The sequence below is a fragment of the Eublepharis macularius genome, chromosome 1, assembly GCF_028583425.1.
Source record: "Eublepharis macularius isolate TG4126 chromosome 1, MPM_Emac_v1.0, whole genome shotgun sequence".
Lineage (NCBI taxonomy): Eukaryota > Metazoa > Chordata > Lepidosauria > Squamata > Eublepharidae > Eublepharis > Eublepharis macularius.
In genome coordinates, this window is record NC_072790.1 from 51,060,787 (window position 1) to 51,204,965 (window position 144,179).

Below are 144,179 nucleotides of genomic sequence, written 5' to 3' on the forward strand. Positions count from 1 at the left end.
AGCGGGACTTCTGTCTTCCAAGCAGCCCAACCGAGGCTTACCCCGGTTTAACCTCACTTAAGGGGCAAAGACTCAGCTCTTTCGGGAACGTTAACTGCCATCCGGCGCATTTCGCAGAGAAGCTCTTGGGTCACGTGACTGCGGGGAGGCGAAGAGGGCCGGCTATAGAAAAAGGGGAGGAGGCAAAATGGCCGCCGCTATCAACTGCAGGGCGAGGTGAGCGAAAAGCTCTCGTCTGGTGCCACAGCCGTCCTCCTTTTCCGCTCTGCCACGACGTCGTCTTCCCTCCCTTCTCAAGCAGGGATTCTCCAACGGGTAAGGGTAGGGGCGGCGGTGCGCTGACGGGGACTAAGGAGAGGGCGGTGGTCGTGTGAGCTGAGCGGTCAGACAAAAGGGGTGGTGGAGGGGCTGGCGGTCTGCCTGGCTCCTTCCCTGCGGGGCGAAAGCACAGCTGATTGTGAGGGTGCTGAGGGGAGCGGCTGACTCTGCTGTCCAGCAGATGCACAGGTAGGGCTTCTGGGCTTTCTTTGTTCAGGCTTGACATTGGGTTGCTTTGTGTATCCTTTCTTTCTCTTCCTTCCCAGTGAAAATATTTCTGAACGTAACGATGGTTTGGATGCTTGTTTTGCGATGTACGTTGGAATGTTGATTCCAACACCGATCACACCTACAATAGAACACCTATTTCTTTAGTAGCATATACATTTGCTAAATCAGCGTAGGTGTTAAACGGGATATCTGGTACATTTTAACGGCTAGCAGCCAATATTTTATTCTGGTTGTATAAACTTTCTTGGGTTTCAGCCTGCTTAAATGCAGTGAAGAAAATGTATGTAATCTTTACTGAGTTGTTCAGGTGCTTGGAACATCTTAATACTTGGGGAACAGCTCCGTGAATATAGCTGAAAGCAGAGTATCTGCTCGGAAACCATTCCGATAGCTGCATTGTCTGTGCTAAAAACATTCAAGTCATGCATTTGGGTTGTCAGCAATATAGAATTCAGTGTTCAGTGGGTTTGCAGTTTAGGTAGTGTAAATAGAACAAAAGTGAATGAAAACAGTTGGAAACCTTTGAGGTAAAACAGAATTACTATTTTAAGTGGTTTAGCATTCCTAACATTTTCTATTTTTTTAAAAAAAACACATTAGAAACAGACTTTAGGCAAGGAAAAATGAAATTTGCCCATAGCGTGCAACTTAAGAACAAAGGATATTGCAAGTATTGGCTGTAATGGTTGACAGCCTCTGTTAAAATGTGGTGTCTGAAATTTGTTTTTGTTCAGTCTTAACCTGTTCCTCTTGGTATTACAGCCCCCATCCCACACAGGTTTTGTCCATACGGGTCTCATCATGATCCCCCTTATAGCCTATTTGGTGGTCACAAGGAAACCCTATCCTCTCTTTTTACCAGTGGAATTTAGCACAAGTTGCATGCAACACTGGACATAGTACCATGGTTATAGGTATTGTCTTTAGTATTTAAGAGTCTTGTCTGTGGAAGCTTTAAAGTGTATATATGTTAAGAATTAATTAATACATTTGGTGGCGGGATAGCTATGCATATAAGGTCTTCTGAGACAAAATGCCAACGTGTTAAGAGTAGCATTTTAGGAATTGCTTAGAAACCATTACACGGTATTTCTTACTCCATTTCTTTCTTTTTTTCCCCTTCTCATTTTGGAAACTTAAATAGCGTGTTTTTGTTTAGTAACAAATCATTTCCTTAGACATTTGTGACATTTTTGGCCTACAAATTTTTGGCCTACAAATCTGGTTACAGAATTAAATCTGATTCTAGTATTGAAGATTAATGAGTGGTAGTATATACTCTAATCTTTTTTATTGGAAAAAGATTATGGATCAGTGGTTGAGCTGGAATTTTTTTTCCATTCAGAATATCCCATTTTCTTGCTGTGCCATCTGTACTGTAGTTGAAGGGTCTAGATATCAAGGATGAGAGAGACTGGAGACTGCTACAGAAGACAGTGAGTTAGATGAACCAATGATTTGACTTGGAAACCCCAATATTGCTAGATAAAAGGGGGCAGAATGGAATTGCCCCTCCCAACAACCAACCTTAACATAATCAGCAGCGCATGAATGCAGAGGCCTTTGTGTGTATGTGCTGTGTGTGGCTTATGCAACTATTCAAGATTCAGTCAGTGCTTCGAGTTCTTGGACAGGACCAGTAAAGACAATCCTGTTTCCCCTCCACTCTGCACAAGACTACTAAGGCAGTTTCATGTGTTTATCTTATCTCAATGGATAACCAGTCTGTATAAGTACTTTCCTAGCCTATTTCTTTGCATTTGTCTAAAGAGAGAATATAGTGGCCATGCTGCAGTTGTATTTTGGAATAAGAAGCACCAAAGACCATAGGAAAGGCCTTTAAATTCCTTATCACCCCTGTTTTTCTACTGTTAGTTTAGTGAGAGAATTCTAGTGTTTGATAAAAGGCTGGCTACACTTTATGTATGCTGTCATTGGACTATAAGGAAAGTTAATTGTGAATATTATATGGGTTAAAAGTAAGGAAGTGAAAAGATCTGTCGTGTCATATGTGCACATGTGTGCTATCAAGTTGCAAATGACTTATGGCAACCTCAGCCAAGGGCTTTCAAGACAAGTTAGAAGCAAGAGGTGGTTTGTCATTGCCTTCTTCCTCTTCAGAGTCTTCCTTGGTGGTTGCCCATCCAAGTACTGGTCCTGCTTAGCTTCCGAGATCTGACAAGATCAGGCTGTACCATATTGCTTTCCCTCTCTGTCATACCATATTGAAAGGAAAATACTGAATGAATTTTGGAGATTGAGGAGGAAATCCACAGGGAGCATAAAACAGTTTCTATGTAGATGAGAGTAGTTGGTGGCTTTCTGGTCAGACTGAATATTGGGAACATTTCCAGATATGAGGCCTTTTTATAGTCAGGATAATATTGTAAATGTTGTGTAGTGTACAGATATGTTGCCTATTTTTAGGACTTACCATTTTAAGGCTGTAGTGCTGAGTGTGCGTTCTTGGAAGTATGGTTCCACTAAGCCCTCTTACTTCTCAATATACCTTATTTCTTTATTGAATTCCCCCTTCACCATTCAAGATTGTAAGCGGAGGAGCTAGAATCATGCTGCATGAATGCATAATGCTGTATAACGAATGGAAAGGAGAAAACTTTAGGAAGGGTGAAGCAGAGACGAGTTACTCTGAGGCTCTCTTGTCCTGATAGGTTGAACTGCTGTCAGTATGCAGAAGATCTTCTAAAGTAATACTCTCTCTGCCCCCACAGAGAGCCATATTCATAATTATCATAAACCAAAAGAGCCACATTTACAGTCAACCACCTTTGGAGTAAGGCTTATATCTCAGAGAGGCTCGCAGCTTACCAGTTACCAGTTGCTGCAGCTGTTTTAAGGTAGGAACTACCTTCCAACCAGAAGTCCTGTTTTACTAAAACACAGGGTAGGTGCCCTATTGGGGAATGGTGCTAAGAAGAGCCACAGGTGGCATGTCAAAGAGCCGCATGTAGCTCTCAAGCCACTGAGTATCATGTTCTAAAGTCATTTTCACCTGGCACCTAAGGCTGCGGTTCCAGACATACTTACTATAGAAAAGTCTTATAGAATGGTACTTCTCTATAAAGACATATTGTTTGAAGTTTGTATTGTTTGTATTTGATGGTGTTGGTGTTGGTGTGGGAGAAAAGTCAGAAGAAACAAGATGAATGAGTGTTGCAGCTAATGCAAGTTCTCAGTTGTTAACGAGGGATGATATAAAATATAGCCAATTGTAAGCCTTAATTGTGAAAATTACCTGACGCTGCTGAAAGCAGCCTAAGTTTTTGGAAATATAGCAAATGTCAGATGATGCTTTGGTTTATGAATAAGACTGTGTATCATCAGGAAAACTGGAAAATCATGAGGTTTGTGTGCTGGACAAAAGCAGAAGTCTTTAGCATGTAAACCTGAAGTGCACACAGTGGCCTGCAAACTAGCACTTACTTAATATGCACACATTGAGCTGCATATCTAAAGTTCCATTTTTTCAGTCTACTAGCACAGTATCAGTTGCACTCCTTGGACTGCATATGTGTTGAATATGTGAAAAACACAAGTAGGTATTATTATTATTATTACTATTATTATTAACCCACACTCCCCACAAGCGGGCTCAGGGCGAGGTACAACATTGATTAAAATACAACATAAAAAAAATAAACAGCATAAAAACAGCAATCAACTAAACCATTCCAAGATGGGCAGTCCTGCACTCCTGCCCGTCAGCATACAAAAAGGGGGAGGTAGTAGTGGACAGATAGATTACTGTACCCCTTTTTGGGGGAGCCGGCAGTGGATCCTCCATAACCCCTCATAGTGGGAGACTGGTGGATGGCTCGGCACTAATGGACTAAAAATAGCCTCCACCATATGCCTGGCAGAACATCTCTGTCTTACAGGCCTGTCTAAATGATACAAGATCACAGTGGGCTCGAGTGTCCTCAGACAGAGAGTTCCACCAGGTTGGGGCCAGGACTGAAAAGGCTCCGGCCCTGGTAGAGGCTAGCCGAGCCTCCCTAGGGCCAGGGACCACCAGTAGATGTTTTCTGGTTGAAAAAAGCGCTCTCTGGGGCACATATGGGGAGAGACGATTGGTTAGGTATGCTGGTTCCAGTCCGCTTAGGACTTTATCGGTCAGAACCAACACCTTGAACCGGATCCAGAATTCTACTGGGAGCCAGTGAAGCTGCTGCACGATCAGCATAATGTGTGTCCTACACGAAGCTCCAGTTAGGACACACACAGCAGCATTCTGGACCTGTTGAAGTCTCCAGATCAAGCCCAAGGACAGCCATGTGTAGAGCGAGTTACAGTATTTCAGTATCCAGTCTGCATGCTACTGAAACTTGAGAACAGATGGACCTGGAAGTCAGATGATAAGATATGGTGGCTGCATATGCCTTTATTCAGATTTGTTTTCTCTGTAGAGTTTTGGGCATAACTATTGCAGAAGATTACTTAGATACGTCTGTCGGTTTTGGTGTAGTAATTGCTAGTGTGACATATTTCATCCCTGGCCCTGTGCTGAATGGTAGAACTTTTCTCTGCATCCCTGCATTCAGTGTGGAGAGGATTTTTATGTTCGTTGAGGCTTGTCGTGTCCTGAGCTAGCCATTTCCTGACTTGCAGGTGGTTACTGGGTGAGTATTATAACATGATGTAGCTTTGCCTTTAGGCATGGAATGCAGAGCTGTGTGGGTACTGAATATTGATGTTGCAGTGGTGGGGCAGAGATACCAAGGTTCAGGTTCCTCAGAGCATATGCAGAGTTCCTTGTAGTATCAAGATAGCGGAGGAGTCCTTAACCCCTGGTCCACTGGTCTTGGGGTCTCCAGTTGTTCCAAAGTGGGGATATATGGTAAAAGATCACATAATATAATTATTTCTGTTATTGATTTGTTCATGTAGCAGTATATTTTAGTGGCGATAACTTATTTTAAGGTATGATCCTTGCCATGTTTTCTTCATTCAGTAACATCACATCAGAATCATACAAAGTTTTGATATGTGTTCCAGTAACCAGAAGTTGGAAGGAAGGTAGATAATGGTAGTAGTAACATACGTGACATGTTTGGTGAGACAGGGTAGATTGCTAATTTAAAGCAATCATGATTAGATCACAAGGAAATGAGGTTGCTTTAAATTTTTACGTTTTCTATTTGTTCCTGTCACTTTGGTAGTTATATTTTACCCTCTATCAGAGAGCTCTATGATAAATTGTGCCTGTTCAGGCTGCTTGTCTTGTCTTAAAAGGGCTGGGGTTCAGCATGGACTAAATGATGGGGGCTGAACAAGATGTTGAGGAGGCCAGGTGGCACTGAACCAGGGCCTGGAAACATATATGTACGGAGATCAAATGATGGTGTTTTAAAGTAAAGTTTAAACAGATTTAGAGGACCTTCATGGCCAGAAAGCAGAGTATAAGCTTAATAGAGAAATAGTTACAGGATGGAGGAGTAAATGCAGTTTTACACTATGGTCATCTTTGTCCTAAACATAATTTCATTCACTGAGATTAAATGTGGAATGATTTTTAAAAAAATTCTCCAAATCTGATTGAACGCCTGTAGGGCTGTTAATGGTACATAGAGACTTAATGCTTTGAGTAAGCATCTGTAAGGCCAGCACTAAGGAATGAGACTTATCTCTTTTAGACAGAGTGCAAGGTTTACAAACACAACTTTATGTCACCTGCTGCCTCAGCACCTGGACTTTCTGCCCTTTAAATTTGATGCTTTGTTCACATTTCTGCATTTCCTGAGGATCAGTTTTCTTAGGGATGCATCATGTGTTACACAGTACCAGATGATTTACTGCTTACATGAATATGCCTTGTGAAATTCTTAACTGTAACTGATAGCATGCCCAGTGGAAAAACTACACAATTCTTGTGTGTACACATCACATTTTTATGTTTCCACTTTAAAAACTTTAATGTGAGATATGTCCCCAAGACCTTGTCTACACATGCAGCAGGATAAGGGGGTAGAGTAAAATTAACTGAGGCTCTTATTTTGAACGCTCCTTGCTCCCCTACAGAATTGACTGCCTGTGAGCATTAAACTTGCTGAGCAGGGAGCAGTGTGAGATGAATCCATTTTGCTGGATGCTTACCTGCAAAGAGACTTGGTTAAGCATGGGAGAGTGTTTCAAAATTGTACCCCCAACCTCTCGCTTGAAATGGAGTAGCCCACTCTATCACTTCATTCCACTGCATACTTAGACCAAGCCTGGGGACCCTAAAGAGAGGTATGTGTAAATGCTAAGATGTGTGAAAATACTTCTACATTGAATTTAGTTGTGGTGCTTCGAACCTTTGCATAGCCTTCATTAACTTAAGTGTTGTGCTTGTGTACTTGCTTACCTGGCCAATGCTGAACTGCTGTCTTGTCAGTAGACTGATGACAAAATTTTTCCCAGGCTTTGGCAGGATGGGGGTGGCTGCATACCAGTTACACTTGTGCTAATGCTCACTGAATCTAAAGCTTTAGGCTTTACATGTGGCATACTCGCCAAAGGGCCATGTCTTCAGCATGGTGCACTTTAGAGAAACTTTAGGGAAGAGCATTTTCTGTTGATGATGGGTTATAGATCTTGTAGAACTATGAACAGGGTGATTCCGCAAAAGGGATTTTTGCTGTTTTGACCTTTTCGCTACATCTCCTCCTCCCAACTTGCTCCTGAGGGCTGGGGGTGAGATGCACCATTGGGGTCTGCAGCCAAGGAGAATTGATGGTCCCCTTCCTCTCCCACACTTTGCTTCATTTGCAGTTCTGTAGTAGCCAATGCAGCGGTTGAAACTTGTGTCCTTGCCTTTATTTCTTTTCCCCCCTCATTTCTTTTTAACACGATAACCTTATAAAGACTCTTGCAACCCTGCAAACCTGTAGCTTTCTCTACTGCAAATAGTTTATTTTCATATTGTATAGTTCTAAAAATACAGTTCTAAAAAAATTATCTTTTCTGTCAGATTATTGAATGAAACATTTTGTTTTCACATTATTCAACACGGCTGTATCTCAGGTTTAAACTGCAGCTTTCATGTTAAAAAATAACTTAGGGACACTAACTGGTGTATCAAATAGTGGTTTGAAATATACAAAATCATAAGGCAGTATTTGCTGCTGTCACGTGAAAGAGGTGTGTGTATGTGTGTAGTATTAGTGGGAGCATGCTTGTAGCAGTGGCACTCAAATCATTGCTTAGTAGTATACCTAGTGAGGGTGGCCAGACATTTGTCCAGGGACAGCCTAAACTGAATTGTAAAGTATTCTGTTTTCAATTTGAAATTATTAGACCTAGTATTAAAGTGGCAGGTAAAAAAACATACCTCATGATCAGCTTACTGAAGGCTTAGTAGAATGACAGAAGTATCTTTAAAAATTCCACAACCATTATTAATCGATCCCAAGTATTTTCAGTATTTAGCTCTTATCCAATTGGCTAAAGTTTTCTGAGATACCAGCACATAACTGGGAGTAGAGATGGGCATGAACCGGGGGAAAAAAGAACTGTGCGATTTGTGGGTCGTCGCATTTCACGAACCACGAACTTTCACAAACCTGCCCTGGTTCATGAACCGGTTCGTTTGGTTTGTAAAAATATCACATCCAGGTTAGCAAATCGTCACTTCCAGGTTAGCAGAAGGTCACTTCCAGGCCAGCAGAAGGCCACTTCCGGATCAGCAGAGGGTCTGCAGGAAGTCCATCCCCTGTTGCTAGGAAACCGATTAGCGCCAGGCTGTCTGCAGTGACAAACCAAAAAAACAAACCAAATGAACCAGCCTGTAGTTCGTGGCAGTTCGTCAGAAATGGGCTCTGACAAATTGCTGGTTTGTGAACCACGAACTGGCCAGGTTTCTCACAAACTTTGGTTCGTATTTCAGTTTGTGCCCATCTCTAACTGGGGGTCTTCTTATTTATCCTATTTACTATGCTGCTACACTTCTCCAAATCTCTATACGTTGGTAATTGAGACTTTTGTTGCAGACTTTGTATATGTGAGACCAAATTAGAAGTGATGGTGGGAGAAGTATCTTGATGTATCTTCCCAGCATCTTTCTAAAGGAAAAAGCAGCCTCTTGGAGCCCCAGGTCATATTTGGATTGTGGTGCAGAAGGAGAGAGGGATTGAATAAACACCCTCTGTGCTGTTTTAGTCCTGGGAGAGGAGGGAAGACTGGTAAAGGGACTTTCTTTTTTCACTCTTTCTTAGACACTAGCTTGGAAGAAGCTGGTTTTGATTAGCAAAACTGTACTGGGCCTCAGGTGGTTGCTTGCTATTATGCTTTTAAGAATTGCTGGGAAGGAGCCATTCCCATCTGAGTTTCGAGTCTGGCCTGATGAAGAGTTAGATGATTCATCCTAAAGAGAAAAAGTCTATATTGAAATAAATATTTTATTTCAAGTTGAATATGTGCAAGAAAATACTAGTTGTCTCGAGCTAATACTTCGGTATATTTGAAATCTTTTTACAATACTCATTTTAACTACAAGGCCTACTTGTTCTAACAAAACCTTGTCTGAACAATTACAGCCTGGATTTTTCTATTTTTTGAACAAAACCTGTTCAGAACTATCACAGCCTAGATTTTTCTATTTTCCATTGTTTCTGTCTTATTTCATCCCATCCTTCTACTGTCTGTTCATGAGCACTCTTCTCTGTTGCTTTCTGGCAGAACTCTGCATCACTTCTGCATTCTTTCTAGCACCTAGAACACTTTTGGTACAATCTCAATGATTTGTAGTAGGAGTCATGCATTGGCATATGAAAGCAACAGGATCTTGGTGTTTTCCTGTAGTGTGGAAAGCTTGATAATACCCTTTGGATTGAGAGTCTAAAACTGCCTGTCTTCCTGATATAGATAAACAGCATTGAGGAACCTGGTCTCTTATTCCAAGATGTCAAGTCTGATGTCTCAGAGTTTGGTAACGTATGTGGAAGAAGAAAATGTTCCTGCATTGAAGGCATTTCTTGAGAAGTGCAAAGATGTGGATGAAAGGAATGAGGTAAGATAAAGGTTACCTTAAAAATCTTGAATGCCTTTAAGATACAGCAGTTTTAAAGATCCAAGCCATCTTTGAGGTGTGTTACATGCCATTTGGAAAATAAAATAAATTATGGGACATCGAGTTCATGTTCTTGATGTATATAAAAGGAAAATGATATTTAAGTGATAAGATGCTACAATTCAGACATAAAGTAATCCTTTTTTTCAATTCTTGGTGACACAATTTTTGGCTTTGTTAATTTCCCCCTTTTAAAATAGTTCTACTTTAGATTTATAGTCTCTCTTTCTGTAGTTTAGGTCTTGTTATGCCTCCCCCCTACTCCAGCAATAAATTAACATGGTGAGCTTACCTACATATCTATGCATTTTTCTGAAATAGCACAGTAAATATGTGCCAAATATGGGTGGTGGCTTTAAGAAAATGGGAGACATAAGACATATTTGAGCTTGTGTTAGGGTTTCCGGGTCCCCCTGTCCTCCCAGTGGGAGGTGGGGGACTCAGCACCTACCTGCTCTGTTGTGTTTCGTGTGCGTGCGATGACGTCACTTCTGGGAAGTGATGTTATTGCGCAGGCTGCGGCTGCCCTGGGATTGCTCCCATACTTCATAGGAGGGCAGAATCAGGCCCAAATTGGGCTGGATGGAGCGCAGGAGCACTCACATTCTCTGCAGCAGCCCAATCCAGGCTGATTTGGGCCCAATCCGGGCCGATTGGGGTTTGAATCAGCCTGGTTTGGGCTGCTGCAGACTGCAAGAGCGCTCCGAAATCCGGCTTGATTTGGGCCCACGGGTGCATGCCGTGTCACCCACGATCGCACCCCCAGCCAGGTAAGCATGGGTGGAGGGTGGAAACAGGGGATCCCTCACCCCCAGAGGGGCAACCCTAGCTTGAGTGCATTTCTTTATTGGAAGCCAAATTGGTCTGAGCTTTTGACCAAGTGCCCCATACAGATTATCCAGTACTTTTTTGGAGGAATCAAGGTTCAATGTGGCAAATTCTGAATACTCCCTCAGCCCTTACGTGCTATATATGACATGAAGGTTGTAATCCTAGGTGCTCTGGGAATAAGCCTTATTAGTCTCACTGGAACTGATTTCCAAGGAACCATGAAAAGGAGCTGGCTTTGTGTCTGGGGGATTTTTAAAAGCTTGGTCTCTTATTTATTGATTTAGAGTAAACAGCATCTCTACTTCTTCCACCTCATCTGGACCATTACCTTTAATAGCATAATTAAATGTCCCTCCTGTTTGCTATTGAGCAAGTGAATATTTGTTCTGGGCCATGACTTGTTTCCACTAAGGAATATAAAATGCATTCTAGAATTAACTTTAGTTTTATTTAGTTTCAACAAATTAAACTTGTTTTACATCAAGTGATGACTTGCATACATGAAATGGTCATCGAGGGTCTCGAAAGTACAAATAGAGCTAAGATGTTTTCATGATGATTACATGGGTCTCCTTTCAGCTCAGGTCAGCCAGTTTTATGATAATTTTAATGGACTTCTTCTGTTACTTGGCTGACATTTTCAAGAGTGAGTTGGTTTCCAGGGAGAAATGGTTTTTGTGGGCAGCTGCAAGATTTCTTTTCCTGTGCAAGGATACGGAACTGGGGGGCAGGGGTGCCTTGCAGTTTTTAGTGGAGAAAAGGGCATACAGAGGACAAGGGATTTAAAAAGCCCCTCTTCCTGTGTGTGAGTTTACTCCTTGTAATGCCAGCCGCAGCACCTGCATTTCATTAGAAAGATGATAATGTTTGGATATTTGCTACAACTGACTTTTGTTTTACTTCTTTTTCTTTTTGATATGCCATGTTGAATCAGTCAGTTGCCAGCCTCCAGGTGGAGCTTGGAACTCTCCAAGAATTACAGCTAATCTCCTGACTAAAGCTATAAATTTTCCTGGAGAGAATGTCTGGTTTGGAGAATGGAATCTGTGGCATTATTCCTAGTCTCCACCTCCAAATCTCTAGGAATTCCCCATCCTGGAGTTAGAAACCCTTACACTCCACCAATCCAGATGCCTTCAATTATCTGTCAGTTTTACAAATATTTACAAATTTTGTATGTTTTCAGAATGGACAGACTCCATTGATGCTTGCTGCTGAGCAAGGCAATTTAGAAATTGTCCAAGAATTGATAAAGAAAGGTGCCAACTGTAACCTCGAAGATTCAGTAAGTATTGATCCAGTCCTTCACTGTATCTTTCCTGCAATCTTTCTCTTGTGTGTACTACTCTGCACACTGGATCAAACTTTACAGGTCTCCCACCCACCCCATGCCATTGATTACTAATGTAGTATCATCTAGTATAAAATTTGTGAATCACTTCTTCAGAGGTTTCGTTCCTTCAAGAATGCTGCTTTGATACAGCTGGCACAATCTCTTAGTATATATTTGTTTTATTTTCTTCCTTCAGGATAACTGGACAGCTCTGATCTCAGCAGCTAAAGAGGGACATACTACCATTGTGTCAGAGCTACTTAATTGCAATGTGAATTTGGAACACCGGGACATGGTATGGTATCTTTGGTTCTCAAAGGACATAGATAATGTATGCCCCACCCCCTCCCCAATGAAGGAACACCTTACTTCCAAATTCTGTTGCTGCTTTCCCCCCCTGTAATGAGTGAAGTGAATCAAGTCACATCATATTGAAACATCACATCATATTGAAAACGTAGTATCTGGTGCTTTTCCCCAAAGCTATGGAAGCTCCATTGTTTGAAGGTTTGCGGAAAGTTGAGTACCCTTTAGAAGCTTTGTGAGAATTTCTCATCTAGGAATGCTTTTAGTAGTCAGGAAATGGGAATTTTTAGCACACTTGTTTTTCCTTGTCTCGGTTGTTTGCTGTTTTGAAATGTTTCTGTGCATGGGCTACGAACCTAATGGGCTAGAAGCTGAATCATGTTACTTTGGATTTCTGAATTACAAATCCAATGGATAATTATTACATATATGGTGCTGAGTTTTTTAGAACGGTGAATTAGAACAACTTTTGTGACTTCCACTATTTTGCCTAAATTTGGGAAGTGATTGTGTGGAAAATATGTGAATAGGATTTCTCAGGTTTTTTTTTTAAAAAAAAATCCATACTAGCATCTACAAGGAGCGTGAATTGGGATCTTTGTTCAGGGAAAGAGTGGTTTTTAATCCTTTCTGTCTACACTTTTCCCTGATGAAAATTGTGCTTCCACCAGAGCTTCTATTTGTTTTGCAGGAGACATAGGTTATATATGGGTATGTGTGTGTTCTTCTCTTTCCCCCCTTTGGGGGTAAATAACTGTCAAAGGATGGGCAGTTTACATCACGGAAGATTATTTGTGGGGGAGTAGAGGTAGGTTAGAACATGACAGTTGGGATCTGAATTGCACCTCCTTGTTTTTCATTAGCTTTGAAAAGGGAATACAACAAAATTTTAATTCTTGTTTTTAAAACTTTCTGTATTATGATTTCCTGTGTTTGATAGGGTGGCTGGACAGCACTCATGTGGGCATGCTACAAAGGTCAAACAGAAGTAGCTGAGCTACTTCTTGGAAAAGGAGCCAACCCAAACATCACTGGTCTGGTAAGGTTATTATGTGTTACACCAGGACCAACATGATTGGAACTCTGTAGTTAAGAGTAGTGGATATTGGTAGCAATCTAACTGTCTCCTCAGAATTAAGTCCCATGTTATTCACTGTGGCTTACTCCTGCAGCAGTGACTTCAGGATTGCAGCCATAGAGTACTATGTATGTCTGAACCATGAATTTTTTAAAGAAAACTTTAAAATCATACATACAGTTAAGAAATTCAAAATTTTAATCAGAACCTGTTATAGACCCTCAGATGTCCCAGATCTCATGCTTGCATGCTGTTTGTGATGCTTCCCTGATAAGTGAACTGGCTTGTCCATAGCAGAAGATTTATACAAAAGAACTGACTGACTTTTCTACCTCTTATAGTTTATCTGAGTTGATAAATGTTCCAGAAGAAAGAAATAAGTATATATGTTTTTATTCTTCTAACTGTTAAAAACTTATTTTCTTCCCCAAGCAATACAGCGTCTATCCCATCATTTGGGCAGCAGGGCGCGGCCACTCTCGCATAGTACAACTCTTACTTCAACATGGAGCTAAGGTCAACTGCTCTGATAAGGTAGGCTAAAAGAGTATTAGGTTACAGACCTAACTTCATCACCTTAAGAAATTAAATTTATTCCAACTATTATGAAGTTTAGTACTCTGAGCTGTATTACTCTTACAGACAGTTGGGACTGTTTGCAGCAGAGAAGCTGTAGCATTAGAATGTCGATGGGCTTTAAATGTACTTTGAATTCAGGTCATTTAAAAATGTTTGCTTAAAGTCATTGTAGAGCCCTTCCTGCAGTCTACTTGTACTGCACATAGAGTGCTTCAACATCCTGTGTCGCTAAAACTTATTCTTATACTCCTAACACTTCATTTATATTTATTTAAAAAAATGTATGCCATCTTTTCCCTCTGTCCAGGGTCCCTAAGAGTCAGACAGCCAAAACAAACCAAATGTTAAACGGTGTATGTGTAAAAACAATAGAATCAATTCAACAAAATACAAACATAAAAACAAGAAGGATGGCTACTAAGGGGATGCTGCTGGTTCAGTCTCAGCAGTAGCAGTGAGACAAAAGGCATGCCTTCCCAGAAGCACCCACTCCTCAGACCAATTTGGGAGAAGAATTGTGCACGGATGTTGGGAATGGGGTGGATCAGGGCTCTTCCTGTGAGACAGTTTTCCTATGCATAGCTGGCTTGATGATTTAAGATCATTCTCATGTTATCTGATGATTAGCAACGTTTTCTGACCTCTGCATATACCATTTCTACAGCATTTCACCCTCTTCTTTATCTATCTGCGTGTGATCACTGAATTGACTGTGATAGATGCATTTTCTTTCTCCAGTATGGTACTACACCATTGATCTGGGCAGCAAGAAAGGGCCATCTGGAATGTGTGAAATATTTGCTGCATATGGGAGCAGATGTTGATCAAGAAGGAGCTGTGAGTACCTGCTCTTCATAATGTATGCGATATCATGAGATAAATACGATAACTGAAAATCATCTTGATCATACAATGGGGGAGTGTTTCAAATAGAACTTATCAAGCACTAACTCAAGAGTGAAAATTTTTTGGGAAGATGTTAAACTTGAATAATGCAGAGAATTGTGTGGATGTCATTATTATAGTATTAGGCTCCAGTACCGTAAATATCATGCTAAAGTGTATATTAATATTGAGTAATAAATTGGAAGCATGTGCAGTGAACTGACTCAAGCATTCTCAAAAGACTATTCTGGCATAAGCGCTATCTACAACATTGCTACTCTGAAATTGGACCAGTTATATGTACTCTGTTTAAAGTTGTTTGCTGCTCTTGGCAAAGATAGATTTTAGTTCTCAAAGTCATCTGCTTCAAAACTCCTCTGGTCTTTATTCCTTTGGAGCATTTTGGGGTGGGTCTCTGGTGAACTGTGGTTCTTCTGTGGGTGTTTGCAATCTGAACACCACACAGCTTTTTCCCTTGAGTGATCTTTGGTGCCATTTTTCTAGACAGGCCCAGATATATCCTAGTAACCCTTCTCTCATGGAGAAAATAGTTTCTAGAGTCATCACCAGCATCTCTTTGGATGATAATTCTTTTCACCAACTCATTTGTGCTGATTTTGTGATGGCTAAATGAAATCCTTTTTTAAAAAAAAGTATTTTAAATATTTCTTAAACTAAGATCAGGATCTAATCTGATGTGTATGGATACTTAAAGTGCATACAAGAGTTACTGTGGCAGTTGCCATGTTCATGTGAACCCACCCAACGTTATGTAAAGACTTTTAAATTTTTCCCATACTTTGGAAAACAAACAATTACGTGGGGTAGGGTTACCACTCTCCCCTGGGTTCATGGTGGAGATTCTCTGCCACTCCCTACTTGCCTGGGCTGGGGGGGGGGATGTCAGGAGGCTGGTTGGAGCTCCCAGAGCACATGACAAAATGGTACATACTCCAGAGGTCTTCCGTTGACATCACTTCTGGTTTAAAATGGAAGCAATGGGGGCTCAGCGGGACCAAATTGGCCCAAAACGTAGGAGTGGTGCCCCCTTGCCCCTGGTTTGAAGGTGGGGGATGGCAACCCTATAGTGGGGCCATTTGAAGCCAGTATTTCATGTTCAAAGTTTTTATCTTCTTACATTTACTTTTACTTCCACTTCCTTTCAGCTGTTTGTCAGATCAAACTCTACCCTCTGCTGCTTTCTGTGACTATTTTGAGCAAATAAATATGATAAAGAATGACACAGTTAAGAGAATTATTGTTTGGAAGAGAGGCCGTCCACTTCCTAGTGGTAACTGGGAAGAAGTTGGTGTTATTAAGAAGGCTGCTGAAGTTACTGCAGTTAAGATCTAGATCCAAGTTATATATATGTAAATAAAACCTATTCAGTTTCTTTCACAAGTGGTTGGAATCAGGTCTTTATGGAACTTGGAGGATCTTCTTCAATTATATTCTAACAAGCTATGATGAACAAGAAGGTTAAGCAGCTCCCCGCTTCTCCCCTGACTCTTTCTCTACCGAAATGTGAAGCTTCCAGAGGCTGCTTCTACTTAATAGAAATGTCTGATTTATCCACCCATTGAGCTGTGGAATGAATTTGACCTTGTCTCTGATGTAATTTCCAAGTTCAGCTGCAGAAAAGGAACAGATAAAGCAAACAATCACCACCATGCCGAAAACATACAGTCCTAGCTCTGCTCGTCCCTCTACATGTTTCTCCATTGGTCACACTTTGGAGAAGGGGCGATTGCAGCCAATGGCTGGCTAGCTGCATGAACTCTCAGCTTGTTTTCAACAGCAAGAGCTTTCTCCTAGCTGGTTTCTAAGAATGCGTGATTTGTTTTGGATTAGAATAATTTAAGTATGGAAAATAATGTGTTTGAGAGTAATGATATTGAAATCTTAAAGCTCTCCTGGACGGGAGCGTCCTGTGCCTATTAAGCTAATCTCTTGCCTGTGTCTTTGCTTTTTTTTCTCCCCAGAATTCCATGACTGCACTAATTGTAGCTGTGAAAGGTGGCTTTACAGACTCAGTAAAAGAAATTCTGAAGCGGAATCCTAATGTAAACTTAACAGATAAAGATGGGAACACAGCCTTGATGATTGCCTCAAAGGAGGGCCACACCGAAATTGTGCAGGATCTTCTAGATGCAGGAACCTATGTGAACATTCCAGATAGGGTGTGTTTTTCAGTAATGCACTTGCGTCTTATTCATACCTGCAAGAGGTTATTCTAAATGCTGTTTGAATGAATCAACTGTATATTTTGCTTCAGGAATGAATAACCTCTGACTTTTCTGCCTGAATTGCAGAGTGGAGATACTGTACTGATTGGAGCTGTCAGAGGGGGCCACGTTGAGATTGTGAGGGCCCTGCTTCACAAGTACGCTGACATAGACATCAGAGGTCAGGCAAGTAATTCAGTGTCGCTGTTAGGATGTCGAAAAGAGCAATGAATATCATTTTCAACACAACCCTTGGAGGCTGTTTCTGGACGGAGAAGGCATGAGAGATGGGGCGACACCACTGCTCTTGGCTCGTGAATGGACAGTGTGATTTATTAACTGAAAAAATGAATTTGTTTGTATCACTGTAAAAATAGAATGATCAAGCCTTTGTCTTCAACATGATCTGATCAATCAGCATCAGCATGCATTCTGAGTACTACTCACTCTGTCTGGTTCCATTTCCCAGTGATGCCAGCGCAGTGGACCACAACACAGGCACTTGCCATCCTTGGGATGCTGTTTAACCAGCTCCTGTTTTGTTCCTGCTTCTGTTAATCTGTGGAAGGAGAAGCTTCCTAAAAGTGAAATGCTTTCAAAACAGCTTATGTCAGTAATGGCAGGTGATTGTACTATGGATTAAGAAAATAGTTTATATAATCTTGTCTGGCAATGCTGTCCTCCTTTCCACCACCAGCACTGCAGCAACAGGCACCAGCCCCTCTGTTGCAGGTGCCTCCACAGAGCCCCGGGCCACTTTCCCTGTTGCAGTGCCCAATCCTGGGCGGCAGCCCTCAACCATGTGGCCAACTTATCTGTCTCCTGCAGCAGCACAGGCAAGCCAACTCAGCCAGGCCCATAGAGTGCTTTGGCGGGGCGAACACAGACCTCAGGCTGCTGAGGGAGCTTCAACAGCAGCAGGGGCAAGCCAGGCAGAGGGCTGAGCAGATGCCCCTTCCTAGGCTGAGATGGGGTGGGAGGGGCTAGTGAACTGCAGAGGCTACCCAGCCCTCCCACTTGATAGGCTGGGAGAAGGGCCACTCAGGGAGGCTGGGTGGGAGGAAAGCCCAGGGAGGTGGGAAAGGGGAATCCATTAAAAGCAGGTTCCTGCGAGGGCTGGGGGGCAGGGGGAAGAAGTGAAGAGGCAGCTGCTGTTCCCAGGGCAGGAGAAGGAACAAGATGGTGCAACCCCCTTCCCTGCCCATCTGTGGCTTGAGGACATCTGCCTGTAACAGCTGGCCAACTGACAGACCACCCGACTGTGGTGGGTGAAGGAAGAGCCTCACAAATCTACCAGGGGAGTCAGTTATAAATCAAAATAACTCACTTTTGTGCTGAAGAAACAGTCAAATGTATTTTTGGCATTCCTCTCTTACAACAAGCTTCCAAAGCACCATTTGGGATGTGATGTAGTATATATAGCCTCCCCCTCTCCTTTTCCAAGAATTATGGAACCATTGACTACGAATGCTCTAATACACATATTCCAGTGCATATGTACCTTATAGGATTTTTCAAAACAAAACACAGAAGCATGTAGCCTTGTAATCCTACAGTCAGCACACCAGGTCTCACATAAGTGTTTAAAAAAAAAATTCATCCCAAGGTGATTTCTAAGCATGTCTGTGCATCTAGCCTTGGCAGTACTATAGTATTTAGACTGTGTTCTTCATCTCGTTCAGCTGTAGAAGGACTGTTATGCCCAGTTGTGCATAATAGTTGTTTGGTAACTGGTGTATGTGTGGTGTATGTGTGAAAATAATAAATAGTTCTCTTAAGCATTTGGTCTAATTTTTGAGCCAAGCTGGGATTGAATAATTTCTTCCTTTCTCTAATATTGAATAGATGCTTCCTCTGGTTTTTAAGGCAGGTTGCTCTTTTCCATTCTGAATGGTTTCATTTTACTGTGTAGCATCAAATATAAGCCTTATTGTTTATGAAATGAATCCAACTGCCTTTACAAAGTGCTAATTGAAGATGTGGTACGTTTGTGTTTTTATAGGATAACAAAACTGCCCTATATTGGGCTGTTGAGAAAGGAAATGCTACGATGGTAAGAGATATCTTACAGTGCAACCCAGACACTGAAACATGTACAAAGGTAAATAGATGGTGCATGTTTTTATCTTGGAAGTAGCCTGGGGCTGAGTGTATCGTGCACACACCCTTTTCTCCTTGCAGCACTAAATTTCACAATACATTTCCAAACTTGTCCTCAATGAGAGGAAAATGGCGTATTCTAGTGCAGCTCTAGCTAACTTCAGAAGTATTCTTTTGTAGTTCATGGTCAGGGCTATGGTTGCAGAAATGCCTGGTTCCTGCGCTACCACCTGCTCAGTGGAAAGATATATGTATATTTTGCTCCCTTTTTTCTGCTGTTAAGTCACAGCTAACTTATGGTGACTTCACAGGGTTTTCAAAGCAAGAGATGCTCAGAGGTGGTTTGCCATTGCTTGTATCTGTAGTAGGCCTAGAGCGCCTTGCGGATTTTTCTTCAAGTACATGGCAGACCCTGCTTAGCTTCCATTCTTTGAGACCAGGTTAGTCAAGTTTATGCAGCTGCCTCTCCTCCCATACACCTCCCTTCTTCACGCTTTAAAAGAAGAATTGGAGTGAATTGCCACCGGGTGATGGCAAGAATGTGGGAAATGTGAGACATGACTTGTAACAGCCATACACAGTGTCCTCTGAAATGAGTTTACATGAGGCAGCTACACATACGTTTCTAGCCTTAGGTGCGTAATTTTTATTTCATTTGGTTTAAATGTTTCCAGATCACATCAGGGGTCTGGCTATTTCACTCAACGTGCATACACAATTTTACATGATAAACTTCAGCTTCCCCTCAGGTTTCAGACTTGTACTTCAACATCCTAAATAATGATCCAAGGGTTTATAATTATTATCAATTGTTATTGTGGTACACCTAATGTTAGAGACTTTAAATACAGAAACAGGAGATAGTAGGTATTCCTGATAAAAGCAAAGTGAGGGTGGCTGCTTATCTGTGACATTTTAGAAGTGTCTGGTGAGTAGCAGTATTGGTCTGTGGCAGAACAGCAAGATTTGAATCCATTTGCTCCTTAAAGACCAACAAGATATCTGACAAAAGGAGATTTGATTCTTTAGAACTTGTATCCCAAGAATCATGTTGGTTTTTAAGGTGTGAATGGACTTGAATCTTGGTCATCTCGGAAAGAAAATTGCTTTTGATTTGTAGTACGTTTCAGTTCATGCAGTGCATTTCAGCTATTTAAAAATATTGGAGTAAGGTAATGGGGAGCAGTTCTAGGACTGTTTTATTACTGAATTGTATGTTTATGGTTTTAATGTAAATTTTAAGGTAAATTTTAATACTGATGTTATCCACTATGAGCCCATTAGCGGGGAAAGTGGACTATAAGACAAATAAATTCAATTCAGTTCTCAGCAGCTGTTACAAAGCTTGCTTCACTGTTATTGGATTTACTGCTGTTCTTAAGAAATATTTCAATTCTTTGCTCTCAGGATGGAGAAACACCTCTTATAAAGGCCACCAAGATGAGAAATATTGAAATAGTAGAACTTCTGCTTGACAAAGGAGCTAGAGTTTCTGCGGTAGACAAGGTAAAATCTAGTTGATGATTGGTATGTTTAAGTTCAGTTGAAAACAACTGGTTGAGGGCAGGTAAACTGTTTTTAAGGATGCTTGGTATGACAAGGATAAAACCTTGATTGTTGTAGGTTGTGTAAATGGTGCTCAGGGTGCCAGAAGCAGAGAGGAGACAGACTAGCAGGCTGTCTGCTAATTTTGATTCTAAAGAGAAAATATGACAGCCAAGCCTCTGTTCTACTATGGAGGGATGGAGGGGGGGGGGGATCATTTCAATTTCCAAGCATGTGCACTGTTTTGTAATGATGTGTATTGTTTTCACATCCTTGCACATTAATGTTACTTCTCTTACAACAATTGCTACAGAAAGGAGATACTCCACTTCATATTGCTATTCGTGGGAGAAGCCGTAGGCTTGCCGAGCTGCTTTTAAGAAATCCTAAAGATGGCAGGCTGCTTTACAGGCCTAATAAAGCAGGAGAGACACCTTACAACATAGACTGCAGCCACCAAAAAAGCATTTTGACTCAGATATTTGGTGCTAGTGAGTACTGACTGTTATTTTCCTTAGTATGTTTTGGATCTAACCTGATATCCTGAGAACATGTAGACAGGTCTCAATTAAGGAAGTGAGCTCACTGGATTAGAAGAGACAAAGAGGCATCTAGGAAAAGTCCAGACTTGCCTGAACATTTGAAGTGAAAAAAATGAGATAATTAACTCTGTCTTCATCTTCTGTACAGTAAATGGTCAGAAGCACTCGAGCACTGGAAAACTCAAAACTTTCTTCTTCTTAGTTGCACCCAGAGGCATTTCAAGGGTTTTTAATATCCTGCGAAGGCAGCTAGGGAGTATAGCTCCCTAGATTACCTGTTATGAAGTCAACATTCCCTAGGTTACGAAGTCAAGACTCTTATTCTATCATCTCTGCATCAATTCCTCCTCCAACTCGCTGGCTTTCTCAGATGTTGGTTCAAGAGTCCTGGAATTCTGGGCAGTTCACAGACTTGTCAAAATAATTCTTCTCTAGTCATTTCTGCATGTTTTCCTCATTTTAGCAGCTATGCTTGACAGACATTTTTTTGCCTGTGGTGGGGAGATCAACGTCTTTTAAGAGTGAGAAGGGAGGGAGTGTTGCTTTGGGGTGTCAGCTCAGTTCGTTATCTTCACCAGAAGTCTGCCTTCCGAACTCTATGAAAAGCTGCTCCTGAGATCTGGGAGTACCCTTGGAAATGGAGCTCGGGATGCTGGAAGGGGAGAGGTGAAACTGGTGGAAACACCAGTTCTGCAGGCCCCTGAACAAGGTGCTCCCAGCTCCTCTTCATTGTTACCTATTTTGAGGGAAGGAAAACCAATGCTTTCTTCAAGAAGCCTTAGCCAAACACACAAGAGCAATCATTGTCTAAAAGCCTCCCTATGCAAAAAAACACAACAACCCCCAAACCCTCCAACAAAGCCCAACAGAACCAATGCCAGACCAGAGGATCCCACCAGAATCTTGCAGCAGAAGTAAGGCTCCAAAAAACCTCACCCTGAACCTGCCTGCAGCCAGGCCAGTGTTTCTGTGGGCCATGAGAGAATCACCACAATTGGACCGACAGTTGAATTCCCCGTAACATGTGATGCCTTTTACCTGTGAGTCACCTTCTTCCCTTCTCTCTTTTTTGCCTGGGAAACCTTCAAAACTCTGCTGCAACCTTTAAAATACTGGCCCTGGTTATTCTTGAATATTTTGGGTAATAATTAGGATTGGAATCTCATGGGGGTATATTTTCAAACAGGGGGGTATATTTTGGGGGGTATATTTTCAAACTGGAAATACTGAAGCACACATCCCTAAAAGATCAAGGATAAGCTTTATGAAGAAAGGAGGATGCTTAAATGTGGAGGGAGCTATAGCTATAATTATGTATGTTGGAAATAGGAAACCAAAATGTCGGTAGTGGATGTACCTTAGAGGGGATAGGAGGAGCCAGGAGTTCATTTTGGAGTTAAAGTTGGCTGGATCATTGTATAAATGACAAAATACATAGTGTATTACGAGCTTGACGTTATGCCTGTGTGACGTTGCAGGACATCTCTCTCCAACCGAAACTGATGGTGACATGCTGGGCTATGATCTGTATAGCAGTGCACTGGCTGATATCCTTAGCGAGCCAACTATGCAGCCGCCCATCTGTGTGGGACTGTATGCTCAGTGGGGGAGTGGGAAATCTTTTCTGCTGAAGAAACTTGAAGGTAAAAGTTTAAGTGGTTTCAGTGAATGCTGTCTTTAAATTTAGCTGCTCAGTATGTAGACTACAGCTGTGCCATCACAGTCTTGGTTTTGTCCACTTGCTTATTCTGTAATTGGTCAAAACTGTGTGAAAGTGGATAACCTCGGTTTAAGTTGTTTAAAAATGTTGACAGGATTAAAAATCCTCATTCTTTTGGAATCCCTGCACTATTACACTATGTTTTGAAAGGAATTAAATTAAGGGGAAACATTTTTGAAAGTTTTCTCATACAGAGTAAGTGTGGCCATATGGAAAAACTTCTTGTGGATTTGATTATTTTCCTCTTTTCTTTTTCAGATGAAATGAAAACTTTTGCTGGGCAGCAGATTGAGCCTTTGTTCCAATTTTCTTGGCTTATTGTGTTCCTGACACTTTTGTTGTGCGGAGGTCTCGGCTTGTTACTTGCGTTCACAGTAGATGCCAAACTTGGCATAGCAGTGGCACTGAGCTTACTGGCACTGCTATATGTATTTTTTAGTAAGTCTGGTATTATGTTTCAACCCTTAAAATATTCTGATGGAACTAAGTTGTATACAGAAAGAACTGAATTGTGGAAGATGTAGATTTCAAAGATGTGATATGATATAGTAATTCCAATGAAGAAAATGACTGCTTTTATAAAGGCTGATCTAGAATGTACAGAACTAGATGAAAACAGACATTGGGTTGGATTCCATCTAGTTTTCCATGCATTGAAGTGCAACTTCCCTGCCTCCCCCCTACCTACTGCAGCACAAAATGCCCCCCCCCCCATGCTGCTGCTGGGGGATGCGAATATGGCCCACCCCCCCTCCCCCCGGAGCAGTATGAATAGGGGATTTTGAAGGCTGCCACAGGAGGAATTGGTGAAAATTGTCCCTTGCCTTGTGCATTTTGACGGGATCAAACTCATTGACTTTTCATAGTCAGAAGTGCCCATAAGCTGCGCTTACCAATTTGTCATGCTTTTAACAGCTATTGTAACAGCTGTTTCAGTTTCTGGCTGCTCATTTTTAAATCTTCCGTAACTATTATTTAATGATGAGGAGTTTCATAAGGCATTTTGTTTCAGCTGTGATATACTTTGGTGGCCAAAGAGAAGGCGAGAACTGGAACTGGGCCTGGGTGTTGAGTACAAGGCTGGCAAGACACATTGGCTACATGGAGCTGCTGCTTAAACTCATGTTCGTCAATCCACCTGAGCTGCCAGAGCAGACGACGAAAGCCTTACCTGTCAGGTTAGCATAAATTCACTTGTTCTTCTCCTTGTGAATAATTCAGAGATTTTAGTATACTTGTTAACAAAGGAATCTGATGTTTGGGCTCATTGTAGTTACGTACTAGGTGATTTATTAGCAAACCAACTGTGCTGCTGTTCGTTGTGTAGAACTTTTTTGCCTGTTGGAAGCAAAAGACCTCAGAGAGGATAGGGAGAGCATTGCAAGCAGAATGCTCCACAGGGCGAGGGACTGGGAATCCAATTAACTTGCCTCTTTTTCTCTCTCTCCTATTTTTGGCTTGAGTCAGCAGAAAAGGGGGCTAGAGGCCATGTTACCAGATTTCCTATTTATCCTGTGGTACAGTTTGTTTGTGAGGCTCTTCGTCGCTTTGGAGAGGAGCTTGAGGGCAAATGGCAGACTGCTTCAAATCAAATCAAATTTATTGTATGGTCAAAGACCAGTATAGAGGAAGTATTACAAAAAACACAAGGTTAAAATTATTAATAAAAATAGCACAAAATTAAAATAGACAATAATATAAATGGGTGGTATTTACATAAACCCTAATAACAAAAGCAACTGATGGATTTTATAGGCTGTTGCACAAAATTTTGCAACTGAGGCTGTAGTTGGATTTCCGTCTTCTAGAAGTAGCCTAGCATATTCCAAGCTTGTTCTTCCGGGTGTTCTATTAATCAGAGGGGTGATGGTCTTGATGCAAGCATCTTGATAGAAGGGGCAACATAGAATAACCTGATCTACAGTCTCAATTTCTCCTTCATTGCAGGGGCAAAGCCTTTCCTGTAGGGACTTCTATTAAACCGCCCATCTAAAACAGCAGAGGGGAGTGCAGCGCACCTTGCAAGTGTAAAGGCCCTTCTGTGACTATGCACCTCCAGGAGGGACAGATAGGCAGCTAGCTTGACTACATAATCTGGTGTTCGCAGGGGACAAGAAAGTAGGGACCCTCCTTAAATCAAGCTGGTGTTCAGAGTCCAATATCCTTTGTTTTATGGTCTGTTTTGCCCGGTCAAAACCCATGGTTAAAATCATGGAAGGTGAAAAGCCTAGGCTCACAAGTTTGCAAAGGAATGTCTTACGCCATTCAGATTGATGTTCATCCAGGAGGAGCAGTGGGGTCAAGCCTTGCTCAAAGTAGCTAATCTTAAGCCAGTAATTTAGGGAGGCAAGGCACACCTTAGCCTCCACTCTGGCAGTGCTGGTCTCCAGACGTAGCAATACATTTGGTACACAATTGGGGACTTGTAATGTTGCTCTTAGTAACTTTGATTGGACATGCTCAAGGGGGGCAAAACAAGATGGTGTTGCCCCTATCATAGTGTTGCACAGAATTCTGTACCTTACCTTGGCCGATTCCAGATGGGCACAAATAGAGCGAGTGCTTTCACTTTTTCAGCGACCTCACTCGTAAAACCCCACAATTTCCCGTCCCGGCTTACCTGCGGTCCATGGCGCTCAGTTGCGCTCTATAAGCGGACTGTGTGAACGCGGTATTGCGGGTTTGGATGCTTCGTCAGCGCGGAGAGGCCCTCCCCTTTCCCTCCTTTCTTTGCCAGCCGGCCGGCAACAATATTCCCTTAATTTTTTTTTTAAAACCAGGCGCCATTTGCGCAGTCGCACGTTTGCGCACATCGAACTGTGCAAATGTGCACAAATGCACAAAAGTGCACAAAAGTTGACGCTGCATATTCGCATACCTGCACGTTTGCGCATTTGCGCAAAACACGTAAAAAAATTTTTTTTAAAAAAAACGAAATGCGAACCAATGAAGGCCCCCGACGTCAACTGTGACGGGGAGGAAACAACCAATCCCGGGTACCTCAGTTGGCCATGCGAACATCCGGAAGCGGGATGGCATGGCACGCTGTGAGACAAAGCGGATGGAGACGAAAGTGAAAGCGTGGCTGGTAAGCGATTATTTCCGCAGAAAACCCGCAATTTCTGGCCATCTGGAATCGGCCCTTGTTTTAGCTCAGTTAGTAAAGGAGAATATGCTGGAGTCCAATGAGGGAATAAACATAGGCCTTTATTGCTTATAAGCAAGGAAGAATAATACAGTTACCAGGATGAAAGGCTCCTTGAACTGATCAGTTCTTTGGAGCTATAATGCTACAACAGAAAGATTTATACCTTCAGGTCAATTAGCATAAGTTACATAAGTTATAACCTTGAGAGACTACATTGGTCCAAGCAAATGACCAACCCCAATGAGTTGGCGGTCTCACATTGGTAGAACAATTCTGAACATCATCACATTGGCAGAACAATACCGGACGTCATTACAATATGCATATCTCTTAATTGTCATTTCTTAGTACCTCAGAAGCATTGCTTATCTTTTCAAGGAACATCTTATCAGTTCCTCTGTCACTTTCCCATTGATAAAGTTGCTATTAATTCTTGCCCTTTAGAAAGGGTATCGCTTGCTAGGGTCACCCCGCTTCTGGTGCGCTTCTCCTGACCTTGATGAGTTCCGCTAGTTATCTAGACCAGAGTTCAGCTAGCGTCCTTGTTGCTTCTAAGAATAACTTCTCTGGTCCTTTCCACTTTCAGCTGGCCTGATTAATTCAGAGAGAGATTTCTCTTGTTAGCTTATGAATATCACATAGTGCAGAGTGGTACAGGTGTATTATTTCGATGATAATAAGCTTGCCCAGTGTGCATATATTAATAGCCTAAACTACAAATGTTTAGCACTTCACATTAACAGGTATACATTCACATGTCTTCTGGTCACTTCTCTGCTTTGTATAGTGAGAATACAGTAAACGGCACCTGAGAATACAGTAAAATTGCATAGAGACAGGAAAGGTACATAAAAATATTCTAGTCCATTAAATTCGCTTCCATCAATAGTTCCATATAAAAGTTGGACCAAAGTTTTGGCTTTGAAGAGTTTTAGGGCAGCAGGGATGTAATGTCCACCTTTCGTTCGAAGAAATCTTAAGTATATTGTGAGCCGACTTTTGCCCAGTATCTGCTGCATGGGCAGTGTGTGCTTTTTTTTTGAACCAGAGGGATGGAATACTGCACCAAGATATTTGAAAGTCTGGCAGACTGCTTAAGGAAAGGGAAGATGGGTAAAAATCTGCTCTACCTGCTCATTGCATGAACACTTCTGCTGAATCCATGTCATTCTTATCCAACGCGTATACTTGCTGCCTGGGTTTGCTTTGAATGCCATCTTGCTGAGACACATGCATCTTGTTGACATTAGTTATTTGTCCATTGTCACAGCCCTCGTCTCACAGGAAGGGCAGAGTGGGGATCTAGAGCAAAACATTCAAAGCTGGGGAGTGAAACTTCACTTTCACTGTCCGTCTTCTGTGCAGCCCCACATGGGCTATTCACTTTCCCGGGAAATGGGAGCCACCATCAGTCTCTTTGAACTAACACTCAGCTGTGAGATAGAGACACAAGTCTCCAGCCCTACCATGTATTAAACAAGAAGTCAGCCCTGCAAGGTAGGATGCCTGCAGGTTGAGTCCCACAAAACAATTACTTGAGTAGATGTAACCAAAAATGGGCCAAGGTACTAGATGTAGATGGAAGCCCCCAAACCAAAATGACACCACAGAAGTGTAAATAATAGCATTTAATAGAAGTGTGCAAAAGAATACAAACATAAAAGTTGTGCAAAACAGGAAAAAAAATAACAAAGTTAAGTAACTACCCTAAAATATTATATAGATTTTGGTTCTCTGACACAGACCTTACCTTGTCAGGCTAGAAGTACAAAAGTCCAAAATTCAAAATCTAAAGACAAGAGTCCTGGGCTGACACCAATTGTAGTCAGGCTCAGCACAGAAAAGTATGTAGTACATATTTCACCAGCGGCCACACAGAAGGCACAGGCAATTAGAATGAAGAGGTTTGTTTTATGCCAGGCTGCTTTAGCATGGCCTGACCCTGATTGAACAATCAATGGTGTTTCTAGGTCTTGTGACCACATCCCTCAGCAGCTGGAACTCATTCACAGTCAGACTACTACTCACCCAGAATTCCTTGCATTAATGAGATGGAATGAAAGTGCAAAACTCTGTCCTGGCTTGGCCTTGAAGCTCTGATCTCATCTACACCTGTGTGCTTCAGGGCCATTTCATCACTTTATCTCTGAAAACTTCAGAGTTATAGAGCCAAACTACACGAGACACCAGACATTGCGGATTCTATCATTGTCTTGCAAAAAGCCACCCTGGATTTCTTGGCGCCTTTTACATCCCTCGCCCCTGAGCTCCTGGAGGAAAACCCGAACTGAGGCTTTTTGCAAGAGAGAGAGTTCCTCCCATTGCTCTTCCTTGGTGGAGAATCTCATCAAGTGGATGATCTTTGTAAGACTACACTGCCCGGGGAACCTTGCGGGGCCCGGGCATCTCGTGTAGTTTCCTTCATAGCGGCTGTACTTTCCCAGAGACAGGCTTTCTGTAACGTAACCAGGCCAAGAAACCTGAACCAAAGATCTGAAAAGCCAAAAAACTGATTAGGAAAGGCCAGTTTCTTGATATCCATCTGTAAGTGTGCAGCATTGCAACCTAAGATATACATGTACAGGTGAAGAAAGGTAAATTGGTAGGGAGTGCTGGCAAGAAGATTTCCCTCTACAATTTTTCAGAAGGAAGGCATCCTCCACAAATAGCCCAGCAAAGCTTAGCTTAGATTTTCTCTAATGCTGCAGGCCTGGACAGGGTTATATGCTTGTGTGTATAGTAACGTTATGATTTGATTATTATCTTGTGATGAGTTCTATCATACCTTTTAAGGAAAAGTGTGATTTAGCCCTTCCTGGGGACCTGATTTAAACTTGTCATTGAAATAATTTATATTGCATTGTTCAAGAAGCTGTGAAATTAAGAAGCATATCACTAAATGTTTAGAATGGTAAGGAGTGTATGTTAGCATATGTAAAGGAATAATGATGAAAGAATATTGTATTTATAGCAGCCCAGTTGCTTAAAGACGTACGCCAAAATGATAGAAACTTACTTGTACCCACTAAAAAAAAGCTTTTATTTACAATATATATTTGTGTTGCTTCAGATTTTTATTTACAGATTACAATAGATTGTCCAGTGTGGGTGGAGAAACTTCACTGGCTGAGATGATTGCTACACTCTCAGATGCCTGTGAGAGAGAGTTTGGTTTCTTAGCAACTCGGCTTTTTCGAGTGTTCAAGACTGAAGATACTCAAGGTAATTTTTCATCAAAATGTTGGGGGGGGGGAGGTTTGCCTTCAGTGTTCCATAATACAAATACATTTTAAGCATTGATACAAATAGAAAACAAGGAAATAGTCTAAATGTTTTTTTTTTTTTAATGTTTTAATTTTTATTGCAATTAAACTATTACAACGTACTAACATACACATATAACTATAACTGAAATAGTAACCAGTACAAAACTTTTGTAATACAGGAGGTAGTTAGTTACATACAATTAAGAACTATGTAATACAACAAAACTAATAGGCTACAATATAAAGCTGCTAGAAAGAGTAATTGTTTGAAGTATTTTTGATTTAGGCTGGATATTATTCTTTTCAACATGTTCAAAGAATGGAAGCCATTTTTCCATGAACTTGGATTCTGTAGGAAACTGTTCGGCTATATACAGGTCATTGTGAGTTTTTTCCATTATAAAATGATTCCATAGTTTTTCAAACCACGAATCTACAGAGGGTGCGTGATCTTTTTTCCAAACCAACGCTATCTCGTTTTTTGCTACTACTAATAAAGTTGCTATCAATTCTTTTCTAATCATAGGTATTTTTAAGTCATCCCATTGATCTAAAAAAATGATTTTGGGATCCAAAGGGATTTCATATCCTGTAATTGTATTGATTAATTCAATCACTTTTTCCCAATAATTTTTTATAAAAGGGCAACCCCACCAACAATGGGCAAACGTACCCGTTTCTCCACAGTTTTTCCAGCATTGTGGGGAAGCTGAGGGATATATATAAGATAGTCTCTTAGGCGTAAGATACCACCTGTGAATAATTTTAAATGTTTGCAACTTAGTTAGGATTACATTTGATCTAAATATAGTTGAATTCCAAATCTTATTCCATATCTCAGGTGATTGTTCTACTTTGCAATCTTTGGCCCAGCTGGATTGACAGAGAATTTGCTTTTTATTCAAAATACTCAATAATGTAGTGTAGAGTATGGAGATCATTCCTTTTTTTTGAGCTGTGTAGGAGCGTAATATCATTTCAAATTCCGTCATGGGAGTTTTCATTATTGTTTTTATGTCTATTTGTTCCATCATATTTTTAATCTGTAAATATCTAAACCATAACAGTTTTTGCTTTAGTTTGTCTTCTATTTCTGATTTCTCCATCAGGCCTGAATTTGTAGCTATATCAATTAATCTTGTTATGTTAGCCTGTTGGAATATCTTTATGAAACCAGTTTCTTGACCTGGAGGAAACCAAGGCTGATTAACAAATGAGGAGAATCTGGATTTTTGTGGAATGAGTTTAGTTTTAATTTTATCCCATATCTGCAAAATTGCTAATAAACATTTGTTTTTATTAATGTTTTTGGGTCTATTTATTTGTTTGTTCCATATAATGTCGTTAAAGGAGAATTTGTCCAATTGAATATTGAAAAGAGTGATCCATTCTGATGTAGTTTCCATAGAGATAAGTTGAAGTAAGTTTAGAAGTCTGGTTGCTACTTGGTATAGATTAAGATCTGGATAATTAAAACCTCCATCTCTAGATTTTCGTCTCAACATGGAAAATGAAATTCTTGGATGTTTATTTTGCCATAAAAAGTTATTGATCATTGTTTGCCATTGAGTAATTAGTGCTATGGGAATTATTACTGGGATTGCTCTGAAAACAAAAAGAAATTTAGGTAATATAAATGATTTTATTAGATGGAATCTGTCAAACCAACTAAGTTTTAGTTTATTCCAATTGATGATTTCTTCCTTAATTTGGTTTGCTATTCTTTGATGATTCAATTTGATAAGATCGTTTAATTTAGAAGAAATATTAATGCCAAGATAAGTTAAATGATTAGAGGCCCATTGGTATTTATACTGTTTAGAAATTATATTTTCAGTATTTTTAGAGAGATTGATAGGAAGAATTTGTGATTTTGTTTGGTTTACAACCAGGCCAGATATGGCACCAAATTCAGATAACAAGGGGTGGAGATATATCATTGAATTTGTTGGGTTAGTTAGGTAAATTAACATATCATCAGCGAAAAGTGAGATTTTAAAAAAATTCTCTTTGATAGAGATTCCATGTATATTTTCATTTTCTCTTAAAGCAATTGCGAAGGGTTCTAAGGCTATGGCAAAAAGTATGGGAGATAATGGGCAGCCCTGTCTAGTGCCTCTAGTAATTGCAATTTTTTCAGAACGTAGACCATTAAGTCTAATGTTAGCTGTGGGGTGCGTGTATATAGCTCCAATAGTGTTTAGGAATTTCTCACCAAAGCCTAGAAATTGGAGGGTGCTACATAAATATTTTTTCTCCACCGAGTCGAACGCTTTTTGAATATCCAGAGATAGGAACAATGCTTCAGTCCTGTTATTTTGGCAATACTCAATCAAATTTAATGTTTTGTAAATATTATCTGTAATTTCTCTTTTGGGTATAAAGCCTGCCTGATTGTTATGGATATAATTGCTTATAAATGTGTTTAGACGTCTGACCAGAATTGATGTAAATAATTTATAATCATGATTAAGAAGAGATATAGGTCTATATGAATCAGCTTTTATTGGGTCTTTTCCTTGTTTATGTATAACTACTATATCGGCCATATTCCAAGTAGGAGGTAATTTACATTCATCCAAAACTAAATTGCATGTATTAGTTAGATATTGAACTAGTATTGTGGCATATTTTTTATAGAACTCTGATGGGTATCCATCAGGTCCTGTGGCTTTATTATTTTTGGCTAATTTGATTGCTTCTAGGGTTTCCTGTAGGGAAATAGGTTTTTCTAAAATTAATCTATGGTTCTCTTCTAGTTTCTTTACGTTTTTAAGTGAATGTAAAAAAATCCATAATCTTAGTTTGATTGGGGTTTCTTGATGAGTACAGGTTTGTATAAAATTTCCTAAATACTTGCAAGATTGATTTGGAATCATGGCAGTTTACTTTATTTTCATCTTGAAGTAGATGGATGTTATTTTTCAGATTCTTCTGTTTTATTTTATGCGATAGAGTTCTTAAAGCTTTGGGAGTGTTAAACCAATATCTTTGCTTAGACTTAATTAAATTTCTATGTACGCTGTTACTATCAAATGTTTCTAGAATTTTGCGTTGGGCGGTTAACTTTTGGTACGTTTTTTTGCTCCCTGTCAGTTTGTGTTTTTCCTCCAGACTTTTAATGGTTTCTACTAATTCCTGTCTAAATTTTAATTTTTCTTTGTTTATATTCGCTGAAAGCGCTATAATATGTCCTCTTGATACTGTTTTAATTGTGTCCCAAAGTATGTTAGCCTTTATTTCTTCAGAATTATTATCAGCTATGGCTCTTTCTAAAATCTTTTCTATTTCTTTAGCTGCTTGGTGATTGTAGAGTAAGTGTTTCGGCAGGCACCATTGTTTGGAGCTCTGTTTTTGTGTTTCTGAGGTTATTAAAACATTGACCCAAGAGTGGTCCGAAATTAAACATGATCCAATTTGGGAGTCAACCGCTTGCTCAAGCAGTGATTCAGAAACTAAAATAAAGTCAATCCTGGTATATGTGTTGTGCCTTTGAGAGTAATAAGTATAATCTTTTTCCCCTACGTGTAGGTGTCTCCATATGTCAATAAGATTGTGTTTTTTAAAGATGGGTGGTAGTTTAGTCTTTTTATTTTTTTTGGTGGTACTTTTCTCAAAGTGTGTTTTGTCCCATTTGTAATCCATTATATAGTTTAGGTCCCCCCCTGCTATGAGATGGCCTTCCTGAAATTTCTCCAGTTTTCCTAGTGTTTCTTCTATGAAATTTAATTGTTGATTATTAGGAGCATAAATGGATGCGAAAGTGTAGCTTTGTTCCTGAATTGAACCTTTAACAAAGATAAATCTCCCTTTAGGATCTTTGAGGGTTTTTTTATGTTGAAATGGTAGATCTTTTGTAAACAGTATTGCCACCCCCCTCGATTTAGAATTACCTGCTGCATAATATTGTGATTGAATCCAGCTTGCCTTTAGAACGTCTGTATCATTATTTTTAGCATGAGTTTCCTGTAAGAAAATCACCTGAGATTTAGTTTTGGCTAACAAAGAAATAACTCTTCTCCGCTTTATGGAGTTTCCCAAACCTCTCACATTCAAAGTAGTTATTTTGAACTTAGAAACCATATTATGGTATATATAATTCTGCTTCTGTTATATAACACAAATTCCAACCTACTACAATAATATCAAACATCAAAAGGCATACAGTTTGGTATTATATTTTAATACCACTCTTTTATATCACGAACACTTATAACTAATCCCTATATCTTATCTATAGATACTGTTTGTTTGTTTGTTTATTTGTTTGGATTGATTTTTTGTTTATTTGTTTGTTTGGTTGAATGGTTTTGTATTTCCCTTAGGGAGTTTTCCCTTATAATTCTCCTTATTCTATTATTATTATTATCTTTAATTTTTAATTTGATTTTTTTTTGTAGATTTTTTTTTTTTTTAGTAATATAATTAACTATATAAATATCTAGGTGCTGTTGTATTTCCTTATAAATTTGTTACTTCCTGTACTATTCTGAACTATATAACCCTTCCCTTCCTCCCCCAAAATCTTAAAACTTGCGATATTAATGAGTTTAAACCCCTAAATTCTCCCCCTCCCTCCCCTTCCCTACCCCTAAGATATCAAATTTCCTTATGAACACTCTTAACTAAATAACAATTTAACGATCAATTTAAGTGTTAACAGCTATTTGTAGAACTTTCAAACTGGGTCGTTGTTTATACGCCACAGTTTTGGAAAGTAAACTTCCAAATGAAAAGTTCTAATACCACGGAGCTGTGCTAAAGCCCTCACTCTCCCCCCCGCCCCCAATCTCCATTTGTCTTAATCAAAATATATAAGACACAACAGTAACTGTTTTAGTTCATTGAGAATTTTCTGTTCTTCAAGATCTGCTAGGCATTTCTTATCGGGATCTTACTTCCCTTCTGTGGGGAAAGCATGTCCGTCGATTTCCTCTTCTGATTTTGCTTGCTTGTTTCCATGGGTATCTCCACGCCGATGTTGTTCAAGAGTTCTGTTCCGTTCCTTAGGTTCGTAGCAACATGATGTTTTCCGTTCAAAATCACTAATATCTTGACATGATTTATCCATTTATATCTGATGTCAGCTTTCCTCAACGCATCCGTGATAGGTTTCAGTTCCTTCCTTATTAGTAGTGCTTCTCTCGGTAAATCAGTGTATATTTGTACAGGAGATCCATTGAATAATATTGAGCCTGATATTTTAGCTGTTTCAATTATCTTCATCCTTATTTTTTGATCAGGTATCTCTATGATTATGTCTCTTGGCACAGGTCTATTCTTATATGGCTTAGGAGTTCCAAGTCGGTAGGCTTTTGTGATTATAGTGTTTACTCCTTCTAGTTCTAGATGTTTTGTCAGCCATTTTGTGATTACAGGCATTAAGTTTTCTTTTGGTATCAATAGTTCATCAATACCCCTCAGCTTCAGGTGATTCTGTCTCATATTAACTTCTAGGTTGATCAATCTTTCTTGTTGGTTTTCAAATGCCTCATGCAGTAAGTTCACTTCTTTCTGTGTCGAGAAGTTTGCGTCTAAGGCTTTATCTGCTTTTAGGTTTGTTGCTTGCAAGTCCACTTTTATTTCAGCCAGTTGTGCCGTTAATGGGGCAATCAGTTTAGCAATTTGATCTAAGATTTCATTTTTTAGTTTATCTAGCTGAGGGTCTAGAGTGATGTCTAAATTATGTACCTTTTCAAATGTATGAGAAGGAAGTCCGTCGGCCATTTTGGGTCTCTCCTTTTCTGCTCCTTCGCTCTGTGCACTTTCCTCAGGCGCCGAAAAAAGCAGCTGCAAGTTTTTAGCTGCTTTTGGTAAGTTCTTTTTCTTTTTAGTATTGTTAATTTTCATAATATAGCTATCAAAAGTAGATTTGTGTCGCTTTTTTTGGAGAATTGGGGGTTGGGAGGAGCGGAGGATTTTCAGCACGCGTCCATCCCGGAGTCAGCGACGCCACGCCCCCCGTCTAAATGTTTTAATTCAACTGAAGTTATAAAGTCAACTGCAGAATCACTCATTTACTTAAAGCAGATTGGATCCCCAGTGGAACAGATTTTTCCAGCCTCCCACTGTAGCAGAGAATTAATTGGAACAGATAGAATGAATCTGGATTCTAGGCTGCTTTATTATCCTGCTAGCTTTTCTTTGGTCCTTTCATCTTGTCTGCTTTTCAGTTCTCCAGATGTGGAAGCACTAGGGTTAAGTAGTGATACCTGTTTCTTCACAGATCTGTGGAAGGGCAGTTAAAGAGAGCAGTTTCCTGGACTTGGCTAAATGCCTAAAACGGCATTTGCCTTTTCATGCAGGGCATCATACTACTGAATTGTGCAGGGGTTTGTCCATCAAAGCTTCTTTCTCTCTGATGGAAGCACTGCTTCCTAGCCTGGTGAACCTCAACCACATAATTTCTCACCTAAGTAAATGAAATGTTTGTATCCTGCCCATGGTGGCTCACCAAAAAAAGTGCAATGACATCTGTAGCCTGCATTAAGAAAATCAACAGCAAAATCAAATAAATAACAGCAAACTCACCATTAAACCACAGTATATCCATTGCTAACCAAAAAGATCCTAGAAAAATCCTATCAAATAATGAGGAATGCCTTCCTTACCTCTGGAAGGCCATTCCCAAGGGTTGACACTATAACTGAAAAGGCTTGAGCTGCGGAAGACAGCAGATTTCTGGTGAGGTTACATTTGTACAAGTAAATGCCTGTCTGAAGAACAAAGGTGGTTTGCATGTAAATAAATGGAGTGACAGTCCTTCAGATTTATGAGTCTGAGGTTGTGAAAAGCTTTATATACTTAAGAACCAGTACCTGAAATTCAGCTCAGAAACATAGTTAACCAATGAAATTGCTTCAGAATGGCCAAGATAATGAGCAGCCACGTTTTGCACTAACTGAATTTTTCAGAGTTGACTTTAAGGGCAACCCATGTAGAGTATATTAAACAGTCCAACCTAGAGATCACCAGGTAGCATGGATCAGCATGGCTAGATTGGCTCAATCAGTAAGAAGATACCTGATAAACGTAATGGAGGGAAGGCACTTTTTAGAAATTGTGGCAACCTCTTTCTCAGATAATAAGGCTGGGCTTGAAAGTATGCCTTATCTGTGCAAATGACAGCTTTATCCAGTGTGGATAGGCAGATCATTCCTTTCTGAAATACCACTTTTACCAACTAGCATGACTAGGGGTGTGCACCGGGGAAATATTTGGTTTTCCCGCTTCGGGTTTACCCGAAGCGGGAAAATGATTCGGAATAACCCAAAACCCGCAGCGGCAAGCCACTTTGGGGTTGGGTTATTCGAATCGCTTCAGTATGCTTCGAAATGATTCAGAGCATACTGAATTGAGACCCCCACCTCCCCCCTGAGCCCCCCTTCCCCCAACCCCAACCCCACTTAGCTTTCCTGAAGGCTGGAGCTGGTGCCTCCGCTTGCTGCTCCACCGTGGCGGCTGGCAGGGTGGCAGGGAAGGCTGCAGCCAGCACCTCCACCGCCTGCACTACCGCTAGGATATCAGGTAAGTGGGGTGTTGGTGGGAGGGAGCCCTTTAAAAAGGCCCCCAAAGCTTCCCAAATCGCTTCGGCAAGCTTTGATGCGGTATTTCTGAATTGGGGCTATCATACTGGCCCCAGTTTGGAAACACCGAATCTTTACCAAAGCGCACACCCCTAAGCATGACCTCTGTCTTGAATACAGCCTCCAATTGTACAGGTGGTTTGTCCTATTGGTAAAATTTGGTATACTTCTAAAGAAGCAAGCTTAGTACATACCTATTCAGAAGTAAGTCTCACTGTATTTCGTGGAACTTGTGTCACCATAAGTGCATTTGATTGTAGCTTTAAATTCCTTTGTTTTCAATGTTGCTCTTCAATAAAGGTACACTGATCATCTAGTGAAGAGTCTTCACTAGGCGATCAGTTTCCCTTTTTTTTTAGTCTGTTTGGATTTTTCTGCAAAGTTATGTAATTAGGAAAGATATCAAATAGCTCTGAATCTAGCACTGACCACTGGATTTCTTTTTACAGTGTAATATCAATTGATACTTTAAAAAATATTCTCTTTGTGTCCATAAAATTCCATGTTGCCAAGCCTTCCTTAGTTGGCAGAACAGTATAATGTGCCTTCAGACTACTTCCTAATGATGGCTACATAGCTTGAATATGTTGTTCACACTTTCTCAGGAGGACGTGGGACTAAGTCTCAAGTTCTGCTATCATACATATGTTAAGTCAGCTACCCTCTCCTTCACTATTAATCCCATAATCACTCCGCTGTCTGTTGTTGGTGTGCATGTTGTCTTTGCTGATTTGCAGCTTCTTCTGATAAACAAAAGCCAGGGGTAACTAGATAGCAATTTCCTGGGTCTGTCTTTAATTTTTAAAATATAATACTGAGTTTTCTGGATTTCCCCTCTCCCCAGATTTGTGGTATACATCAGTTAAGGCTTCCTCAGTGAATTCCTTCGATATCCAGTAAAGAAAGAAATCAAATCTTGCAAAATAATTTATATGCATCTTAGCAGTTGACCAGACCTATGTGGTTACTGAACATCCAGTTTAATCTGATTTTTAAAGCCAATAAACTTGGTATTTATGTGTGGATTCTTGCAGGCAATAGAAACATCCTTACTGGAGGTTCTTTTGTTTCTAGGTAAAAAGAAATGGAAGAAAACCTGCTGTCTCCCATCCTTTGTTATATTTCTCTTCATTTTGAGCTGCATAGCTGCTGGGATCACACTTCTGGCCATTTTTAATGTGAATCCTGATAACATGACTGTGAATGCGATCCTGATATCGTTCGTATGTGTTGTGGGCTTGGCTTTCATCTTGAACTGCCGCACTTGGTGGCGAGTAATGGATTCAGTCTTAAATTCCCAGAGGAAACGGCTTCACAGCGCTGCTTCAAAGCTTCACAAACTGAAAAGTGAGGGGTTTATGAAAGTGAGCATAAACGTTTTCTTATCCCCAAAAGATGCATCATGCTTATTCACATTGTGACCACAGGAACCAAACAATTCACTTGTCCTACAATTTGATTTAATGTCAGTTCTAGGGACGGCAGTCCATGGCAGATAGACCCCCCCCCCCCCAAGCCCCTCACAGCAAGCACTCCAGTGCATTGGTTGAAAGGGTTTTATTTAAAGATCCGTTAAGTTCATGGGTACATCCATAGATGGGAAGTTGGTAGGAATGATTTTACAGGCAAAGGTATTATTGATATAAGGAGCATCATTTCCCCCCTCCCCTGGGTAGATTGCATTTAGGTGCGAAAATCTAAGAAGTTGCATGAGAACACAATAGCTTAGTCTAGACAGAAAACGGCAGAAGATTACAAAGAAATCAAAGTCTCTCTCTCTGCTCTGAGAAATGGTTTGCAGCTGCAAAGGTCAGTGAGGCACATTTTTGTAGAGATAACAGGCTGGTTACCTGGTCTGCGGAATCAGCATTAGCAAGCAAGGCACTTCCGGTTTTAAGAAGGCCAACATTGGTATGACTATATTCCAAAGTACAATTACAAGAGCATGATATGAGATCAATACAGTATATAAATGGCATGGATGGGTGCATATGTGACATTTATAGTTAACTTGTATATTTGGTTTCCATTGGACAAAAGAATAAATGTTTAGCTGCAGTTGTCATTAGGAAATTAGTGGGCAGCAGCCATCTTAAGTTAGTGTGTGATACAATTTGTTTTAAATGTTAAAAAGCTTTCAGATGATGTTCCTGTTTTAGAAATATTTCTAGACATTCATTGAGGATACCATTATTTTAATTTTGGTAGGTTCTTAAATGTGAAGTGGAGCTGATGGCAAAAATGGCAAAAACCATAGATGGTTTTACTCAGAATCAAACCAGGCTTGTGGTGATTATTGACGGACTGGATGCTTGTGAACAGGACAAAGTTTTACAGATGCTTGACACTGTAAGTAATGTTTTGGGAGATTTAAGCAGTTAAGAGTGGTCAGGTGGTCATTATGAGAAATATAAGATTTTGGCCCTGACCTAACTGAACTTGGTTGTGATTCATTCTGATTGAACCAGTGGAACAAATGAATCCTTGTATTAAAACTCACTGCTTTCTAGTCAGAGTTGCAGGACAATACTATGAATGCTTACTCAAAAGTATCCCTGCAAAAATGGGGTTTGCTGCCAGGTAATGGTGGATGGGATTAATCATCAACTAGTAAGAGATTACATGGTCTGTGCGGGAAAAAGGCACATAAATCTTATATTTATTTAGATATTTGTACCCCACTTCTCTCTCTAGTGGGGATCCAAAAAAGCTTATAGTGGTACCTTATTTTCTTGGTGGCATCTCAAATAAATAATATTTATTCTGTATACATTACTTGCTGAATTTTCTCAATAAAATTTTGGTTACTGCAGTGGTGGACAGTTGTGCCACAAGTCAAGTCCAGAGTGTGTGAATGTGCCACTTCTTGTGCCCTCTACTGAACATTTATGGTGCTTGGTATACAACATAGTGCAAAGCCAAGGCAAGCAGCCTCTCTGTGCTTTGCTATACTTTGCCTCAGGTTTGCTGACAGGAGTGCAGGCTTCAGTCTTGCCGAGTCCACTGATCCTCCTGTCTCTGTCCAGGAGTATGGCAGAATTCTGCTGTACCGTTTATGGCACCTTTATTGCAAGTTGGCCACCCATTGGATGCCATCAGATGTCCCTAGTGCATGGAGGTGCAGGATGACCCTGAGCTCCTACAAACTTGGTGCCAATATTCTTGGCAATAGGGGGGGGGGGTTGTTGTCCAGGTGATTGGTAGTGGCTTGGAAAATGGAATTTTTGCAATGCTGGGCAGGGGCAGGGGTTGTCCTGAGTCCTGCATGCACGCACCTACCCCTCGGGACAGCCCTGAATTCAGCGACTCATATAATACATTTTTTTTCTTTTCACAGGTTCGAGTCTTATTTTCAAAGGGTCCATTTATTGCTATTTTTGCTAGTGATCCACACATCATTATAAAGGCAATTAATCAAAATCTGAATAGTGTGCTGCGCGATTCAAATATAAATGGACATGATTACATGAGAAATATAGTCCATTTACCTGTTTTTCTTAACAGTCGTGGACTCAGTAGTGCTAAAAAGTTGATGGTTGCTGCAACTACAAATGGAGATGTTCCATGCACAGATGGTTCAGGTATAGTAGCAGAGTGATTTAAAAGTCTTTAATATCAGTAGTTTACTTTATTTAATCATTTATGCTTTTCTCTGCAACGGGAACACAAAGCAGTTTACAGTAGAAAGGGGAAAAATACAGCAGAAACAAGAGAAGGGGGAAAGCTGAGTGAAGAGCAGGATTTTCTCCCTCTTCCTATACCAGATATTCCACCCAACCCAAGGATGTGACCCACATCATGGGCCACTGGGCATTCGCAGTCCTTAAATGTGAGAAGCAGAGGGAAAACAGACCTTAATGAGCTGTTGCTAGTCAGCTGTCCGGTTCTTTATCACTTTCTGCACTGCCAGAGTTTTATTGGCTTTGGATGGACTCATACAATATTTCGTATTTAATATACTGTAGTTATTTGTTTGTAAATATTATAAGTAGAAATTACCAAATGATTTTAATGTGAAAAAATATTTCTTAGCATTCCATGAAGATGTTGATCGAAGGGTTTCACAGAATAGCCTAGGTGATGTGACCAAGCTTGGAAGCAAAACAGCTCTCAACAGACGGGTAAGAAACAGACAGAAAGGGCAAGCTGGAAATCTGTTTTCTGAATTCAGCCAACTTGTGAAAAAGCCTTTAAGGGATACATCTTAGCAAACCTGTTTTAATCAGGTACTTAAATACACTCACTATACCCAGTTGAGACAAAGTAAAATCCTGGAAAGCCTGGGAGGTGCACAAAGGCGCACACGGATGCTGTAGGGAAGCAGGGACACCCCCCCCCCCATTTTCCAACAGTATTGAAACTGGGATAGATAACCTGTATAGAAATGGCCAATGTTATACCTCGTACACTGCTATCAATGGGGATTCTTGACATAGAAGAGCAATTATTAGTATTAGTAGAATTATTACTATTAGTCCGCCTTACTCACTGACAACCAAGGTTGATTGCAAGTATGATAAGCTTTTCTGTCAACCATTAAGCAGTTTGCAAGATAGAACATTTGAATCTAATTGCAGAGGTTCCCAATAAGACCAAATAATGCACTTGGGCTGGGATTATTGCATTGGGGGCAGGGGTGGGCGGCAAGCACCATGTGCAAACATAGCTTTTTATAATATCTGAACTGTGGTTTAGTGTACCAGATTTAAGATATTCCTGGCCATATCCAGTTCTGTTAGCTGTGGCATGCCTTACTCCATTTGGAATCTCTGTGGTTATTTTAGGATATGCCACGAAAGGCCTGTGTTGCATTTGAGTGGTGGAAGGACCCTGAAACGTCAGCCCTACAGTGGGAAACATTAATCCTTGTTACATGTATTGTGTTTGTGGAGTAGGTTTTATAGATTTGTGCAAATAAACATACGTATGTTTTTAAGAAGTAAAGTGTGCAGAAGTTTGTTGTATTGACTTTTCCAATTCATTGCTTCACACATTGACATCTTTGAGCCCATAGGTGCTTAGAACATTATGGTCGGAAGCATATTAGTCTTTTATTTCCAAGCCTCATATCTTGCCGACAGTATTCTTAGGACAGATGCATAATATAGAAATGATTATTATAATACATGTGTACATATATTTTTGTTCATAGGAGTCTCAGAGTCTACAGAAGTCTGCTGTTGATAACTTAAATCTTTGCTTCTGAGTGGACCAACAAAATAAATGATGTTTAGCAAACTATAAATCTGAAAATGGTAATTTTTTAGAAAAAGTAACATCTGGTTTTTGCTCTTGTAATTAAGGATACGTACAGAAGACGGCAAATGCAGCGTACCATTACACGTCAGATGTCTTTTGATTTGACCAAGCTACTTGTGACAGAAGACTGGTTTAGTGATATCAGCCCACAGACCATGAGACGATTGCTCAATATTGTTTCTGTAACAGGTGTGTATGTACTCGAAATGGGTCATTTTGTAGAAAAAGAGCTGGAGGAACTCATTAGCATAACTCATTAGCATAACTCATCAGCATAGGCCATGCCCTTGCCATCACCGGAAGTGTGTCATTAGCATATTTGCATATGCCACACCCCCTGACATCACCTATCCTGGCTGTTTTGGACCCAATCCTGGCCATTCAGGGCCAAAATTGGGCCCAAAATGGCAAAAAGGGGCTGAAAATGGCCGAAAAGGGGCCCAAAATGGTCAGGATTGGGCTGCTGCTGAGTGGGAGAGTGATCCACCACCCGTCAGAGGCCCGATCCGGGCTGTTTCGGCCCCAATCCAGGCTGAAACAGGCCCCAAATGGCCGAGAGTCAGGTGGGCGGGGCCACCTGACATGTGACCTCTTTGGGGAACTGTGGTCTCTAAGGTTGCCACTGAACTCAATTCCTGCTGTTCTACTGCAGACCAACATGGCTACCAACCTAAAATTAACTTCATGCATGCACACAAGCCATTTCATAGCCCCAATGTAAAGGAATGAATTTCATGTGTGAAATCACCATAATGGATATATGCACTTTTAAAAAAATACTGCCTAACTCAGTACTTTTCAGTTGAGGCTGATCCCACACAGGTTTAGTTCAGATACCATGATCGGCCTACGAACTATGATTTGGAAGTAATGGAATGTACTGTGAGCTCACATGTATTATTACTGCTTTTTCTATCATAGAAAATAATACGTATACAGTATGATTATTCTATAGAGATACTTTCAAATCACAACTTAAATAGTTTTATTTTAAGCTGTGGCGTCATCCACTAAATAAATTGATACCTCTCCTTAGTACCAAAGGTCATAAATGGGTTTAGATTTAATTTTAAACTTTTTGCTGATAAACCCAAGAAAGTTTCTGAATAAGTTTGTATCAATAAGAGATGCAGGCCGATATTAACAAGAGAAATGCAGCTGACTCTTGTTTTATGTTATGTGAGCAGTGCTTCTTCATTTACACAACATTTCATGTTTTGTAGGGCGTTTATTGAGAGCGAATCAGATCACTTTCAACTGGGACAGACTGGCTAGCTGGATCAACTTGACAGAGCAATGGCCATACAGAACATCTTGGCTTATATTGTATTTGGAAGAAACAGAAAATGTTCCTGATCAGTTGACTTTAAAAACAATCTATGAAAGGTAAGCATGATTGTGATTCTGGGAAACATGGACATCTTAGTGAGACAGGATCTGAAATTTTCCTGTTGACAGTGCATGCGAGTAATACTGGTGCTTTGAGGTAGGGTGTTTTGTTTTTGTTTGCATTCTGTTGTACCTAATTTTGACTGAAAAAGGCAGGGTATTTTCCAGTTGGGGGGCAGGCAGAAAATGTCCACAGGCCTCCTGTCCTCATTCTTTCCTGTCCACCCATCAACCCGCATGCCCCATGACCTGTCTGACTGATCTTCCCCTGCTCACAGTCATCCTCCCCCACCTTCCCTGGTGGACAGCATAGATAGCAGAGAGTTCTCAGGTGGTTGGGAGAATGGAATATGGGCAGATGTTTGGCTGCAGTGCACCCTGCCAGAAACTCTAGGCCCCCTAACAACTGCCTCAACCTCAGGACATGCTGACACCAGCCCTGAATAGAGGTCCAGTATTTATTGACAAGTTGCACAGAGAGATGTGGTTCTGTGACTTGTTAACTACGTTAGATGCAATTAATATAATAATAACCACCACCACCACAACAACATTCGATTTATATACCGCCCTTCAGGACAACTTAATGCCCACTCAGAGCAGTTTACAAAGTATGTCATTATTATCCCCACAACAAAACACCCTGTGAGGTGGGTGGGGCTGAGAGAGCTCCAGAGAGCCATGACTAGCCCAAGGTTACCCTGCTGGCTTCAAGTGGAGGAGTGGGGAATCAACCCAGCTCTCCAATTAGAGTCTCGCTCTCTTAACCACTACACCAAACTGGCTCTCAATTACTAAAAAAGCTAAAGCAGACATAAGCAAACAATCACCATAATGTAGTTTTGCAAGTTCTATGATGTTATTGGAGTGGTGAGGTTGGATTGTATCTAGAGATTAAGAATAATAGATACCACGAGCCAATAATTTGCTCTCCCAATCATTCTGTTTGAAGAAGGCTTGTAGCATGGACTTGGAATAGTATGCAAATAGCAGCTGAGGAACCCTATAGAGCTTAGACTTTCTTAGCCTTCCACATAATACACTCAGCATTCTAACTTGGCATTGCTTTCAGCATATCCATATTCAGGGAATGATTAGGCTACATGCTTAGAAGAGCAAGATTTGAGTCCAGTAGCACTTTAAAGACCAACAAAATTTCTTGGGTAAGCTTTTGAGAGTTAAATTCCCTTTGTCTCAAAAACTTGTACCCTAGAAATTTTGTTGGTCTTTAAAGTGTGACTGGACTCGAATCTTGCTCTTCTACTGCAGGCCAACGAGGCTACCCACCTAAAGCTTTCATTAGTAACTGTCCTTGTTCTACCAGCAGGTGGCACTGACATACTGATGATTTAAGTCTAGGCAATGTTGTAAAGTTTAAACAGGCATCTAAATGCATGTATGTTTCAATAATCGATGTCGTTTTTTAAAACATTGAAATAAGCAAGGGATGCTTAGCAGTTTACAAGTGAGAAAAAATACAACAGTAAGATGTTGTTAGTGAAAGACCACTCTTATACCACTCCTTAATTCAGGTACAAATCCTAATTTTACAAATTTAGGAGCCAGCCTTTTCAACACAAGTGCTCTCCCTCTTTTTCAGAATGATTCTCTTGCTCATGGAGTTAAACATGATTTCTAATGATATGCACTGTCACAAGCTATGGTTGATGCTAACCTGGTTTGCAGATGTGCTTCAAACTATGGTTTCAGTTACTAGTTTTCAAAAGGAACCATGTTAGGTGCATCGGGTTCAGACAGCAACACCAGTGTCTGCCCCCAGTTAGGTACTCTGAACTCTTGCTGGATGCTCACCACAGCCAAACCATAGAACCTTTCAGAATCCTTGTAAGACCTTGTTTCCAGCAGGATTTGGGGGGCCCAGGGAACTTTGTGAAGGGATTTTATTCTGTTTTGTGGAGTGTGTTTCTTACTCTTGTCCACTTGGGGATTTCATAAGGTGCCAGAGTGTGTTTCTGTGTCTGTATCACTAACAAGCACTCCATGATCTGGATCCTGCATGATTTTTTAAAGAAATGAGCATTAAAACTAGAAATACTTCTACTGGGGAGCAAGGTGGTTATGGAAGTAGTCTAAAAATTAGATATTTTTGAATGTGCGACTGAATAAAACGTGATAGTATTAGATCCCTGTAACTTCCTGCTGTAGCTCTAGGGATGCAATAGCAGAGAGTTGCTTCATAATACTGCTGAAGGAGAACCAGTGTGTGTGTGTACACACGTACTTGTGAACACTTTTTAATATTTCAGGGATTAGTTCAAAGGAAGTGGAAGTAGGGTGGATCCCACTATGCTCCAAGGGGCCTTCCTCCAAATTAAATGGTTCTTCCTCTGATGGAAGTTTCCTTAATCTTCCAATTTTGCTCCATGGAGAAGGGGCAGGGATAGATTCCACCCCAGTGTTAGCAGAGCAGGCATGTTCCCTGCCACCATTTGGGTGGCAGGGCTCCAGCCCCTATAAATGTAGAAAGTATAGTCCTCACTCTGAATTAGCTTGATTTGTCTCATTCATGTCATCAAGCAGACATATCTGTCCATGTGATATTACTATTTCTGAGAGGCACCTCCCCCTTTTTAAAGAACTTCTGAAGAACAAAGGGAAACTTCAGGACTCCTGAGGGCACCACTTTAACTTCAAACCTATTTGTGGACAAGAATTCAGTGTGCTGCTTCTTTGACACTAGCTTCTAATTTTCTGCAAATTAACTTTCGTAGGTCTAATGAAGGTTCAGTGCACATTTTCTGTATGTTCCCTAACAGCATCGAGTTGAGGAGGATAATTCTACAATTTAGAAACTGAAATGTATTTCTCCCTCACTTTTTTATGAGGTAGAATAGAATTTGCAGTATATGTACCTAAGAAAGAGTTATAAATGATGCTTTATTAAAGAAATCTGATTTCATAAAAATCAGAACAAGAAATCTTTAGCATTAGTTGTAAAGTTTATTTTTTCTATAAAAAGCCTCATTTATTTTTATAGCAATTTGATGACACATCTGCTTGCTTTATTCATCTGGAAACAGAAAATGTTGGTTCTTGGTGTTTGGTAAAGTTGCTTTGTTAAATTATTTTCTAAATTGTTCAACTTTTAACAAATGACATTTGATACTAACATTGGAAAGCAATTTTAGCTAATTAAGTAGATCTTCTATAAACCATCGGAACGTTAAGATGACAAACTGTTCATTCAGGATTATTTTAATTGGTACAATTATTGTAATTTTGTTGCAATTATGTGTTGAGCTAAAAGCCTTTGTCTAAATCATTTGAGGCTTTTTTGTTAATATACATAACTGAGGAAAAGAGTAAAATGAAAACTCAAGCATTTTCTACCTACTTACCCAATACCACATTTATATAGATAATTACTCCTTCTATAAATTGAATCTGAGTTTTCAGTACACCTTTTAAAAATTAGAACAAGATAATGTTTAAAATTATTTATCTCCAGCAGGTGGTGACGGAGACATTTATATTTTTGACAATTTAGCTATTTTTGTTGGTTTTTTAACTTGGGAAATTATATTTATGTGATTGTGGTGTTTTTAAGTTGCACTTGTTAACAATTTAAACAACTATTAGCTGAATCCAGTCTTAACCATTTTGCTTTGCATAGGAAAGTTAAGCACGCACTTAGCTGTCTCCCAGTGAAATCTCAATGGGATTGAAAAGTACGTCACTCTTAACTGGCTTGTGTGTTATACTTATAAAATAAAAAGTCTTGCAGCACAGAACGATCCATCAAAAGAGCTCTGACTGGAAGGTGGATTAGTATACCTGGCAGTCAAAATACCTGTCTGTGGCAATAAAAATATTTTCCTTACTAAATTAGGAGCCCTCCCACCCCCGCAAAATGCAGAACTTCTGACCACCTCCCCCCCTTTAACTAGAGAACTGAGAGCAGGACCACAAGTGACGCCTGACACAGGTTGGACACTTGCCAGCTTCCCTCAAGTTTTGATGGGAAATGTAGGCAGCTTGGCAGAATGTTGGACAAGTGACAGTTGAAAAGTCCATTGGACAGCAGTCAGAGAGTCAAGCTGCAAGACCAGGATGCCTACATTTCCCATCAAAACTTGAGGGAAGCTGACTAGTGTCCAACCTGTGTCAGGCATCACTTGTGGTCCCGCTCTCAATTGTACCACTTTGCTATGCACTTGAATTCCGAACAGGTGAAGAAGAGGTTCAGAAATGTATGCTTTGAATCCTAGGGCATATTCCTTTCAGGAAAGTTGGAGAACTAGACTGAGCATCTTCTGACAGAGGCTGACACGTTGTAGTGTTTAGAGTGATGATTCCTTGTTGCAGTCTGAACATGGGCTGATTCCGCACACGTTGGATAATGCACTTTCAACGCACTTTATCAATCGTTTGAGGTGGATTTTTTGTTCCGCATACACAAAAATACGTTCCAAATGATCTATTATGAGGATTGGAAGTGCATTATCCAACGTGTGCTGAATCACTCATGCTCAAGTCACAGGCATGACAGAGAAACTGGGTGCTGTGTGAGGGATGTGCACTGAAGACTGACGATCCGTTGTTCCTTGCAGACCATCAGCCTATAGTATCCATGACAGCCTGTTGCTATTTTCAGAGTTTTCCTGCTTCTAAAAACATGTAATTTTCTGTTTCCTGTGCAGTAGAGGTCCTTATAGGAATCATCTATACCTGGATTCCAGCGCAGCTCAGACATTGTTATTTGGATGTGCATTGTTTCTGTTAGTAAATTCCTTTGTTTTCTTTGCATTCTCACCAAGATTGCCTTAAAATATACCCAGTCATCTAATTTCAACTAATTGCTTAGTTTGGCTGCCAGAAATAACATGCATATGTTTAGTATTCCATTTTATTTTTCCTTGTTGTACACTCCCAGCAGTCTGATACTGAGTTGAGTGGCACAATATTCTGTCGCACCTAATTTTTATTTCTACCTTTCAGGTGTTTGCCTTTGTTGTCTTGACTGCTAACTACTGCATGATATCTTATGCCACTTATTTTACAATTTTGCCTGTTGAATTTCTAAAAAAAAAAATCAAGCCTAATATTTCACAAATGACATAAAATACATTGCTTTTTAAAAACTCTTTCCCCTCTACTTCATTATTAGACTTTCCCAAGCCTAGAATTTTATCTTGTTTTGCACTCTCTTGCTGAAACTTAAGGGTTTTGTGCAGACATCGCAAATGCGTTAATTATCCATCATCTTTTCCAACATCCTGGTATTCATGAAATAAGTGTGTGTCATGGTTTATATGAAGTTCTAGGAGATGAACTCAAACTTGGAACCATTGCACGCTCTCCCAGGAACAGATGGACTGCTGATGTCCTTGCAGTATCTAGAAGGTCATAGCACATGTTTCTGCAGTAAACAACCATAATAGGCACCCAGATACTGACCCTTACTCTGTATCTGGGTACCTATTATGGTTGTTTACGGCAGAATGTGTTGTTCCTGATCAATTGGAGACGGAGAATATTGCTGTCTTTGAATGCTCTTGAAAAGGCTTGCTGAAACAGGAGAACAGCTGGCCCCCTGTTGAGCGATTCTCAGCGGCTTTGGATCCTGTCCTCCCCGTATTCTTGACTGTCCTCCCATACTCTCCCGCCTGGGAACCTTCGCTTCTCCTGGTGGGTGAATATGCACCTGTAAAAGAAGAAGAAAGAACAATTAAAAATCTTAGGAATTCTACATATTACCCAAGGGCTTACCTTAGGACGCCAAGTCTTCTATTCGACACTGTCAGCACTTATGGGTGGGTAGTAAAAAATTACTCCTCGGCGGCATGATCTGTTGCTGTAATTTGTAAACTACTCAGTGTATTTATTGTTGGATGTGAACTATGTATTTCCTTCTGGGACTTACTGTTATTTGTTGAAAATTGTGCACCTTGCACTTTATATTCAAATATAGATTATTGAATATTACTTGGCTTTCGCACTGTGCACATTAACGTTTAATAGGACTTGTAAGTTTCTGCCATGGGAGATCCTTTGATCTCTTTCCTCTTCGCATTTTGACAGATGACAGGAAGACTGAGGTAGAGGAAACAGTTTCTGTTGTGTGGATTTATCTGCTCTTGATGCCTGTGGTTGCCATATAGATTTACAGGAGTCCGATAGCACCGTAAAGATGTGAAATGGGAAGTCACTCTTGAAAGCTCATTCTGAATTCTATCAGTCTTTAAGGTGCTGCTGAATTACAGTGTAATTTTGCTGCAACAGACTCTCACAACTGCTCCCTTGAGTTACTGTCATGTAGACAGAAACAAGTTAATTGAAGTATCTACTCAGTCTCTCTTATGTGTATGCGCCTAAATCTTTCACTAGAGGGAGGTATGATCTTATCAGAATTAAACTTGCTCTGATGTAATTGGACTGCCTGTTTCACTCAATAATGAGGAGACTATTGACATTTTTAACTGCAAAATATATCCTGTATGTATAAAAGGAAAAAAAGAGGAATATCGAGTTGACTACTACATAATAAAGGACTTATTTATTACATTATAATTTATTAATAATTTTGTTTGCTTATGTGAAAGCAAGTTCAGTGGGACTTAATCCTAAAACAGAGTTGCGACCTTCAAATAACAGCCTATACATTAGACACACACACACACACAAAAGGAGCATTTTTGGTACGTTAAAAGTAAAGGTACCTTTACCTAAAGTTAGATGGCCTGGAATTAGATACAAGTTGCCTTTCAAGCCATAAAACTGAAAAGCAGAGCAACGAAGCCTTAGGCCTTTTCTGCACCAGCTCATCGTGTATCCAAATCAAGTTCAGACTGCTTAAGATGCATCTGGTTGTACAGATGGCACGGGGAATTAGTGTAGGTATGTGGTTGCCTCTGTCACTTTATATCCTATAAGGATGGAGGAGGAAGGATTTCATCTTCACCTTGCAAAACTAGCATCACTGTAGGTTGTATTTAAGTACTTCGGAATTCATCTGCTTTTCCATCAAGAATCTCAGAACAGTTTACATGGGACATTCAGACAGGTCCTCACTCGAATGCTGACCAAGCTGAGACTTGCTCAATTTAATCAGTGTGACAATGCAATGTGCCTTCAGACCAGCCTCTGGATTTGATGCATTTATTAAGAGCTGATTGTGACATTGCAATTCTTCTTGCTTGGATGATAAGAGTCTAAAGTAAAAGTATGACAAACTACATCAGGAGACTACATCTGAAGGAGAGTCCCCAAACCAACATAGAGCTCCCAAGGAAAAGCGGGGGGGGGGGGAATTAAAAATTGGAGCAGTTTTGTAATGGATGATGCAAGATATAATTTGATTGGCAGTGCCAACCAAAACAGTGCAGAAGCATTGGCACCACAACCTTGACCTTGGCGAACTTAATGAAAATCTCAATCTTGAGTAGGGTTATAGTGTCAGGTTTCTGTGAAAGGGTATTGAATCTTGTAATTTGCACCCTAAGCTGCTTGGAGGAAGGGTGAGAGAAAAATGTACTAGATACCATTGAACCAATTGAAAATTTTCAGGTGTAGTGCAACTCCCAAGACCAAGATAGGTAGCTTATAGATCCAGTCTGGACTTAGACCCCTATTTCATACCTCTCAGACTGCCAACTTAATTGTTGGATGTAAGAGCAGGTGTACAGGGAGAGAATGGCTTTCTAGACTGCCCCTCTATACTTTAATGAAATTTTGAAAGTTTGGGGTTCTTTGGGTCTCTGGTTTCAAAGCTTCCATTAATTGCAGTAAATAATCTAAAACCAGAATTCTGCTGCCTTTCTCATAATACTTAGTTTTGAATTGTTTTGGATTTTAAGGGTACGTCAGTCTGTGAATACTTGTATGTGAATATATTTGTCTTTTTAAATCTGAGAAGTACGGGCAAACAGTTTTGTGGCTCTTTGCCAAAAGTTTATAATTTACATAAATATCTCTTTCAGCATAATGGTTTAATGTACTGAGCTCAGAAGGTTAGAATAGAGATTTCAATCTATAAACCAGCAGTCGGCTATTGGCTTCTAAACAGTAGCATTGTTCATCATATGGAGAACACTGTACACATTCAGACTTAAGCAGAGCTGGCATTAAAATCTCTCTAATTTGCTTCATGTGACTTCTCAGCTGTGTTTTTTCATTTAAGTCTTTAGCTTCTTTTCTTCTAGAGTCTTGTTTTGCAACAATCAGATGGTTGGGAAACTTTTTAACTATTTGTTATCTGTCTGAACTTTTGTACTTGTCTCAGACTCATATGGCATAGTTAAACCATAGGAAAATGTTTATTTGGTAATCCATTTTGTTAATTTATTTAGTTATCATTTACCTTTCTTACTGATAAATTACAAATTGAAAAAAACAATGAAATAAAGATGTTTATGATACACGCAATGAACAATTCAATAAAATTGGATTGCACCATTAGGCAGTATACAACACAGAAGTGGATTACACCATTAGAGAAGAAATAAAATCCTGTAAAAATGCAGTAGGAGGGGAAAGGAAAAAATGAAAACTGCTTAAAATTTTACACAGATAAATTAAGCTACAGCCCTGTTATTCGTAGAAAGTGTTCTCTTACACCCTTCTGCTTCAACACATTCCTGTTCCCTATGTAAAAAAAAAAGAAGCCCTCCTGAATAATTGTTTTACATCTTCTGGGAAATCATAGACATCTAGTAGCCTTGTTGTCCTAGTCAGGTGGAATCCACAGTTTGTGGAGACCTGTTGCGTCTAGTTCATGAATAATCTCAATCATAATGATAGAACTTGTTCTGCATTTGTGATTGTTGGTCAAATTTTTAAAAGAAATACATTATAACCTACATATTTTGCCTACATGTTTCTCTGGCATTTTTGTTTCTTTCTTCAGAATATCAAAGAATATACCAACAACTAAAGATGTTGAGCCTCTTCTTGAAATAGATGGGGATATTCGGAATTTTGAAGTATTTTTGTCTTCTCGAACTCCTGTTCTTGTAGCACGTGATGTAAAGACCTTCTTACCTTGTACAGTAAACCTTGATCCAAAACTCCGAGAAATCATTGCAGGTAAATTGTTTTGTAGATAATGAATTGGTATGGGCTACTTAACAGAAATATATATTCCTTTATTGATTGATAACCTGCTTTTCTTCCCAGTGGGGGAACTAAAGTGTCTTCCGACATCATTCTCCCCTCCTCTGAATTATCCTCACAGCAGCAGCCCTTGAATAGTCAATGTTCTGTTTCAAATGAGGCAAATCTTGTCTGTGGAAGCTGAGAATCAGAATCTTCTAGCTTTAGGATCCTCACAAGAGGAATCTCTCAAGAGTGTGGGAGGCCAAGTGGGTAAATGTGGGTTGCCACACTGTGTTTAAATACGCTGGGCAACAAGGAGAGAGGGAGTTTTAGCATCTGTGGGTGGAAGCAGTAAGTAGAGTCAGTGAGAAGTGGCAGTGGCATTAGGTTGCATGTAAATGGTAAATATCATGCACACTGGCTGGGTGACTTATTTCTTAAAGTTGAATGTTTCAGATGTCCGTGCTGCAAGAGACCAGATGAACATTGGAGCAATCCCATACCCCCCGCTGCCTTTACATGAGTCGGCTCCTAGGGCATCATCTGTCTTTAGCCAGCAGTCATCAGCATGCTCTTCAACACACTCCTTTAATGGGCCTTTCAATGGAGGAGTTGTATCACCACAGCCTCACAGCAGCTACTACAGTGGTATGACAGGACCCCAACATCCATTCTATAATCGAGTAAGAAAAGCGAGCTTCTGTGTTTTGCATTTTGTTCTAATACTATGAATGCATAGTTAAAAACACTACAGGACAACAGTAGGAAACTGTGGCCAAAATGATAGTTAGCCCATTTGATTGATAAGCACATGGCCAACATCAGCAATCTTGCAAAACATTTGTGGGGAAAAGTATCCTTATAGTTAGGGAATCCTATGCTGGAATGAATATTTTTAAAAATATCCTTGAAAATTGCCTGAGCAATATATAGGTATATATTTTAAAGCGTATCTTAAGAATGCATAAGTGCAGAGGACAGCAATGTGGACTGAATGATGAGGATCACAGGGTATGTGTGGAAGTGGAAGATGTTTATGGGGGTGGGGTCAAGCATGAATTAAAATGATACGTATGAGTATGGCCTCACACAGCATACTGAGTCAACCTTCTTGGGGACTCAGCATATAGCAAATGCTATGCTTATTAAAAATCCTTGAAAGTGGTTTGAGCAAGGATGTCACATTGTAGCCGGGATATGCATTGAACACTTCTATATGTGAGCAATTCATTTTTTTAAAAAAAAATGTGGTATTCACTATTCAAAATGGATTAAAATTTGGTTTTGGACCTGTAGAACTGGACTGAAATGGTAAAGATGGCTTTGATCAAGTCCCTGTCTATCCCCTTTAGTTCTTTATCAAAAGCATCAGTATCTGTGTGATAGATTTGAAGATGCATATAATGAGAATTGTAAAATTGTCTTGTGAATTTTGGGAAATAGTGTAGAAATTAAATAGCTGCATTCTGAATTGCCCCTTTAGGAGAGGACCTAGTGGCATATATAACCCACAGATGCTTGCAACACAAGCTCCTGATCACACCTACTTCCATGTGATCATTCTGCCATAAGAATGTAGTTAAACCGACTCTCATTTAATGTAGCTGCTCTGACAGTTCTAAATTAAATCATTTAGTTAACTCTGTAATGAAATAATGTTATTGTCATAATCTCATTGCAAACACATTTTATGTTGTCCTAGCGTTTTTCTCATTCAGCTAATTTGGAAATCTTCCCTTGGCCTTGGGTGTAACTGTGTAACGTATCATCTTTTGATCATTTCGAAATAAGACTTTGAAAATCACCGTCAGTGTGAAAGTTTTCAGTTTTTTGTTTTATGTTATTAAATAGTATTTGTTGAAGTAAATTTTCCTTTTGATTTGTGTAATTGTCTTTTTTGTTACATGTTTCTTTCCATAGCCATTCTTTGCCCCATATGTTTACATGCCAAGGTATTACCCTGGCAGTTCTCATCTCATCCCACGTTCATCAATAAAATCGAATTTGTCCAGAGATCAGAGTCTAGTAAGTATCTTCGGGGAAAAAGTAAATGAACGTACTAACTTTTATACTAAAACTAGTCAATTATACGAAAACAGATGTTAGCGCATAGATGTGCAAGCTACTTTTTTCTTACATCAAAAGATAAGTTTAACTCAGATGATAAACCATATTTGTTTCCCCTTTTTAAAGCTAGTATCCATGGAAACTTTTGTCTTACAAGTGATTAGCTTCACTTTTGATTGGAATTAAGGCATTCCCATTTCAGTAAGTAATAGGAGTATGTATATATGCTCCTAAACATCTTCATTTATGAATTTAGGCTTTGTTTGGTATAATAAAATATTCTTTGTAATATACAGGCCTAATGAGAAGATGAAGTTTCATTCTCTGATTAGTTTAAGATGATTGATAACCAGACAGAGAGAAATAGCTAATTAAACATCCACATATTCACATTAAAGTGTAAAACATTTTATTTTTCAATTAAAATTGACTCAAAACTAAATTTTATTTATCCTTTACCATACAAATCAAGATCTTTAGATGCTTATGTAACTGTGCCATGATTCCATAAATAGAAATTGATTAATAGTCATTCCTATATTGAATTTGATTCAGAAAGGTGTAGGATTTGATCAGTTACCTCAGTTCTAAAAATAGGGGCCCTTTTAAGACAAAGGTATGCTGAAGTCTTAAAAACATTTTTAAAAATTATACAAACCAGGGGAAGGCAGCCCAAGGCCTGCAGGCCATGTTGGGCCTGTAGACTTCTATTTTGGAGGAGCTTGTTCCTCAGTTCTTCTGCAGTGGCTGCTCCAGTACTGTGTGGCTATGCAACGGTTGTCCAGGCGGAATGCCTTGGTGGGCCAGGTAAAATTCTCTTGAGTTTCACATTCCCTGTCCCTGATTTTAAAACATTGCATTTTAAGAATAATACAGTATTTGGTACCTCTTCAGCTATTGTTTCTTTCAAATTTTCACAGAGTGCTTAACCATTTGTTTATCCATACAATAATACTTTGTTGTTGTTGTTAGGATATGATCACGGAGGATGCTGATGAGGGGCTTCCTTCACCCACAGACCCCTCGATGGTAAATGAGTAGTCATGTGGTGTGGAACCTTAGCATCCCATTGCTTCTTCGACCGTAATGAGTCTGCTTTAATTATAACTGCAGTCCACTAACACTGCATCAGTGGCTTGATGAGCAAATAGAATAGATGGAGACTAATGAATGTAGTTTGTGAATGAATACAAGAGCTAATACTCATAAAATATAGCAAACTATTGGCCTTTCCCTGCTGCCTTCAGTAGTCCATGGCGTACAGTGTCTTTGGCTACGAAGGCAGTGTGTTACTTTTTCTTTAGCAGTGTTGTGCTGGCTAGTGAAATGGACTTAGTATATTTAGCTTATTCATTGTTGTAGAAGTGAGCAGTTAATGCCTTCTCTGAATGTTTTTAGTCAAATAACCCACCCACCCTCCTTTCTCAGTTGTATCAGGGCATAACGATGATGGAGATGGCAAGATTTAAAGATGAACATGAGGATGGAAGAGAGGAGGAAATGTATTCAGTCGTGAGTCTTAGGGGATCAGACAGGCTATATTTCTTGGCTATAGTGAATTGTAATATAAAAATGGTTATCTGCATCTTAGATCTTTATTTCCAAAAATCTCTCTCTGTCTCCTGAAACCACATAGTCATTAACTATTTTAGCCAATAAAAAAAACTGTGGGTATGAACCTTGGGCTATGTTGTGCAACAACTTTCACTGGTATGGTCCGAGTTGGGTTCATAGTATGAACACTTGTGCCTGTGTAGTGGTCTCTAGCAACTAGCATGGTCTACTGGGATATCCCAGCCTCCCTCCTCCTCCTGCCCACATGCTGTGCTGTTCAGTTACAGTGAGTCGACCACCACAGGAGCCATGACTGGCACAAGGCTCAAGCAAAGCTTGGGAGAAACAAGAAGGTGGCCTGATACAATGAAGTGAAAGCTGGAATGATTATGTGATAAGTTTTGAGAATCTGTCCTACTGCTGTGCTTGTGTTGAATAGCACCAACTTGGAAGCCGTGCCACTTTCACATAAATGAATACAGGAAATGTTGTTTATGTGAATGGTACTGTGAACTAGAGGTGAATTCTCTTAAATATCATCTAGGACAGAGTTTTTTAAATAAATACGTTTACTTTTTAACAGCTTTAGAAAATGGCTATGTTACAAACTTGTAATTTGTTTCATCTTGTTGCAAAATCTTCATCACTTACAAGGCTCTTATACCAGGAAAATGTAGTTTCCAATGTTATTAATAGTTTAAGGTGGGTAACTGTGTCTGTCTGTAGTCGAACAGTAAGATCCAAGTCTAATAGCACTTTAAAGACCAACTAGATTTCCAAGGTATGAGCTCAAGTCAAAGCTCCCTTTGTCAGATACAGGTATCTGACGAAGGGAGCTCTGACTCTCAAAAGCTCATACCTTGGAAATCTGGCTTGTCTTTAAGATGCTATTGGATCCACATCTTACTCTTCAATGTTGTTAAATCATTAGTTTTGATTTTTGTATATGACATGTTTGCATTTTGACATCAGAAAGAATCCATAGTTGATCTTTGTGGCTTCTGTGCAGTCCCACATTGGGGCTGCGCATATGCTGGCTAGCTACAAATGTGTCTCAACGTGTGCCTGCACAGAAGACCACTCAATGTACAACTGTTACAGGTAAGTGCAACCCTGTTTCCTAGACTAGTCGAGCAAAACAAGTGAAAGGGAGAGCATTTACAAGTCAGGCAAAAAAGGAGGAATTGTATGTTAAAGCAGGGCATTTAGTTTGCATCAAACAGTATTTTCTTATGAAAGCATGGTACAGGCATGTTTTTACTTTTTAGACTGATGACTTTATGCATGCATTAATTATAAATCTTGTTATTCTCATGGGTTCTGCAGGAATGTTTGTTAAATATAATGGGTGCAATCCAGTGAAAGTTAGTAATGACTCAAAGCAATGTTTTCTAAGGGACTTAGCTACCACTAACTCTGGCTAGATTGTGCTCCATGATCTGCTGTTAGGTTCTGTTGGCTGTGAAAGCAACAAACTTCTAGCACAAGACATTCCATAACCCGTAATAGGGATTTCCCAGCTACACTTCCAGTCCTTATGTTAACAATATTGTCAGCACATTCTGAATGTAGATTAAATTATATTATCGAACCTCTTGTGAAGCCATAATATTTTTTCATAACAAAGGTTACAAACTTTCCATATCCTATGGCCGGAGCTGGTGTTTTAGGATTATTCCAAGTGAAAAATGTAGCCAGTTACTATAATGTAGGGAAAATGTTCTTCTGTGTTTACTAATGGCCAGGATCTAAAGAGTTGCTTTAGATATGTGCAAATTAAAGACCTGTGAGTGCCCAGTGGGATTCTTGCCTCTTTTTCTCATTGGACAGCAGACTGCTTTAAAAGCTCCTTGAGTTTTGAGAGCAGTTACATGTTCAATATGGGTTGAGAAACACAGCCCCAAAGCCCCATTGGGTATGCACAACTAGCTTTGGATCCTGGCAGGAATATTTAATCAGAAGAGGCAAATACTGTTCTGGTTTCTTTTCTAATTTCTATTTTATTTTCCATCACTGTAAAGAGAAAAACTAACTGTGTACTTGCTGGTCCTTTATAGGTTTTCCCCTTGTGTTTCATGTTAAGCATTTGACTTCTGTGTCACTTTTTGTCCCTTTCTTAAAGCAGTATAAAACTGGGTTAAACAGACAGAGACAGGTACAGCAACTTTCTGCTCTTCCTTTTAGGTGATCATTACACACCATATCATACTAGCACCATGCTGGGCTGCTTATATACTAATGCACTTGAACCAGCTTTGAGATTTGCTTTGACATCCTGCTTTTTAGATTTTTTTTTTTTGCATGGCAAATACTTTGTAGAAGAATGTTTTATTAGCTATTTTAATAGAAAACACTGAACTGAAAAAGTCCCCATTTGAACTCCCAAGTTCAATTCACTCACACAGTATCCCTAGAAGGATTTGCATACTTTTCTTATTCAGGCATTGCTTTTTATAAGGATGGTTTGGATTAAGGTTAATCTCTTTCACAGGGTTTGTGCACCGGCATCAGGTATCTCAGTGTAAATGAAAAAATTGATTCTTTAGTCAGCATATTGCATGCAGAAATTACTCGCTTTTCAGTGTTCAGGGATGTCAGTGATTTTCAACATTGGTTTCTGTTACCTTTCAGATTCAGATGGAATTTTAGCTAGACTATCCTGGTTCACTTTTAACAATTCATTAGCTTATAAGAAGAGTGACTCTTGTAAAGTGAACTTAATTTTGTTCAGAACCAGCTGCTGGGGAATTTTATGTGGTCTGTGGCCTAGATTGCTACTGCTACATATTGACCAGAAAAAGTAGAAGGCCAGATTTATTGAGTGTATCATTCACAGGCTGGATATTATATAAGTATGGTTGCCAACTTCCATGAAGTGGCTGGAGACCTCCTGGAATTACAACTAATCTCCAAGCCACAAAGATCAGTTCCCTGGAGAAAATGGCTCCTTTGGAGGATGGGCTCTAATGGCAGTATACCCCTCTGAGGTCCCTCCTCTTCTCAAACCCCATCCTCTTCAAGCTCCACCCCCAAAATCTCCAGGAATTTCCCAATCTGGAGCTGGCAATCCTATAACCAAGCATGCACATATTTAGAAATGTTTCACGTGTGCATCAAATGCAAATAGGCTTCATAATTTTGCAGGCTGTGGCAGTATACACTCTGTAAACTGAGTCTTCCTCTTTCAGTCACTATGGAATAGCAAATACATCCATTGTATACACTCTTCACCATATTCTCCTTATCTAATAACAATGGATGGAATATATCTCTCTGTTTAAGAAATTTTTAGAAACAAGTAGTATAGCTGACACCTTGCTTTGCTGATAGCTTGTTGTCAGGCTTCAAGGCTTACTTAATGGTCTAAGCCTAAACATTGTAATAAGTACTTTAATAGCTTGTCCCTAAGATCATAAAATCCTTCCTCCATATTGGGTTTGTTACCTGTTGATTACTTACCTATCTCATGTCTTTTTACACTAAACCACAAAATTATTGCTGCATTATCTCCAGAATTGTACTTCTGACTAATGGATAATACTGAATAGGTTATACAAATAACAGAATTACCATTTATTCTGCTTTTGTGGACAAGACGGAAGGTTGGATCCAGCAGAAAAGTTTATGGAAGGATTTGTAAGAAAGGATCTTTCCCTACCTACTTTCCCCACATGATGAATGAAGGGAGTTGCAGTCTAGAATAGGTATAGAAATGGTATGTAAACACCTGGCTTATTTAAATGAAGTCACATCCTCAGGGCCAGGTTAATTGCATCATAGGGCACTAAAGGAACTTGCTGATGTAACTTCAGAGTCTTTGACTCTAATCTTTGAGAATTCTTGGAGAACAGGTGAGGTGCCAACAGATTGGAGGTGGGCAAATGTTGTCTCCCAAAAGAAGAAAAGTGAGGATCCGGGTAACTACTGACCCATGAGCTTTGACGCCCATACCTGGAAAGATTTTAGAACAAATAGTATTTCAGTCCTGGAGCATTTGGAAAAGCAGACTGTGATTACTAAGAGCCAGCATGGGTTCCTTAGAAACAAGTCATGTCAGACTAACCTTATCTACTTTTTTTGGTAGGGTTACTACTTTACTGGATAAAGGGAATGCTGTGGACATAGTTTATCTTAATTTCAGTAAGGCTTTTGATGAGGTTATGCATCATTTTCTTGTTGACAAGTTGGTAAAATGTAGTTTGGATAATTCTATTTTTAGGTAGATTTGTAATTGGTTGACAGATCATACCCAAAGAGTGCTTGTCAATGGTTCCCCATCTTCTTGGAGAGGAGTGACAAATGGAGTACCTCGGGGATCTGACCTGGGCCCTGTTTTGTTCAACATCTTTATAAATTACTTGGATGATGGCATAGATGGGATGCTCATTACATTTTCAGATAATACTAAATTGGAAGTCATAGCTAATATAGTAGAAGATAGAATCAAAATTCATGATGATCTTGACAGGTTGGAAAACTGGGATAAACTGGGATTGTGATCCGCCCTGAGCCCGCTGCTGTGGGGAGGGCGGAGTATAAATCCAATAAATTAAATTAACATAATGAATTAAAATAGATAAATGTAAAGTTCTACATTTGAGTAGAAAAAACATTATACACAAAATTGCAGAATAAGTGAGACTCATTTTGGCAAAATTTTTGCAAAAATGATCAAGGGGTCTTAATAGACCATACACACTGAACATTTTAGTGGTAACTAAAAAGACCAATGTCATTTTGGGCTGCATCAGCAGAAATAGTGTTTACATCATGTGAAGTGATGGTATCGCTTTACTTTACTCTGCTTTGTTTAGACCTCATTTGGAGTACTGTATTCAGTTTTGGGCACTGCAGTTTACGAAGGATGTTGTCAAGTTGAAACGTGTCCAAAGGAGGGCAACAAATACTGTGAGGGGTCTGGAGACCGTCCTTTGAAGAAAGGCTGAAAGAGTTGGGTATATTTAGCCCGGAGAGGAGACAACTGAGACATGATATGATAGCCATCTTCAAGTATTAGAAGGGCTGTAGCATAGCGGATGGAGGGGAGTTGTTTTCTGTTCCTCCAGTCTGCTGTTTTTGTCCCAAAGGCTGGTCTAGGGGTCAGGGAACTCTCATGTACTACCCCCAATGCTTGGAATATTTTTTAGACATCAGAAATCTGCTGAGGGAAGGAAGAAAGTTTGGAAAGATCTTTTCTACCAACTCCTTCCTTTGTTTTCCCACTGGATCCAGTTCATGAACTTCAGATTCCTGAAAACATCAGCTTTCATTTTATATGAAAGCAACTGGCTTGACCTTTGTGGATGACTGCCCCTCTCTAAACCTTTGTTTTACTTTATTTCTGACCTGCCTTGGTTATGCAGGCTGTTTTTCAGACTTCTTCAGGATACTATCTGTTGGCTTCTTGTAACTATGTTCAACTTAAATTACCACTTAGTTCTGGAAGTTAACTTCACATGGGGAAAACAGCCCCCAGGACAATGCTTACATTTTTAAAAGAAATGGTATAAGGAAGCAAAGAAAATAGAAAAGCTTTTCTGTCCCCTCTCTGTTACTTCAGTGATCGTCTTCGTCCTTCTGTGCAGCCCCACATTGGGACTGCGCAGGCGCAGGCCAGCCGCGGAAAAGATTTTTCTAGCTTCCAGAGATGTGAAGGGGACGTTCGGATCCACCGCGCATGCGCGCCGGTGTTCCCGCCAATTTTGAATGCATATATATCCGAACGTCCCCGGCATTCCCTCAGTTCCTTTTTCGCCACCGTACGAAAAGGTTCTATTGTCTAGCATTTATCCTCTCAGCGTCTCTTCGGAGTTTTGGATTGTGATCTTCTGGTCGGTATTTTTTCCCCTTGTCGGTGGGAGATACCGTTCATTATGTCCCAAACTTCTTTGTTTAAGAAGTGTCTTAAGTGCGGCACTAAAATGACGCACTCGGACGGCCATGAGCTCTGCCTCATCTGCCTGGGCGAGGGGCATGTTGTCGAGCGCTGCTCCATCTGTATGTCCTTCACCCCGAAGGCAAGGAGTGATCGGAAGGCCAGGCTCCGGGCCTTTTTGTGGGATGCTAACCTTCTCCCCCCCAAGCCATCCGGCTCTTCGGGAGATAGACCCCGCTCCGCCGCTCCGTCGCCGGCGCCGTCTCGTAAGTCGCCAGAGCAGCTCCCCACGGAACCGACGGGGCAACCCGTTCCGGAGGCTCGACCTGACTCCGGTTCCGGGGATCGTCCTTCCGACCGGAAGGCCAAGAAGCGTTCCGCTTCCAAGCCGAAGTCCTCCTCCAAGCCCTCGGCCGCAGAGTCTGCTTCGGAACCCCAGCCCAAGAAGGCCAAGGCGAAATCGAGGGCCAAGGGCCGTGCTTTATCTCCGGCTCCGACTGTGCGCCCTGGTACTCCATCTGGACCGGTCCTGATCCCTGACGATGTGGTGAGTCTCCACACCCCGTCTCCTCCCTGCATGCCTCCTCCGTCGGTTCCCGAGGAATTCGTGTCGTTCCCATCTTTCACGGAACCGTTCCAGTCATTCGAACGCTCCCTGCCTTCCGCCCCGGCGCCTTCGGAGGCCTCCGTTCCATTACCGTCTACCTCGTCGGTTCCGATGCCTCTTCGCTGGCCCGCCCCGGTGCCTGCTCCTCTGCCCCCTTGCCAGCCTGTTGCGGGGATTGGGAACATGACCTCCTGGCAGGATTTTGTGGCGTGGTTCCAGCAGTCGCTGCCCTTCCTGCAGCACCCTTCGGTTCCGGTGGTTTCCGTTCCGGCTCAGCCAGTCGGGCTCCCGGCATCCGCTCCTCCACCTCCTGGCTTGCCTCTGCGACCGTCGGTTCCGGCGACTTGTCCATCGGCCCCGAGCGCTCACCGGTCCTCGGTTCCGACACAAACCTCGCCGGAGTTTTCAGATTCCGAGGATGAGGAAGGTCTGGCGTCCCCGTCGGAGTGTTCTTCAGATGCGGCCTCTGATCCTTCCCCGGATGACACCGTGGGTGGGCCCCGTTCATCGTCTCCGAATGACGACTACAGGCTGTTCTCCGAGCAGATGGTGCGGATGGCTGCCGCGCTGGAGATAGACGTCTCCTCCACGACCTCCAAGCCCAAGAGTAAGCTACTGGAGGCTCTGTATTCCGGGTCCCCCGCGTCGGTGGCGTTTCCCCCTGTGGAGGATTTTGTGGACAGCGCTCTCGCGCTCTGGCAAACACCGGCGTCCGTGTCCGCGACGGCAAAGAAGGTAGAGAGGTACTACCGTTTAAAGCAGGATGATTGCCCGTACCTCTTCAGTCATCCGAAACCCTCCTCAATCGTGGCTGAGGAGGGTCAGGCTCGGTTCCGTTCCGGTTCCTCGTCGGCGCCGGCGGACCGAGAAGGCAGGAAGCTGGATGGCATGGGCAGGAAACTCTACTCGTCCGCGTCTTTGGGGTTCCGTATTGCCAACTTCCAGGCCATTATGGGGTCCTACAATCTGTTCCTCTGGAAACGGCTGTCCTCTTACCTTTCCGATCTCCCCGAGGATCGCCGCCACTTGGTGAAGGCCCTTCAAGCAGAGGCCATACGGCTGTCAAAACAGCAGATGACAGCGGGCAAGGATGCTGCCGACTCCGCGGCGCGCTCGATGGCGACTTCGGTGGTCCTGCGTCGACACGCCTGGCTCCGGTCCACTGCCCTGCCGCCTGAAAAGAAGGCGAAAGTGGAGGATTTCCCCTTCGAGGGGCCCCAGCTCTTCTCGGAGAAGACGGATGAATCCCTCTCCCTGATGAAAAAGAATCAGCAGACGGCCAAGTCCCTCGGAGTCGCCCCCTCGGTTCAGTCATCGGGTCCGAGGTATCGTTATGGTCGGTTCCGATCCTACCAGGTCCCTTACCAACCTTACCAGCAGCGTCAAGGGCGCTTCTTCTCGGGCCAGTCCTACGGTCACCGATCCTATTCAGCCCAGCAGCGTCATTCTTCCCGGCGCTCCGGCCGGTCCAAGGGCAGGCAACAGCCTTCTTCACCCAAGCCTTCGACCTCGGTGCAGAAGCCCTCGGTCTTCTGACTAAGCCTGAACGCTCCCCTGTTGGCCTCCAAGGACGCCTCCTCTGCTGCCCAGTTTCTGGACAGGCTTCGGCCTTTTTTGCCCTGTTGGCAACGTGTTACTTCTGACACTTGGGTCCTGTCCATTGTGGCCCATGGTTACAAGTTAATGTTTACAGATGCACCTCCTCTCTCTCTCCCTCCCCGTTGTTCTCCATGTTGTGATGTTATGTTGCACAATAATGTTATAGAGTTGGTTAACAAAGGTGCTGTCCGGGTGGTCAATGTCGCTGCTTCCCCGTGGGGATTTTACTCGAGGTACTTCCTTGTGGATAAGAAGGATGGAGGTTCCCGGCCCATTTTGGACCTTAGGGGCCTCAACAGCTATTTAAAGGTTGAGAAGTTTCGGATGCTGACCCTGGCACGGGTCATGGAGCTCCTAGAGGTGGGCGTCTGGTTAGCTATCCTAGACTTGAAAGACGCCTACTTCCACATCTCCATCTTTGAGGGCCACAGGAAGTATCTGCGGTTTGCCTATGGGGATTCTGTATATGAATATACGGTGTTGCCTTTTGGGCTGGCCTCTGCGCCCAGGGTCTTTACGAAATGCATGGCCACTGTGGTGGCATACCTACGGTCCAGGGGGTGCTTTATCTACCCGTACCTGGATGATTGGCTCCTAGTGGGACCCTCAGCTGACTCTCTCCAGGACCATATTGCCCTTACTTTGTCTGTACTGGCTGAGTTGGGCTTGGTGGTTAATAGGGATAAGTCCATCCTTACTCCGGGCACGGCCATTAGGTTTATTGGGGTTCATCTAGACTCACCACGGGGCAGAGCCTACCTGCCTCCAGATCGCCTGACCAGGCTTTCTTCCTTAGCCCGTCATTTCCTGCATAACCGTTACCAAACTGCCCTTTTGATCCAAACGTTATTGGGCCTTATGGCCTCCTCCACTGGGGTGGTTTTCTTTGCACGCCTGCATATGAGGCCTCTGCAAAACTGGTTCGTCCGGAGGTACAACTCCCTCACTATGGGCCAGCATCAGAAGTTCTCCATTCCCAGGGTGGTGCTGCGCTCTCTGGCCTGGTGGACTGTCCCTGGAAACCTGTCTGAGGGTTGTCCTTTTGGCCCCTTCCTAGCTGAGGTCACAGTTTATACCGATGCCTCCAACTTGGGATGGGGGGGGCGCTGTGGACAGCTTTCGGCTCAGGGCATCTGGTCTCCATCTGAGGCATCCATGCATATCAACCTTCTTGAGCTTCGGGCGATCCGTTACTCCCTCGCTTCTTTTGCAGATGCCGTTCGGAACAGGAAGATTCAGGTCCTGTCGGACAATACCACGGCCTGCTACTATCTCAACAAGCAGGGGGGAACGGTCTCGCTCAAGCTCTGCAAGGAGGCAACGACTCTATGGAATTGGGCCGTGGCCAACAACGTCCTTCCCAGGGCCGTGCACATTGCCGGGGAGCTCAACACCTCGGCAGATGCGCTGAGCAGGGTGTTTCTGCCTCAGCACGAGTGGTCCCTAAACAGGGTCTACCTCGACCAGGTTTTCCGCACGTGGGGCATGCCTTTGGTCGACCTCTTCGCCACTGCCCGCAACAAACAGGCCCCGCTGTTCTGCTCCCGGGCCGGCATTGGCCGCGACTCCCTAGGGGATGCCTTCCAAATACCTTGGTCCCCAGGGCTCTTTTATGCCTTCCCGCCCTTTCCGCTCCTGTACAAGGTTCTTTCCAGGGTCAGGGCCTACCGAACCCGCTGTATCCTCGTTGCCCCTCGGTGGCCTCGCCAGGATTGGTTCCCCCTTTTGCTCTCCCTGTCCCAGGGGCGATGCCTCCCCCTGCCTCACGCCCCGGACCTCTTAACCAGGGACGGGGTGTGGCATCACGATGTGGCTGTACTGAATCTGACTGCCTGGCTTCTGGGCAACCGGGAGTGAACCTCTCTTCTGGAGTGCTTGGGGTGATCTTGAATGCCCGGAAACCGTCCACCAGGTTGTCCTACCAGAGGAAGTGGTCACGTTTTTCCCGGTGGTTGGCCCCAAAGGGGGTTTCTCCCTTTAGTTGCCCGCTCCCTGTCATCCTGGACTACCTCCTGGATCTCTGCTCCCAGGGCCTTGCGTTTTCCAGTGTTAAGGTCCACATGGCTGCAATCTCTGCCTTCCATGAGCAGATTGATGGGAAGACCGTTTTTACTCACTGGCTTTCCAAGCAGTTTCTGAAGGGCCTGTTCAAGACCTTCCCTCCTAGGGCCCATCCCATTCCACAATGGAGTCTCTCCCTGGTTCTCTCCCAACTGATGCTCCGGCCCTTTGAGCCTCTATCTTCCTGCCCCCTGCCTTTGCTCACTCAGAAGGTGGCTTTCCTGGTGGCAATCACGTCCTCTAGGCGTGTTGGGGAGCTGTCTGCCCTGCGGTGTGACCCTCCCTTCCTGCAGTTTTTCCCTGGTACTGTCATGCTCCACACTAGCATGGAGTTTCTGCCTAAGGTAGTCTCAAGGTTTCACCTACAGCAAAAGGTGTTCCTCCCTTCCTTTTTTCCAACGCCCTCATCCCCAGGGGAACGAGCGCTACACACATTGGATGTAAAGCGTGCTTTATTGTTTTATTTGCACCGCACCAAATGTTTCAGGAAGTCTCCTGCCCTGTTTGTGTGTTACTCTGGCCCTCGCAAGGGCTCTCCTGCTTCTGCCCAGTCCATCTCTCGCTGGATTGTGTCTACGATTAAACTTTGCTATCAGCATGCTGGAGTCCAGTGTCCCTTGTTGGTTACCGCTCATTCCACTCGAGCCCAAGCTGCTTCTGCTGCCTTCCTGCGAGGAGTGCCGCTCCAGGACGTCTGCCAAGCTGCGACATGGTCCTCTGCGGACACTTTCATCCGGCATTACTCTGTGGATGTGCATGCACGACGTGACTCGGCTGTTGGCACAGCTGTCCTGCAGTCCTTGTTCAAGTAGACACTCACACCCGCCCCCATTGGTGAGATGCTAGTTACTCTCCCAATGTGGGGCTGCACAGAAGGACGAAGACGATAAACAGGGTTTCTCATCTGTAACTGTTGATCGTCGAGTCTCTTCTGTGCAGACACACATTCCCTCCCGCCTGCCCCGCTGTGAGTGTTTTGTTAACTTAGTTTCTCCGGCGGCTCAGGTGAACTGAGGGAATGCCGGGGACGTTCGGATATATATGCATTCAAAATTGGCGGGAACACCGGCGCGCATGCGCGGTGGATCCGAACGTCCCCTTCACATCTCTGGAAGCTAGAAAAATCTTTTCCGCGGCTGGCCTGCGCCTGCGCAGTCCCAATGTGTGTCTGCACAGAAGAGACTCGACGATCAACAGTTACAGGTGAGAAACCCTGTTTTTTTGGGGGCTCGTGTCTAAAGATTCTCAAGAAGTTCTGTAGTGAAAATACACCATTTCCTACAATTTTGAGCTCCCATTTATCTGTTTCGGCTTCAGTAAACAAGTTTTTGCAGTCTTTTGAAGCTAAAAAAAGGGTGAGATGATAATTGGACTGGCTATTCCTTGAAGAATAAGTTGAGTAAATACATTACTTTGTTTTAAGTATGGGCTGCTTCACTGATAGGAGAGAAACATGCATTTTGAAGATCTGTACGAGTTGTGGAGGACAGTAGACCATTGTCGCTTCTGTGGCCTCTGTTTCTGTACACAGCCATCAAAACATGCATTTGTTTCCCTCTAACTATATGTGTGCAAGCTATAAAGCGATGGAAGTGGCCTTTCTGCTATTCTCTTTCATCCCCCCCCAGCAGTAGCATTAAGACAATGAGGACTTTTCCAGAATACTTCTCTTTCAGGGCTAGTCTTTCAGTTTAATTTCTACTTTATTTTTTTTTTAAGTTCTCAGTGTAAACAGACATTCTAGTATTAGTGTGTATAGTCAGGGTTTTTCTCCACTTTGTAAGTAATTTCTTTCTCCTCATTGGAACCTTTGAAACAAACAACTTTTTTTAAAGGGTGCTGCATATGTGGGAAGAAACTCCCTTCTTCCAAAGAAAGCCCCTTTGCTTAGGAGAAGGACACACAGTCAACACCTGTTCTTACTGTTCGACCTTTGCTGGACAGGCTCAGCAGAATAGAATGGCAAGGAGGCCCCTGATAGTATACCAGAGTTCTGAGTTTCCAATTAGGTTATCTTTGTCATGCCTCAAATATGCATTGTTGGTTTTTTTCCTTGTATGGTGTGTAGGCATAATGAGCATTTGACCGTATTGCTTATATATGTACTTTTCCTTACTTAGGGAACAGGAACAATCCCAGGGCCAAGCTCAGGACCGCCTCATGTGCCTTTGAGCTCAATGACTGTTGATGCTGTCTGTGAGAAACTGAAGCAGATAGAAGGACTAGACCAGAGTATGGTGCCGCAGTACTCTGCAACGATAAAGAAGGTGAGCTCTTACTGTAAACTAGAGTGGCAATATGTAGCATCAGATGTTGGCTTAAGTATAATTATGTTTGGGAATGAGAAGAAAAGGATGATGCAGAAGCTCTCTGTCTCCTTCATGAATTTTTCAAAGGGGCCTTTTGGAGATGACCTTTTAGGGCCTGCTGTGCAGAGAAAAGGGGCCTCCAGCATAGGCCAAAAAGTATGCATTTATACCCCATTCATGGCACTGAAACAGTTGTGGCATTCTATTATGAGCCTGTTTGAGCCTGATGATCTGCAGTTTCTGCACCTGTCTTCTTGTTGTACAAAATAGCGATTCCTTTTCCAGTAACAATGATGTTGTCGTGGAGCTAATCTAGATTGGCAATGTGATGCCTTTGAATGGCTTGATTTTCAATTGGGGCAAGGGCAGTGCTATGAAAAAGCCAAATCTGTCTGTGCAACATCACTGTATGAGCTACGTTTCTGTCAAAAACGGTGGTGATGTTGCTGCCTACAGGGGTTGTGAACAGCTGTAAACCAGTGAAAAGAAACTTCGAGGATTTACCTTGCCTCATTCCCTAAGATTGCATACTGTTTAACTATTGAAAATTACAACTTGCCGTGCAGTGCCCCTGCTTCTCCTCTTCCATCATTTCATCGGATCGTCATATCAGCTCTTCAGAAATCCTATTGTTTATTCAAGTGGTATTTTTTCTAAACGTTTTCTGTTGAACTGATTTCTTCAGTGACCTTTCATTTAATTCTTTCTCTCTAGTCCTCATTGTTTTTTTTTCCTCTGTTGAGAACTTAGATGGAAAAAGAGGAGAATATGTAGTTAACGAGCTTCTATCGTGAAATTTCAATTGTCAGACATCCCCTCGATTCTGACTCTTCCAGACAATTTCCCGACATGCATGCATCTTAAGGTGCTCTTCATCTTATTAGTGCCTGCACAGACTAAAGTTATAAGAAACTAGAAGAAAATCCCTACAGAAATTGATCAGTAGTTTAAGAGAAGTGGTTTGCAAGAAGTGCTAGGGATAGAAAAGTTGGTGCATCAGCTTCAGAGAGAACAAGCCACTCCAGCGCCTAAAACGCTGCACCAAAAATGCTGTAGTTCTTGATGCTTTATAAAAAAGAGCTCTCGTACCCTACCAAACCTGAAAGGGTTTGCTGTGTTGTCAGACTGCAGCCAAAAGGAGCCTCCAAAGTATCCCACACAGCACTTTTGACACGGCCCTTAATTTACAAACATAATGTATCATTTTAATGGTTTTTCTTTTAAGTTAAAAATTATACATTCCTACATATTAAAGAAGGGGTTTTTTTGTCTTTCAGCTGAAATTTACACCGTCTGTATGTTCCTTCAACTAACATCTAATTCAAGATTTTTAAAAAGAAATATTTATATGAAACATGTTTTTTTGTTTTTTTTATTTTAGGCAAACATAAATGGTCGTGTTTTAGCACAGTGCAACATCGATGAACTGAAGAGAGAAATGAACATGAATTTTGGTGACTGGCATCTTTTCAGGAGCGCAGTAAGACCATTTTAAATCATATGTGTAAATACAAATTCTTGTTGTGTGTCCAACACCTGTGTGTGTTTTCTGAGAAGTGCCTCTGTGTTCATTGTGACTTGCATTCAGGTAAGGTTACATAGAAGCTAGAGAAAAGCAGCAATTATTTACTTCATCTCCAAAACCTAGTTCCTACCAAAAAAATTACTGTGTTTTTATATAGTAGTAACACATATGGAGTTCTGGTTTTGATAAAGCATGGGGCTTTTAATAATTGTATAGTTCATTTTTTTAGATTGTATTTTTATTTCCGCATAAGCAGATACTAATTCTTATCATAAAGCAACTTGTTGACAATGTTTTTGAAACCTTTACCAAAACAATAATTCATACACAAACATTAGCATGCTTAAAAATTCCCACATATTTACCATATTAAATACATTACCTCTTTTGTAATAAAGTTAATTTTGAAAAAGTATGTCTCTTTAGATTTATAGTAAAGAGTCCAGTAGCACCTTTAAGGCTAACCAACTTTATTGTAGCATAAGCTTATGCTACAATAAAGTTAGTTAGTCTTAAAGGTGCTACTGGACTCATTACTAGAGATGGGCACGAACAGAAAAAAACAAACAATGATGTTCATTGTTCGTTGCCATCCACGAACAGGGACTCACGAACAACCACGAACATGGCCCTGTTTATGAACATGTTCGTGGCTGGCTGTTCGTGGGGGCCAGCAGGCTCTCCTCCAGCCATCATCCAAGTCAAGATCCCTACCGCACCACTCCCAGAAACCTGATCTGAGCAGGCAGCAGGAAAGGTACCAATAGTAAATAATAGCTTGGCCCAGAGCCTGGCAGCAGCCCTGGAACCTGAAGGGGTAGATCCCTATCCCACCACACACAAAGAAAATCCAAGCTCCTATGCACTCTCTCTATCAAAATGCCAACAGCAGCTGTCTCTCCCTCACCACTGTCTGCAAACTAAGCCAGAGCTGGGAGCCCCCCTCTCCCCTGGTCTTTGCTCCCTTGTAAAAAACGTGGAGCTCCACGCTTGAAAGGAAGACCTGCCTATTAAGCTAAATTTGGCTTAGATTGGGGTTTCCAGGGCAACAGCAGGAGTTTAGACAGAGTTCAGGCAGTCTCTGCCTAAGTTGCCAAGGGAATTGATTGCAGGTGCCGGACTGTCTGGCTTGATGAACAGCAAACGAATGAGGCTTGCAACGACCACCTGTTCGTTTAGAATGGGGCCTCACAAACAGCTTGTTCCCGAACAGCAGATTGGGCTGTTCATGGCTTTTTTTTTGTTCGTATTGCTGTTCGCGCCCATCTCTACTCATTACTATTTTGCTACTACTAACACGGCTAACTCTTCTGGATCTTTAGATTTAGAAATCCATTCGCTTATACTAGATCAAGACTCCTGTTTCCAGTATTTCACAAACACAATCCTTGCAACTGTAATCAAATGAAGGAACAAATTTCTTAAATCCTTTGGTATAGGTTTAACATAATTTATAACTAAAATCTCTGGGGTTAACTGAAAGTCCACCCCATACCTTTTTTAAGGGTGTTCACCATTTCCTGCCAGTAAACCTTTGCATGTGAAGAATTTTATCATATATGCAGAAAATCGGCATTAGGTGCCTCACAAAACCAACATTTATTACGACAAATTTATAAATTCTATCTAATCTTTTGGGGGTCATATACTACTAGTCTAATTTTTAAAAATGGTTCTCCCTATACTATAAACAAATTGAAAATGATAATCCATATTTTACTATGTATTTCCAAACTTGGTCTGGAAATGGATAACCAAGTAAGGACCCCACTTGGAGAGCTATTATATACTTTGTTTATACTGCAAAGAATATTTGACATTAAACAACCCTCATATTTCAATAATAATAATTCATAACTAGAAGAGTTACTTAATAACATGCCTTTTCAAAAAACTATTTCTCAGAATTGACTTGACTTGGTAATATTCAAACAAGCTTATCCTACCATTACTTTTTTAAACACTGCATTATAATCTAACAGCTTATTTTTATTTTACAGCATGGAATTTTTCTTTATTTAGACTATAAACAATAACATAAAAGCTATAGACAACATAGAAGATAAAAAACAACATTCTAAAAAGAAAACACACTAACAATACATAAACAAGTGAAAAAAGAAAAAAAACCTTAACTAAACTACAGATTGAGTTCTGATTTTCTCTGCCACAAATATGGATCATATTCAGAGTCTCACTTATTCTAAATTAAACATAACAGCCCTCTTTTCTATTGTTCATGATTCTTAATCCATAAATCCAGATGTCATCAAGTCCTTATTATCCATTTCATGTAAAAAGTCTATAAACGGTTTTCATTCAGTCAAAAATGTAACTAATGTCTTTTCCCTAATCAGCGAAGTAAGTTTTGCCATTGACGCAAACTCCAAAACTTTTATCTACCATTCCTCCACTGTAGGCAATGTTGGAGTTTTCCACTTTTGCGCATAGAGTACTCTTGCTGCCATAATCAAATATAAAAACAAAGCCCCAAAGCTTCTTTCCAACTGGCTGTCTGTTATTCCCAACAAAAAAGTCTTTGGTTTCAACTGGATTTTAATCTTCAAAATCTTCTGAATTGATGATTGATTATTAAATATCTATAAGAATGTAAACCTACTCTCTCCCATTTAAATACAGAAGCTAAATGAAAAGCCTGAAGGGTGATCTAAGTCCTTATCTGCAGAAACCAATGGAGAAGTGTTTGGAGCAAGCTTTTTCGTGGATAGGTTCCAACTGCAGAGTAGATTATGAAATTGTCATTGTTGTAGACCTTTTACCTATCTTGTTTATTGAACCAAATAAAAGCTCGTAGCGGAAACTTCACATATATCTGCTCTATCACAATCTCTGTTTGATTCTGGCTATCTAAATACCATTTTGACAACTGCATTAGCTTAGACACATCATGGAACAACTTAATTCTAGGTTGCATCTTTCATTTATTTGTACCCCACTTTTCCCCCAAGTGGAGATCCATCTACTCTATTTTATCTATCACAACCCTTTGTGATAGGTTAGACTGAGTGGGTGTAAATGGCCCAAGCTTCCATGGCAGAGTGGAGATCTGAACCTGGGTTTCTCAGATAGTACTACAACACTACAATCACTACAGCAAACTGGCTGCCTTATGTTGATAGCTGGCACAATAGGAGGGAGAACATTTCCTCCCAGGGGCTTACCAATAAGCATTGTCTTGGAACTGTTCCTTGCACTTTTGGAACTTCTCTCTCCCCCCGCCCCCCATTCCTGCTCCTGTGAGACAGCTGGGAAAAATCTGGTAGCTCCATACACCACCCTATCTTTGGACTCTCAATGAGAGCAGATGGGGAGACCTTATGCTAACCCTTTCTTGTACCTTCAAAGTTCCAGATTACTGAATAGAGGTATTTATTATAATGTTTTAAAAGAATACTTCTATTTTACCTCTTCAAAGGCCTGATGGAGACAGCTTAAAATTAAAAACCACAATATAAAAAAACAAAAAGCATCATACATAAGCAATATAAAAACTGTAAAACAGAAGCAGACCATTAAAAAACTAATAAGATAAAATCCCTGATTAAAAGCCTGGTTAAAAAGGGGGTGTTTTGGCCTGGAGCCTAACAGAAATTAAAGTAGGTGCCAGGAGAAGGTGTTCCTGAGGTGAGGTGCCACTATAGAAAAAGTCCTATCTCCGCCTGCCTCACTTCTGAAGGCCTAGAGAGCAGGGCTTGAGAGGCAGATCTTGCAGATTGAATAGTACTGGTGAAGATGGTCCTTAGCTTGTGCAAATGTCACAGACTTCATGCTCCAGGGAAGAAAGCACTATTGGGGAAATGAACATGGTAAGGATGTGACGGAATAGGGGAAACACAAGGGGCTGGATGGGAGAAACACAGAGGAATGCCAATACGGCAAAGAAACAAAAACCCTAATGCAGCAAGTTGAAACTCTTCCTTAGCATTTCATGTATGCCTTTCTTGCATGGACACATCCCTGCAAAACCAACTCTTGGTGTCTTTTGCGTTCTTCAAGAGTAAATGTGCATGGAAGTTCCTTTGTCCTAGGAAATTACAGGAACTGGCAGAGCTCACACCCCTCACCGGTGTGTGTGTGTGTGGGGGGGGGGGTAACCTGCCATTTCCTGCTTGTGAGAGAAATAGCAATAATAACTGATAGCAATAAGTTTTTGAAAAGGTGATGGATGGAACATAGGCGTTTAGTTTTTTAAGTAACTTCAATATATTATATGTCTACTTGAGTGTGTGTTTTTCTGTTGTTGTTCTGTTGTTATCCACTGCAATTGTGGCTGCCTGGAAGGTTTCTTGACTTTCTGGAGTGACCTTCCAGGAATTATGAAGGGGGGGGGAATGGATCAGAATCCCCCCCCTCAAATCTACTTATGGAGACTCTATTTGCAGAAATTTGATGTCTGTACATAAATCTATTTGAATAAATCTGCACACTTTTGTGGACTTTTCTCCATAGATTCTTATCCTAACAATTTCAATCAGATTTTAGCTTCCTTTGCTATCCTACCAGCATAATAATAGCTCTGTCCTTCATGTGTTAGGTACTTGAAATGAGAAATGCAGAAAGTCAAGCAGCCCATGAAGATTCTCGTGCGGCGGCTGAACATTCCAGCACAATTTCCCATAATGATCTTACTCGTCGCCCCACACTGAATAGTGAGTTGCCTCATACGGAACTTACCGGTCTCTCTGGTCAACCTCCCTATGCTCTCAACTTTAGCTTTGAAGAGCTGAACACTATTGGTTTAGATGAAGCCCCTCCACGTCACAGCAACCTGAGCTGGCAGGTAACTGCAAAATAGTCTTTTAAAAAAATTCTTTTCTTTGTTTGAACTGTAGCAGTTGTTAATGGTATGCACTGCCCTTTTAAAGAGTTAAAATCTACACTGAGTTGTGGATATTGATAGCTTGTGCATTAATGTATATGAGAGGGAAGGGCATCCCTTGATGTCTGTGTAATTCAGTATCCCTGAGCAGAGTGCAGCTGCATGTCCCATTCCAGCTCCATACGTACACAGAACACCCCCTCCCCCCAATGCCTGGAAGTGTTTCTCCATTCACTTCAGTGGAAGGAACATCTTTATATATACAAAGAGATATGTTACTGCTTGTAGAATGAAATGCTTTTTTATGGGGCAGGTGGGGGGATAGTTCGGCATGTCTAGAACATTGAATGTTCCCTCCACTGCAAAGTATGTGCTGTACTGGTTATTTAATTCAGTAGATTTTTATCCCCTTCTTCCTCTAAGGAGCTCAAGGCAGAGAGTACCTGGTTTTCCCCTCCTCCTCAAAATAACCCTGTGAAGTCAGGCTGGAACAGAGTGACAAGGACCAAGGTCACCCAGCAAACTTTGTGGTGGTGTGGGGAATTGAACTTTGGTCTGCCAGATCCTAGACTGACTCTCTAATCACTATACCATGCTGGTTTTCTCTGGTTATGAGGGGTCAGAGGTCAAATGTCATGCACTTCTGTTCACACCTGTGAACTCTCTGTTGAGAGGCTCTTGCTGAGTCTTTCAAAAATCATGTGAACAGATCTTTAATTTATGCCTAAATTGAGTTTCAGAGGTTAATAATGATACTGTCCTAAGAGCTGCCAAACACTCCTGTAACTAATATGGACTTTTTTCCTCTTTGTACAGTCACAAACTCGAAGAACTCCAAGTCTTTCAAGCCTCAATTCTCAAGATTCTAGTATTGAAATTTCAAAGCTTACTGACAAGGTACAGGCAGAATATAGAGATGCATATAGAGAATATATTGCTCAAATGTCACAACTAGAAGGGGGTGCAAGTTCTAGTACTGTGAGTGGCAGGTCTTCTCCACATAGCTCAGCAGCTTTTTATATGGGCCAGAGCACGTCAACAGGCTCCCTGCATTCCAGCATTGAGCAAGATAAGGGAAAGGATGCGGAACAGAAACAAGATGATGGAAGAAAGTCATTCTTGATTAAACGGAATGATGTAGATTACAGTACATCAGGTGTGTCTACTAATGATGCATCTCCGCTGGATCCCATTACTGAAGAGGATGAAAAATCAGATCAGTCTGGCTCCAAGCTCCTCTCTGGGAAGAAATCTTCAGAAAGAACCAGCATTTTTCAAGCTGCAGACCTAAAGCTAAAGGGAGTAGCTTTGCGCTATCAGAAACTTCCAAGTGATGAAGATGAGTCTGGAACAGAAGAATCAGATAACACCCCCCTGCTCAAGGAAGGTAAAGACAAAAAAATAGAAGGGAAAGGAGAGAAGCAGCCAAAATCCCCAGAACATGGGTCTGAGCCCATCAGAACCTTGATTAAAGCCAAAGAGTACTTGACAGATGCTCTTCTGGATAAGAAGGATTCCTCTGACTCTGGGGTGAGATCCAGTGAAAGCTCTCCAAACCACTCCCTTCATAATGATGGAGATGACTCGCAGCTTGAAAAAGCGAATCTCATCGAGCTGGAAGATGATGGCCGCAGTGGGAAAAGGGGAATCCCTCATAGTTTAAGTGGCCTTCAAGACCCAACATTGGCCCGTATGTCGATTTGCTCAGAAGATAAGAAAAGCCCTTCAGACAGTAGCTTAATAGCAAGTAGTCCTGAGGAGAACTGGCCGGCTTGCCAGAAAGTGTACAATTTAAACAGAACACCCAGCACAGTCACTCTGAATAACAACAGTGCCCCAGCCAATAGAGCTAATCAAAATTTTGAGGAAGTTGAAAGCATCAGAGAGCCTTCTCAAATCATTCTGCGCCCTGGATCAAGTTCTAATGCCGTTGCAGTGCAGAATGATAATCTGAAAGGTGTGGCCCACAAACGAAGCCAGCGTTCAAGTTACACCAGGCTTTCAAAAGATTCTTCTGAGCTCCTTACTGTTACTGGCTCTGATGCTGCAGGCTTTGGCGAAGAGAGAGAGAGTATTCTTTGAGAGGTCCAAGTTCATGCAGCCTGCCTGAATAATATCAGTTTTAATGCCTTCCCTACATACTCTCCTGCTCCCCCTGATCAGGCTTTTTATTGATTTACCTCTCCATATCATGGTTTGTAGTCCCCGTCTTCTCACCTTGTCACTATCATGAAAAATTAAGGGCATAACCCAACCACAGTTAAGCCTCATAGATGTCACTGTGTGCTTTAAGCTTGATATAACATCAAGAGTAAATGAGCAGTCCCTTCTCAAATAAAGGCATTGTTAAACCTTTTCTACAGAAGCAGAAGTTCTAAAAACTCTGAAAAGGAAGCTTTTTTTAGTTTTAAGATGATGTTGCAGAGATGAACAATTTTTCCAACAAACCCAATTGGTAATTTTAAAAAATGAATTGAGTGGAATGGGGATCGTTTTATGTCCAGTGATGCGGAAAACATACAGAAATACCTACTAGTTTACATTTTTAAGTGTTGTATGTGACAGTTGAGTAGTGATGGTTTAAGTACAAATCCCAAAATGGATTAAATAGAACCCATTCATTGCTTTTCATTAAATGAGATGGTTCTTGGAAACATTAAATGTGTAAGGAATACGGTCAAGTTTTAAAAGGATTGCTGCATGTTGAAAATGTTAGTTGTGCTTGAGGTTTGATGTCATTCTCTGTAGTTGAATATAGTTGTGTTCAAGTAATTCCAAGTTCAAATAAGTGACACTTGTGACCATGGTGTTTTTATCTGAAGTCATATTCAGGCTGGTGCTTAGATGTAGCCTTTTAAAATTTATTATGAAATATTTCAGTTTTCAGACAAGCGTTTCTAAATTGATCTGGCTCTGTCTTATTGTGGAAGATGAAAAATTAGTAGTTGCTGTTGCCTTGAGAGTAATTAAAAACCTAACGTTTGGCATAGTCTAGCAAATAAGCTCAGAATGTTTTCCATTCCAGTAGATATCAGTAAACCATACAGCAAACGAAATAGGTGTGAATTTCACAATGATTGGTGAATCATATGTATTCCACTACTATAGAGGATAATAAAATAATGGACATGCTGTTCTTGTGTCTGAGGGTTTTATTTACTATAATGGTTGTGACTTCATTTGATTGGCTGGCACTAGGAATGCAGTCAGGATATAGGAACCCATGTGGGACTCCTTGATACTTCAGAACCACAAATTCCAGCAAAACGTTGAGTGTGCTTCAGCTTACTGATTTCTAACAACTAGAGAATGCTGCATATCCTAATGGCATGATGTATGAAGCAACCCTTAGATCTTTTTCTAGTGCTATAAAGAAATGCTGCTTTTTAAGGGGAAAAAAGACTATGCTTTAATTAGTGGGTTACGTTTTTATTGAAAATATAATTGGTTTTTACAGGCTCAACCTAAGTAAAACAGAAAGGTGAGAAATTCTGCATAATGAGAATGAAAAGCAAGGAAGATAGGTGAACGGAGCGAGAGAGAATTTCCAAAAGCCCAAGAGAAAGAAAAACAGGTCTGGGTTAGTGTGTAATGTGTTGAAAATTGCCAGTGGCTAGGAATGAGTGAATGTCTATGGTAATAAAATTACATTATAAAAGTATTTATATACTGCATTTTGTGTTCCTAACGCTTTTTCATTCATGCCATCTTTGCTCACCATGCCAGTCTTTGCATTGCTCAAGTGTTGGGAGTTCAAAGGATAGTAGCCTGTGATCAGGGGTGGCGCAAGGGTTTGTGGTGCTCACGGCTGGCTGGGTGCCCCTCCCGTGCGTGCAAGCGCACGCGCACACCAGCCTGCGTGATGAAGTCACACATGACGTCATCACGGGAGCGCGTGCACACGCACCACCGCCACCAGCCCAATCACTCTGGCGGGCGGCCTCCGAGCTCTCCCGCTTGGTTGCCTGCGCCACCACAGATGCCTGCCCGTGGTGGCTGCACCCGGCTGGGGGGCTTGTGCTGGCAGCGGCATGGGGCAGGAGGGATAGGAGGCTTCTGCTTTGGGGGGCACGCTCCCACCCCCCGCGCCTCCTCCAGCGCTCTTTCCGGCACCCCGTACCTGAGGCCACCGCCTACCTGGCCTCTATGGGCGCGCCGGCCCTGCCTGTGATGTAGGTCTTAGCTCTGTTGACAATGTATGTCGACCACTAATGGTTTTTATTAAATTCTATAAAGAAAAATGTATGAAATATACCAACACAATAAATATCTTTGAGAGTTAGATTTAAGCACTTGACTTTTCAGAATGCTGGGTCAGCCTGTATCATTGGTTGAAAATATATCCAAAGAAACAACTCGACATTAGAACATGAGAATGTAGTAATATCTGTTGGAGATCTAGGCTGCTGGAAGAGTACCAGCTTCTCCTCCTCCTGTTACTAACTACAAGTCTTTTATTATTTTGACAATGACATCCAAGCTCTGGACTTGTGCACACTGCAGAATATGTATTTGATACCGCATGGAACTTGTATATTCATGTGAATAATCATCATTTTTGTATGCAATGTATTGGAAAAATACACAGGCTATTAGACTCAGTTTTCCTTGCCCAAATGGTTGGAGTCTAGTTGATTTTTCAACGTTCTATGCAACATTCTTGTTTCATGACTTTGTAATTTAGAGTAGAAGGGCAATTGCTGGCAAGCTTCAAATGTTCTACAAGTAATTTTTGATCTCTGAAATCATTATTAAAAATTCTGAATGCTTCAAACACTTCTCATTATGCTTCCATCACCTCTTAAGTTAGTCAGTATGTGCATAGCACAGATAAGACTTCAGCACGAGAAAATAAATAGGCTTGCCAAAAGTTATGCTAGAAGCTTCCTGAAGTCATGTACAGGATCTGTAACTTCTGACTCAGTTCTATGCTTGAATGAAAGGACTTACTTGATTTTGCATAATCTTACAATTTTTGTTTTAATGACACCTGAGCTTTGATTGACAGTTTCAGATATAATGGAATGTATGTAACAATCATGCATCCTAGTAAGAAGCAGCATTGTCTATTCAGAATCACAGCAAAAAACAAATCAGACCCTACAACTGTTAGCCATTGTTGACATTCTTAGAAGTTACATTCTTCCAGGTGATTCCTTGCATAGTAGCCCGGTTACAGTGCTAGAATTCTCCCGTGTGACCCCTATCAGTCGGTTTGCTTTCTGTCTCAGTCAAGAAAGATGCCATCTCAGGATTTCCTTCAGTGCATTTTATTGTTTTTGTTTCTTCTACCTCATGGTGGAGATGAGGAAATATATATTCTTCTTTTGACACTCCACTATTCTTTCACCTGAGCATGCGGATGTATCCACAGGTATGGGGATGATGAAAAAATTTAATTTGCATTTTCCAGTATGAACCCCTCTCCCAACCTGCCTTCAGCGCAGAAGACATTTAAAATAAATGAGGCACTAGGTATTCCTTCCTCACTAGCTCTGAAGGCACCCATCTGTCCTAGCTGAGCATAGAATAACAGAAAATGAATTTCCTTTATACAGCAGCTGCGACCCATCTCCTCCCAACTTGCTTGAGAAAGAATTCAGAATAATAATCTAGATCCCTTTTCCTAATTGATTTAAAGCTATTTGCTTTATCCATGAAGAGAAAAAGGCCAGTGGCCAAATGTTGTGGTCATGGGAGGTCATCTTGCTAATGATGGTGCAAGGGTTTCCTAATTCCCAGCTCTTAAATTTTTTAATAAACAGAAAACCAGTCCTTTGTTAGCACATATAGGTAGATATGGGCACGAATTGAAGTACGAATCAAATTTTGTGACTAATCCAGCCAATTTGTGTTTTGCAAAAACACATTTTGTGGGGCTGCGGTTTTCACAAAATTCACAACTTTTTGGCCTTTGATTGGTGAACGATTCGTGATGCCAGACAGGCTGGCACCGATCTATTGATTCCCTAGGCAACATAGGCCCGGAATGTCTGCAGACCTTTTGTTGCCATTGGAAACCCCAATATTAGCCCACATAACCTTGATAGGCAGCTCTCCTTGCCAGCTGGAGAGCTTCCATTCTGCCCTATACAGCAAGGAGCAGGGGGGTTAATCCCTAGGCAACGGAGGAGATGGGCGTTCTGTAGCCATGGGAACACCAATCTCATCCTTCCAAACCCTGTTAGGCAGGTCTGTCTGCCAACCACAGACCTCCTGTTCTGCTCTATGTGAGCGTTTGTTATATAAGGCACCTCTTTCTGTCTCGTGCTTTTAGTTCCAGAAGACACAGAGAGAGGCAGGATCTGTTGCTGGGACTTGGAGTGTGAGAGAGTGGAGTTGGGAGCTTTTGGCTGGATTTGCTGCTGCTTCAGAAGAGACTAAAAAACCTCTTTCTTATTTTCCTCACTTGTCCTTGCTGGGAAGGTCTTTGGGTGAGGGTGCCTTATTTCCTCCACCCCACCATAGTCTCAGGCCTTTGCCTGGCTCTGGGGCCTAGCTTGACTGAGGAGTCCCTTATTTTTTCTTTGCTTGTCTTTTTTTCTTCTTAATTCTTTTTTCTGCTCTTTTGAGGGCTCACACTCCTGTTTCCTTTGGTTTTATTTTGTGCACCTCTCCCGCCTAGGCAGGTGTCTGTGTGGTGGCTTTGGGGCCCTCCACCCAAGCCCAGTCTCAGGGCCACTGCCTGGCTTTGGGGCCCAGCTTTGTGGGTTCTAGTCAAGTGTTTTGCAATCTTGGCCAAACTGGGAGGGTGGGTGGAAGAGAGTCTGCTGAAGTCTCCCTGCGAGTTTGGCATCTCTGGGTATGAAGGGGGCATTGGAAGTGCCCTGGGTTCTGACAAATCACGAAACTAATGAATCATATTGCAAAATGGAACAATTTTGTGGAAATTCATGTTTTGTGATTCGTGAAATGTGATGAAACATGAAACTTTCATTTAGTTTTTTCCCCGTTTTGTGCCCATCTCTACATATAGGTTTGGTCTCCTGGAGCAGTGCTCTCTAACAGCTCCAAGAGGGGTATCTAGAAAAACTTAGAAATCACTGAGGTCCAAGAAGGCAAGCTAGAATTTTCTGTCAGAGAACAATGAAATAAAAGCAATATCATATATCCAATAAGGCAGGGGCCCCCATTTTGAACCTGTGGGCACATTTGGAATTCTGACACAGTGTGGTGGGTGCAGTGACAAAATGGCTGCTACAGCTTATCTTCAGTCACACAGTGAAGATCCATGTGCTGTGGAAGCAGTTTCTGTCAAAGCAATGTTTTTACAGCCAATCAGTACTCCAATGGCCAATCAGAAGCCATGCTTTGTAAAAGTCTCACCTGGCCCCACCCAATTTCTAAAAACACTTGGGTACCAGGAAATGTGTCAGTGTGCACAATTACCATGGGCACCATGTTGGAGACTCCTGCAATAAACAACGCAATATGAGAAAGGGGGAAAAAACTTTCTAGAACTTTCAGACAAAACAGCTTCATTTCCTTTTATAAAAATGCTCTTCTGAACAGTCCAATTTTATGCAGAGAGAAGTGTGAGAGCTTTCTTGACAGGCCAGCCATCACCTCCCAGAATCAGTTGACCACATTGTAAGCATACTCCATAAAGTAATTGTGCTTTGTACCTGCTGCTGCTTCTAGATGGCCATGCAACACTATCCCTTGAGACTTGCTAGTACCATTGTGCGGTCCAGTGCATGGTGCCTTCTGCATCAAAAGAGGCACACATTATATAGTGTCATGATGGGTCTGCAGGTAATTCCTGGCTTGAGGAAGGCTGAAGGAACTTCAGACTCAAATGACTGGGCTTTGAAGGAGCCATGATAGTTGTCCTGCATTGCCATTTGCCTAATCTTTGCAAACTCCTGGCAGATATTCCTGTATGTATGGGTGAATGGAAGAGGAGTTTAAAGTAGTCCAGAACACACACAGTGTTTGTACTACCAAATTCTGAAACGTCAAGCTTGAAGGAAGCTTCAGGGTGCCCAGGCCACTGCTATCCTTCCAACTGTGGCAAGATTGCTGGAGCACATGACAGCTATGCCTCAATATCTGCTATGACTTCTGGAATCAATTCAGGTTGCTGATTGTGCCCTGTGAAGTCCAAACAGCTTAGATTCAACTGTACAAGAGGCTGCCTCCAATGCTTTGTTCCACTGCAATCTCTATTTGAAAGCATCATTTATTGGCTTGCATCCGGACAACTGTTTCCACAGACATGAGGTGCTTATAGAATGCAATTTTCCTGCCTCCCCTCCTGCAACGACCCCCCCCCTAATCTTCAGGAACAGATTTCAGAGGGTATTTGAGCTGCTGTAGGAGACAAGAAAGTCGCTCAGTGTGAGCCAGAATCCTTGCACTTGCAGGAATGGTAGTCTGGATCCATGCTAGGGTTTCTATTCCCGCGCCCGGAGCAGGGGATTCCCGATCTCACCCTTTCCCTCCTGTGCCCCCTTACTTGGATGGCGGGGGGGGGGGCGCACTCCCTAGGGCACCCCCTCCCTGGGCGGTGCGGCATGCCCCCAGGTGGAGGGTGCACTCCCACACCGTGAGAGTGGACTGCCGCCGCCCGCTTTCACCGCCGCAGCCTCTTTGCGCAAAATGAGAGCGGGCCACAGCAGTGATGGCGAGAACGGGCTGAGGCCACAACGAGAGCAGCCCACACCATCGAGGGCAAGGGCCCCCTTTGACCTGGGGTGCCCTTTGACCCCCCACATGATGATGTCACTCCCGGAAGTGACGTCATCACGTGAGCTGGGAGCGCTCATGCATGCGCTGTGCATGCACATAAAGAAGGAAGCTGGGGTAAGTGTCGGCTCCCAATCCCCCGCCAGAAGAGTCCAGGGACCTGGGCATCTCCCATCGAGGGACTGCAGGTCCCTGGCAACACTAATCCAAGCTGCCATCTGTGCCTTAAGTTTCTACTGCAAGGGCATGTAAAAGCAGTGTTTTTATAACTGTGAAATTAATTTCCGTTGGAGACTTAAAGTCTAAATGTTGACCCTGTTCAGTGTTCAGATTGAAGCAAGCACATTTTCCCCATTCTGCACACTGACTAACATTCTCCACTGAATATGTTAAACACAACTCTGTTAAAATTAGGATTTCCATGCCTTTACCTGGATTTTGCCTGTCCCTTTAAAGCTCCAGGATACTCTCTGTGGATATGTTTACTGTGCCTTCCATCGTACTGTCCTTTTAGCCATATGCCAGCTGACATCCTGCTTGCTATAGCAGATTGGAGAAAAGTCAGTGAAAATAACACTTGGAACACTAAGATGGAAGGCCCAGCAGGTCTGGCCTCTCTTGGTGCTTTCAGGCATTTAAAAGCTCACCTACAAGAGAAGATATGGCTACCACAAGTAGATGACTACACTTTGGCTTAGATCCCATGTCTTCTTTCCCTTTGTGCGGCACCCTTTTCTGCTGCGGTAGCAGTCCCCCACTGTTGAATTGGGTTCCTCTAGCATTAGGCACTTCCACAGAAGCAAGGCCTTCCAATGGGCCAAAAAGTGCCTAGCGCTAGAAGAATGCAGTCCACAGTAGAGGACTACCTCTGTAACAAAGAGGTGCACAGTTGGAAAGAGAGCCTAGGATCCAAGCCAGAATCTCCTTCAGACAAATTAGTCAAAGTATTAGCCAACTTACAACACAAAGTATTAGCCAAGTTACAACACAACAGCTGAGTTGTCTACTATCAATATTAAATGGTCCTAGACCAGCATAAAATATAACAGCATTCTTATTCTCAAGAGATCAAAGGTCGAAATTATTAGCTCTCCCATTACTAAAAATATTACACAAAATTAAAATACAATGTCAGCATTTCATCACATAATTTTTATACCTTCCTTAACTGGTCGATTTTTAAAGCTGTCGCAAAAAACTTCACGCTACATGCTGTAACCTTTGGGTTTTCATCTATTAACAGCATTCTGGTATACTCAAATTCTGAGCAGCCAAAGTGCCTATTGATTATAGGGGAAACAAACAAACGCAAATTTCTTGATAATAGGGGCAGTGTAATAAAACATGTTATGTAGGTTCAATCTCCCTTATTCCGCAAGGACACCACCTATCTTCCATCCAAACCTTTTTGTATCATGCCTCTTGACCTGCAGAGGGGAGAGTTTTCTACTATCTGTATTCAGTTAAGTGTGGCTCATTTATTATTACAGTTTCTTGGTTTTATAACGTAGCTTCTCAGATCCTGTAGAAGATTTTAAATGTAGTAAATGAGTATTTTGTGGTATTTGGATTATTTTAGGTATCTATATATAAATTCTGAAGAAAAGAGGTTCAGTTGCAGTGGTGCTGCCCTGTATGATAAAGAGATACTTGAATATACCATGCATCAAAAACCCTCGAAGTAATAAATTCAGTCATGCTGGACTCCTGTTCATTTTGCAGTAACAGACTAACATGGCTAATGTTCGTTATACAAAAGATAAGTTTAAAAATATGTACATTTTCGATCAAGTCATGCCCAGGATCTAGTTAAAGAAGCAGTTCTTCTCAGATTAATTGACTGCAGCTATCTAGCTTGTTTGTCAACTTATGGGTATTAAGCCTGGTAGAGGCCAGAGGTGTGAGCCCAGGGACTGCCTTGGACCTTGGCTCACATTCTGGGACCTACAATAGGAAATCCAATGAATAAGGAATTGCCCTCGATGTTTTTTCTTTTGTTATTTTAAATTACATTGTTTTGGAAATATCTGTAAGTCAATTTGGTCACTTCGGGAGCAAAAGTGGCATAGAAATGCACTAATGTGAATAACATGGAATTAATTTTTACTATATGAAATGAAAATTACGTAGAAATCCTAACACAATTGCATTTAGTTTCAGGAACAGATTTTTTTTAAAAAGGAAGATCAGTCAAAAAGCCAAATATCAGAGTTATTTAGAAAGCTTGAACGTTACTTTAAAAAGAAGGCTAGCAAAAGTTTGAACAAGATGAGACGTCTGCCGCTGTAAAGAAATGGCAAACGCATGGCCGTGCGGTGCTCCAGCACTACAAAGGCAACGAAGCATCCTTTCCCAAATAAAAATGATGTTAAAGTGGGCACAAATGATTACAAAGCAAATGTGAGTTGATAAGGCAACCAAAGAAGGAATTTGGGGGTGAACTGGTAAAAAAAATACCTCAAACCTTTCATTAAATGCATCTGAGGTGGAAATCAGCTAGGAAGGTATTAGTGTAGTGCTGAGCAGAAGGTTGGAGAGAGAGAGAGAGAGAGAGAATTACACCCTAACCATTGCTTTCCTGGAGAGCATTTGTGGAACTATGTCAAATAAAGGAGCAAAGAGTAAATTTTTAAAGAGTAAATCGACAAATTAAAAATGAGCAAGTCAGAGGACCTAGAGGACTTTTCCTGTCAAGGATTCTTAAAGAATTTGAAAATACCTACCTATCCCAGATATTTTTCTATTCCAGATAAATTGGCAGAAAATTGTTAAACATCCCCTCAAATGAGAGTGAATTAGCATGGCTTCTGCCAAGGTAAGCCCTGTCTCAGTAACCTTTTAGGATTATGTGAGAACCTGCAGTTAGGGCAATCTCCTTGGACTTGCAAAGAGGTTTTGCTGAAGCTGCTTACCGAAGGCTTTTGTGTCAACCAGGTGATCATGAGATCAGAGTGCAGGTTTGAAAAAAAGGACGCAAAGGTTAGGAATAAATGGGGACTGTTTTCACAGTGGAGGAAGTAAGGCTCCCACCTCCTGCTAGCCAGATTTGTGTTTAGACCAGTGCTGTTTAATTACAAATTATCTGGAATCATCGCTGGGTTCTGAGGCCAAGTTTGCTTGTGGTGAAATCCAAAGCAGACTGTAGTGTTTCAGAGATCTTTCCAAGCTGGGTGAATGGATGACAAAATAGCAAATAAGGGTTGAGAGCCAGCATGGTGGAGTGGGAGGCCCAGGTTTGAATCAAGCTTACTGGGTGGCCTTGGGCCAGTCACATACTCTCGTACTACTATGTTATAGGGTTGTTGTGGAGATAAAATGGGAGGCGTGGAGAATTATGTAAGCCACCTTGAGTACCCATTGAGGAGAAAAGTGGGGTATAAATTAAGTAAAGTTTGATTTAAGTGGTTCACATTGGGGCAAAACTTTTTTCTAATTTAACATAAATATTGATGACTGTAACTATATATGAAGAAGAACTTAGAGCTCATGGAGGACAGTTCACTGAAAATATCAGCTTTGATATATGGCAGCAATAAAAAGAGCAAACTCAGTGTTAGGACTTATCAGGGAAATAAATTACTCCCCCAATAAATAGTACAATTATCACAATTTTTTTAACACAAATACGTAGTGCATGCACATTCAGGATCAAAAAAGATTTAACTTTGGAAAAGGTACTGAAAAGAGGAACAAAAATGATCATGGATTTTATTAACTGTCCCTGTTTTTATTTGAGAGATTTCTATGCCACCTCCTCAGAGTCCTGCTCAAATTGGCTTACAATTAAAAATATTTTAATTGTCCAATATGGAAGCCTTCTAGTTTAGAAAAAGTTGTGATTGAGGGACAAATTAGAGGTTTCTAAAAATCCCCACCCAATATTTTTTAAAAATGTACCTGACATCCAGCTTCTACGGCAGATTTCAACACAATCAGAAGCTTAAAAGAGGGATAACTATTAAAATAAGTTTCAGAGCTTAGCTCACAGCAGTGAAATAAGGAATCCTATGGCAGCCTACTTGCTAATAAATTTTATTGTGGTGGAAGTGTCTTTGAGCCAAAGCCCACTTAGATGTATAAAGACTGGCAAAGTGGACTCTGATTCACAAAAGTATATGCTACAGTACATCAATTGGTCTTTCAGATGTACCAAGGCTGTTGGTTAAGATTAAAATAAAGGACCTGCAATAAGAAAAGTATCCACAGCATGAAAACACTATAACTGCCAGCAGCAGTAAATGACGAAAATACTATTAGAAACCAAATATGGATACCATGCTTAAGGAGACCAGTAAGTGCTTTAAAAAGTAAAATAAGTAGCATGACAATAACAAAAGCGAAATAAGGCAGAAAATTCTGATGTAGCCTGGACAGAAAGGATAGAATCATTCTAACTAACACTACAAATGCGAGTCACCCACTGAAACTGACCAGCACTAGGTTCAAAACCAAGTCTTGTTTAACGTAACACATACTTAACTCTTGAAATTCACTGCCCTAGGATATAATGATCTCTAGTTTTTCTATTGTTAATTACATTTAAAGCCCCTTTTCTGCTGTCATGGAACATGAGGTGAAATACCTAGGGTTAACGAACCATGGTAGTTCAACGGAACCCTCCAGGTTCAGAAGCAGGGTACCTCTGACCACCAGTTATTTGTTCCATGCAGTAAAGAATGACTGTTGGCAGATCTCGGTAGGAGGTATATGACCTGGAAACAGGATGTTGGTCTTTTGAATAAAACCATAAAGATTGTGGTTCTTATGTAATGGTTAAACTTGTTGGTTAAACTTGTTAACAAAAGAATCTAAATTAAGAAATGCCTCATTTTGAAAAGGTGCCCTTTATTCCAATGTAGCTTGTCCTATAAAAGGCAAGGGGGACTCAGAAAATATGAGAAATATTCCTGAACACAGCTGTAATTCTCCATACCTTTTTCTTTCCTTTTGAGTTTTGGCAACCAAATTCAGCTATATAATTTGAAACATTGTGTCTACTAAACCATTGGTTTTAATGTTCACATGAGCTGAATTTTAAGAGTTCACCCAATTCCTTTTCTAAATAAATGCTTACTGTCTTGCTCATCCTCTTGTGAAAATAATAGGATTTTTAAAAAAAATCCTGGACATGTATTCTTCACATCTGCCAGAAGGTGGCACCCGTTTACCACAGACCATGATAGTGGATCAAAAGTGCTTGGTATGAATGGAATGCAACTAAAAAATAAGAGTATTATTTGGTAGCACATTAAATATTTGCATGCATTTTCTCACAGCTACATGTCAGAGCTGGAGGTTCCTTTATCTAACCAAAGGTGGATTTAAGGATCCTCCAAGCCAGCAAGGGTGTTCTTGCAGTGCCAAACTTTGTGAATTGTTACTAACCGCAAACTTACGATTGGATAGTCCCCTTTATTTCTTGGCAGTCTGTAACTTGGGCTTGTCATTCACAGTGATGAATGCAGTTTATGAGACTATTACATACTGCATAGATTTGGCCCTGCAGGAACATGGTTGACAGCAGCTAACCTCAGCTGACACGGCACCTCTGAAGGTAGCTTCTCCAGATCCTTACCAACCTTATTTTGCATCAATAAATTGATGTTGTAGGAGAGCTGACCCCAAAGCGGGGGAAGATCTGGGCTCGGTGCTCTTAGATTGGTCAGAAACTTTTACCAAGCAGATTCTCTGATCACTTCATAAAGCTTCATTAAACCTCATCTAATTTCCACTGTCTTTTTGTTAAGGGAAGAGCTGTTAGGGAAAAGATGAGGTTTATCCCTCTCTTCCAAAATCCTTTTACATCATGGAATTATTCGTTTAATCTGTATTAGTGACCATGACAATAAGTCCTGTTCACTTGATTCTGAAGTGTAATTGAACTGTTGCCATATTAACCAATGCTTCCAAAGCCCAGCTTTGGAAATGTATGACATCTGAAATGTTATGAGAGCACGTGTGTGCAAGTTAAATACAGTAGAGTGTTGAGAGCACTTTAAGCATTTATTAGAAAGGTGCCGGCCAGATTGAGAGCAGCCCACAGGAGCCAGATTTATTAATTTGGGAAAGAACAGGAGTGTAGTGGTTCTTTAAAGTTCTCGTACATTATGGTGGTTTTGCTTGTGAACTGAGTAAACAAATACAATGGGAGCAATCAATCTAAAGCAGAGCCCATAGGGTTGATGATGTGCCTTCCAATGCCTTTGATGTTTTGAAGGACATTTTATTATGACATGCCCTTCCATTTAAAAGTACTAAACAAGGGTGCAAAGAGCAGAAATGTCAAACTGAAAGAGAGTGAGACTTGGAGGAGGGGCTTCTCATGTCTTGCTATCCTCTGTTCCATTGATAATACAGCCGACAGACTGCGGGAAGCTGGAGTTCACACCATCATATGCGCTAAAACATTACTTTGCAATGCTACCGTGCCATGGCTAATTCAAAGGTTCAGAAAGAAGGTGGCTACCTTGCAAGTAAATGATCAAGTTTTTCAGTGTGGTTGTCCCTGTTGGTTTCTAATAAGGATCCAGTTGCTGGTGAGACCAGCAGTTCTACTTACGTTAATGATCCTGGGCTTGAATATGAAATCTTATGAAAATGCCTGGGAAGGGAAGAGAAGCAGGCTACTGATTCCTAAGTGGGACTGCTGGTTTATTCTGTGGAACAGCCAATGCTTTCTGTTAAAATGTTGCACGTATTTAAAAAGTGTGTGTGTGAAAAGTTCAGTTATGTGACTAAACTCGAAAGCATCTGCTGTTTGAAAATAACTTTGCCTACTTGTTTACCGAAGCCTTGGGATCCTGGTTTGATTTCACTGAAATAATGTTGAAGCATGAAATGGCAGTAGTTCTCATCAACATCAACTGCTGAAGTCTCGTTTGAGAAGGCTGTGTTGCTGACTGGTTGGAGCAACTTCTGCATCAACAGATCAGAGCTGGCTCTCCCCCCACCCCACCCATGGATTTGATGTCGAGGGCACAGCAGCCGTAGCAGACTGTGTGGCACCACCCACACACCTGTTCTCTTTGGTGAAAGTGTTACTGGCCTCAGGTGAGGCTTCTGCATTTCACCGTAAGAGTCCCCAGAGCAGAGAGATCCCAGCCCTGCTTCCAGGTGCCAAATAACACATTCCGCGGGATGACTCTTCCCTCAAATGTTGCTACAGATTTTCCGAGCATGTTGTCGATTCTGCTTGAAGAAACCATCTGCTCAGATTTTTCCACCTTCAGGGAAAACTTTAATGCGGGTGCTGAGAGCTGCAAAGCAAACTCAGTACATCCTCATAATTTGCAATGGGGCTGGCAGAACAAGAGAACCACATTAAAGGTGGGGTATGGGTAAGAATAGAGTAATGGAATATGTGCTGCAGTCCTGTACATAGTTATGCTGATTAAATTCAATATAGGATGGTAGCAGCCTGACTGTGTAGAATTGCCAGTTCAAGTTAGTGCTGTACATGCAATGGGCGGGGGGGGGGGGGAGGAAGGGGAGAGAAACAGTGATGCTTACAGCAGCCAGAGTTTAATCAATAACATAAGTGTGACTTTCATTTCTGAACAGCTTAGTCATATCGGAAATCTGCTGCAAGTGATTAACAAATCCCCTTTTCCTGGAGATATTGCATACTTTTGCATAAAGCTGGAATTCAATGACTATGCTTCATCAACTTTAGCAGTAAGATTTTGCAGAAACGGAGTGGTTGGGAAATCAGCCATCTGCAAAACTTGGTACACATCATTTGTCCACAAAAGTTTACTAGAGTTGGAGCCATTGCTCTAAGATCACATAAATCAATCAAAGAGTGAAGAAGACCAAAGGAATTTCACCTTCCTTAACTGAGTGTGATATTCCAAGGTTTATCTTCACCCCTTTAACTAACGCACAACTTAAAAAATTACTTCTATTATTTTACAAGCTGAGCATCTAGAGCTTTAGGATGTAAAAATGAGTGAACTTCACGTTTTTATGACAAATGCTAATTGGCTTGTTAATTACGTGTTTTTAAAATCAGATCCAGAAAACTGATGCCCCCCCTACAAATAATGAAAGCAAAGTATTCAATAAACACATGATTTATTTTGATTTTGTATAAAAAGGTTAAGTTTACAACTAAACTTTTATAAAAAGTTTAGCATGATTACGTACATCATTACCCTTTCTGCAGAAATACACATTTCTGCTACTATACAAGAAAACTCTAATTAAAGAGTTCAGTTTCATGCCCATATTTATATATAAATATATACACAGCATTCAGTCCTAGGTTTGTGTCAAAAAAGGATACTTTTTGACAATGACTTCACTGAAAAACTGAACACTAAATCCTTCTAGTACTCACGCTCCACCTTTTGGAGGAAAAAAAGGCAAAGTCTGCTTTAAAATGGGCAATTCCTTTTGAGTTTTTTTAACATTTCGTTTCGCTCCCCGCTGTGGGAATAGTATATAAACGGAGCCTTCCAACTGGGGAAAGGGCATTTAAAAGTTTCTTCATAAATAATTAAGAATAAGTCCATGTTGTAGATAGGGAGGATGGTGTCCACAATTTCCTTAAAATGTCCATTTAATCAGAGATGGATTTCCCTTCCAGATACTGAAAAAAAATCAGATTCATCATCTTGCCACAAAAAAGTCTTCTTGTGCAAAAAAGAAAAGAAAGAAAATCAGCAAACACCTGCAAAAGATTGAAAAGAGGCGTATTTAGAAGAATGCTAACAGGGCAGAGATCCGGACAGACTGGCGCCAGAGAGGAAGCCACAGTTTTAACATTTAACCAAACACTCAAAGATTGGGCAAACCCTGGTGTCCAGATGCAGCATGCGCGCGCAAATTCTCTCCCCCTCTCACACACAAATACGTTTAGGAAGCGTGATTGGAAGAAAACCCAATTGCCTATATAATCTGTATTTGGATCAATGTCTGGAGTGCTTAAGAGGCACCAGGCAACCTCTTGGAGCAATTATTAGATTACAAGTTCTTTGACTGATCCCAGGGACAATCATATTATAATGCGACTTTCTCTGTCCCAGAGTCGGTTTAAGAGAGGCTGTGTCACTCAGTGTACAGGAGATAATGTTTGAGCATACAATTTATGCTGTGGCCACTATGCATTCTATGATAGTTGTTTAGTTTTTAAACTACTCAGTTTAAATATGTTGCAATCTTAAAACACTTCTAAGAGTGCATTCTCTGAACTCCAGCCATACACATGTGTGCGCACACGCACTCATTCTTTGCCCTCCAACTAGAGAGTAATTTAGATCATATAGATATTTTAAAACCAGGAACTGAGCACTTACCAACTCATTTAGCCACAAAGTGCTTTGCTGTCATTTGACATTAACTCTGAGGGAAATTCAGCTGCCTGCAAGGAAGGTGGGGTGGGGTGGGGTGGGGGAGGAGACAGAGAAGGGTGTTAAGAATCTTCAATAGTTCAAATAAGCATATAAGATGTACAAAGTCATCGACCATGACTGGGAATAATTTCTATTTCCCGACAACGGGAGGCATTTCAGTTTTGATGCCTACTTCCCAGTTTAAAGAACGTGGGTCTCCCCCCACCCCTTCTTTATTCCTGCCACCAAACATAGATTCGGAGCAGCAACGATGCCATTAATCAAATCCGATTGACAGATTATTTATAGATAAAAACAAGCCAAGGCTAGCAGGGCGCTTACCTGTAAGGACAAGATACTGATGTCCGTGTTTAAGGTGGTCAGAGGGGTCCTGGAGGAAGGATTTTGCCCTGGTCTCTGGTGATGGAGGCTGACGATGGTGGGGTGCGTGTCGAGAGCGATCTGCAGGTCGAGAATGTAGTCGATGACGTGCTGCAGGATTTCCATTTTGCTCACTTTCTTGTTCTGGGGGATGCTGGGCACCAGCTCCTTCAATTTCGAGTAGCAGTCGTTCATGTTGTACAGCAGGCTCATCGGGTCATCCACCGGGGTTTTGCTCCGGGATATACCCAGGCTGTGTTCCGAGAGGCTGTTTTTCCGGACGGAGCGCACAGGACTGAAAGCTTTCATGCTTGGGAAGGGAAAGAGCCCCGGCTGCACCAAATGACAAGCACGCGATGGGAGAAATCACCGCCGCCGCCTCTTCTCCTTTCGGCTGCCCTCACTTCCTCCTTTCTCGCTGCAGCTGCCCGATCGCGGTCGGAATGGAGCTGAACCCGCCTGTCCCTGCTTTTATAGAGCACGTTCTGCAGCTGATCCAGCCAGCCTGTGCCGGCTGCTATTGGAGGCGCGTCGTGCGTCCGTCAGGCGCGCAGGCACTTCTCACTGGCACGAAGCGAGCCGGGGAGAAGGCTGCAGCCTTCCGCGATGGGAGCCAATCTGGGCGAAGAGGGGCGTGGCCCAAGCACAGCTGTGGGTAGTAAATACTGTACACAGAGGGCAGAGTCTGAATCCGCCTGAGACCATTTGACAAAAAGGACTTGCAAGCAAAGTAAAGAACCGGGCTCTGGGTGTGTGTTTTTGCATCTCGTTTTTAAGAGGCAGCTCTGATCCTAGCACGCTGGATTCCGTCCAGCAACCAACATCCACTCGATAAGATAACGATTTAAAAAAACACACAACTAAATTTGTCTCGGTGACTGATGGTAACATAACACACACGCATGAACCCCAAGATTGGTATGTTATGCACTGAGTTTTAATAGGAAAAGGGCATGATCAGAACTGTCTTTACATCTTGTTTGCTGGCATTTTGGGATGCTGCAAGTTTTGGTTGCCCCAAGACTCTATGACACCACAGAAAACTGCAGGACTGCTCCAGATGAATGGTATGCGAATTGCAGGCAGTCCAAGTTTATGACACAGACAGGAGAGAGATACCAGCTGGATATTAGGAGAAACCTTTTCACCTCAGAGTAGCTCAAAGGTGGAATGGGAGGTGGTTAGCTGCCCTTCACTGGCTGTTTTCAAGAAGAGGCTGGATGAATATTTGTCAGAGATGTTTTAGGCTCATCCTGCATTGGGTAGGGGGTTGGTTGGACTAGAAGGTCTGTATGGCCCCTTCCAACTCTGTGAGCACAAGAAACCTATAAAACTATGTACTTTCAAATTTTCATCAGACTCATTCTGCCCTACATAGTTTTTTTTTTAAATGGCCTTTCTGCCAAGAGACAACAGTAGATGTTGTAAGCGGAGGCACTACAGGCAGGGAAGCTGTAACTCAGTCAGGCACATCTGTCAAACAAGCAAGATCAAATGGAGCGCTCCCCTCTGCCAAGCAGCAGAGTGCTTGACCTGTGGGAAAGTAACTGAGGGAGTGTTCACAGACTGAGGAGTTACTCAGCTGCTAATCTGACAATGATAACCGGAAAGAGAAAATGCATTCCGAATGCCCAGGTATGCACATATTCCCCATGAAACGCTCCTCATCTGTCTCTTCCTTGCTTATATGGCAATGAATTAGACCCAAATTAATCCTAGGGACTAAGAGTGTTGGTGCCTTGTGCAGGTTTGCTGAAGATAATAGCTGGGGCTGCCAGGTAGCTTTCAAACATGAAGAGAGTTTTAATTTTTAAAAATAATTTTTCTGCCATTGCCTTAAAATATTCTGACAAGGAAAAGAACAAATCACTGTACCATTCCATCTGGATCGCTATGTTTAATTATCACAAGAGATGTATTGTCGAAGGCTTTCACGGCCGGAGAACGATGGTTGTTGTGGGTTTTCCGGGCTGTATTGCCGTGGTCTTGGCATTGTAGTTCCTGACGTTTCGCCAGCAGCTGTGGCTGGCATCTTCAGAGGTGCTACGCCTCTGAAGATGCCAGCCACAGCTGCTGGCAAAACGTCAGGAACTACAATGCCAAGACCACGGCAATACAGGCCGGAAAACCCACAACAACTATCACAAGAGAGTTCAGTTTAACCTGTTGAGATTTGATTTTGGTGGTGGTGGTGGGGGGGCAATGCCTGTGCAGGTCAGAATGCATTCTCCTAGTTGAGAGAGAAGCGATTACATAAGAAGTGACAGAATTCCAGAAAAGGCATCCATCTTGTTCTTTGCCCTCTTTGGAAGAACTTCACATGCTGTAACCTTCTGAGGTCCAGGTCTTATCATATCTGCAGCAATTTGTAGCTGTTTCCTCAGCCCCAGCATGCCCTCCTTAAACTTGGTGCTCGGTTCTGAAAAGCCCCAAACTCACCTTCAGCTCTTTAAATAGCAATTTAGAGACCATAGGTCTGCAGCCAAGTTTTGGCTGGCCAAATTCCAGTCCAACACCTGCCCCCAAACAGGCCATGGAGACCCTCCCCCAAACACACACAACTAATTGCCTGTCCCAGTTCTTACATTAGAGATGGCCACCTTTGTACAGGTGAAGAGCCAGGTGGGCACCTCTCCATTATCAACCCTGTAAAATGAATGTGCTTGAAGATACATGATGATCCTCCCTTGTGTGTTCATATTTGTGTAATGGCCCTCTATTCCCTCATTTTTATCTGCTCTTCCTTTTGAGGAGTTCCAAGTGGCGTGAATGTTGTCCCCCGCCATGTAAGAGAAGTTGTTTAAATGGGGACCCACCACATGAATAGGTGTTGCTGGGGGAGGGATGAGTTTTCTGCTCACGTTTTTGTAGCAGGTCTAGGGAAGGCTGCAGCAGCTGCCATAATCAACATATAAACTAAGGCTTGCTTTCTCCTTTCCTCCCGCACCTTCCCTCACTCCCGTCCATCTCTCTTCTCACTGCTCCCTTCTTCCTGACACATGCACTGGGTGTAGAAGGCTTCATAACCTCAATGGAAGATTATATTTCTAACATGTTCCGAACTGATGTACTTAAAGCAGATGTTCAATCAACTCATGGAAGCCTTGCTTCCTTTGGAAAAAAGATGGCGTGGGGGTGTGCGCGCGCTGCAATCTAGCGCGCACTTAGGCTACTTTTAATGCAATCTGAAGAATGCTTTCCCAGGAGGAAGCCCCACTGGGCTAGACCTGAGTAGGATTCTGTTTATGATTGTTATATCCCATTGAAGTCTATGTGCCTGAAAAGCAAGCATGTGCAAGACTACAGACCAAATCGACATTGCTGACCTGATTTTTCCTTGAAGCCAGTCTGTACTTAAATAAATATTAATAATTTCTAGTCTTAAGTACCTTGTACATTGACCATCTGTGTTTGGCACTAAGTCTCCGCGGGGCTTACTCCTAAGTGTACTGAAGTTAACTCATACAAATTAAAAACACACAAGGTTCAACCTTATCTTTTCTTATAATTAATATATTCTTCAAGTGGTGTTTGGGGGGATATTTTGATAATTTGGTTTCTGACCAATTCAATCTTTTTAAAAAAAATTGCTACTAGACTAGATAACAATGAATATAACATTTTATCTGTGCAATGTGTTTTGGTGTGTCTAGAAAAATAATCTGCCAGACACTCATAGGTAGCCTGCAAACTGGCAGAATATATTGCAGCTACTTTGTAATATAAAGGGTAGCAGTCCTAAAGGAAGACAGCACTGTTAAATCCTGAGTGTATCTGACACACAGTAATTTAATTGATTACATTGAGCAAGATCCAACTGAAGTTTTGGGCTCATGTTTATTTCAATGGGAAAGTTATGGTGTTTAAATCTCTCTTTCTGAATCAGTGAAACTGAATTGCTTAGCATTGCCTTTTTGATAAAATGTTGGTATTACTTTCAGGGAACAATGGCTAATAATCAGTCTTGGGTGCAATCCAGAACTAAACAATTTTCAATAGGAAAGGTTATGCACATACATAACTTTGCTGTTGAAATTACAGGACTTAACTTAGGCAGAACTGTATCCCTCCTGTAATATAGTAATATCCCTACTGGGTTCAGAAAGAGATGGGCTTCCAGGAGGTGTCTTTCAAAAATTCAACTATTATATGTTTGTGGAGGCCTCCCCTTTGCAACATTTAGGGTCAAATTCACATGACCTTAAGCATCATATTTGGATAGGTTTGCTTTGTTCCCCATTCCCAATCCCATAGTCCTTATTAGTATCTGTTGTTGGAGTGACCACACAAATAATTTTGCTATAAACCAGACATATGTACCTGTTGAAGTGCGTGGGCAATCTGTATGTGAAGAGAAATTATTTGTGCAATCAGACCTGACACTGATCATCAGCAGATTGAAGGCAGGCACAAGAAAGTAAAAGTTTAAAGGGCTTTAAAAGGGTATTAGAGAGATTCATGGAAGATAGGTCCTATGATGGCTAACTGGGACCTTCATTTTGAGTACACAGTATACCTCTGAATACCAGTTGGCAGGACACAACAGGATAATGTTCACGCTCTGTGTCCTTGCTGTGGGCCTTCCGGGGCATCTGTTCAGCCTCTGTACCATTGATCTGATCCAGCAGGACTCTTCTTACATTTGATTACAAAAGACTAATTCAAGCTGGGCTGACAAAAAGGGGGAATGTGTCTGTATGCTCATGAAGATAATTGTCAATAAAAGGATTTGTGAATCAGTTGCCATTAGAGAGACCCAAAGGTTTGTAAGATGCAATGACTCTCTTCTCCTTCACTTTTTAAAAGAATCTTAGCAGAATAAAAATGTCCAAATCTCTCAAAAGTGAATTTCCTTGTTAAATACCCTTGGTACCTCTCTTGTTTGCCAGAGGATACGGCATCCAGTTCTATAACGTAAGTGGTTTTACCTTAGGTGTATGTGAACTTTGCTTATTTTGGATTTTTAATAACATCTCTAATTGGCTATTGTTACTGCCTTTCTCTGTGACTGGAAGAATCTGAATTAATATTAGATAGCTTTGGAAACCTCTTTTATCTGAGTTCTGTTAATGACTCCGGCATTTCTGTGGGAGTTTGAGGTATGGTACAGGGGCTTTGCACAGTCTTAAAAAAAATGCAGTGAATGCAGTTTGAGTTCCAGTCACCTCACCAGTAGCAATAAACATATGGTTTTAAGAGGTTGAAAGGAGGCGACCTGATTTTTGCCCTGTGCAAGAACGAGACGCACAAAAAGGAGCCTGGTCTGTATCTGCTGGAAGACACCTCTGGCATCTCAGCCTCCTACAAGCAGTATGCGCCTCTTCCCCTCCTTGCCTGTGCACTGCAAGGGGGATGGGTGCCATCTAAGCAGCTGGAAGGGCAACAGCAGCCACAGGAGCTGAGCGCCTTGTAACCAGCCAGGGAGCATAAATTCAGTGCCCTCTTTGAGGGAAGGGGACAAGGTGGATCAAGAACGCTTCCTAACAGACTGGCTGCCAGCCCACTAGAGATGGTTTCTATTCCTCTCTTCAGCCTGCTGCAGCAGGGAGGCAGGCAGGCAGACAAAGGTGTGTAAGGCGTGCAACCTTTGGCACTGGGATAAAGATGCCTTCCCCCCACCCCGCCCCTGCCCAGGGGGGCGGGTGTCATTCTCCTCCCCAGGCCTCAGCCGCCTGGCGCTTCTCACTGCAAGAGCCAGCCGCCCCCGCCCCCGCCGTGAGAACCCATCGCCGCGTCCGCCGCGTCCTCTAGGCCAGACTTCCCCACAGAGCGCTTCCAGCTGAAGCCCCGTTGCGCAGAGCGGCTCCAGTCTAAACCCGTTTATTGCACAGGCTTGGGCCGGAAGCTCCCTGGCACGGGGCTGGCGCGTTGCGGAGCTGCTTCACTGGCTCCCACGGAAGAAACGGGGCTGCGGGGCACCTTCGCGGAGACCAGGAGTGGCTGTGCCGAGGCTCGCACCCCCCCCCCGGTGCACCTGCCCCCCCCCCGGTGCACCTGGCCTGGCGCAGGCGGGCCGGGAGCTCCCCCTCCGCTCCTCTTCCCTTTCCCCTCCGAGCGCTCCTCGGGGCCGCCCCCGCCTGCTCCCGCGCTCCCTCCCCGCCTTCCCTTCCCGAGGCCGGGCCCGACTGCGCGGCGCCAGCCCCGTGACGTCACTCCCCGCGGCCTCCCCTCCGCCCGGGCCAGGCCGGCGGCGCCTCTCAGGCGGCTGCCATGGCGACCGGGGCTCGGCCCAGGGCTGTGGGAGGCTGCAGCGGTGCTCGGCTCAGCTTGGCGGCTGCGCCTCTTTCTCGCTGGGCTGCCGGCGCACCTGCAGTGGGGCCGAGGCAGGGCTCTCCCGCCCGGCTCCCCTTTTTCTGCCACGGAGCGCGCCTGAGAAGGCGGAGGGAAGGGCGGGAGTCCCTGCAGAGCTCTAGACGGGGGTGCGTGTCTGTGTACCTGCCTTCTGGCAAGGCCAGGCCCCCGCGCCTTCTCCTCATGGCTCCCTCCTCGCTTCTCTGCCCGTCACCACCTTTGGTGGTGGCGAGGCACACTCGCCTCCCTCTGCGTGCGTGTTGTAGGCGCTGCAAAGATAGCGGGAGTGTGGAGGGCGGGAGAGACACTTGGGAGCTGTTCCCCTCCGTATTCTTCACGACTATTTCCAACCCATTTTTTTTCAAGACAGTTTCAAGGAACTCTATGGCGAGGTCCGCTCCAGAGTAACTTTAGTTTTTATGGGCGTTTTAAAGATTTGCCCTGCTGAGTGACTCCTGTGAGTTTAAACTGGAATCATCCTTCATACAGGTTTGCACTCTCCCAATGCAATCGTAAACAGAGTTAATCCAGTCAAAGACCACTGATATCAGTGGGCTTACATTGGCGTAACTCTGTTTAGGATTACACCGTTAGCCGATCAGTTCTATGCGTGTTTATTCGGAAGGAACTCCCGCTTTATTCAATGGGTTTTACTCGTAGGAAAGCATGCACAGGATTACAGCCCAGCAAAATGCAATCCTATAATATTCAGAAGTTAGTCCCGCTACGTTAATGGTGTTTACTCCCAGCGTAAGTGTACATAGGATCACCAAATATTTTAGATTGTTTGATTATGGTAATCACACGTCCTCATTAGGGAAAAAATCTGAAAAGGATAAATTACAATCGTTCATGTTGTTGTTTTAAATACCCTTTCAGTTAACTACCCAGTAGTCTACCTGAAACATTCTGGAATCGCAACAACGTAATGCAAATGTCATTTTTTAAATCCTACCTTGGATTCTCTAAACATATGTCGACATTTTTTTAAAAAGTCCCGTGTACTAGGTGCTCTCTCTTGCTAAACCCAGTGACTTTCTCAACTGCCTCGAACCCTTTTCTGGTTTGCATCGCGTCGCCGATAGCTCAAAGGAAGGCAAGTTTTAGAAAAACTTGAGGGGGGAGGGAGGCTTGCATGTAAAATATTGCTGCAGAATCTGTGAAGTGCACTGATCTCGAACAGCGTAATCTGCTTTCACAAAGGATTTTCCTGTTACTTTTGTTCCGGTCACAAAATTAGAGCGAGCGAGCGAAAGAAATTAACTAGGGAGAGATAAGGTCTGGAAAACAATCTGGAATTGCCAGTGTTGGTGGGAGCTCTGCAGGGCTGGCGTCAGGAAGTCTGCGCCGCCTTCTATTACTGTTGATCCAGCTTTATGCAGCTGCACTCAGTACAATTAGCTTGTAGAAACAATCCTGCTGTAGGCAGCCTTTCCCCTTCAAAGCTCTTTTCTGTACTGACCTCCCCCCCCCTTCCATACACACACCGCGGCGCTGGAAATCAAGTCACAAGCCGATCACTGTTTGGGCAACATCATCTGTGGGAATTCATTAACCCCCCTCCCATCCCAGGGATCCAACAAGAGATTGTTTGTCCAGAACTAAACTTCCAGCTTAATATTACGATGTAACCCTTACAGAAGAAGAAAAAAAGCTGGCCCCCATAACAAGAAACACATTGTGCTCTTGTTCTTAAAAAAAAAAAAAGACAGGGTAGGGCGTAGTGGAAAGCGGGTGTAGCCAACTTCTAAAACTTTGCCATCGACTTGATTGATTTGTTTTGTAAGCATCCCATGATCAACCCCGCCCCATCAGTTGTAAATCCTGCACAAGCGGTCTCCCCCTCTGATTATCTTATTGAGTGCTTCTCCAAAATCCACCCCCCCTTTGCACACTCAGATGTTGCCGACTCATTTCTTCCTTTTCCCACCCGCTAACCACAATGGTCAGGGTTGACGGAGCCCCATAGCAAGAGACGCGGCTCCTTGGAAAGGTGTCTCCCTTCTGCTTGACCCTCAAGCAGCGAACGCGCCACCCCCGTTTCCTCTCCCTGCGTTGCCGCCCGGGTCGCGGAACACCAGGCGCCGCTGTTGCAAACTCACTGCCACACGCCTGTCGCGTGCTGCTATGTGTAAACTTTTTGTCGGTGGCTCCAGTTCCAGGGGGGCGTGGGGAGGGGATGCGCCCGGGCGCGGCTTTCCCGTAGCAGGCGGCGGCAGCCCTTGTCCCAGCTCAAGCCAGGGTGTGGGCCAGGAGAGCCATATGCGGAGCGGGCAGGCTGCTAAGGAACTCCTTGGGGTAAACACACACATAAAAACGAATACCCTCCTAGGAGCAGAGGTTACTGCCAGAAGCAAAAAAAATTAAAAACCCAACAGGCTTATTCCAGCATTTGGCTAGTCTGCAGTGGCTGGCCTTCAAGGTATTTTGTTGGTCTTGGGACCACAATCCCAGAAGATCTCTTTCCAGGACCTTGAGCTGTAGGATATTTTCCTGCCTCCTCACATGTGGCAGATGCTGCTTAGTTCAGAACATGCTAGGCAAGCTCTACCAAGAACTCTTTAAATAAGAGCAAGATTTGGGTCCAGTAGCATTTTAAAGACCAACTAGATTTCCAGGGTAGGAGTTTTTGAGAGTCTCGGATCCTGGAAATCTAGTTGTTCTTTAAAATGCTACTGGACCCCAGTTTTGCTCTTTTACTATAGACCAACACAGCTACCCACCTGAAACTATCTTTTTAAACAACACCTTTTAAAAATACTGAAGAATTACACAACTTTTGTCATCTTGCTCCTGGCCATCTGAGACTACTTCTGCACACAGGTCTTGTCTCTGGTTTTCTCTTGCAGTCTATCCAGCAAATCACCCAGTAGGATAGTTGTGGTGAGCATAGAGCAGCATGGAAGAGAAATGTGCGGGGAGCGCTGGGCACCGCAAGCTGCAGCCCACGGTCCTCTTTATTGTTTTCCCATTGCATGCCAGTAAGTGTTCAGGGTCACACGTAGCACCTTCATACTTCACCGGACTGATTCTTTCCTGCATAGCTATGGCTGGATTGCTCTAAGGCTCAACACTCTCAGTACTTGCACATGGTGTGGCAGTGTATCATGCTAGTACATGGATAGGGAGATCTGTGCATGTCTCCAAAACCCTATCTAGACACCCATCTGCTCAGTTGTGTAAACTTAGGTGACTGGGGAATTAGAAGTTGTGTACAGTCTTCTACTTCCCCTGCCTGCTCCATGGGGGGGAGAATGAACATGGCTTCCCTGAGCCATGTGGTGGGAATTCCTCCAGATTATAGGCATTGCACCCATATGGGAATGAATCTAAAACTTGCCACAGCAAATGTTACTGTACCTTTAGTACTCAATGAAGCATTTCATTATGCTGTAGCAATGCTCCATAGGGAGCCACAGTCAGTTGTGGGAGTTTTTGTTTGTATTAGGCATGAGTGTCCAATGTGCATGTGTCTTTAATATTTGCATGGGGCAGTTTCAGGATACATCTACAAATGTAATGTAGGAAATGGTCCTGATTCTGCATCCCCCATCTTGAGGCAGGGGCTTTCAGGATGTGAATCTGTCCATACCTAGGAAGAGAGAGTGGTGTTATAAAAATTCTTACTTAAGATGCTGCTCACACTTTTGGTAGCTTTTTCGGACAGACAAAAGGCCAACCCAACTTGGGCAGGAGGAAGTGGTAGGCAGCCTCAGGTGATGGATTCTGCACACTCTTAAATAATGATGACTTAACAACAACAACAATAATAATAACATTTGATTTATATATTATCCTTCAAGACAACTTAATGCCCACTCAGAGTGGTTTACAAAGTATGTCATTGTCCCCACAACAAAACACCCTGTGAGGTGGGTGGGGCTGAGAGAGCTCTTGAGAGAGCTGTGGCTAGCCCAAAGTCACAAAGCTGGCTTCAAGTGGGGGAGTGGGGAATCAAACCTGGCTCTCCAGATTAGAGTCCCGCGCTCTTAACCACTACACCAAACTGGCTCTTAAATGGAATCGTTTGAGTGTGTGCACCTGCACAAGCTGTCTTCTGCCTCAGGTAATGCACCATGTTGAGCTGGGTCATTTCTTTAGCTCTGGGGGACTGAACCACTTGTTCTTAAGTACAGTTATGCCAGTTTTTCTCCTCTAACCCACTTTACACCTTGATTTCTCCAAGAAGTTCAGGGTGGAGGAGAACAAGGAGATACCATCTTTTTTACTGGTGAAACAGAGAAAGAGATGCCAGTGTCTCCACGCCCTGATTGTAGCCCTATCCAATGTGTTCATTAAGGTCTCACATTCCCTGGCATAGCCCTTTTATGCCAGTTGGTTAAGGATCAAATATCTTATAACTGGAATGTTACTTAGTTTTATAAACCTTTGTAATGAAATTTATCTTTTATGTCCTTATTAAGTACCCCCCCCCAATTCCATGTAGTGGTTTAAAGGCATTTTGAACTAGCCCTGGAAGTGAACAGGCAACCAGTATAGCTTTTTTAACTTTGGGTAAATGTATTTCCAATATCCTGCACTTATCAGCAATCTTGCTATCACATCTCTCACTAGATGAGCTTTCCAAATGGTCTTCAGAGGTGTGTTGAACAGTTGCAGTAATCCAGCCTGGTTGTGGCCCAACAACATATAATCCATGGCTAGATCCTGCCTGTATAAGAATGGTGGCAGCCGTTCCGTATGTGCTACAATAATTCTTTGAATTGAACTAATTAATATTTCTTCCTCTCAAGAAAAAGCTCCATTAGATGTTTGTGCCACATCTGCCCTGCAGGAAGGGAAGATATCTTCATGTTTGAATTTCTGTCAGCCTGTGAGATATCACAAGAATGCATCGGATCTTTATGATTACCCCGGATTCCTAAAATGACCCCCTGATTCTTGTACTGAGAAGAAGTTGTGAAGAAAATAATAAGAGAAAAGCCATCTCTTATTCTTGTCACCAAATCTCATGCTGGATTTTATGGGCAGAACCCCACCAAATAAGAACCATAAGATCAATTTTGTTCAAGATGGAAGGTTTTGGGGCGGTGAATGGGAAATTGGATTAACAAGGAGATCTTGAAAATAGGTTCCAGGTGGCTGTTTGTGTGTGTACATTTGGGGAGGGAGATCAGTTTTTATTATTGGGGGGCGGGAATGGCAATAATGGATTTGTATAAAGCACAATCCTCCCCCTTATGTGGACTACAGCAATAATAATAGCTTTAGTGGAGGTCTGAGATTTCTCGATCATGTATGAGCTAATTTTCATTGAATTTGTACGCTTGCTCTATTGAAATTACCTTATTCTCCATTTTGACCCAACAAGTCCACCGAGTCAGGAAGGGGAAAGTAACATGAAACAGATGCTTTCAGCAGGGTTACTTAACTGACACTACTATTACAGGTATTAGGGAAGTATCCATGGTGCTTATTATCAGTCATTTTCAAATATATACCACAGCCCAGCTGTTGCTTGCAGTGATCCCATATAATTTCTACAATCTTGGCACATGACAACATGCTTGCACGGTTTAGTAGTGCTGCCCAGGACACAATTTTCCAAGAGGTTTAAAACTAAGGATACAAATTAGAATAATTCCTGTTTTAGATGTGGGGATTAGTTGTGGATAGGGTTCTTCTCTGTGTTGCTCAAACTGTTGATTGGATTAATAACATCATTTATAACAATGTAGAAATTGTTGGTACTTTTGGTGTTAGGCCAGCAGAACAGGCACAATAGAAGTGGAAATCAGCACTTTATGTACTAACAGGATAACTGTACATCTTTTTTCAATCTTCCTTCAGCACTCTGAAATAATATGCTCAGAATGTGTTGGATTTGCTGGAATGTGACTTTTTTGCCTCTCTCTAATTGTAGCCGAAACTGCCCCTGTAAAAACTGTTTCTGAACCTTCCCACTTTCCTCAAGAGTAACATTTTGTGGGACATTTTGGGCTGCAGGGAGAGAGGGGAGGCAAGCAACTTTTCTTCCACAGATAGGCATCCCTTCAAATTGTGGAATTTTCCCACAGGATCCAAGCAACTCTGATCTCAGTTGTGCTTCAGGAAAGCAGGGTCTGAAAGAATAATTTTTTCACATTTGTCCAAAAACCCGCATCAGTGGAAAAGAAGAAATAGCAGCTGGCGGCTCTCAAACCAATGACAAGTCTATTAAAATTACTGTCATTTCCATTTTTTCATATTTTTTTTGTAATGGGTGCATAAGGTGCAGTGTTTCCAGTACACATTCAAGCCACTGTCCATCCACCTCATAAAGTAATAAGTGGCAGTTGAGCCTTCTCAAGCATATCCACCTTCCTTCCCGGCAATGAAGGCCCCCTTGAAGCCATGGGAGCAGACCTTCTTGCCCATCCTAGGTTGTAACCTGCCAGTGACCCCTCTAAAAGGAAACCGGAAGAGTTTGATGACAGTCTGGTCAGCCATTCCTCTTTAGAGTCCTTTGAATCTGTTGAATTGATTCTTCACATGTTTTCCCTTTGTATTGAGGTAGTTAATGCAGGTACTTTCCAGCTGACTGTAAGTGACTTTCTCCCAAGTGAGGGAAGGCCCATAAACAAATGCAAATAAACCCAACAAGTAGTTTTATGACTCAGTACGCCCAATCACAGACTGTTTGGATGCTGAATGTAGCAGGTGATGTAATCAATGCTGAGTTCCAAACAAAATACTCTTGCCTGGCACAAGGTGCCTCTAATAAGGTTGCCAGCCTCCGGGGGGTAGATGGAAATCTGGAATTACAACTGATCTCCAGGTATCAGAAATCAGTTCCTCTGGAGAAAAGGGTTGCTTTGGAGGGTGGACTCTATGGCATTATACCCCACTGAGGCTCTCCTCCTCACCAAACCCTGCCCTCTCCAGGCTCCACCTCCAAAATCTCCAGGAATTTCCCAACCTGGACCTGGTAACCCTACGATATATTACAGTTCTGTACTCCTATAGTAGCCCATGAAAAAAATCTGGTTGCTCATACTCTTCCTGAGTGTAGACATCAGAAATAAAGATGGATGTTGAATATTTTAAAATCTGGCTTCATTTAATATCTACTTCTATGTCACAAATATTCCCATATCTTTCTTTAGCTTACTGGATTCAACTGTTTTCCATAAGTTCAGCATATGGGCACTAGAACGTTATATACATTAAGAAGCGGTGATCTCACTATAGAACAGAGCTGCTGCTGAAGAAGGTCATTCCATTCTGCATGCTCTTAATACAACAAACAATGAAACCAAACTGAACTACAAAATTAGAGAAATAGTGCAATAGTATAATGTATAAAACAGTGAGAATTACTTAAAATTTCGGAGACTTTAACTGGGACCCTATTCCTGTTACAAAAATGCCCTCCTGAACAATATTAACAAAAGTTCTTTTGATTTATTTTACTAAACTGAATTGTCAAGAATTTGCTAACACAGGAGCACATGGGACAGATCAGCTTTACGTGACTCAGCAGTTGTCATCTTACTGCTCAGGTGGTATAGCTACATCATGGGACTGATGTACTCCCTGAATCTACTGTGCAAAGTCCATCTGTCTATCAGAGTATTTCTTCTCGAGTTTTTACTTGACTTTGGAAAAAGACAATCTTAACCCTTCTATGCTCATCACAACATAATAATTGTAATCTATGTATTTCATTGTTCACATTACTCGTATGGCATTAGCACAGATATATATGAGGAAGAGTTTTTCATCTTCAAAGAAAACTTAATTGCACTGCCCCACCAAGATAACTGATACATGCAGGAATGTTGCTATTAAGTGCCAAAAAATCCAGATGCTGTGTTAAACCTGAGTTTGATATAAATTAAGAAAAAAATATATTTGCTTATTCTTATTCCATATGTGTATATTCTGAATCTATTTTATGTTTCACAATAAATTAGAATGTTATGACAAATCTTTATATACGAGGCAGGATAAGACAGACAAGGAAATGAAGAGCAGTTGAATGAGTGTGTGTGTGTGTGTGTGTGTGTGTGACAATGAGAGAACAGCAGGCAGGCATACGATAATACAGAACATGATCCTGGGTATATTCAAACAATAACTTCCGCCCAAGAAATGTTGCTCACGAAAGTCCTAAATGTCAGTTGCTACAAAAAATGAGATTATCTGAAACAGTCAATTTTTCACAGTACAATTTTCACATCTTATCTTAAGAATAATGGATGCAAACCAGGCTCTATGTTTTCTAGAGCTCTTCAGAGAAATCAATTCTGCTGAATTCCCAGATGTTAATTTTGTATTTTCAATTCTGTCGGCTGTGTTTGTGAAACAATGATTGGAAGTGGCGTTTTTAGTTTAATGCCCAATAAGTAGTGGTAAGACTAATCACTCATACGATAAAACTGAATTGAGATTCTGTGCAAAATCCCATTTATGACAAATATTAGAAGTACCACCCACCATAGTCCTGATACAGATACACGTGTATAGCAATGGACTGTCCATGTGCTGCGCATGCGTCCCTGAGTTCCAAATGGAGTGATTAAGCACAGAGTCAGGTGGCTGTGGTTTTGCAGGTGTTTTTTCTGTGTGCAAATACTAATCCAGCAAGTGACATCTGGATCGAAGAATGATTTCATTAACTCATCATTGGACCAGGATACTTCTGTATGTATACATAATTTATAGATATTGTATTAGCAAAGTATGTTTTCCCTTTAACTTTTATCAGTCTGAATTAAAGAAATTTTGAATATTGTATTCTGGAGAAGAGAGTAATATGCATCTGCTAGTATACTATTGGATCCAAACTACAAGTGACAGTGGCAATAGGTTCATCTTGTGGCCGTTGATACCATTTTAGAAGCGTTTGTAGTTCTTTTAAAATTGCTGCGAGGCCCTGATTTGGGGAGCGTACGCAGTGTGGCAGCCCAGGACATCTTATTTTTGCCCCTGCGCATTTCCAGGTGGCAGAAAAATAATGGGAGGGGGCTGCTTTGGCCCTTGGAAAGGCTTGGGGGGCCTAGAAGAGCTCTAGGGGCTGCCGCACAACGCACAATCCAGAACAGGATGTCACAGTGCTAGTGTTGTATAGTGGTTAGAGTGTTGGATTATGATCTGGGAGATTCAGGTTTGAAGTCCCACTTTGCTACGGTAGCTTGCTGGGTGACCTTGGCTCAAGCACATACTTTCAGCCTAACTACATCACAAGGTTGTTGTGAGGATAAAGTGGAGGACAGGAGAATTCTGTAAATTCCTTTGAGTCCCCATAGGCGACGAAGGCAGGGTATTAATGAAGAAATTAAGTAAATCAATAATTTTCAAATTACTTCTCGATAGAGATGAAATCTGGTCTACACAAAGCTAAAATTTACAATTAGAGATAATGCAATATGATGTTTAAGCTTCTAGGCAAAATGGAACTATACAGTGCAGACTTTGAAAGGGCAAAATATTAATTATTGTCATTTTTTCCGAGTTGTGAGAAGTCCTGTTAATCAGTGCTTAAATATGACTGAATAATAAAATGTGTGTTGCTCAGCTGAAAGCAGTAACCCAGTTCACGTATGTTAGAATGGTTTAAGACAACTTTGGGGACTGAATCCGATGAAAAGGCTGGGTTAGAGGGGGATACTTATGTGGCCTTTTTGTGAGTAATACCATGACTTCATTACCATGTCAATTCTGGGAAAGACCTCTGAGTTAACACAGTGTTTGGATGAATCCATATGGAGCTGATAAACCTCTGAATGAATAGTGAATGGAAAAACTACTTGAATCTGCTTTCAACAAATTGTTCCCAGGATGACCAATGTAAAAAAGACCTAAAAGCTATACAGCACTGATTGTGTCGGGTGGGGGGGGATGGTAAAAAATCTGCAGCCTTTAAAATTTACTTTTTTATCCCACATAGTATCTGTCTGGAATAGGTGGCAGATTGAATTTGCTGTATTTGAACTGAAATATATATTTTGGAATTCTGATCTTTCCTATTCTGGAAGGAAATGACAACCATTTACTACACATTTTGTAAGTGAGGTAAAATTCTTCCTACAGCTCGATAGGATGGATCACATGATCAGCTTTACCGAATGGCGGCATCGCACAACCATGGAAAGTTACCATTTTATCACCAGTCATCTGTATTATCCGTTCTTTGTTTTGAATATCTTTTCCTGTAGTGTTAATGAAAAAAGATAGATTGTTGAGAAAGAGGCAAACGGCATTAAAAATAATCCACAGAGGAACAAAACAAGAGAGAGGCAGTGCAATCCTAAACAGGAAGTCAATGGTGCTTAGAGGGGTTTAACTCCACTTAGGATCGCACTGTCAGGCTTTAAGTTGTCCAGCTACAGGCAAAGCAAGTATGAAGCTATGATGTTTCATACTAAAAACTCCGAAGAGAAGTTCTGGAATTCCTTTGACTTGCACTGTATATGGTAGGCATATGCATATGTTCTCACTGACGCACTCAATGGATGTCCACTAGTATTACATGCTTAAAGAGTTCGACACCTCGTTGCAAGTGCCAATACAGTAAATCAAAAGCCTCTTTGGGGCTATCTGGTTTCCTTTCTGGCTTGAAAAGTTAGAACAGATGTCACCAGAGAAGATAAAATGCATTTTACCCACCCAGAGGAACTTTTCCTGATGCTGTTAATAGGAAGATCCCTGAAATGCTAATAGACGCCGTTTGTGTTGCTGGGTTTGCAACAGGAATGGTGGGAAACAGCTCTGATCCCTGAAGAAAGAACAGATCAGAATTTGTTACTAATCAAGGAAGTCTGCTTCTTCTGAAACAGGAAAGCGCATAGAATGGTGTCAGGCTGCCGGGCAGTGCAGAGATCTCTGTAGCAATCTCTCGCATACACAGAAATGCATCGAAAATCGCTGAACACTGTGACAGGATATGGCATGCATCACACTTTAGTTTTATAGGATTTGCATAGATGTTTTACTTTCCCTTCTTATGGCAGTGAGAATATCTACAGTGAATAACCACACAAAGGGCTTTTTTTTTTAAAAAAAAAACCCTCAGTATTCTGATTCTTTGCCATCTTGCTTCCTTCCTTTCAGTGACCTGAGAATGCAAAACTGGACAAAAACAACACTTTTGCAGGCCAGACTCTTCCATATTTAAGGGCTGAAGCGGAGTCTGTTGGACTTCATCAATTCAATTCACGTAAGGCAGGAACTCTTGTCCAGTACTTGTGTTGTGTGCTATTAGACATCAAAGTGTGGTCCTCCTGACCTATTTGAAAATTGGGGGGAAGGGTTCTTATAGACTTAAAAGAGATCAACTTTGGCTCCTTTGCTTACTGTTGTCCGGGGTCAGCAGCCCAGCCCCCGGACTTGCTGGCAGACAGCGGCAGGGGGCAGCCGGGAGACAGCAGTTCAGCTGCTCTGTCTGGCAAACAGAGCCAGACCCTGCCTACTCCAGGGGGAAGGGGCAAAAGGCCAAAGCCTCAGAAGGCTGGAGGGAGCAGGGAGAAGCCAGCTAGTCCCACCCACCATGGGGGAGAAAGGGGGCTAAGCAGGCTAGAGGAAAAGGGCCAAGGCAAGGGGAACAGGGACACAGCAACAGCCCAGACAGAGCCCTTACCTTCCAAGGAGGAGAAGCAGCCACCACAGCCCAGAGCCACACCCCGGCTAGAGGACAGCAGCCTGGCTCAGGAGGTGCTAGGAGCCAAGCCCCTCCAGGTGGAGCTGCCACAGACATTCTGGGGGAGGAGATGGGTAGCCCCTCCCAGCATCAGTGAACAGGCAGCACAGAAGCTGGCCAGGGCAGCTCCTCGCGAGCAAGGCCAGGCAGGCTCAGCAGCACGGAAGCCGGCTGGGGCAGCTCCTCGTGAGCAAGGCCAAGGAGACCTCAGCTGGGGATGGCTTGCATTCAACCCCACCCTGCCAGCAAGGCAAGGAAGCCAAGAAGGGATTAGTGGTAGGAGGGAAACACCTGAGGGAAGGCACAGCTGGGCCAAGTCAGGAGAGGGAACAAGCCTAGAAGGAGGGCGGGGCGGGGAAAGGAAGCCCTATATAAGGTGGCTAGGAAGAGCTCTGAGGTGGTGGGTGTGAGTGAGGAGTGATGATGTGGAGTGAGAGCAGTAGGATGCAAGGGTGGAGGCTTGGAGGAGAGTTCTGGAAGGAGGAGATGGAGGACACAGAGGGTAAGCAGGCCAGGTTGAGCAGGCCAGCGAGTGGACTGAGAGGGAGTCTGGGTGAGGTATACCGCCCCTCCTTCCACAGAGCAGGGTCCTGCAGAGTCCCTGGCCCCCCTGTGACGTCAGGAGCAGACTGCCCAGTGCCACGCCCAGTGGCAGCCGCAGCAAGCCCTGACAAGTTGGTGGCCCGTACGGGGAAGGTCGTTCCAACGCAGGCGCCAGGCGAGGGGATGCATCCCAATGCCACTGCAGAGCTCAGACCATGGCTAGAGGCACACCTGGACGAGGTGTGGAGGAAGCTGGAGGCAACCTTCCAAGCAGCTCAGGTGAAGCTAGCACAGGCGGTGGAACACCAGATACAAGCCTGCACCCCCACAGCCACTCCACCAGTGGTATGCGCATTCGCGTGGGAAATTAACCCACCAGCCGGCAAGGCGGTGCAGGGGCTGTGCGCCACCGTGAGAATAGGACGGCAGACCCTACAAGCCCTATTGGACTCAGGGAGCGCAGTATCAGCAATTCATTCCCAACTTATCCCAGCTGACACCCCAGTGCATCGCTGGGTCCCGGTGACAGACGTGATGGGCCGCACCCAGCCGTACCCTATGGTCTGGATCACAGTGGAATACCTGGGAGCGCTCCGCCGCCTGGAAGTGGCCAAGGTAGCCCACTTACCGCTCCCTATGCTGCTGGGGAGAGATGCCCTGGGGTTCTCCAGGCTACTTAGGGAGGCAGCCGAGGGACTGGCAAACCCACAGGTTGCCCCAGCGCTGCAAGTGGAGGAGGCCCCCGACCCGGATGAGGGTCCCTCTACCAGACCAGGAGCAGGCCCGCAGGCCAAGGAACCAGCGGGACCCCTGGCCGACCGCCCCTTCTGCGAGGCCCAAGGGGCAGATGAGTCCTTACAGCGCTTGCGGGAGACAGCAGTTCGTGAAGAGGACCGAGTGCAGGATGAGCGGAGGTCCCAACGGCTTCCCCGCATTGAGAAGCAAGGAGGGGTGTGGGTCCGCCTAGCCCGTGCCCCAAACGGCCAGGGAGAGATCCGCCAGCTACTGGTGCCGGCAGCTTACCGGGCAGAAGTCCTCCGCACGGCCCATGAACACGCTTGGGCCGGGCATCTGGGGCACCACAAGACCCTGAAGAAGATCCTCGAGCAGTTCTTCTGGCCCTCTGTGAACGCGGACGTGAAGGCCCACTGCCGCTCGTGCCCCACCTGTCAGCGGGTGGCAGCCCGGCGCCCACCAAAGGCCCCCCTCTCCCCGCTGCCCGTCATGGAGACGCCCTTCCAGCGCATCGCGATGGACTTTATCGGCCCATTGCCACGCACGCCCCGGGGCCACCGCTTTGCCCTGGTGATTGTGGACTATGCTACACGATTCCCTGAGGTCATCCCGCTTAAGACGATGCAGACCCCGGGGATGATACGAGCCCTGTCCAAGCTTTTTGCCATGGTGGGACTGCCTGATGAAATCTTGGCAGACCGGGGGGGGCCGTTCCGGGCCAAAGCCATGCGTCAACTCTGCCAGAATTTGGGGATCCGGCAGGTGTTCACCTCGGCATATCACCCTCAGACTGACGGTTTGGCAGAGCGTCTGAACCAGACCGTCAAGGAAGCCTTGAGGAAGATGACACGGGACAAGCCTCGACAGTGGGACCTATACATCGACCCCCTCATGTTCGCCCTTAGGGAGACCCCGCAGGCGTCCACTGGCTTTAGCCCCTTTGAACTGCTGTACGGGCGCAAGCCGCGGGGGATGCTCTCTCGGCTGGCAGAACAGTGGGGTCCCCGCACCAGCAGCCCTGCTCCCCCCATACCGGAGTACATGAGCCAGCTCCGTGGGCGGCTGCAGCAGTCCCAGGCTGAGGCCAACCGCCAGCTGACCCACGCCCAGACAAAGCAGAAGGCGGCCTATGACCGGGGCGCAAGGATGAGGACCTTCCAAGTCGGAGAGAAGGTCCTGGTACACCACTCGGTGTTCCCACGGGAGGAGGGGGACCCATGGAGGGGCCCTTACCAAATTCGGAGGGTGCTGGGCCCCACCACCTATGAGCTGCAGTGCGGGCCAGGCCGACGCCGACGGAGAACCCTGCATGTGAACCTGCTCAAGCGGTGGCATGAGCGGCCAGAGGATGGGTGCGCCTTGGCCGAAGACCCCTTAGACCTCCCAGACAGCGAGCTGCCATGGACCGCTGACGCCCCGGAGTTCGAGGAGCCGAAGGTGGATCCACAGCTCAACCCTGCACAGAAGGCCCAGCTACAGGCCCTGTGGGAGCAAGCGCCCGGGGTCTTTTCAAGACGCCCCGGGGTCACGAACCTGGTGCACCATGCCATCCCCACCCAGCCAGGGCAATCTGCAAGGGCAACCTGGCGACCCATCCCCCGGAAGCAGTGGGAGGCGGTGGATCGGGAGACGGAGGAAATGCTGCGCCTGGGGGTGATTGAACCGTCCCGAAGTGAATGGCGCAGCCCCATCGTGTTGGTGCCAAAGCCAGACGGGTCGACTCGCTTCTGCATCGACTACCGGGAACTGAACAAAGTGGCCAAGTTCGACGCATACCCCATGCCGCGGGCGGACGTCCTAGTGGGGCAACTGGGGCCGGCCCGGTACTTGTCCGCCCTCGACCTGACGAAAGGGTACTGGCAGGTACCAGTGCGCCTGGAGGACCGGGAGAAGACGGCCTTCGCCACCCCCCGGGGCCTCTTCCAGTTCCGCCGCATGCCCTTTGGCCTCCACGGGGCAGCGGCTACCTTCCAGCGGCTGGTGGATCAAGTCCTGGGGGACTGTCGGGACTTTGCAATGGCTTACATTGATGACATCGTCATCTTCAGTCCCGACTGGCCCTCCCACCTACAGCACCTGGAGAAAGTCCTCACCGCACTCCAAAAGGCAGGGCTGAAGGCCAACCCCAAGAAGAGCCACTTGGGATTCCAGGAGCTCAAGTACCTGGGATTTGTCATCGGAGGTGGACAGATCCGACCCCCGCCTGAAAAGGTGGCCTCCATAGGGGATGTGCCCCAACCACAGACCAAGCGTCAGCTCAGGAGGTTTCTGGGGCTTCTTGGCTACTACGGGCGCTTCATCCCCCATTTTGCGACCCGCTCAGCCCCCCTGACGGACTGTCTGAAGAAGGGCAGCCCTAGTCGCCTCAGCTGGACGCCGGAGCGGGAGGCTGCCTTCCAGGACTTACGCACTGCACTATCGGACACCACCAAGCTCTGGAATCCGGACTTTGAGAAACCCTTCGTACTGGCAACTGACGCATCGGCCTCAGGCCTGGGGGCGGTCCTGATGCAGGAGCAAGATGGAGGGAGGGTGCCCGTCTTGTTCCTGAGCCGCAAGCTCCAGCCAGCGGAGCAGAAGTATGCCACCATTGAGAGGGAGGCCCTTGCCATCAAATGGGCCGTGGGGGCTTTGCGGTATTATCTGGCGAATAACCCCTTTACATTGGTGACAGACCATGCACCCCTCCAATGGATGCACCGGATGAAAGAGCACAACCCTCGCATCCTGAGGTGGTACCTGTCTCTACTGCCATACCGGTTCACCATTACCTACCGCCGGGGGACCAGCCATAGGGATGCGGACTTTATGTCACGGCTCTTCGAGCCAGACCCCCCCGAGCCAGCGTCCAGGCTAAGAGGGGGGGTGTGTCCGGGGTCAGCAGCCCAGCCCCCGGACTTGCTGGCAGACAGCGGCAGGGGGCAGCCGGGAGACAGCAGTTCAGCTGCTCTGTCTGGCAAACAGAGCCAGACCCTGCCTACTCCAGGGGGAAGGGGCAAAAGGCCAAAGCCTCAGAAGGCTGGAGGGAGCAGGGAGAAGCCAGCTAGTCCCACCCACCATGGGGGAGAAAGGGGGCTAAGCAGGCTAGAGGAAAAGGGCCAAGGCAAGGGGAACAGGGACACAGCAACAGCCCAGACAGAGCCCTTACCTTCCAAGGAGGAGAAGCAGCCACCACAGCCCAGAGCCACACCCCGGCTAGAGGACAGCAGCCTGGCTCAGGAGGTGCTAGGAGCCAAGCCCCTCCAGGTGGAGCTGCCACAGACATTCTGGGGGAGGAGATGGGTAGCCCCTCCCAGCATCAGTGAACAGGCAGCACAGAAGCTGGCCAGGGCAGCTCCTCGCGAGCAAGGCCAGACAGGCTCAGCAGCACAAAAGCTGGCCAGGGCAGCTCCTCGCGAGCAAGGCCAGGCAGGCTCAGCAGCACGGAAGCCGGCTGGGGCAGCTCCTCGTGAGCAAGGCCAAGGAGACCTCAGCTGGGGATGGCTTGCATTCAACCCCACCCTGCCAGCAAGGCAAGGAAGCCAAGAAGGGATTAGTGGTAGGAGGGAAACACCTGAGGGAAGGCACAGCTGGGCCAAGTCAGGAGAGGGAACAAGCCTAGAAGGAGGGCGGGGCGGGGAAAGGAAGCCCTATATAAGGTGGCTAGGAAGAGCTCTGAGGTGGTGGGTGTGAGTGAGGAGTGATGATGTGGAGTGAGAGCAGTAGGATGCAAGGGTGGAGGCTTGGAGGAGAGTTCTGGAAGGAGGAGATGGAGGACACAGAGGGTAAGCAGGCCAGGTTGAGCAGGCCAGCGAGTGGACTGAGAGGGAGTCTGGGTGAGGTATACCGCCCCTCCTTCCACAGAGCAGGGTCCTGCAGAGTCCCTGGCCCCCCTGTGACGTCAGGAGCAGACTGCCCAGTGCCACGCCCAGTGGCAGCCGCAGCAAGCCCTGACAACTGTGTGATAAGAAGTGCCCTGTATGTATCGATGCATCTATATGTATGTATGTGTATGCCATCAAGTAACAATCACCAACTTACGGCGACCCCAGCAAGGGGCTTTCAAGGCAAGTGAGGGGCAGGGGTAGTTTCCCGCTGCCTTTCTCTGCGGAGTCTTCCTTGGAGTCTCCCATCCAAGTTCCGACCCTGCTTAGCTTCCGAGTTCTGATGCAATGGGGCTACACAACGCTGTTCCACCACCACCATATACGTGTGCATACTTTACAGTGAGTGCTTTTTAATTGAAAATGTTTGCTTTGGTAGAAGGATGTCTAAACTTCTAGAGCAGTAACTGGGGGAAACTGAGTTACAGTTGCACTGGAATTCAGTTCGATTCTGCCTGCAAAAGCAGTTGAATGGTGAACGTTATAGCTATTTTTATACCTAGGATTGCAAGCTAGAAGGAAGATTGGTTGAAACTGTATCTGTGGATGCAATACTTGGAATTCTTGTTACGTCACCTCACCAACGTGCATGGCAATTTCAAGGAGCTGAGTCTGTGTGAGTGTTGAAGAGCCTGCAGTCTAAATATGACAGAAGGAAGCCATCAAGAAAGGGGGATGAGGGATGTAAGCTTTTAAAACACGCATTTTGTTCTTCAGAAAGTTGATTGAGTTGGAAGCTCAGTATGGACTCCTGTCACAGGGCTTACACTTCTCATATTACCCTGGAAGCTTTGGTAGGAGCCGTGCCATAGTGACTCTTGTGCAGCTATTTTGACATAGGGCCACATTTCAAGCTTCAAGCTATATCTGTTTACCTGTACTTTCACAAGTACTGGACTGTGTGTTTGATAGCAACCAAACTTAGGTATAAGGACAGCAGCTGTTATACAAGGTGAGCACACAAAGACGTGTGTGTACATTTTGTACCCTATTGCTCCTTCTCCTTACACAAAGGGAAAGTTTGCTCCATTAGTGCTGCCCACAGTGCCTGCGCAAATGCCAGGAGATTTTGAGTGTGGTACCTGAGAAGAGAGGCGTTTGGGGAGGATGTGACATCACTTTTGAGTGACTCCCCAGGAATTTCCCCATATCTCTGTGGTAAAGCCTAGAACGCTGAACTGTGTGAAGGTTATTTTTCCATTCACTTGCATTCTCTTTGGATCCTGCTCTTTTAAACACTTGCATAAATAAACCAGGCGTGCAAATTGTGGAGATTCTCCCACATGATGCAGGGTGTTTTTTTTTTTAAATGCCCCAGTTCAAGAAGTCGAGCTGTGGTTAAATTTTCTAAGAACATAATGCAGAGGTGTTTCAACAGAAGAGAAGGAATGGTTTCTTGTACATTCTTTATTAGGAAGTGGTAAGTATATTTGTCTCAGTACAAACCATACCTATTTCTGGAAACATTGGTTTAATTCTTTTTCCTCTTAACAGTGAGAACATTTTCATTCTATTGACATTCTCAGATCTACTGATACTATAAAAAGTCCTTTGCCCTAATCACTATTTCATTGCTCTAAATTGGTCCCTCCATCCCTTTGCTTTGATAATAGATAAAATGGACTTTTAACTTTTGACATGAAATGATCAAAGGTCTGTAATGTTAACAGAGAAACACAAATGGTTATTTGGTTCAGTAGACGTTAATACCTCTGTACATGTTGAGTGACATCTGGAAATTGTTGAGGCGTGGCTTATCACATTTTCATCCCACTGTTCCTTCAAGTAGTTTGTTTACATTCATGGTTCTCCCTCATTCTCTCTTTACAATAACACTGTGTAAATAGGTTAAGATGAGGGCCAAATGACACATTATGTTTTGTAACAAAATGAGTCCATAGTCCTAGGACTCAATTTGCTTTTCCTGCAGCATCCACCAAGGGTTAGAGGTCAGCAGGTGCCAAATTTGGTTCAGGACTGTGGTGTGGAGGAAGAAGGGGCTCCGGCCTCAACCAATATGCTGTTTTCTGGAACTAAAATGGCCCCTGGGGAGTTATTTCCCCCATTAAATGTAGTTTGGCCCCGAGACAGTAAGTGTAACCCTTGTCCACTAGAGGGAGATAAAGAGTTGGGGTATTCCTTATAAGGAAAAAAAGGCACAATTTTCCTTGAGAGACTGGAGGGCCTGAAATTGCAGGGAGAAGCCCTCTCTCCTCAGAAACACTCCTTTCTATGAACTCTCTATTAATGTAGACTCCTGTGAAGAACAGAAGGCATCCCTACGCTGAGCACAGCTACAAGTTGCTGCATTTCAAGGAACTGGCTAGTAGATGTCAGAAAGACTGAGACCTGGGTCTGCTTGAGCAAAACAGGCCTGTTTTGTTACATGATTGGTGCATATGCTCTATTATTGTATTGTTCCAAATAAGATATTTTCTTTTCCAAGTTTGTTCCTTGTTATTTTTTATAAATGCAAGTGTCACAAGGTGGGATCACACTGTCATAGACGTGAACTCTCCCAGTTCTCAAATTAGATATATCTATTTATTTGATGTTGTTCCTTGAACAAAACAGGTTACAGAAGGATTAAGGTTGCCAACCTCTGTATGGTGGCTGGAGATCTCTCTGAATCACAACTGATCTCCAGGCCACAGAGGTCAGTTCCCCTGGAGAAAATGGTCGCTTTGGAGGGTGGGCTTAATGGCATTATAGGAAGTGGTTAAATCTGAAGTCCCCCCCCCTCTCCAGATTACCCCTCTCCATGCTCCATACCCAAAATCTCCAGAAATTTTCCAACCTGTAGCTGACAACCCTAGAAATAATGATTATCCCAAGCCCACCCAGTGAGCTTTGTGGTTAAGGGAGGATTTGAACCAAGGTCTCCACGGGCCTAGTCTGTAACTCTAACCCCCACACCTCTCTTGTTCTTAGAATTCCAACTTCTGTTCTCATTGGGCTATAGCACTCATTCATATCTTGGATTGCTGTGTCCACACAGGAAAATCTAGTTCAGAATTATTGCAATAGTGCAATTATTCAACAATGTGTGGTAGCTCACTCCTTATTTATGTTCCTTGGCAGCATGCAAGTTAACCCAAGGGCATCCATTTACCAAATTTAAAAAAGGAAGAGAGTACAGAGCAGTATTCGCCAAGGCTGCCTTGCAATTATAGATATTTAAGATTTTTTTTGTACTTTTCAAGATTTTGTTACAAGGCAGGGTATACGATTCAATTAGCTGCCATTTTAAAAGCTAATTAAGAATTAAAATTATTTTTAAAAAGCATTTTAAATTAAGCAGATAATTTTTTTCCCTACCTCTGTGCTACCATAGTTTCACTTGCTAAATGTTGATCAGGATTCAGGAACAGGTGTCAGGCCAGCCACACACTCCCCCCCAGCCAAACTGGTAACAACTGGCGATCCTAATTCAAATCACTAAATAAATAGGATTACAGCAAAACCTTGGGATTAGATAGATATTCTTCTATAGTCTTATATACTTTAGACAAAGCCCTGCTCTGCAAAGCAAGTAATCTAAGTTATGTCAAAGTTTAATTTTTGCAAAGTAAGTTTAACCAGTATAGTAAAGAAACATGGCCTCAGTTTTAGTATGTAAGGGCTAAGGCTTTTTGACTCAACGAAGTGGCTGATCCTAACACTAGAGGTTTTTTTTTTTTAAAGAGTTGTTCAATTCACACGTGAAATCCAAAACTGCAAGGACTATTGGTATTACAGTCTGGCAGCTTCCTGCTGGTGTTTCAAATAATCTTTTGTTAATAGGTTGCAGCCTTAGATATTTTCCTGGGAGTAAATCCCATTGAATGGTATGGATTTACTTCTGTATAGAGCTGCTTAAGATTGCTTCTGTAATGCCACTGAAGAAATGTGGCAGAACTGAAAGGAACCAAATAAAGGTGTCTATTCCAATCTCTGCTTTAAATCAAGGCTACAGCTAAAGAGTAATAGATAAAAGCTTAAATATAATATGTATATTTATAACCTTTTCTTGAAAACTCCCAAGGATGCTGATTTCCTAACTTCCACAAGGCAGCTGATTTCCATTTTTGTTCCGCTTATTGCTGAAGGCCAATTCATACATTCATATCCTATAACTAGTGGTAATAATGGATATCTGTTTTCCTTCTTAAATCTTTTTAAACATCTTAGAACAACCAGCAAATCTCAAATGGCTTTTATGGAATTTTTCTTTAAAAAAAATCCTACTTTGCCTTTAAGCTAAGATGATTTTTCAAGGTGAGTTTTTAAAATGCAAAAATATACATTAAAACCAATTTAAAACAAAAATTAAAAATAAACAGCACAGCAGTTAAACAGCATGTCCATATTCTTTACAATCAAAGGACTAGGAGATAGGAACAGTTTTAACAGGATACTAAAAACAAAGTAACATTGGATCCGGGTAGGGTTGCCAAGTGTAATTCAGGGGGTGGGGGGTGGGGATTCATGGAGATTCGGGAGTGGAACCTGGGAAAGGCAGAGACTCAGCCAAATATACTCGACCACCCAATAGGCGCGGAAATACACTTCAACAAACCAAACTACCAAATAAGTTGTATAATCAATGTTTCACATTCTCAATCCACATTCAAAATCCCATGCACGGATAATAATCAGAATGTACAGTACATTCCAAAATATCTTTCACAACTTGCAAATTCCCATATAAATGGTCAGTGTACAAAATCCATATATTATTTTTGTGTAAGCATTGCACTCTCTCCCTGCTGGTATGCACCTCTATACTCAGTAATTTGTACTTCAAAGTCAAAAGGACTTTGCGTGGAATCCCTGCGTGGGATTTTGAATGTGAATTGAGAATGTGAAACATTGATTATACAACTTATTTGATAGTTTGGTTTGCTGAAGTGTATTTCCACAACAGAGAATCTCCCGTGTGGTATTATGTCTTCACAATTGTTTTAATAAAGGATATATTAATTGAGTACTGTTTCACAAATTTGTTTATACAGAGTAAGGGATGTAATAAACAATTTGTATATTCTTTTGTTTCTCTTGACACAACCATATACTACACCATATATTGCAACCTCCCTAGACCTTAATTATACAGGCATCTTATGCGTTCTAAAAACAATTCATTAAAGTGTCCCGTGCTCAAAGTGCTATCATAGATGTTATTAAAGTGCAATTGCTTTTGGCATCTTATGACACTATTTCTCATATAGAACTCGATTTGCCTTGCATACAGGTACAATACAGGTACAGTATAAGGGTAATTCCAGACACTGTGAATGTCACAGATCAAAAGGACCTATAATCATAGGTTCACGTAGTTGGTTCTGTGACTGCATTCTCTAACGGACGGTCCAGATCCTTGTAAGGTCCGTTTCCAAGCTTCTTTCTCAAAGAGCACAGATGCTGGAAAATACACATAACAATATAATACATTCCCAAATTTTAAAACATACATTAGTATATTCATATTGCAATATACTCACTCAAAGATTCATCATAGTTAACCTTCCATATCCCTCTTTGATTTGTCAATTACTTCCATTTGTGTCCCATTGACTAACAGCTGTATTATCTACAGAAAGCCATCCACGCCCTAATCACACAATCTCCGTCCTTAAAGTAACATTGTTATTATCCCAGAAAGCAGGTGTAATCGTTGGCTATATTTAAGCCATTTGGCATAAGAGTGTTGAGTTTATATATCCAGAATGTCTGCAGAAAAGGCGGCTTTGAACAAAGGATTGGGCTTTGTACCGACCCCCAGATACAATGATTTTCAAACCAGGATAGACGTCTTCAAGTTGGTGAGACAAATCAAACTGAGAGTTTTTTTCGGTGGCAATGCACTTGCAAGAAAGGAAACCGGCATACATAAACGTTCCTCCTTTACTCCCACTGTTAACAATCCTTATGTACAGACTTTTGAAAAAATGTTATTGAAAGAAATTGGCAGCATAGAAGCCCGTGGGGGTAGCGCCCACAATAACTTACGGAGGGAGGAGAGGATGGCTCTAAGGAACTTGAGATCTGATGACTCTATTATAATAAAAGAGGCTGATAAAGGGGGTGCAATTGTGCTGATGGATAAAAAGGACTACATGAAGGAAATAAATAGACAGCTAAACAACGAAATGGACTATAAACCCATCCCAAACGATCCTGTAAAGAAGATCAGTCTATTAATAAAGGTGACAGTGGATGAAGCACTAGCCCTGGGATATATCACGGAATTAGAACATACAGGTTTAATTAACCCGTCCCCTAGAACACCAGTTATGTATATATTACCAAAGATTCATAAGGAGGGGTTTCCCCCCCCAGGGCGCCCAATAATATCGGGAAGTAATTCGGTTTTGGAACCGTTATCCAGGTATTTGGACTTCTTTTTGCAGGGCTTTGTAAGAAAATTACCTAGTTTTTTACTAGACACAGGGGATTTCGTGAGGAAGTTTGAAGGTTATAAATTACCAACAGGGGCAATACTGGCAACACTTGATGTTGCTTCATTGTATACCAACATCCCACATGAAGAGGCACGCCTAGTGGTAATGAATACCTTAGATCAGAGGGAGTCTCTACATCCACCCACCTTTTTTCTGATATCACTGTTAGAGATAATATTAGAAAATAATTATTTCAGAGTGGAGGACAACTTTTATGTTCAGCTCCGAGGAGTTGCGATGGGATGCTCCGCAGCACCTTGTATAGCAAATCTCTTTATGGGATGGTTGGAAAAGGATTTTTTTTGCAATCCTGCAATTAATCCATTTTGGAAAGACATTATCATATTTGTCCGTTTTATAGACGACCTTTTCCTAGTGATGAATGAGAATGTTGATATTCAGAATTTGGGGGACTGGATGAATGGTATACACCCCAACATCAAGTTCACTTGGAATACTAGTAGGGAGTCCGTGGACTATCTGGACGTGACAGTATACAAGAAGGAGGATGGAACCTTGGCAGTAAAACCGTTTAAGAAGAGAACAGACAAGAATTCACTACTTCATTATAGATCATTTCATCCAGGACATCTAAGGGCTAATCTACCGTTGGGTCAGTTTTTACGACTAAAAAGAAATTCCACCAGGGAGTCTGATTATATTGCCCAAAGTAACATCTTGCAGGAACATCTTAAACAACGGGGATACCCTGATAGGGTTTTAATTAAAGCCAGACTACGTGCTGATGAAACAGCCAGGGAAGATTTAATTACACCAAAGGAACGAACAACAGGGGAACGAATTGTGGGGGTCTTTGATTATAGCAATAAAGCCAATGCTATTAGAAGGGCAATTTTGAAACATTGGCCACTTGTCAGCGACATCCCAGGCTGTGGGACCCCTCCTTTAGTAGCCTTTAGACGGACACGGAATATTAAAGATCAGATCATACATTCAGACTTGAACCATGACAATGACCCAAGGGGTACAGGACTACCAAGAGGTCTGTACAGATGTGGTAGATGTAAACAGTGCTCCCTAATAATGACCACAGAAGACTTGAATCAACTAGGAATTGAAACCACACAAGAATTTGTTAACTGTGGCACGGAAGGAGTGGTATATGCCCTGAGATGCCCATGTGGATTATTGTATGTGGGAAGTACTGCACGTTCCATTAGAACGAGACTCAGTGAACATCAGTCTAGGATTAAGAATAATGTAGCAGAGGCTCCTTTGGTCCAGCATTATCTAGAAAAAAAGCATAGTGAAAGGGAAATGTTGTTCACCGTTTTATTTAAAACTCGGAAGAAAGAACACATAGCAGCAAATAGGGAGTTGCATCAAAAGGAGACATTCTGGATATATAAACTCAACACTCTTATGCCAAATGGCTTAAATATAGCCAACGATTACACCTGCTTTCTGGGATAATAACAATGTTACTTTAAGGACGGAGATTGTGTGATTAGGGCGTGGATGGCTTTCTGTAGATAATACAGCTGTTAGTCAATGGGACACAAATGGAAGTAATTGACAAATCAAAGAGGGATATGGAAGGTTAACTATGATGAATCTTTGAGTGAGTATATTGCAATATGAATATACTAATGTATGTTTTAAAATTTGGGAATGTATTATATTGTTATGTGTATTTTCCAGCATCTGTGCTCTTTGAGAAAGAAGCTTGGAAACGGACCTTACAAGGATCTGGACCGTCCGTTAGAGAATGCAGTCACAGAACCAACTACGTGAACCTATGATTATAGGTCCTTTTGATCTGTGACATTCACAGTGTCTGGAATTACCCTTATACTGTACCTGTATTGTACCTGTATGCAAGGCAAATCGAGTTCTATATGAGAAATAGTGTCATAAGATGCCAAAAGCAATTGCACTTTAATAACATCTATGATAGCACTTTGAGCACGGGACACTTTAATGAATTGTTTTTAGAACGCATAAGATGCCTGTATAATTGAGGTCTAGGGAGGTTGCAATATATGGTGTAGTATATGGTTGTGTCAAGAGAAACAAAAGAATATACAAATTGTTTATTACATCCCTTACTCTGTATAAACAAATTTGTGAAACAGTACTCAATTAATATATCCTTTATTAAAACAATTGTGAAGACATAATTCCACACGGGAGATTCTCTGTTGTGACAATTACATTACCGTGTTGCTCTATTTTGTTGTGAAGTGTATTTCCACGCCTATTGGGTGGTCAAGTATATTCCCTTATTGTCCTTCACATGTAGTGATCTACTTTGTTTACTCTGCTTGCGAGTGGAGGTGCCTCTTATATATTTTGTGTTACATATATTGACAAAGCAGCCATTTTCTCCAGAGGAACTGATTTCTGTCATCTAGAGATCAGTTATAATTCTGAGAGATTTCCTGGATCCACCTGGAAATTGTCAACCCTAGCTCCAGGCAAAAATGTCTGGGGAAAGTTCCCTGATTAGGTGCCACTGCAAAAAAGTTTCTGTCTCTAGTAGCTATTTTCTTAATTTTCAAAGGCTGAGATACCTCGAGTAGGGCCTTGGATGTGAGAAGGTAGTTTTTAAGTTCATGTGGCAGAGCGTAGTTCAGACCAGTTACCCACTGCAGTTCAGTAGATCTGCTACATATTCTTGAATTGACCACTGGTGGCTCACTCAAACTGCAGAGCATTAATTGGTAAGGGTTCACACCTTGTGTGGTATCATCAAGGCCTTAAGTCTGTAAAAAAATGCAAACACTGGGGAGAAAGAGAACATTTAATGTATTTAAATTATTTCCCCACAAACTTTGAAACTTTTATTATTCCCCACACTTCCCCCCCCAACCCTTATTCAAACTTCCACTGTCAGGTAGCACCCGGCAAGTTGTTATTACTCCAACACCTAAGATGGCCTCACAAACCCTGCGGACATTCAGCTACTGGAGAACAGATTGGATTGGTAAAAATAAGTGTGTGTGTTCTCACAGAACCTGAGAAAATAGCACCTTCACTTTGTTAAAAAAAAATCTGTTTGTGCCACTCTGATAATCACTTCATAACTGGTGGGATAGCAGAACATATGTCTCTGAAGTGGCAAAATATAGAAGTCGGTACCTTTACTTGGAGAACGAGAAAGAGAAAGAAATACCTTTTTAGTGTGTGATTTGTAAAATCAGTGCCAAAGGGTTCCTTCTTTTAAAATTTGACTGAATATAAATGGCTCATGAAAACTAAATGGAGTGCTTATTGCATTGGTTAAAAAGGGTAACATATAGATGAGCCATGCACTTAAATGTTTACTTGACATTGGTTCAACTGTCCCTACCCTATTTCTTGCCCTGGTAAAATGCTTTATACATTTTCCCTTTTAGAAGTTGTGGAGATACTTAAAAAAAAATCTTGCTGGGCACACACATACTTTAGAGTTCCTCAGGTTTAAACTCTTCTCTTGCTTGGACAGGGGAAAGTTGGCAACTCCCCAAAGTAATGGTGCTCTACTCTGCTGTATCATACCTACCCTTCCTTCCCTCAGCTCCACCTACACAAAACTGTTCCTAAATGCTCTATCAATATGGGCTTCTCCCACCTGCTAAAACTATTTCCATGTTTGAAAGTAGTATACAGATGAACACCAGGTGCTGGAAGCAAACAATGAAGAAAAACTGCTGTTTTCACAGCCTGCTTATTTACATTTTCCAGAAGTCTTTGGCTGGCTGGAGAAAGTTAGGGCCTGGAGGAAAATTTCCTGTCCCTTTAATAGAGGCTTCCTAGGATGTTATTTCCCATGAATGTTATTTCCACAAGTTAAAGGAATGGGACGTTTTCCCTCCAGGCCATTTGGCAATAAGATGGAACTTGGAGGGTAAAAAAATGGCCTGTCTCTTTGAATCAAGCCTTATTGATCAGAAATGGGCAGTTGAAGCCTTTCATGGCATGGAGGTAAATGACATCACCTGGTAAATAACATCCCATTAAGCCTCAATTGAAACAATGGTACATTTTATCTTCAGGCTTGGGCTAGCTGGTGGTAAGTGACTTCACCATGTTGGAAGAGGTTGGGTTCTGAAGTGCCTCAGATAATTTCACATGAAGAATTGTTTTTTTTTTAATACTCCCAACTCACCTCTTCTAATTCTCCTAGTTTGCCTATACAAAAGGGAAAAAAGCATTCAGGCAGCTCAGTGTTTTTCCTGGTGTCTTCTTCCAGTCAGGAGAACCAAGGTGCAACATTTAAATAGGACTTAGGTGTCCATTCAGCATTTGCCCACTAGTTCTTGTTACTACCCCTCACTCATCCCCTCTCACAGTTGCTCATGCGGCATTCAAGGCTAGACTCTGGGGCAGACAGGGAGCGACATCCATATGCCCTTTCTATATGCTTGTGAGCTCCAAATCAGAAGTCAGAAAAGTTTGATTTTTTTAAAAAAAGGTATTAGTTTGTGTACATATAATTTTTGTTTTGATTTTTTCAAAAATGGTGGCTATTGATGCAGCAACTTCCTGACATTAAATATATGGGGGGAGGGGAATCATCATATTAACTCTAAACATATGGATAAATGCTTACACATCCCTGATCTACTTTCTTCCCACCACTACCTATCCAGATAATAGATGTTGTTGAATGTGTTTGAGTTGTTGGCACACTTGGAGTTGTGAAATTAAACATTCTCTTAAATGTGACTTTTTAAAAGGAAATTGCTATGGTCAGCTTACTTGTTGCTTCAGAAGTTAGTTTAGAGCTGGGTGTTGCACTGCAGATAGACAGAAAGTACTGCATACAGACAAGAAAGACCCTATCTTATGTACTCACCAACTAAGGTTCTTTGATTGATGGGACAGTGAGAAGGACCTCTGCCTGTGATCCTGTTTTCCAGAAAGGAATATATGGGAGAAGACAATCATTCAGATACTCTGGTCCCAAGTAGAGGTGGGCACGAATCCAATTACGACCCCTCAAAAATGCACAAACCAGGCCATGGTTCGCGAACCATGGCTCGTGAAAGCTCTTTTCTACGAACTTCCACGAACTGGTTACTGGTTCGGGTTCGTTTGGGTCGTATTGGGAAAGGGACAGTTTAAATGGCCATTTCCTTGGGGCTTGCAAGCGGCAGGGACCTTTAAATGGCCCACAAACCCCAGCCCCAGCTCCACACTTACCTTCCCCTGTGGCGGCACGCAGTGTCCTCCCTCTCCTCCCATGAGGGGCAGGAAGGCTGTTTTTGTCTTCCTCCGTCCCTCTGTGGGCCTGCAGGATGGTGGAGGAGGGTGGCCTTCTCTCCCCTCAAATGGCTGCTGCCATACACAGCCATTTGAGGGGCAGCAAGGCCTTTTTCATCCTCCTCTGTCCCTCTGGCATGGTGGCCATTTGAGGGGCAGGGAGGCCGTTTTTGGCCTCCTCCGCTGCCCTGTGGGCCTGCAGAGGGATGGAGGAGGCTGAAAATGGCCTTCCTAGCCCTCGCAAAAGGAGACAGAGGATGCCACACGCTGCAGGGGAAGGCAAGTGTGGGGCTGGGGTTGGGGGGCTGGGGGTGGTGTGGGCTGGGGTTTGGGCAGTTTAAAGGGCCCTGCCACCGGCAGGTCCCTTTAAACTATCAGCTGGCAGGTGGTGAGGGGGGGGTTCCCCCTGCCGCCTGCCAGCTGATAGTTTAAAGGGACCTGCCACTTGCAATGCAGGAAAGAGCCCGTTAAACTGTTACATGCTCCTTTCCCTGCTGCTGCTAAGCGGCCGGAGAGGGGTATTTAAACCCCACATACCACAAACTGGTTCATAACTGGGCCAGTTCCGTGCCAGTTCATGGTTTGTGGAAACCCCACAAACCTCATGGTTCGGGTTTTTTTGGTTCGTGCCCATGTCTAGGCCCAAGCTATGTGGGGCTTTAAAGGATAGAACCAACACCTTGCATTAACTTGGAAGCAGATAGATAGCCGGTGCAATTGCTGTGATATTGGGTTCACATGCTCCCAATAGTTGGCTCCAATCAGCAATCAGCTGCAGCTTCTGAACACTCATCAAGGGTAGCCCCAAGTAGAGTTCATTAAAATATTCTAGTCTAGATATAACTAAAGCACGGATCACTATGGCTAGATCTGACTGATTCTGGAATGGCACAGCTGATACATCAGCTGAAGCTGGGCAAACACTCTCCAAGCCACCACAGCCACTTGGCTGCTAAAGTGACTACTGTGTTGAGCAGCACTCCTAAGCTGCAAACCTGACTTTCCAAGGGGAGTGTAACCCCATCCAAGACAGGGGAGATCTCACATCTCTGGCCAGCCATTCTGCTAACCCAAAGAACCTCTGTCTTCGTCGTTCATCCTCATCCAGCCTGTTACTGACTTCAAGCACTGGTTCAGAACATCAACAGCATCCTTGGAATTGGATGGAAAAGAAATGTAGAGCTGGGTATCGTGTACATATTGGTGACATTGCAGCTGAAGCCTCCTGATGACCTCTCCGAGTGGCTTAATATAGATATTGGGGGATAAGATCAAACCTTTTGGAACTTCTCTGGACAATGGCAGGGCAGGAGTCCCAGTATCACATTCTGAGACTCAAACATGGGGCCCCTTAGTCCCAGAGCAAAGAGGCTGCACAGTAGGATACTATGATTGATAGCACTGAAGGCTGCTGAGAGATCCAGCAGGACGAGCAGGGTCACACACCCCCTGTCTGTTTCTCAGTAGAGGTCATCAACCAGAGCGACCAGGGTAGTCTCTGTTCCAAATCCCAGCCTGAAGACTGTTTGAAATGGCTCCAGAAGATTCATCTCTTCCAAGAGGCCTTGGAGCTGAGAAGGAATCACCCGCTGTAGCATCTTGCTCAAGAATGAAAGACTGGAGACTGGCAGGAAGTTCTCCAACATTGTAGAGCTCAAGGAGGGTTTTTTTCAGTGCAGGTCTAATTACCGCCTCCTTGAACAAGGGTGGCACAATTCCCATTCTTAAGAAAGCATTTATCACTCCCGCTTCTTGTTGTTACTTCTCATGTAACATGCTTGTACAAAGTACAGATGGGGCCTGGAGTTTTCCTAGTATTACAAATGATCTCTAGACAACAGACATCAGTTCCCCTGGATGAAATGGCAGATTTGGAGGGTAGATTCTTTGGCTGCTCAGCTCTGCTGAACTCCCTCCTCTCCCCAAGCTCCCTCCTCTCCAGGCACCACCCCCAAATTTCCAAGACTATCCCAGGCTGGAATTGGCAAGCCTAATAAAAAAGCTGTAGCTACACAGTAGTAAACCCACTTTGCATGTGCACAGAAATACTCTTTTTCACATTCTAAGATAAAATAAATCATGGGAAATGATGGTTTGTGAGCCTTAATATAGGTTAAACCCTGCCATTTGGTCATTTGTTTCTTGTGCATTCTTAGGATTTACCTGTGCTACAGATTTATAGTATTTTATTTTGGTTTGACTGTCAGGGCAAGGGGTATGCAGAACAGAAAAAACTGAGCTGAAATTACACACAGAACTCAGTGGTATGGCTTGTTAAAGCAGCTTCCAGAATGGTGAAACAAAATGGGGAATATATTGAAACAAGCCCCTCCCACCAAAAAGAGTGTTTAGTTTCAGTTCATACCCTGACATTGGGTTTGCCTCACAGGGCAACATTCTTGTTTCCTTTAACAGTATTTCATCAATCACAACCCAAGGAGAGAGAGAGAGATCTTATGGGATGGGGAAATGAGCAACTGCATCCCCCCACCGATCAGGTCCGCACAAGGGGAGACCCCTCCTGTTACCAGAACTGCTATTTTTATGGGGAAATTAGCATGCAGTCTGGGTTAAATTAGTGCAGATCTTAACCAGCTATAGCAGAGTCCAACTTCCAGATTACTCGTGCAATAAAGAGGCAATGACTAATAAGTTTAAAACATTTTTTACTAATAGTGTTGCGTAAGCCTAGAATAACACACACAAGCAAGGAACATACAAGAACTAAGAAATAAAGAGTAGAAAAAATAGAACCATTTGCATTAGCAGGGAACCCACTTGAGATCGAAGAAGCGGGGTGATACGTACCTGGTCACGGCGAGGAGCAAAGATGTAGCAGTGAAGCGGGGCAATATCTAATGCCTGCACTAGACACACAGAGTGACCGTCGGAATTCAAAATAGGAATGGCGCCTGCACCTCATGGCAGGGAAAGACTGCTTAAGTACCCAAAAATGTACCCTGAGGCGGGTGCCTTCCATGTGGTTCTCAAGAGGGGAACAAAGGCTTAATGGGTCTACAACTATCCCTAGTGGGCCACTTTAGTGTCTGAATATATGATGTGACACCTCGGGAAGAGGGGACAAAGGAGGGGAGGGGAGTGCCGGGCGGGTTGATTGAATCGGCCAGGAAGCTGGAGTTGTCTTGACTGCATCTGTTCTGGAATGTGGTGGTTGTATTGAAATGTGTTCATTAGGTGTTCTGGACAGCTGGCATGTAGCTTCCATTCCGGGGCAGCTTCCAGCGATATGCATAGCAGGGCGAGGCTGGCTGCTGTGGACGTGACAGGAGCTGGGTCTTGAGATGGCTCCTCAGAGTAAACTGTCCATGTTGGTTCTTTGCTGCCTGGGAATATGGCTTCTTCCTTGGCACGTCTTGGGCTTGCTAGCAGTCTGCCTAGTAGGGCAGACCCAGTGACCGTCCTGCAAGGGGCTCTCTGCGGTAACTGACCAGGGGGTGCCTGGTCAGGCTCGTGGAAATTCCCTCCAGCTGGCACTGGGCTGCTAGTGGCATGGCTCTGGGCCCAGGTGAGGTAGGTGTCCAAGGAGGCAGGAAACAGGCATAGGTGGTACAGTCCATCACAGCAGAGAGATCAGGAAACAGACATGGGCAATGCTGCCCTTAAACAGAGTCTTTGGTGGAGCCTCAAAACAGCAAGGCAGGAAGCTGGCACAGTTCTGGGTGGGCTCCATAACAAGTGAAGGGGGGCCTGGCAACACCCCCCTCCCTCCCTATCAGCTTTGGAAACGTTTGGAAGTGAGACTTCAGTCATAGGCTTCAATTCAAAAGACACTTCCGTGGGAGTAAGCACTATTGAATAACATGAGTCTTACATCTGAGTAAACCTGCTGGGGTACATCTTGGTTTCTTTTGCAGTGCTATCTGGGCACCAGTCTGTCCCTTCCCATCAGGGCACTTGGAATCACCATGAGGAAAAAGGGGGGGGGGGGAGATGGTCTGTTCAATCAATCAAACTTGATAAAAGCCCTGGAAGACTTCTATCATATGTTGCAGTTCTGGAAGTAAGCATAAGGAGATATGGCACCAAAGGCAATAATTTATTGGCACTATAGAAAAAAAATCTGAACAGAAAGGATTGTAATGCTGCCTTCCCTTATCCAGCCAGTTTCTCGTGACACTCGCTTTTTTCCGGGTCTGTTGTTGTTGTTGTTGTTGTGTGTGTGTGTGTGTGACTGAGGGAAAAGTTGGTGGGTCGATGGTTTAGAGAGAGGACTGTGATTTGTTTGATTTTGGTGCCAGGACTTTGTTTCCCCACTCCCCCTTGAAAAGAACAGTGTGCGCCTGTGCATGTGTGGCCAACACTCACTTCTCGTGCGCTCAATGGGCAAAACCCATGCAAATTAAAAACTCAAATGGATCAGATATGAGCTGGTACTGGCTGACCAGGAACAAATAAATAATGGGACAGGATTGTTCTGGAACTCCCAAAATCGAAACTGAAATGGAAGCTTTCTACATGTACAGTCATTGCTTCCCTGAAGATTGTTGGGAAATGTAGTTTGGTTAAAATGTTGTGAATTCTCTGTTGGCTTCTCAGAAAAAGCTACTGTTCCCAGGTTTCTCAGAGAAAAGGCAACAATTTAACTTATGTAAGTCTGTGGTATAGATATGTTATTAGTGATATTGACCTCAACTAGAATGTTTTCTTTTTGACAGCAAGATCAGGCTTTTACTTTGAATCAAGCTCTACTTTCATTCAGACTGAATGAAAAGCTGCATAAATGAAATCACATTGAATGGTTCAGGGCTGGCTTGTTTTGCAGTGCTTAGCAAGGTGCTAACAAGGATACCATGAATAGAGTTTGTGGTGTGACAACTGCAGCATACTCCAAATATCTTGTTTACCATTCTAAAACTATCTCCGTAAAATGTTTACAGGAATTGGGAGCAGCTCCTTTCCAATTTGCCTTTTGGCCTCTCTGCTGAAATAGTAAATATTAGTCAACTGAAGGATTTACAAAGAGACCTTAGGACAGACAATAGGCGGGATAGTATTGTTGACCTACGAAGGTGGGGAAGTGGCAGAGGAAAGAAAAGCTGTTAATTCAGTAGGAATTGTGGGTGATTAAATGGATGGTAAACAGCACCATAAAAATGTGTGCAGGACTGGCCTTGGGTGTGGGAAGGACCAAACCCATTTGGTTTTGAAGGTGGGGAGAAGGGAGGAAGGCCAAGGACATTGCCAATGCCCTAGTTGACCTCTGGAATGAGGAAATGACCCAGGTGATTCACATAATCACTCCCAGGTGTTCTCTTTCAGGTGTTAGAGCCTTCATAGCCACTTGGTTTACTAAGAGGCTGCAGGTGATGAAAAGTCAAGGTTGATGGCCAGAGTGACAGTGGAGGAAGACTCGGGATGAATCTGATAAGACCTAGGTGAAAATTTCATTTTAAAGTGTACTCCATGGTGGTGATGGTGGCAAAGAAACAACACTTTCCCACCACCGCTGTTGCATACATGAGCATCGTCACATTTTCAGATCACAACAGGCCACCAAGCTTCTGAAGGCTTATATAAAAAAAGTGAAATCCAAGAATGAAAGTCAGAAACTGACCACTCCAATCTGAAGTTGCTTGAACATGTGACAGGGAGCTACTTGCATTTTAACATGTGTGGCTTGGCATGTTCTGTGCTGGCCACAAGTCTGAGACAGACCAAGCCGTGAATTTCAAGGGGGAGAAATAAAAGCTTCCAGATTTTCAGAGCAATCAAAGTTGTCCTAGTTGTATACCCAGTTGCATTTGCTGTGTAAGTATGTTATCAAATTTAATATCCAAATGACAGAGAGCCAAACTACAAGTGATGCCTTACACAGGTTGGACACTTGTCAGCTTCTCTCAAGTTTTGATGGGAAATGTAGGTGCCCTGGTTTTACAGCTTGGCTCTCCATTACAGCTGCAAGACCAGGATGCCTACATTTCCCATCAAAACTTGAGGGAAGCCGACTAGTGTCCAACCTGTGTAAGACGTCACTTGTAGTTTGGCTCTGAGTCAAAGAAGACCAAGTAATACTGCTCTGTAGAGTGGGATAGATCCAGTCATCCTCAAACAGAACAACCATTTAAGTTTGAGGAAGGCTGCATACTAGGCTGGAGGAAGGTGTCAAACTGTGCTCAATGGAGAGGTAGGATCCATCCCATTGTGCATATAGAAGATTGCTAGGCCAGTGCAGTCAAAAGAGCATCGCAGGGCTCATCTACAAATCTAAGGGCTCATCTACATGGGACAAGAGGGTCGAGTCAGGTAGAGTGACCCCAGACTTGGGTGACTTCCAATAGCATGTACCATCAAGGGACTCACCTTAGAAAGTTCTCTATTGCTCGATGTAGCTTAGAAACACTGTGCAAAGGAAAAAGGGGCTTCTGCCTTTCTTCCTGCACCTTTTTCCTGATCAGAAACTGCTACAAGGTAGTGTGAGGCTGGCTGTTTGCCCCTCTCTTAACAACAACAACAGCATTCGATTTATATACCACCCTTCAGAGTGACTTAACACCCACTCAGAGCGGTTTACAAAGTATGCTATTATTATCCCCACAACAAAACACCTGGTGAGGTGGGTGGGGCTGAGAGAGCTAGAAGCTGTGACTGACCCAAGGTCACCCAGCTGGCTTCAAGTGGAGGAGTGAGGAATCAAACCCAGTTTTCCAGATTAGAGTCCTGCACTCTTAACCACTACACCAAACTGGCTGTTGAACTCCAAGTGTCCTGATGCCATGTGGAGCCCAAGATAGGAACAAGAGACACCCCCCCCCCGCCCCCACCATTTCCACTTGGGAAAACAGCACAGGAAGGAAGGCAGAAGCCATTTCTTTTACACATCAGTCTCAAGCTATGGAGTGCTTTTTAAGGCATGTGTAACTTCAAGTTGGGGTTGGGAAGCTCCTGACCCAACTTGCATCAAACGTTTCATGTCAATGAACTCTTGGATATATAAAATTCACATTTCAGTTCCTGCTGAGTTGTGAAGCTAATTGGGTTAGGTTGCCCAAACAAAACTGATGTACCTCAACAGCAGACAAATATTTATCACCATCTCCAAAGACTTGAGTTCTTTTGAAAAAGACCAGGGTACAAAAATTTGATTATAAGAAGCAGCACATTGAGTGTATTTGAATCACTTTATATCTTTTGAACTTAGTAACCAGTTGTAATCTGAGGTCAAAGCTCAAAGATTTATTTTTTTCAGGCGAGCATAAGCAACCTGTCAGTGAATCTGATGGAGGGTCCCCATGTACTTTGACCCATAAACTGAACAATTCAGCTCTCTGCATGTTTACCCAGAAGTACATCCCACTGAATTCAGTAACATTTGCTGCCAGTAAGCATGGCCTAGCCTTTGGAACTTGTGAATTGTCTAGCATTTAGTGTCAGTATAGTGAGGCTATAAATCTATGAGCTTGTTCTTTGATAAGCCCTTTTATAATCAAACCAAATCCCATGCTAAGTGGATTCCAGCAAATCTGATGGGTTTAAGATGCACAGTTCCTTTGATTTTATGGAACATAAGGGAGTGTACTGCGACTCACCGTGTATAATCTTTTCTAAGATGTCCTAATCACATTGGATTCAGCACCATCTAGGTGAACAAGCAGTGGCTATGCAACAAGTCTCTATCATTTAATTTTTGGTGCTCAAACCTTGCCTAATAGGAGAGTGCATTATCCACAAGCCTTCCATTTGTGGGAATCTGACAATGTAGGTATTTTCCAGTTCCAGTACCCATACCCACAAACATGTACCCTGAAAAACGAATTTCTGATCGTGTGTACGGAAACTAAAAAATTTACATTTTGCTCTCTTCTTACAAAATGGTGCCCAAGCATATTAAGAGGATCACCGGTACTGTGCTGTACTTTAGGCATAGTTGGATTGTCAAAAATGTAATAGCTAGAAAGGAATAATGTAAAGTCTAGGAGCTGGAACTGAAAACCACACATGTTGATGCCATCAAATGCCCTGACAGGTTGGCTGCTACCTCATACATCAGCCTACAGTCCTTTGTAGATTTTAAAAAATTCACAGTAATCAAGCTGAAGGCACAATGAAGCCCATGTTAAGTACCTGGATGTCAACATGCTCAAATCTCTCCCACTGAAATCAACAGAACACACATGCTTAACTTGTGAATGATGGGCATGAGGCAGCCAAAACAGAGGCTTCTGGGTATTTACTTAAAACATCTCTTTTATGGTTGTTCACCTCATTGACATTAATGCAAAGAATGTGTAATAGTGTATGGGGGCTTCTGTAAATTGTCTCCAATAGAGGTTGAACATGTGGTTGTGATTACACAAGTATTTAAATGTTTATTGTGGTAGCTTGTGGATGTCAAAAGAAATTAATGTGCATAAGATTTTTTTTAAAAGTCAGTTTAAAAATGCATAATTTCCTGTTCTAAAATTATTTCAAATGAGTTGGGCTCCATATGTAGTACTGTGGCTTGGATCCAAACGAAGGGTTGAATCCAGCTGTCATCAGAAGGTGCTGATGGATACAGATCTTTTCTTGGTTACTGCACTTTCTTCCAGCAGTTCTTTTCAGTCTCCAGGAAAGTTGATTCATGGGGTCCCAGGACTTGTGGGAACCAATAGTCATGGGAGAGGATGAGGCTGCACTGAGAAGGGGAAGGGAATTAAATTGTTCTGCCTACCTCTTCCATGAGTGGAGCTGTGCTGACAAGAGAAAAAAAATTAGGATGGGCGATTTTGTCTTCTTTCCCCTCCTCAGTGTCTTCCCCAAACACAAGTGGCTCATAGCTCCCTCAGGCCCTACAGTTCAAGGAATCAACTTCCTGGAGTTAGTGAAGACTGCTGGGCGGGGAGGGGGACAATCCTCAGTCCAACCACTTATTTTCCACTGTTGGTGGAGATTTTCACTGAGGTGAAATCTAGGTGAGGCCAGTCATTAGTGATGCCACCAAGTGATGCTTCTATTGAAGACCTGCACATTATACCCAGCACGTTTTCTTAGGGCCCCTTCATCCTCGGGGGAAGTGCACCGGGCTAGATTTGGAGAGCTGAGGTCGGAAATTGCATTCCTATTGCTGAGCTATGTAGGATCGAAGCCTCTTTTGGGTGTGTGAATAGGCGAGGGAGAAATTAACTGTCCTTTTTTTACTTTTAAAAGGTACACATGTAATGTGAGAAATTATTTAACGTGTTGCTGTAGCCTCAGTGATCTTGAGTGTCAGAACCACTGAAGTATCAGCTGATTACTACTTCCCATTTTTAAATCTGATGAATTGAGTGCCATCTAGCTAAAATAATTTACCTTTTGATTCCCACTGATTTCCTTGGGAGACATTTAAGTACATGCTTATCTTTGCTATGTGAACCTGTGGGGATTAAAAGTACTTTAACTTTAGCTCAATAGGGGCCCAACATCCCGTTAATAATTTATTTAATTATTTGTTTTAAAACGTTTCTACCCTGCAATTAAAGAAAAAAATCTCAAAGCAGCTCTAACATTTTAAATCAAAAACAATAAAACTACTCAACAATAATAACAAAAATTATTAACATTAAAACTTCATCAAGGAATTCAGTGAAACAGCATAGCAACTGAAGAGGAGAACATAAAAACTGAAAGAACAATTACTTATCACCAAAGATCTGGTAAAATAAAAAAAAATCTTTTAGCTAGTACCTAATTCTCGGAAGAGTTGGTGCCAGATGAATGGAGTTTCACAGACGAGATGCCACCAAAGAAAAAGTTCTGTCTCTGGTATCTGTCCATTTGCCCTTAGAAGATGGGCCCACACAGCACAGGACCTCTGAAGAAGACCCCAATGGTCAGGCAAGTTCCTTTAGGAGCAAGCACTCTTGTATGGAACACTGGCTAATAGGAAATGGCTTTGCACTTGCCATTTCAAGAAAAGTGAAATTAATATTAAAGCAAAAAAAACAACAACACTATAGTTCAGAGCTTGGAACATGCATGAAATCAAAAATTACAGAGGTAAATGAAACCGATTGCCCATCACTTTATGGAAACTATGCATGCCACCTAGAGATCCTTGGAAGAAGGATGACAAATGTAACACCCCACTGATGCAACTATGCATAAGCACCAAGGGTCATAATCTTCTCAACAGTAGCCCAACCATCCCGCATCCCCTCTTCTCCCTGTTCTGTCTGTAGTACAGCAAGCATGACATAGTGGGTAAAAAGTTGCTGTTGGGCTGGGAAGATCTGGTTTCGAATCCTCACTTACAGTGCAATCCTAAGCAGAGTTACACCAGTCTAAGCCCATTCATTTCAATGGGCTTAGACCGGTGTAACTCTGTTTAGGATTGCTCTGTTAGCTATGAATTTGCTAGGTAAGCTTGACTCAATCACATTCTTTTAGCCTAACCTACCTTGCAGGATTGTTTTGAGGACAGAATAGATATCCAATGTGAGAGCCAGTTTGAACCCCTGCTCTGTCATGGAAACTGACTGATTGATCTTGGGCCAGTCACACAGTCAACCCAACTAACCTCAAAGGACTGTTGTGAAGATAAAGTGGAGGACAGGAGAATGATGTAAGCATCTCTGAATCCTCAGTGGGAAGAAAGGCAGAGTAGAAATGAAGCAAGAAAGAAAATACATTTATGTGTGTGTTATGTGCCATCAAACTGCCTCCGACCTATGGCAACCCTATGAATGAAAGACCTCCAGAACATCCTATCGTTAACAGACTTGCTTAGATCTTGCAAACTGGAGGATGTCGCTTCTTTTATTGAATCAAGCAATCTCATTTTAGGTCTTCCTCTTCTCCTACTGCCTTCTACTTTTCCAAGCATTATTGACTTTTCCAGAGAATCTTGTCTTCTCATAATGTAACTGAAGTACAACAGCCTCAGTTTTGTCCTTTTAGCTTCTAGAGAGAATTCAGGATCTCTGAGGACTAAGATCAAGATAATCCAAACAATGGTATTCCCCATTATGATGTACGGATGTGAAAGTTGGACAGTGAAGAAAGCTGACATGAAGAAAACTGATTCATTTGAAATGTGATGCTGGAGGAATGTTTTGCGGACACCATGGATGGCCAAAAAGACACATAAGTGGGTACTAGATCAAATCAAGCAAGTAAATAAATAAATAAATAAAATTCAATATCTATATGGTAAATGCTGGTAAACAAAAGGAGGGGGGCAAGGGAGACATGTTATTTTGTACTTTGCAAAACAAATTCCAGAAATAGTTTTAGGAACTGGCCTTGACCCTGCTGGTGGATGTGTGGCTCCAGGAGCTGATGCTGGACATAAACTGTATCCATTGCCTTCTCTCACCCTGCCACCCCCCATGCTGCCAACCCCTCTGGAGCTGGCTGTGTTTGCTTGGGCAGAGAACTAGCCCAGCATGTTGAATAAAATAGTGTGTAGCACTGCTTTTCAGCATGTGCTGTGGGTTATCTACTTTTGGCATAGTTTCTGATGTGTGTATATGGTTGCCAGTTCTGTGTTGAGAAATTCCTGGAGTTTTCGGGGTGGAGCCTGGGGAATGGCAGGGTTTGGGGAGGGGTGGGAGCTCAGCAATGTATAGTACTATAGAATTCATCCTCCAGATCAGCTGTTTTCTGTAGGGGAACCAATCTCAGTAGTCAGGAGATCAGTTGCCATTCTGAGAGATCGCCAGGCACCAACTGGAGGCTGGCAATTTTATGTGTGAGCTCATTGGGAGAGGGAAAATGATTGTGGAAGAGGGGCAATACTCAACTGAAATAAAGGACATTTTAGGGCAAAGGCTAGGCTCTTAGTTTTCTACAGAAGAGACCCCTATTATTCCAAGATAATGATTAATCAAGTGATTATTCAATCTTCCTTGAGATATGAAGAGTTTTCACAATCCTACTTATCTGAGTAGCTCTACATATTGTTCTTTTTCTCTAGTCTCAGATAAAGGCCTCACTAAGTCTGATGGAAGGATTTTTGGTGTTTAACCTCTGTAAAGCTTTCACATTCCTTCAGATTGTACCGATAAAAGCCCGAGTGAACGAGACAGAAAGTAAAACAAAGCTGCTAGAATCCTTGGGGCAAATCTGACCCAAATATTTGAGTTTCACAATGTCCTGAGATCTAAAGGTCAGCAGAATAAAACTACTTGGACTATTGAGGGGAAAGGTGATTTAAAAATTATTCCAACATCTGCTTATAGCTATTACATGGTATTCCGTTATTTTTGTGCAGTTACTTCGTGGGGTAAACTTGGATGAGAGAGCCGGAGTGCTGCCTCAAATCCCGTCCGATTCATGTTCCCCAATCTTAGTCCTCTATCCTAACCATTATATTGCTCTGGTTTTGGATTTCTATAGTGTGCATTCAAGGCTGTTTTCCCTGTTTCATATGTCTTTTTTGTCCTTGACTTATTGACTTTACGTCAATAAGAAACATTTTACAGATTTTGATACATATGTGTAATAACTTTCCTAGAGAACCCGCCACAAATACAATCTTCCCTACTTATGGAAAACTAATATGTTGTAGAAAAGGGTTCATGTTTAGCTTTCTTTCCGGCATGATATTTTTCTATATACAAGAAAGATTGTCATGTGGAAACATTCAACAGGCAATCCTCTACTTGTACTCTGTTTACCACTTCAGAACATGAGTGAACTGAATACTGATTCCCCCCCCCCTCTTGCAGATTCGTTTTACACACAGAAAAACATCAGGCTGAAGAAAGCTAGGTATGTTTTCCTGTGTTCGTTTTTTATGAGCAGGAGGATCTTAGTTGGAAGAGTGTCACATATTTCAACTGTATGTGGAGGCTGACTCAGGCAGGCTTAGTTCACACATCATACAAAACCAACGTTTGTTTAATTATGGTTAGTGTAATTGTCTGAACATGGGCCACTCCACTAGCTATGACTTGAAAATTGGTGTATTGATTATAGTTAATCATAGGATTGCCTGCCCCCAGTGGCCATTGCCTGCTGATACTCTGGTGGCTGGCAGCAGAACTCAAAAGAAAAAAATCTGTTAATGATTTCAGTTCTTTCTAGGAATCACCAGAATCTCTATAATTTTACCGTAGATTCTCCAGTGATTCCTAGAATGGGTTTCCCATTGCCAATGGTTCCCCCATATCCTTGCCCCACCCAGACTTAGATTTATGTGCAATTTCTCTCTCTACTTCATACTGCTTCTTATTAGTTTTAAGCAAACTACTAAAATATAAAAACTAGACCACATTTAAATGGCTATGAAAATCAATCACAGGCACATAAAATTTCACAACTGAAAGAGTGATGGGTCTATTCTTACCTTCTAATAAAATAATTTCTCCATATGATCTATATGTGTGATGTATCAACATAGATATCCTGGCTTGGTCCTGGTTTGTTCCCTTGCAAATTTCATAAACTAACCACAACTGACATAAACCATGGCTTTGTGTTGTCTGAATCAAACTATAGACTCAGTTCAGACATCATGTGAAACATGGTTCAATTAAACCAGACTGTAATTTTAATGTGATCATCCAAATATGGGCTACTCCACTACTTGATGGTTAATTATTGCCTTCAAACAATGAGCTGAAAACATGGTTTGAAGCTGACTTATTAACCACACAGTGATCATCTGCTAGCCAAATCCTAGTTTCACAAACTACCCACAATTCCAATAAACCCTGGCTTCACATTATTTTTTAACTGAGCCTTAGTTATTGATGTTCACATTTAACAAGATTATTTCATACGTTTCAGTGGTGCTGTGAGAACAACAACCTAGAATGTTTAGAATTTAAACAGTACACAGTGAAGTGGGGTCCCCCCTCACAGCACAGTTACTTGTTTAATCATAAACAGTGATATACTTTATCACTTTGTCCTGTTCCATGTAGTAAATAGGCAGCTTTGAAGGTTAGAATACGTTCATTTATCATAGTTGTATCTAGCAAACAGTGAATCATATAAATTCTCTATAAGAGCAATGGCATTTCTTCCCTTATATTGACAATGTATATCATATTCATGCCACATGTTTGGATGTGAACTGACAATACTTTTCTTTTGATGCTTGTAAATGGCATAAAAGGGATGCATAGGTTACTAATATATATATATATATATTTATGGTTTTAAGGGAATAAAATGTTTCTCTTGTTTGTAGAGAAAATTATAAAATGCTGTCATAGTGACTGATGAGTGTGGCTGTGAGTAGGGGAGCTTCTAGGTCATGACATGGGTCTCATGACTAGAATAGAGAATTGTGCAAATAACTCTGGATGCTCAGTGAAGCGTCTTCCTCTTCCCTTTACTGCAAAGCAAGCCTCATGTGAAACTTGTGAGAGTTTCGTAAGCAGTTTGTGATCTGATATGAGATTCTGCTATTCCAAGAAAATAAAATTTAAAAGTCCCCTAGTGCAAAGTAATTCTCTGGTACACACATATGTCTTGTGTATTTTCAAATACAGCTTTTCTTCCACTTTGCTTGAGGCAATAACGAACACTGCAATCTAATTCCTGATTGCCTTCCACTTTGGTGAAGCAATATTATTATTGTTGTTGTTTATATATAGTTCACGTTTCTCCCTGAGATCCAAGGAGGATTACATACTGCAAGTGAATACAATATAATCCATAATTAGAACATTCACAGCAAAATACGATATGATTAGCAGTGACTCTTGACCGTTTCCTCCTTTTCTCTGACAGTGGCCATTTCCACACATGTTGAATAATGCACTTTCAATGCACTTTCACAATCCTTTAGAAGTGGATTTTTTGTTCCACACATGGAAAATCAGTTTCAAATGTTCACTTAAGAGTATTGAAAGTGGATTATCCAACGTATGTGGAAGCAGCCATTATGTCTGTCAGAAACTGCCTGAGATAAAAAATACAGGGTTAAAGTATAAAGATCTGTAGATATCCAGAGACAATCTAAGACATATCCAAATAGCACTCTGTGGTGATAAATATGAAGTAAATAAACTAAACAACCTATTATTTGCTTCTCTTTAGTCCAAAATCGGATACCTCTGAGGCAGCCCATATCCTTTGGTGCAAGGGAACTGCAAAGAATCCCATATTGTTTGGGGGATATTATCAGTTTAATTCAAGATTGTTGGACAGTTGTATTTTGTTTCTGCTCGTAAACTTAATGTTTATGTATCCTAAAACCTACCTCACACTCACAGGCTCCATTCAAATGGGCTAGAAATTGGACATAGGCAGCAGACGTATTTACTTCTCTTGGCTAAAATCCTCTCACCTTACAGAGTAGAGTACAATAGGAATGAAGTATTTCTGTTGTATCAGTGCAGAGCAGACAAGACTGAGGTGCTGCTGGTCAATAACAAAGCTCAGCTTGTCTGGACTGGTTGCACTTCCCTGAAGGAACAGGCTTGTAGCTTCAGAGTACTGTAACGGCCTACAGATCTCCTTTGTGGCACATAGTGCCTTATATCAACTTCGGCTGTTATGCCAACTACAGCCATTCCTCGAAAAGTGTGATTTGGCTGTGCCAGGAAGGCCTAGCAAGGTCTCAGAAGCCTGTTAGCAGTGGGAGTAGGCCTGCCTACAATTCCCAGGAGCCCCTGGGCCGTTTTGGCGCCCTTCTTGGCCAATCAGGGGGCTGGTGCTATATAAGTCTAGGGGGAAAAAAGCTTCTGTTCTTTCTCTCAGGGAGCAGGCCAGAGGAGGTTTCTGCTAGGGGGAGAGGCCCTCATCCAGGTAGGGTGAGAAGACAGGACTAGCAGACAAAGGGACAGTTCAGTTGTGCTAGGGCCTTTTGTTTATTTTACTTTAACCCATCTATTGTTGCTAAGGCACCTTGTTTGCTTGTTTGTTGTTTGATTAACTGACCTCCTTGTAAATAAACTATTTTGTTTCTTGTTACTCTGCTGGGTCCTCACAGACAGGATTGCCCATTGGAAACAATGGGAGAGGCTTGAATGCCCATTGGAAATAATGGGAAACTGGAATGCCCATTGACTTGCATGGGCTCCATTGAAACACATTAGAGCAAAAAAAGAGGTGCAACGAAAACGTGGAATGGATTTTGAAGGAAAGTGTCTGGGCCCAGATAGACTGTTCTGGGACTGGAATGACAGGTCTCGGACTAGAATGACGGCCCCTGGGTGTGCCAGAAGGGCTCTGGGACTGGAATGACAGGCACCATGCTGGAATGATGGCCACTGGGTA

General features: G+C 42.6%; 2 protein-coding genes across 4 annotated transcripts; one reads left to right on the forward strand and one right to left on the reverse strand.

The window, feature by feature from the left end:
• The first annotated feature begins 200 nt into the window (after positions 1 to 200).
• KIDINS220 (kinase D interacting substrate 220) lies at positions 201 to 78,500 on the forward strand. 3 transcript variants are annotated; one of them, XM_054970199.1, is made up of 31 exons: positions 201 to 315; positions 9,412 to 9,556; positions 11,634 to 11,732; positions 11,977 to 12,075; positions 13,027 to 13,125; positions 13,597 to 13,698; positions 14,482 to 14,580; positions 16,611 to 16,808; positions 16,941 to 17,039; positions 18,856 to 18,954; positions 20,361 to 20,459; positions 20,812 to 20,989; positions 22,519 to 22,683; positions 23,019 to 23,198; positions 23,773 to 23,938; positions 28,979 to 29,130; positions 37,835 to 38,124; positions 38,969 to 39,109; positions 40,098 to 40,341; positions 40,793 to 40,881; positions 42,064 to 42,208; positions 43,243 to 43,405; positions 52,275 to 52,453; positions 52,919 to 53,145; positions 54,383 to 54,487; positions 55,502 to 55,558; positions 68,346 to 68,492; positions 69,916 to 70,014; positions 74,615 to 74,860; positions 75,716 to 75,796; positions 78,357 to 78,500. In XM_054970199.1, exons 2-31 carry the CDS (start codon positions 9,449 to 9,451, stop codon positions 78,369 to 78,371), a joined length of 4,170 nt encoding a protein of 1,389 aa, XP_054826174.1. In that variant the 5' UTR covers positions 201 to 315; positions 9,412 to 9,448; the 3' UTR covers positions 78,372 to 78,500. The 3 variants fall into 3 exon arrangements, with proteins under 3 accessions (XP_054826174.1, XP_054826157.1, XP_054826166.1); XM_054970182.1 differs by lacking the exon at positions 78,357 to 78,500 and having other exon boundaries at positions 75,716 to 78,031; XM_054970191.1 differs by lacking the exons at positions 55,502 to 55,558; positions 78,357 to 78,500 and having other exon boundaries at positions 75,716 to 78,031.
• Positions 78,501 to 91,643: 13,143 nt separating this feature from the next.
• Positions 91,644 to 93,788, reverse strand: ID2 (inhibitor of DNA binding 2). The gene is made up of 3 exons (XM_055000584.1): positions 93,262 to 93,788; positions 92,884 to 92,948; positions 91,644 to 92,258 (listed from the first exon to the last, which is right to left on the reverse strand). The coding sequence occupies exons 1-2, from the start codon at positions 93,607 to 93,609 to the stop codon at positions 92,892 to 92,894; spliced, it is 405 nt and encodes a 134-aa protein (XP_054856559.1). The 5' UTR covers positions 93,610 to 93,788; the 3' UTR covers positions 91,644 to 92,258; positions 92,884 to 92,891.
• Between the last annotated feature and the right edge of the window lie 50,391 nt (positions 93,789 to 144,179).

Excerpts from the sequence above, each read along its gene's own strand:
- KIDINS220 (XM_054970182.1), top strand. The coding sequence starts at position 9,449 with ATGTCAAGTCTGATGTCTCAGAGTTTGGTAACGTATGTGGAAGAAGAA. Across the intron at positions 29,131-37,834 it reads CAAGACTGAAGATACTCAAG|GTAAAAAGAAATGGAAGAAA; the intron begins GTAATTTTTCAT and ends TTTTGTTTCTAG. Across the intron at positions 52,454-52,918 it reads ACTCCGAGAAATCATTGCAG|ATGTCCGTGCTGCAAGAGAC; the intron begins GTAAATTGTTTT and ends TGAATGTTTCAG.
- ID2 (XM_055000584.1), bottom strand. The coding sequence starts at position 93,609 with ATGAAAGCTTTCAGTCCTGTGCGCTCCGTCCGGAAAAACAGCCTCTCG. Across the intron at positions 92,949-93,261 it reads TCAGTATCTTGTCCTTACAG|GCAGCTGAATTTCCCTCAGA; the intron begins GTAAGCGCCCTG and ends CCTTCCTTGCAG.